At 33.1% G+C, this 138,873-nt stretch overlaps 2 protein-coding genes across 2 annotated transcripts; both read left to right on the top strand.

The window, feature by feature from the left end:
* The first annotated feature begins 24,990 nt into the window (after positions 1 to 24,990).
* On the top strand, positions 24,991 to 28,355 carry GJE1 (gap junction protein epsilon 1). Its single transcript, XM_003769507.1, has 3 exons — positions 24,991 to 25,029; positions 26,769 to 26,951; positions 27,963 to 28,355. Exons 1-3 carry the CDS (start codon positions 24,991 to 24,993, stop codon positions 28,353 to 28,355), a joined length of 615 nt encoding a protein of 204 aa, XP_003769555.1.
* An 11,750-nt stretch (positions 28,356 to 40,105) lies between these two features.
* Positions 40,106 to 122,785, top strand: VTA1 (vesicle trafficking 1). Its single transcript, XM_031964191.1, has 8 exons — positions 40,106 to 40,346; positions 67,909 to 68,003; positions 70,359 to 70,486; positions 71,411 to 71,486; positions 87,272 to 87,383; positions 94,764 to 94,934; positions 105,623 to 105,703; positions 119,004 to 122,785. The coding sequence occupies exons 1-8, from the start codon at positions 40,235 to 40,237 to the stop codon at positions 119,147 to 119,149; spliced, it is 921 nt and encodes a 306-aa protein (XP_031820051.1). The 5' UTR covers positions 40,106 to 40,234; the 3' UTR covers positions 119,150 to 122,785.
* The last annotated feature ends 16,088 nt before the right edge of the window (positions 122,786 to 138,873 follow it).

Below are 138,873 nucleotides of genomic sequence, written 5' to 3'. Positions count from 1 at the left end.
GTAGATGTTAAATATATTAAAGTATAAATTAAATACAAAATAATTATACATGACCAAACTGTTATTTTGCTGTACAAAAAGAATCAGACTCTGAAATATTGCACAATTAGCCTGTGTAGGAAATCCAAAATGCCGGCAGGAAAAAATATAGGGATTGGGAATTCAATGTAATGGTTCTTAGTCATCTCCCAGAGTTCTTTCGTGTCTGTAGCTGGTTCAGTTCATTACTGCTCCATTGGAAGTGATTTGGTTCATTTCATTGCTGAAGATGGCCACATCTATCAGAATTGATCATCATATAGTATTGTTGCTGAAGTATATAATGATCTCCTGGTCCTGCTCATTTCACTCAGCATCAGTTCGTATAAGTCTCTCCAGGCTTTTCTGAAATCATATTGTTGGTCATTTCTTACTGAACAATAATATTCCATAATATTCATATACTACAATTTATTCAGCCATTCTCCAATTGATGGGAATCAAGTGATATTCTTAACATGAAGCTTTTCCTGATGCCTTCCCCCACCTCCATGACTAGTATCCTCCTTCTCACAATCATCCTGTATTTATTTCATATGTATTATGTATATACTTAGAAATATACATGTTATCTTCCTAATTAAAATATACATTCCTTGAGGGAATGATTCACTTTTGTCTTTGTATTCCCAGCAAGTAGAACAGTGACTGGCCCATAGTAGTAAATGATTTTGAATTGATTCATTAACTTACACATGGCCACAAAGGTCTCATTCCAATGTTTCAGTGAAACATAGAGAGAGGACCTTGGTTTCTGGAAGACTGTGATATTCAAATACAAATCCTAATAGTTTCAAGTCATTTCACCACTCTAGTTCTAAATTTCTTCATCTGTCAAATAAGAGATTAGGTCAAATGACCCCTAAGGTTTCTCCAAGGTATGGAGCTTTCATTCTATCCCCAGGTTTTGCTCTGAAATGGCACTTTGAGAGATTAAAAAAACTAAATGTTAGTCATATTTGAGGAAAAACATCTGCTATTTGGCAATAACATGATAATTTTGACAATAATAATAATTGGAAAGTGATGAAAAAGACAACAAAACTCAATAAAAATTTATTTTTACATATCATTTTAAAGTTTATGACTATTTTCCTACCACTCCTAAGAAATAAGATATATAAGAACATATCTAGTTTCTCATTTTATAAAGGAGGAAACCAAGATTCTGAAAAGTTAAATAAATTTTTCATTTAGACTCTTTGTTAAGGATATAAGTTTAGATATAAATCTACATGTTCTAACACCAAGTCCAGTATTATTTGCACCAAAGGTGTAAAATATGTGGCACATGGACCACTTGCGTACAACACTCCAGAGTAGGGTCAAATCAGATTAAAATAAAATTAGGAAATAATTAACAAAATAAATAAAAATCCAATAAAGCATAAATAATATTAATTTTAAAACTAAGTCTGCAGAGATCCCAATGTATACTTTAATGGCCCCCCATTTTCTATTTGAGTTAGATACCGTTACTTTAAACTACATACCAAGGGCACTACTTGGTACCAATACCATACCAAGGGGCACTAATCCCACTGTATATTAGGTATGGATGTGAATAAGTAAAAGATTTGACCAAACAAGAAGTCAGATGGAAAATGAAACTTCTAAACTCTTGTCAGCAGTAAAAGTGTAGACTCCCAAGTGCTATAGATTGGCCAGATGAAGAATATTGCCTATGGGTGAACAAAAAGGGAATAATATTGATTGTGAATTTTTGCAGTGACAAAAGACAAAAGCAGTGTTTGCTTTTTAGGGGTTTGAGAGAATCGAGCCAGTTACGACAACAGGAAAGGAGTCATGGTGATTTTAAGAAATGAGAAATTGGTAGCATGATTTGACACAGTCATTGTGATGGACCAGAAAATAGGATACAAATAGAATCAAAACATCAAAATGGAATTTAAAGAAGCATATTCAAGGTTTGTGAGGGTTATCAGTTTTTTCATGTTCTTCAACTTATTTTAATTTCTAGTTCCATACCTTCCTTTTCTCTGACTGCCTCTGTCTTTGAATCTTTGCTTCTTTTTGCCTCCCTTTAAAGTTTATGATAGAAAACTGAAAAACATATTATTATGTATTTTACTCACTAAATAAGTTTTTCTTCGTCTTATGTATATAAAGGTAAATTGAAGATTGTTCTTTTTCTTCATAAAAAGTAATTTTCCTTGGTTGAATATGTCTATGTCTATAGATATATATGTGTGTGTGTGTGTGTGTGTGCACATATACACATATGTGCTTTTAAATATATATGCATATATACACACTATATATATATATATATATATATATATATATATATATATTATGTGTGTGTGATATCTATCTATATACCCATCCATAGGTGATAGATTACAAAACATGATGTCACATAGGAATTGAATATCAATGATTAGTCAGACCATAAAATTTAGAGGGAATGTAATAGCTATCTTAAGGTATTTGAAGATCCTATCCCCAAAAAAGCATTACTAGAAACAAAAGGTCAAATAGAAAAGAATCATATTATTATTCAAAATAAAGAAAAAAATTCAAAAACTATAACTAAATAGAATAAGTTGTTTTATGAAGTAGGGATGTTGAGTCACCATAAGTACTCTTTAAGCATAGGTTAGGTTGTTTATTATTGGATATGTTGTAGGATGAATTACTATTCAGTTGTGGATTCAATTATATTATCTTTAAGGTCTCTTTTAATTCTGAAATTCTATGTATAAGAATCAATACTTCTATCAACTAGCTTATAGGGTTGGGGGGGGTGGTCTTTGTTGGGGTTTTTTTATTGCATCTCCTTAGGATAGTGCTCTTTGACAACTCTAAAAGGATGAGTTTCATAGATAAAGTTTACTCCTAAGATGAATTTGTTGAGTAGAATTCTATTATTGGAGTAGACACGTCCTTTATTCTGACATATAAAAGAGAGCAAATGGGGAAAATGTCTTATATCCAGGCCTACTTAGTCCAAGACGAGAATAAACACTAAAAAATATTGACTTCTTGGTCTCAGCCTTGGGAAGGCAGGGAAAAGCCTTGCAGTCATATGTCAGTCATGGAAAAGAAAAACAGAAATCTAAATGGTAAATGATTCAGGGTTACCTATCTAGTAGTAATTAAGTTCAATCGTCACATTCTCTGTCCTTAAAGCCAGAAAAATAGAATTCACTATTAATCATAATACTTAGTCCTTCCTTCTAGAAAGAAAGTTAGAAATTTCAAGGTGATACCATTCTTGCAGACTGTCTCACAAGTAACTCCAAGGTGAAGAGAAAGTATTAAAACAATGTGCCTTTGAGAAACAGAAGAGGATTGCACACATGTCTCTGGGTGCTGAAGAGATCCGCATCAAAGGACTAAACTATAGCATAGAAGAGCAAGGAATCAAAGGTCTTGTCCTTTATTATTACTATGAGTTATTTAGAAAGTATGAATCACATGGGATGTAGGATTACCTATATAGTAATCCTAAACACATTTACCTCTTGAGATAGTCCAAGATATCAGAGTAGCATCATAAAATTGAATATGAGTATAAATCACAGAGGAATAAAAGGAGGGCTTACTAGAACAATGATCTTTTGTCTATCTATCTATCTATTTAGCAATCCTAAATTCACTCCCCTTTTAGAGGAGCCCAAACCACAAAGGGGTGCTATAAATCTGGGTACTGGATGATTCTTTGCAAAGAGACTCCCCAGGATGTTCATAATTGTTCTATTGGCATCCTTATCTTTAGTTCCCTTGCTAAAGGTCTAAATCATCAGATGGCACTGAGATAGGATTATAATGCCCTGGGAATAACCAGAAAAATAAAATTGCATTGTTTATATATAGGTTATAATGAGTCCTTCCTATTGGAGTGGGGTGTTAGAGAGGCTATACGCTGAATCCTTTTCATTTTCTATATTACCTGTGGAATGAAATAAAGGTTACTAGTAAAACATATAGGTAAGGATAGAAATTCTTTATATTAAATACTTATGATATAGGAATGTGGGAATAGCCCTTTGTCCATGATTTCTTAATGTTTCTCAGAGCATAATCTATCTATGTGCCAAAACAATGATTGGGGATGGGGGTAGTAAACACTCCAAGATTTGGCCTAGGATTCAGGCATGACTGGGACCATGAGTTGCATATTATTGCATGTGTATGATTTTCATCATACCTGTTATTTACAATATTTATAAGGTTTTTATTTAATCATAAAAACATGGAAAAATTAATGAAAATATTACCATCTGATTGTATTGATCAAATCTATTCTACATGTTTTCATGGATCTTGTTCTACATAAAATATATTGTTTTCTGAGTATTCTTTAAAAAGTTATTAAGTAACATCCACTAAAATAAAAGATTAAATACAGTGGCAAGACTACGACCATGTTAGTTCTTAATACTTTGAGTGATGTAAATGATGTTAGAAACTTTCTATTAGTATTTATTATTATAATAGTTGAAAATGCATAGTTATCATTATTTGTTCAAAGTGAACCACATTTAAAATTTCACAATTGATTGAAAAATGTAGAAAAAGTAAGACAGTTGGTAGAACAAAATGCTGGATTACAAGTTATTTATTAACAAGGTGTCTCCTTACCATATAATAAGATAGCTAAAAAATCCTTCTTATATATAATGACAGAAATAACCCAGTTTGATGGCCCTTAATAAAAAGGAACATAAATACTTACCAAAAGTATTTGTCACTGTCATAGAGGAAATCCAGCATAGAGACCAGGTCAAGAAAAGCTTCCTAATGAATGGTGGAGTCTTTGAGATAATCCTGTTTATAGATGACATTTTGTTAATATCAAACTAAATTCAAACTGAAGGCACCACAAAGAGCTTCCTGAAAGAGATCTCTAATCATTACTGTAACATGTTCATGCACACAGGAAAAACCAAGTCCATCAAGAATGTCTATTGCCCAGAAATCAACATGCATCTGAATGGACCCTACAGAGATTTTCAAAAATACCTATATCTGAGATAGGTAATACTGGATCCAGTGTTGAAAAGACAGAGAAGAGTTAACTAGATTTCCTTTAGGAAATTAAATAGCATTTTTACTGAATCACAAGTTTCCCATAACAACAAAAGCTCATTTTTTAAAATTTTGTTTTAAGATAAGTCTCTTTATTTATTACAATTGGAAATGCAACAATCACTCATGGACCAGAACCCAGTATTGATACTTGAGGGCTCACAATATGACTGATAGACTTAGTGTTTTTACAAAATCAATTTTAGCCCTTCTACAACTCAGAAACTCCTGAATTTTAAGTGAAAAAACAGCTTCACTCCCTCCAAGCAGAGGAAATATAGTTATGTGTCACCATATACAGCATTCATCTTCTCAATACAAACATTTTATCATTGATATTGTGTAACATCAAAACTTGAAACACTGTTCCCTGTAAAGAATTTAAAATGAGTGTCATATAAAGGGAAATGGAAAAAGCTTATAAATGATTGCAATATATAACAAATGAGATACTCCAAGGAACAACAATCAAGGGTGCCATCAAAAAATTATATCACAGAAACAGAATATGAGTTGGCCATGTGGAGCAAGTGATGAATGAGAGGTCAATAGCCAGAATGCTTCAATGTTATGCCCACCCCAATCCTACCCCTGCCAATGTCAGGAAAAGTCTCAGAAAGACAGACACATGAACAAGAGTCACTCAGACAATACTGGATTGGATAGATTGTGATTACAAAGAATTTTAGACCTGGTGAGATCACAGAAACATTTAAATAAATGAATAGTTATTATATTAAGATTTATAAAACTCTTTACAACATTATCTAATTTGATTCTCATAGAAATTTTATAAGGTAGATATTATTATCCCTATTTTATAGATCAGGAAACATCAAGAGCAAGAAGCAACTAATAATTTAGCTCTCTCCTGCCCTTAAATCCAGACATCTGTTCATTATTCAATGTGACTGACTATTAAAGTGGCAATCACTAAAAATATTTTTACAATTACTAATACAATTTGAAGCTTACACAAGCAAGGACAAACTTTATATATGGCATGCTGAAATAGGAAACACACTGAATTGTTAGAAGACTAGGATTCTAGATTTAAGTCTAACACATGAGTCTTTAGAAAAGTCATTTCACAATTTTCTCATCTGTAACTGGGGAAGCAGTATGACATAGACAGATAATTGGCCTCTGATTTGGGAAGACCTGTATTAAAATTCAGCCTCCAAAACATACTACTTACATAGTTCAGGTCAAATTACTTAATTTTTCAGTACCCTAGGCACATTATAAAGTTTCAGAATTGATGAAGCTCTGAGATAGTATGGGGAGTTTTTTCATTAGGAAATTTTAATAGCATTGAAATTAGAAATTTGGTTTTAAAAATTCAATATTTGGGGCGGAATTTGATGTTCTTTAATACCCCTTTCACTTTGTGCTGTGTCACAGAAACATATGTGTATGTATATAAATATATATTTTTACAGTATAGCCTCATTTATGCAGCATTATCAGGGAATTAAATAATTCCAATAAATATTTCCCCAATAATTGAAGCTTAATGTATTGGGCATTATTTCTATTTTAACAGATTTCAATAGAAAATTTTATAACACACTATTATAAATTTATTATTAGGCTATACAGACCATAATTTATAATTCATGAATATCAACTACTGTATGTACTACCTCAATGTCATTCTTGAGGTAGAAAGAATTTAATTTGCTTTTTTTACTTACTGATTTCTCCCAGGACACTGCACTTTTGTAGTTGATAATATTACTATCTTTCCCCTAAAGTAATACCCTCCATGTTTATGAAGTTATATGGTGCTATTACCTGCTTCATTAAATATTTCCAGATACCCATGCTATTTTTAGTGGGGCTTTTTCTCTTCTCTTCTTTCTGGTTGCCCCAGTTTTCTCCTTTTATTTCTTACTATTGATGAATGTTTCTTGTGCTTCTTCTCTTATCTAAAAAAATGTTGTCCCACTATCTGTTTTTGGTCTGACCACTCTAATTATAATTTAGGACAGAACCAAAAGTTATTAGAGGAAATTCAGTGACCAGTAATATGTATTTACAATTCTATATTTGTTGTGTCTTAGAAAGGAAAGACTAAGTCCTTTATGAAATAAAATCTATACATTTTGTGACTACTGATGCTCATTTCTGCTTTAAGAATGAGATTTCAGTAATTTGATATCCAGAGTAGTGGAGTATCCTAATGTGTTAAATTGCTTTCTAAGTTATTGTTTACTTATTTATTTTAACTGCTATTAATGTAAATTCAAGTCAATTCTCTGGAATCTGAAAACGAACAAGCCACATTTAGTATTATTCAAGCAAATTTTTATCTAAGTATAATTTATTACACAGTCAAAAATGGAAGTTTCTAAGATATAAAAATATTTAAATTCCACATTAAAAACCCCAGAAAACCAAAATAATGGCTTCCCTCAAAATGTATAAGAAAACTGTGGATCAGAGAATGAAGATTACTCACATTAAGTGAGATTTTGTATTATTGTGCATACTTTCCATGAGGTAGAACACAAATGTTGAGCGGGTAGAAAATGCTAGATAGGTTTCTAGTCCCTCCTGAAGAAAACTTTCCAAGCTGGAATGCACTATTTTGTTCAATGTGCTATAAATTCTGGAATAAATAATAATGAAGATGATGATGATAGCTAACATTTATAGTCCTTACTTTGTGCCAGGCACTGGTAAGAATTTTACAAATATTTTGTTTGATCTTCTTCACAATCCCGAGAGATAGGTACTACTTATATTCCTGTTTTACAGATGAAGAAACAGAAGAAGAAGACAGACATTAAATGACTTTCCAAGGATCATATAACTAGGAAGTATCTGAGGCAAGATTCCTAGTAATTTAATTGAATATTATTAAGCACCAACTTTGTCCAAAGCATTGTCCTTAGGTAAAGCAAAGGTAAAATAAAAACAATATCCCAAAATTATGTTGATACTTAGATAGATCTTTGATCTTATTTATATGGGTAATCTCTTCAGTACTGCATATTACAACCCATGAAAAAGTCTTCTCAACTTGTTTGCCTCTTATCTATTCAATTATTCTACACAACTAGATCTACCCAAACTATTCAGTACATTCTTCTATACATTTTAATGTATATTTAATTTAATTTACAGGAGTAGCAACAGAATACATGAATTGTTCATATATTACTTCTCATTATCAATTATGAGAAAAGGTTATTTCTCTCTTGTATTAATAACTAATTTTCATTTCAGGACCAAGATTTTTCTCCTTTTCTACTCCTCATCCAGAAATCAACCAGTGTGAGGAATCTTGCTAAAAATTTGTATCTAGCCAAGATGGCTGAAATCCAATCAAAGAAAGTAAAAGAAATTCTAAGTTTGAGCTAGTGGGTGTATTCTTACTCATTGTGTTGGCTCAAACAGATCTGGGAAAAGATAGATCCTTTTTGTCAGACAAAAGATATGGAAATTGATGTCTCTGCCCAAAATTTGAGTGATCTCACTCATATATCCCAAGACTTGCACAGTAATCTAACCCATCCTCTCATGGTAACTACTATTCTCATGAACAACTGCTCTTCCAAGGGCATGTAAACTGTGATGGCACCATGAGGGGTCTTTGGTCTAGAAGAGAGATAACCAAATGATCATTTTTTTATTAATAAGCATGCTGGACTTATTAATAAAATGATTAAATTATTCAGAAATTATGTCTCTCTAACCACCACACTAAGGATAATAGGTTCACTTTCTTTTCCAGTGATAATGTTATATTATACCTTTTAAGCTGCTCCATTACCTTTTAAGCTACCCAAAACTTTCATATTTAAGACACTTCCATTCTGTGCTTTGTATTTATAAAAACATTAGCAAAAGGATATTGATATTAAAAAGATGAGGCTGTATCTTAGAAAGAAGCTGGATCTTATAAAAATTAATGAATAATTTTTAAAAGATGAACTAGGCTATTGTCTTTTTCTTGTTTAATTCTAAACCCAAAATATGATTCATATTCAATATTTTTTCCAAGATTTATGTGCTCATGGATAAGTTCTATGGGTTGTCTATCCAATTGTAAATCACAGTCTGTACAATATATATTTTTCATCTACTTGATTTTCCTGTATTGACAGGAAAAAACAAATATTTAATGGATTACAGATATCATTTAGGATGAAATTGTACAATAGTACAAGAATTAATAAGCTCAGTACAATAACATATAGAAACAGGAGCATCTGGAAGTCTTCACTATACAGAGAATAATCCTTCAGTTAGACTCTGCTGTTAACATCCTTCATGAAATTGGGAAACATTTTTGGCAAGCATTCTTTCTGTTTTATGCCTTGCTTGATATTAAATGAGAGTCAGTGGATAAAGTGATTTCAATTGCTATATCTTTCAAGGAATGTTGTGTAATAACTTATGCATGAGAGAACCTCATTGAAGAGAGTAATGAGGATTTTACTGATTCAAACACTTTATATGTGTGTGTATGCATGTATGTTTTGCTATGGCATATTTAGAAAAGCTGTGTGTTTACTTTTCATAGATTCATCAAGAATATGGTTGTTGTTCAGTAGTGTTTGACTTTTCATGACCCCATTAAAAATTTATTGTTGTTTTCTGGCAAAGATAATGGAGTGATTTGTCATGAGAAAACTAAAATAAACCAGCTTAATTGATTTACTCAGGGTCACATGGCTAGTAACTATCTGAAGCTGGATTTGAACTCAGGTTTTCCCAATTCCAGGCTCTGTGCACCATATGTTCCACCACCTAGGTGCCTCCTCACTAAAAAGATGAATTATTTCATAAAGGCTTTGTAAGGGCAGAAAATTAAATACACAGATCAGTAATTGCCCTTATTTGGTTACCTTTTTCAACAATAATAAAATTTGTGATTTTTTCCAAAAACATTTCTCATCTTTCCCTCTTTCAATTGTCTGAAAAACTGATTTTTTAGCAGCCTCGAAATTTTGTTATGTCCAATATAGACTGCTTCATTTACATATTATTTCTTTGTTTTCTTTAGTATCATTTTTACTTCCTGTATCACAACAGGAATTGTGTCATTAGAGTAAAAATGTTATCCATTGTCATTAATAGAAAAACACTTATTACAAAAATCTTGACAGATACTTATCTATCTATTATTGGTAGAACTGTGAATTGGTCCAATCATTCTTAAAAGCAATTCAGAATTAAGGTAAAAATAACTAAAAATATCATACCCTTTCATCCAAAAATCTTATTGCTTGGTATATACTCCAATGAAGTCAAAGATAGAAAAGACTTAATATACACTAAAATATTTATAGTGGAAATTTTTTTCTAGCAAAGAACTGGAAACAAAATAGATGATAGTTGGGACATCATTGGGACAAAGAATTTAATGAATTTTTAAGAAACTGTGATGATGAAGGATACTAAGAAACATGAGAAGACATGTTAATCAAAAAGTAAGCAAAATCAGGAAAACAGTATACATAAGGCCTTAACAACATAAATGAAAGGAACAATAGCAATAACAACAACCTCTCAATAAATTGAATGCAAGATAATTATAATGATCAAGCTTGGGTCTAAAGAAGAAAGGAAAAAAAAAGGTTTCTTCCTCTCTCTTTTGCAGAGACAAGGGACTATGACTTTGGAATACTGTCAGATTTAGTTGAAGTATTTATTAGTTTTGTATGACTCTTTATTCTCTTTTTTATTCTTTATAACAACAAACAGTTCTTTGAGTGGAGAGGGGGATTAATATAGCTAGAAATATAAATAAAGTAAAAAAGATACCAATATGTTTTTAAAAGGAAGCTTTACAGATCTTTTCTGGTTTTTGTCTATTTGTTGTTTTCATTCCAGTTTCTACTTTAAATGCCATCAGAATCATTTGACTTTAGTTGTGTTTCTTATTAAGCTTTCTTTAAACTTATTTTTCCTATTGCTTAAATAACTTTTTATGAGGTACTCATACTGTTCATTATGTTCCACTATCTCTTCCATAATATTTCACAAATTATTTGATGGTGCCCTTGCCTGACATATCTCTCCTCTGGCAAGGATATCAATGGTTTGCTGGCTGACTCATTTTTTAGGCTCTTTATCTCTAATGTGATGATTGATTTACATTGGTTAGGAAACGATAAAAGTATATAAAGAAAGATTATTTCTTATTTTTTATGTAAAATGGTATATTTAAGTAGCTTAGATTTTAATTGTTTCAATCATACATGTCTTTAAATTCTTTTTCTGATTAGTTGTAATTAATTCATTTTTTATCTTTGATAATAATTTTTATTTATTTTTGATAGTCTTAACTACCAAAATTTTGTCTGCATGAAATACATTTTTCCACTTATGTGGTTGTCACCCAATCTATGATTAAATGGCTGTTTTCTGAGACAAATAGAAATTGTGATTTATCCAGAATCATCCTGTTAGTGTCACAGAACAAAATTTCATCTCAAGACTTTCTAATTCCAAATTTCAAGCTTTACCAACAATACTATACTGCCTTACTTGAAATTTCATTTTCTCTGTAAATGTTTATATAAAGACATCACTAAGACTGATTTTACTTGGAAACAGAACCAACGAGCTACTTTGAAAATAAAACAATGTTAATGAGGATACAAAAAACATGGAAAAAAACTAAGAAGATGTCACATTATTTTAATATACTCTCTTGAATTCACTATACATAATGAAAGTGTTTCTTCTATTTTTAGTTAGATAATTCCAAAATAATTTTTGCCCTAAGACCACCAGCTTCCATGCCAATCTATAGGGAACCTTTTACAGAGTAGCTTTATTCTCAAAATGACAAGGTAAGCAAGAACTCTGGCCTTTTTAATTAAATTGTGTTTTTTCTTTCTAAAATGTCTGTTTAGCTCAAAAAGTACATCTGGTTTATATTTTGAAAGCTCAGTAGAGCAAATAAAAAAAGCAATTTGCTTAGTGCTTGACGGTATTTCTTAACACTTAGATTGAATGGAAAACTGGTGGATAACCTGCTTGGTGTGTGTAAAAGATAAGCAAGGTTATAATTTCTTGGGAGGCAGTAGCTGCCAAGAATCTCATATGAATTCAGTATATCCTGCTTAACCAAAGAATCGCTTCAATTTGCTCCAGGTTTGTTTATTGGCTTGTTTGTTTGCTTTTCGAGTAGAAAACTGGCACAGTAGCTATATGAACAAACTATTGCTGGTTTTCAGCAACAGAAAATGAAGCAAGTTTTCAAATTTTGAAGGAGAAATAAGAATTGACCATTTGGGAATGCACAGAATTCATTTTTCAGTATTTTTATATTTGTGATGGAAAGAATAGACACACAAACTTCAAATTCACTGTAGAGGAGGGATGAAATAAATCTCTAAAATCATTTAATATGACTCTACCATTCCTCAATTGAGGGACTGTGTAAGATTGCCCAGTCATTACATTGACATCCTTATTACAGGGCTTTAGAATAAAAATCTGCCTAGGAAAAGAATTTGACAACTCAGCATTGTGTGGCTCATAAGCGCCATCTACTGGGATTTGGTCACATTTCATCAATCTTACTAACAATCCAGCCGTTTTATATATAAAGAACAAAGGAGTCATAGAGAGAAATCACAAAAAATCATATTGACAAATTGATAGAATTAATTTATAGAATAAGTTTTACTTTTGATAGATAATATTCAAAGAAGGATATAGATCAGTAAGACTGCCTGCCTTGGTCCACCAAAGCTAAAACTTATTTAACCTTTCCAAAAATTCTGCCCCATGTTATAAGGCTGAAGGACTATGACAGGGAAACTAATGAGATGAGATTTTGGTTCTTCTTGGTTCTTTCCTCCAAAGCAAGGAAAGGGCATTTCTCAAATGAAAAGAAGCGACCATCCTTTTCTCTATCTTCCCTCATAGGGCAGAGTTTATTGATGTGGCAGAGGCAGGGGAGGTAAGTGTTTCACTTATTTAACTAGAAGAATAATATTCATTATAAAGGGGAATCCAAGAAGAATTTTCTGTCAATCTAATTCTATGTGAATGTGAAGGACTTCCTCTAAAAGCTTACAACATCCAAGCCTAAGTATCATGTTAAAGAAACTGTTTGTTTGTTTTATTTTAGCAATTGATAATTATTATCTAGAAAAAAACAGTAAAATAATATGAATAAATCTTAAATTTCATTTTCTACAGATGTGACTCATCAAGAAAATCCCTCAGCCAGTGGTGTGGCTCATATGACCAATAGCAAACACTATAACTATAATTATTACTGTTTATTTGATCATTATGACTATTTATTTGAAATTAAACAAATGGCTAAAATCAATTGAGAAAATAATAAATAACATTTATAAAGTACTTCAATATATATAAAGAACTTTATACATCTAAATTCAGTAGAACTCTATTATCTTTTTAGTATTGCAAGAAGATATTAGCTACTTAATAAGATGATATTATGTAATATGCTATATTTTGTAGTGTACATACTTGCTATATCATATATATTATTGTATATATAACATCAATATATTCTATAATGTATATTTGTCTGCTGTATACATTTCATTTCCTTCTTCATTTCCAAAGAGAACCAGAGACATCATGGGGTGATGTCTTGACTTGAAGTGAATTGAATTTAAGTTGCACAAGATCATCAGACTCACTCTGTTGTCCAGTCATCAAAGACCAATAGCAAGACATTTGGGAGGCAGTGCAATGTTCATGGGCTAGATATATGAGGTGCATGGAATGTTTAAAGGAAACTAGCACCTCTAGTATTAGGGTTTGCCAAGTTCATTTCATGACTACCCATCCACCTTTGATGTCCATCTTTACTCAACTCTCACCTACAGCTCCATGAAGTTGTAGTACAAGGGCTCCACCCCAGTAAAACTGTCTTGATAGGCAGGCTAAACCATTTTAAAGAAAACTAATCTGTCTGTCAGTTAGGAAAATTTCTATTTCAAGTATGTGAAGACTTCCCCAGGCAGAACAAATTGTTGGAATGTCCTTGAGGACAGATGATACCGGCAGGCACCATTAAGCACTTAGAGCTTGATCAGATATTGAAGATGCCAAAGTTATCCACTGCATCCCAGGGCATTGATGATCTTCTTGACTTCTTGACTAGGCTTTGATGATTTGGGAAGAGTAAGGCTGAGAATTTTGTGCAACTCTGCATCTTTAAAATCTAATTCACTAAAAAGTCAAGACATATCCCTGTGAAATCATTCTTCAAAATAAAGTATTACATTACATATATCATAATAATAAATAATATAGTAATAATACAAAATAAGAAAAAATACATGTGATATTACCTCTAACCTAAATGAATTCAGAATAGAAAAAGTAGCTTAGCTTCCATTAATTTGGAAGTACTAATTTATCTGAAAACATCTAGAAATCTGCTTAAAAATAAAAAATGTTTGGCACTTTTTATATGAATGTTTTGAAGCTTTGAAAACTGATAAATGTGTTAAAAATCAGTTGTTTTAATTCAGTGTATCAATACATGATCTTCACATATGAAATCTTTTTTTTAAATTCAGTTTATATGCTTCCAAATTTTTTTTATGCATCCAAATTTTTGAAGATCACCCTCCACATTGCTAAGATGTTTTTTCTGCATAAAGTCATCCTTTAGTAAATAGAGTTTATTCAAAGTTGATACAAGCAATGTTAAAGGACTCTAAAGAAGTTAAGAGTTTGATGTAAATTTGCTCCACCTATAGCAATCTCAGCAGAGGACAAAAACTTAAATGTGTCTAGGTTGAAAAAGCAAGTTTTTTTTTTTCACTTTTCAAGATAATTTCTAGGGGTTAAAGCTAAGAGCCTTTTCTGAAAAATAGCATGAAGAACTATCTTTTTTTATTTTTATTTTTATTTTTTATGGAGTTTTTTTTAAAGCTTTTTATTTTCAAAGCATTTACATGGATAATTTTTCAACATTAACCCTTGCAAAATCTTGTGTTCCAATTTCCTCCCCTTTCCCCCACATCTCCCCTAGATGGCAAACAAATTAATATATGTTAAAAATGATAAAAATATATGCTAAATCTAGTGTGTATATGTATACATATTCATACAATTATCTTGCTACACAAGAAAAATCAAATCAAAAAGGAAAAAAAAATTGAGAAAGAAAATAAAATACAAGCAAACAACAACAGAAAGAGTGAAAGTGGTATGTTGTGTCCATACAAGGTTTCCATGGTCCTCTCTCTGGATGTAGATGGCTCTCTTCATCACAAGAACATTGGAACCAACTTCAATCATCTTATTGTTGAAAAGAGTCATGTCCATCAGAATTGATTATCATATAATCTTGTTGCTGTTCACAATGATTTGCTGGTTCTGCTCATTTCACTTAGTATCAGTTCATGTCTCTCCAGGCCTTTCTGAAATCATCTAGTTGATTGTTTTTTATAGAACAATAATATTTTATAACATTCATATGCCATAACTCATTCAACCATTTTCAAACTGATGGGCATCCACTCAGTTTCCAGTTTCTTTCACTACAAAAAGGACTGCCACAAACATTTTTGAACATGTGGGTCCCTTTCCATCCTTTAAGATCTCCTTGGGATATAAGCCCAGTAGAAATGGTGCTGGATCAAAGATGTATGCACAGTTTGATGGCCCTTTGGGCATAGTTCCAAATTGCTCTAGAAAATGGTTGGGTCAATTTGTAACTCCGTCTACAATGTATTAGTTTTTCTACATCCCCTCCAATATTCGTGATTATCTTTTCCTGTCATCTTAGCCAATCTGAGAGGGGTATAGTGGTACCTCAGAATTTTTTAATTTGCATTTCTCTGATAAATAGTGATTTAGAGCACCTTTTTCATGTGACTAGAAATAGTTTCACTTTCTTCATCTGAAAATTGTCTGTTCATATCCTTTGATCATTTATCAATTGGAGAATGGCTTGAATTCTTAGAAATTTAAGTCAATTCTCTAAATATTTTAGAAATGAGGCCTTTATCAGAACCTTTGAATGTAAAACTTTTCCCAGTTTATTGCTTCCCTTCTAATCTTTTTTTTTAATAACTTTTTATTGACAGAACCCATGCCAGGATAATTTTTTACAATATTATCCCTTGCATTCGCTTCTATTCCGATTTTTCCCCTCCCTCCCTCCACCCCTTCCCCTAAATTATATTAAATAGGTTACAGTATATCCTAGATACAATATATGTGTGCAAAACAGAACAGTTCTCTTGTTGCACAGGGAGAATTGGATTCAGAAGGTATAAATAACCCGGGAAGAAAAACAAAAATGCAAACAGTTTATATTCATTTCCCAGTGTTCTTTCTTTGGGTGTAGCTGCTTCTGTCCATCCTTGATCAATTGAAACTGAGTTAGATCGTTTTGTCAAAGAAATCCACTTCCATCAGAATACATCCTCACACAGTATCATTGTTGAGGTATATAATGATTTCCTGGTTCTGCTCATTTCGCTTAGCATCAGTTCATGTAAGTCTCACCAATCCTCTCTGTATTCATCCTGCTGGTCATTTCTTACAGAACAATAATATTCCATAACATTCATATACCACAATTTACTCAACCATTCTCCAATTGATGGACATCCATTCATTTTCCAGCTACTAGCCACTACAAACTGGGCTGCCACAAACATTTTGGCACATACAGGTCCCTTTCCCTTCTTTAGTATCTCTTTAGGGTATAAGCCCAGTAGAAACACTACTGGATCAAAGGGTATGTATAGTTTGATAACTTTTTGAGCATGAACTCTCATTTTTTAAAAAGATTATTCAGTTAGGTGTTTTGTTTTGTTTTTTACTTTTTTGTGCAATATTCTCATTTATTGCTCAAGGTGTTGCTGCAAAAGCATGGAAATTATTATCATTCCACATGGAACTACTCTTTTCAAAACAATTATCAAATTTTAAATAATAAGTGGTAACTTGAAATCAAAATTGCAATAATAATAAAGAATGCAAACTTTGCTTCTCTTTCAAGGAAATGAAGGGGCATGTTTTACTATTAACTAATGTTATATAATACCAGCATCAAATAATATAATTAGAAAATTCAAGAAGCTCTGTCTATAATTCCATAATCAAGGCTAATAACTGAATTTAAATCAGCTCTAACCTGATTAGAATCAGAAGTAAATATTATTAAAACAAAGTGTGGGATGAGGGAAAGTAACTCAATAATGGAAAAGGGCAAATGTTTCATTTTTTTTAAGGAACAAACTTGCACTTCAGACAAAAAAAAAACTAAAGTCAACTAAAAAATATTAAAAAGATGGCTAATGAACATTAAATGTTAGTATGGCTTCATCAAGAACCAGATTCATCCCATTATATTTTTTTGAACTGGGTCACTAGAGTAATATAGAAAAAGTTTAGCTGCCTTTTAGCAAAGCACTTGATAAAGTCTCTCCTTTAAGAAATAAAAGTTAGAAGGATGAGATAATAGTGCAGTTGGGTGGGTTCAAAACTGTTTGAATGGACAGATCTAAAAGGTAGCTCTTTAACAGTTTGATATTAACTGAAGGAGGTCTGCAGTAAGGGGTTCCAGGTATCAGTGTTTGGCCCTATGCTGTTTAATACTGTTATCAATGTCCAAGATAAAGGTATGATAAGGATAAAGATCTGAGAGAGACAAACTAACACAATTAGTGACATTCTTGACACAATAAACATTGATCAATTTGAATAAATATGAATTTAATTGAGATAAATGTGAAATCTTAAACAAGTTAAAAAAAAAAAAACTAGCTTCCCAAGTTCAGGGTGGAAGATATAAGCTATGCAACAGGTTTTCTCAAAAAAACATATCTATGAATTTCAGTAAAACAGACGCTCAACAGGAGTCAGTAGAGAAAATGGTGAGCCTGGGATTTTTGTGCCATTTACACTATAAACTACACATACATAACACTAAATTTACCAAAAATAAATAATGTAATTACTACAAAGTGAAAAAAAAAAAGACAGGAAAGGATGCACATATTGTGCCAAAGATGTTGAATTTTATTTAATAAGTAATGTGAAGGCATTGAATATTTTCAAGATGGAATTAACAATCAAATTGTCTATCTGGTGCTAATGGTCAGAATGAAATGGAAAGTAGAAAGATTGGAGCCAGAGATGATTTAAAAGGCTAATGAAATAGTTTAATTATAAAGTTATAAGGTCTTGAGCTAGAAAGCTGGGCTAGAAATAAAAAGGAAGAAATAGTAATAATGCTTTAATTTTCTAAGTGCTCTTCCATTCCATTGGAAAAAAAAAGGGGGGGGAAGGGGGGAACTATTTAGTCCCTATGTATAACTCTTACTTATATGATTCAAAAAGTCCTCTTAGGCATTTGATATAGATAGAAAGTATCTTCAGAGAACATATGATAGAAATCAAATAAACATACTTATTGTCTTTACTTAATTTATAATAACAATAGGAATATAGAGCATAAAGGTGAATTTCATTGTAGAAGGAACTCTCCAATGAGGAATTTCCTCTACCAAAGTAATTCAACACTCTCTCTCTGAAGCTGGTAATCTTATGGAGTTGCCTCAAGGTCTAAAAGGTCTTAACCTTTTAGTCCCTTAGGACTTGCCCAAGATCACCTAACCAATATGTATCAGAAGCAGAATTTGAATTCATGTCTTCCTAATTATATAAGGGACACCACTACCTCTAAGTTATAATAAATCTGGAAAATAGCCCCTTACATTTATAAATTAGATAATGTTTGCTTTATCAGGGCCATATCACATTTGTAAATGCATAGGGACCATTTTCAACATCTATTACATTTATAACTACACATATGAATATTACATACATATGCATATCACTCTTTAAAAAACCAAACAGATATGACTACAAATGTATAGTCATATTATCCTTGCTAGAAAACTGTTTTTTTTTTTTTAACTTTCAAGACTTGTACAGATATCAGATAATTATATTTTATAGCAAACTGATGCAATCAAAGCATATGGTTTCATATTTTTGGAACAAGAAAATTACATCTTGAGAACTATAGTTATATTAAAAAAGATAAATTAGTAAATCCTAATGCTTACTAAGTGGTAATATCTAACTTTGTGGAAGAAAAATGGACATTAAATAAACTTTCTTTAAATTAGAGAGCAAAGGCTCAATTAATAAATTAGATATACATTAGCCTTTCTGTTATTCATTTCAAGGGAAAGCATTAATCAGCATTCACAAACTAAGTTTGTTTGAAGTTCATTACTATTCTAAGCAGTGCATTTTCCCTGGTATCATGCACTCAAAGGGAATAAGAAATGAAAGTACTAATGAAAGACTACCAATTTAGCATGCTACTTGAATTCAATAATCTAGAATTTATTCACATATGTTCAGTTATGTGCAGAAGTCCAATTCTACAAGCATTTTTGAACAAGGGTTATGCTGTGTATTTCAGTAATAGGCTATCTATTTTGTAATTAGTGGAATAGAGCCCAGTACCTCCAGGATTTCATAGGCAGTTAAAATATCCTGAAGCTGCATTGCTCAGTGTGAAATAACATTCCATTTCTGCATAAAAGCATGGAAGCAAAATTTACTCATGCCTTCTCATTATATCTAGAAAAAAATAAAAGGAAAATTGGGGAGATGTGGGAATTATTGAGCTTAACCTTTCTGATCCCCTGGTCTCACAATCTGTTACTCCTCAAAAATTCTCTGAAGGTCAAGCACAAATCATTAATTCATTAAGAATTTTATGAATAAAATTAAATAAAACTTTTTACCAATCATATGTAATCCAGACTAATATCTTAATAGATCTAGCTATACTGTAGTAAGACCAAACATAACCCCTGTGTCTCTGGAGTTTTAGATAACATGATCAACATTCAAGTCTGGAGAACTATTTGATTAAAAAAAAAAACACTATGATTCTTTAACATGCCTATTTCCCTTTTACCAAGGGAAAGAAACTAAAAGAATCTATCATGTCCATGTAGTAAACCCTAATCCTTGAGCTATCAGTTTGCTAATTATACTCTTTGATAGCTGTAGATAAAAACACGCTAAGGTCATGTTTATATGGTGCAAATTGTCTCATGTTGACACAACCTCTGAATTGAGGAGCTATCTTAACATGCCCTTCAGATTCACTTAAAATTAACTGTTAATAAAAGTGCTAGTACTTGAAAATTATTGTTTGAATATCTGAATTCTTAATAAAAATTTCAGGAAGCCTTGAAGCTTTTGAGCAGCTTGCATGAATTTCAGGGAAAAGAAATATTATTCCGATCTTCCATTACATCAAATACTAAAACATCAGGTACCCAGAGTTCTTTAATGAGATCACAAGGGAACTAGTTGGCTGACCTTCAATATTACCCTTCTTTTCACACATAGTATACTACAAGATCATGGGATTTAAAACCAAAAGGGACCTTAAAGATTATCTGCATTGCTCTTTAACTCCAGCAACTATCTAGTGAGGGGGAAATGCCCCACATTCCTAAAAATTCTGTAGTGGAGTTTCCATTCTTGGCTTTTACTTATTTGACATAATCTTCCACTGGCATACAGACAAAAATCAACTTTTTTCTGCCGCAAAGGTAAGCTAGAAACTGAATTTGAATTAAAATTCATGTTTATATCTTCTATAAAATTTCTTACATTTCATATCTTGTCATATTAAGACTTCATTTATCTAGAGATCACAGTCACTTATCCAACAACCTCAACTGTCTTTAACACAGCTGGAAAACTCCAATAACAGAGGATTCTACCAACAAAGTTACCCAAACTTCAAAATATTTAAAATGATAATTCAGAAGCCCCTTCCAATGAGGTGTCTTTTTTTTGTAGCTCAGATACCATAAATCAAAGGTCTTGAAATGGCATAAGATGACAGAACCAAGATAGTGGAGTAGCAAAAGCACTCCAGTCCAGCTCTCTCAACATTTCCCCCCAAACAACTTTAAAACAATGTCTCAAATCAAATTCAGGAGTTGCAAAGTCAACCAATAGTAAGGGTGAGACATTTTTCCAGTTCAAGACAATTTTTGAAGTTACAAGGAAAAGTTTGAGTCATTGGAGTTGGGGCTAGAGAAGAAAAAAAAACTGAAGGAATAAGAATGGGCAATAAAAAAACAAAGCTATCTTTATTTGTGAATAATATAATGGTATTTAGAGAACCCTAAAGAATCAACTAAAAAACTAGTTGAAAAATTATCAATTTAGTACAGTTGCCAAATATAAAATAAATCTTAAATTTCTGTGTAGCTGGAACCCTTCTGAAATGTCTGTATAAGAATAAGAATGGAGAGATTTGTCTGTAATGATATCTTTATTGATTCCCAGTTAAACTTTTATTAGATGGAACCATAGGCAAAGTCAATATTCATATAAGGTTAGATGAGTAGAGAATTTGAGAATCTATAAAAGAACAGCTTAGAGATACTTTTTTTAAGTATATGTTGTTCAGGTAACAAGGAACATACACACATGACCAATAACATCCAGTAATAGCTCCTAAAAACCAGAAAGATTAAAAAAAACGGAATTATGAAAGATATTGTAAGAACCTCCAGCTGAAGATCTGTTATCTATATCCCATTAGAGCCTGTTTTAATTTAGTTGAATCTTACAAAGATAACACTTCCAAGGGACATTTTTTAAAGTCCTGGGATACCCAATCTAGAAGAAATTGGCTTGTTCTGATGAGTTTCAAGGTCTATGATCCTCTGTTAGGTAAGCTAAAGGTATACCCTTTCTCTTAACCAGTCAAGGACTTAATACTTCCAGCCAAGCCTAGAATTCAAGTACATGCTTTGGGCCATTCTCACCTAGTGTGTGCTTTTTCAGATTTGTTTTAGTCCAGGCTTTTATATTCAAAGCTAGATTAGAACATATTTTCTCTCCAGGCATTGAAAAGGTAGAGGATAAATAGATGTGATATCTTTATGAAATTCAGCATCTTATTAGAAAAATAAAGCAACTTCTATAAGGGAAGAAATGAATTTTAAGGAATTACTAAAGACAGATTTATCACTAGATAAAAGTTTGCAAAACAGATAACTATATTTCTATAATGGCCTCAAAAATAATCCAATATTTTCAAGACTTTATCCGATGGAAACTTCATTTTATTTAACATACAAGTGATTTAGAGATTTTAGATCTAAATTGTTTTTATTCAAGAGGCATAATTTTTCTTTCAATCATTCTTCCCAGGAATATGACATATGGGAATCAAATTAGCTTCTATTCTGCATTGCTTAGGAGTCACTTTACATTGAATCATTACAATGAAATTTAAAATCCTAAATAATTCTGGGCCTCAGTTTCTCTATTTGTTAAATGAAGATATTAGACTACATGTTCTCTAAGGTTCCTTCTGATTCTGACATTATGTGATTTTAATTATATTCTAGAATAATTGATTTAGAGTAGCAAGGAATTTTAGAGGGCATTTGATCCAATGTCTTTATTTTGTACTTTAAACTGAGGCTTAGAGTGATTCATGAGTTGCCTAAAGTCACAGAAGCACCAAGTAGCAGAGTTGGGATTTGAATTCAATTCTTCTAACTCCACATTGCAGCACGCTTCATTAAATTATATTTGTGATACATTTCAAAATCATAAAATATAAAAATTGGGAAGAACCTCAGACGTAATCTAATTTAGTTCCCTAATTAAAAAAATGAAACAGTCTCAGTGAAGTGATTTGCTTGGGGTCATACTTCAAGCTAGCAACAAAATCTAGAATCCAAATCTCCAACTACTACTACAATTGTCTTCTAATATTTGCAATGAAAGAATAATAGGAAGGAAGCTCACCTTATATGAAACAAGTTCTCAACAAGGCATACATCATAACACATGCATATATATATGTGTGCATGCACAAACACCAGATACACACATCTATGCATAACCAATGAATGTCAAATAATTGAAAATGCATAATATTTAACAAATGTGATGATTCAATTACTTATGTATAAAATACTTCTTCAGTCTATTAAACTATATGGTTCTGAAAGCATGAGCTATGCTTTTTTTCATATTCTTATCATCTGATATTTGTTAAATATTTCAAAATCATACCATGTTCATGATTTAATTTATTTGGTTAACTCTTCTACTATTATAAATCATAACTCCCCTATGCATTAAGAATGGTTTTACATGTTTCTATGGGGAGAAAAAAATCACCAAGGGACTAATACTTTGATGAATTTCTCCAAACTATAAGAAAAAGCAAGGTAACATTGGTAAAGAGCAGAACTAAAACCAAGAGTCTGTGTGTTCAAGTTCTATCTTTGACATATGATGGTAATGTGATTCTAGACAAGCCACTTAATCTTTAAATGTTCAAATCAGCTCTCTAATACTATAACTGAAGAGAAGGTAGTGACTTGCACTGGTAGAGGTATTTACCTATGCCAACCAATGAATCACTAGTAAGTCTCCTATCTTTGTCTCCAAACTAAATGAATATTCAGAGCTTCTGAAGCTTAGTACTAGAGCTCAAGTTCTAATCTTATTTTATAGAGTCTTCATTCATTCTCCTGCTTGAGACCTTAGGATAGGATGTGAGCAGAAGCTGTATAAAATTTTAAAAAGAAAAGTTTTTTGAATGAAAGAACATTTCATAAATGTAACTTTTTTGCTACATCAATTTAATTTGTGTATGTAAGATTTATATTTGTGAATTTTAGGACCTTGAGAATATACTTGATTTATTCTTAATAAGGATACTTTAAATAGAGTGGGTAAAAAGTTACAATCACACACAAAAGCAGGGAGGGAAGGCGAGGGAAAAGAGATCCATTGTTTTGACTAGGGAAGAATTACTGGAATGAAGTTTTGTGTCTGAGTGTGTTAGGAGTATGGAGGAAGGAAAGTAAGAAATTGGGAGTTTCTCTCTCTCTTCCTAGACTAATTTCTGCAGATAGCACATCATAGAAATTCAACCCAGAAGCTAAATAAATGGGATGTCCAAACCAAGCCCCATGGTTTCAGCTGATGGGTATTCCAAAGAAATAAATGGTTATGGTCTCCATTTCAACATTACACTTGAACTTGTAGATATTTCTTTATGTAATTTTGAAAATTTTAAGGGCTTGGAAGCAAGTTCTATTATATCAAGGAAAATAGAAAGAAAATAATCTTTTTGTGCCCAGTTTGACCCTCCAGGGATAGGGATAGAAATTTCAGGATGTGCTCTATTTTTCCAGTCCTAAGAAAAGACAAGGTAAGGGCATGAACAGGATCACATTAGAGAATTGATGAGATTGTACTCAAAGGGGAATATTTTGTGCACCAAAGTTAGCATTTGTAGCAAATCACTTAGAATTGTGCCATTTCTAACTAAGCTAGGTCTGTCTACTTTACCCAGGTTATACACATTCCATAGAGGGATTTAGGAAGGGCCCACTCAGCCCCATCTTGAGTTCGAGGACAGAGACAAGCTTCTTCCAAAACTTCTCTAGGATTACATGTAAAGTTGAAAGGGTATTTTTTGTATCTGTGTGAGTTGGTTTCAGGTTACCACAAATATTTTCAGAGCTCACTGCCCATAACAAGCTCTCCTCATGTCATTGGCTCTTGCTGTGCTGGCACCTTTGACTGCCTGAATGAGATTGTTTAGGGATTATTAGATCAACCACATGCATTCTGCTTTTGTTTTAATGGTTTTTTGTCCAGAGATAGGGAAGTTGGCTGGGGCCCCAGAGATGAAAGGAGGTCTGTGGGGTTAGAGGGAGGTGAGGTTATAGAGAAAATAGAGACAAATGTGCAGTGATGAGTGTTTTCTGCTTGTTAAGAGTCATAGGAAAATATAACAATTTGAGTTTGAGGTGAGGAGGAACAAGATGGCAATGTAGGACAAGGAATTATACCCCACAGTGGTGCCAGGATAACATCTACCAAGATATGTCTCTAAATTACATCAAGAACTTCTATGAAGGATGTGTGAGTATTAAACATATAATGAAATCAAATGACTTGGACAAGTTCATGAGTTAGATGATTTTCATAAATAAAGATAGATGTTATATTCTAAAAATAGTATATAGTATCAGTTATGCTTTTAAAATTAATTTATTATGCACTGAACTTTAAACAACAAAGCCAAATAAATATATACTCAACTATTCACATATAAAGATTAGTTCCTATATACAATATTTCTTCAGGATCCACTATACTTTTTGTTTATTCATCTCTATTATGTGTGTATAAATATAGATATTCATATCTATATACATACCTATATGTACACATATGTACATATATAAACATGCACATATAAAGCATATACATATGTGTGTGCATATGCACATACATACATAAGTCATACAGTATATATATATAGTCTTTGCTTTTTTCACTTTGTATAAATGCCTAAAAGTCTTTCTGGATGTCTTACAGTGTTCTATTTATTATATCCAAAGGTAGTATTTCATAAATATTAATATCCAGTTTATTCAGTCAGTTGCCAACTCTTTGATATTTAGGTTGTTTCTAGTTCTTTGAAATTGTAAATAATGTTGTACATCTCATTTTTTTTCTTTATGCTTATGTTCTGAGGATATATTCCCAATAATAAGGGGTCTGATGCAGAGTAAGATTATTTTTATGATCTGTATACTGTCAGATTGCTCTCTGAAAATTCAACTAATACTTCCTTTTAAACTATATCATGATAATAATCATTCCTAACTGAAATCTAAAATGAATCCATGAAACTATTTGGCTATTGGTCCATAAGCCTAGTCCAATTACTTAATTCTTTTATTACAAAGTACAAAATTATGGTGACCAACTGTGAATGGCTTAGCTATTCTCAGTAATACAATGATTTAAGACAATTCCAAAAAACATATGATTAAAAACATGTTATTCTCTTCCAGAGGAAGAACTGAGGATCTAAATGCAAATTAAAGCTTACTTTTTTAGCTTTTTTTTTTATGGTTCTTGTGCTTTTTTTTTTGTCTTTCACAACATAAATAATATGTAAATATGTTTATCATGCTGCACATGTATAACCTACATAAAATTTCTTGCCTTCTCAATGAGGGGGAGGGAAAGAAGTCAAAAGAAAATTTGGAAATCAAACATTTTTAAAGCAAATCTTTAAAATTTTTTACATAGAATTGGGAAAAATATTAAAAACTAAAAATTGCAAAATTAGTGACTTGTACCAGGTAATATCAGCTGCACATTATTTGGCCATTTAGATAGGAAAACATTAAAGTGCTATATAAATATCAATTATTATTGTTATTTATAATTGGCAATATACATACTCATGAGTTTAAAGAAGATTCAAAAAAGCATAAAGGTTTATTTTCATTAGTTCCATACATTCTAGATGAACAAATACTCTATTCCTACAAAAAAGACTATAACGATAGTTAATATCATGTTAAATTAAAGCTTTTAAAATAATTTTTCAATTGTACAATTAAAAAAAAGCGTATTCTTGACTTATTGTTAGTAGAAACATTTCAAGGATAAAGAGGAGAATAAACAAATCTTTGAACAATATACCTTGGGGATTAGACTAAATGATGGCTTCTCAGGTTATTTCTAGTTCTATCAGTTTATTATTTGTTGATTTGAGATCACTTCCCACAAATTTACTCATAGAAATATTATGCAAGTTTTCCTTTTTGCCTAAAAATGATATTTCATTATAACTGTCACAGCTCAGACCTCCTACAGTGATCGGTCAATTCCACACCCTTTTCTTTGGCTCAGTTCGAATGTTCTTCCTTGGTGTATTGGGCTTTGCAGTCTATGGGAATGAAGCCTTGCATTTTAGCTGTGATCCAGACAAGAAGGAAATAAATCTCTTCTGTTACAACCAATTCAGGCCAATAACTCCACAGGTAAATACGTGAAAAAAAAAAAAAAAAAAAAAAAAAAAGGAAATAAGGAGAAAGAAAGAAGGGGGAAAGAAATGGAAGGAGGGAGGGAGGGAAGAAGGGAGGGACGGAGAGAGAGAGAGAGAGAGAGAGAGAGAGAGAAACAGAGACAGATATACAGAGACAAACAGAGACAGACACAGACAGAGATAGAGATACAGACAGAAAAAGACATATAGACAGACAGAGACAGAGACAGGAAGGCATAGAGAGAGAGACAGAGAAAGAGAGGGAAGGAGGAAAGGATAGAAGGAGGTAGAAGAAGGAAGGAAGGAAAAAGGAGAAAGAATAGGAAGAAGGTCATCTTATTTAGAACTCTGCAGTGTTCAAAAAAATTGGAGAATTGGTGGTATTGTCTAGATAATTACAGAAAAAAATGTATTTTAACTTAAATTATCTCTAAAATGGAGGGAGTTGGCTATTCATGTTGCATTTTAGCTCTATATCCTTATTTTAGAATATTCATGTTTCAGATAAAGATGAGTTGAGAGAAAACTCAATTATTTAACTAACATTCATTTCTCAATTTTAATTTGGACATCTGGGTTATATTAATGAAGAGAAAACAAAATAGCTGCTTAAAAGAATACTATTCACCATTATTAACAAATTGGGATAAAACAAGTGAGGAAAAAATTTGTAAATACTCTATTTTTTAATTTTAACAAATTTTAAATACTTTTTTACTTAAGAATAAATTGAAAAGTTTTGTTTCATTAATTTAAATAAAATCTTTAAATGTTCCAGACTAAGTACAAATCTACATTAGTAGAACTTTCCTCAATGGGAGTTTCCTATGCTGATAAAATCCCAGGTCCAGCTCTCTTCAATTAAATATATATTTACAATGTAAGTTTTGAAACAAAAGCTAAAGTTAAACTCCCTAGAGAACCAATGCATATTTGTTTGAGTTGGTTATTTTTTTAACAGACATATGGATGAAATGATTTGACTAATGTTTCTGCCATTCTTTAGGTATTCTGGGCATTACAGCTAGTGACTGTACTGGTTCCTGGAGCTGTTTTCCATCTTTATGCTGCATGTAAAAGCATTGATCAAGAAAGTATACTTCAGAGGCCCATCTATACTGTCTTTTATATCCTCTCTGCCTTACTAAGAATAATCCTTGAGGTGATAGCCTTTTGGCTTCAAAGTCATCTTTTTGGTTTCCAAGTAAAATCTCTTTATCATTGTGATGCTAGTTTGCTTGAAAAAAGATTGGGCATCATAAGGTGTCTTGTTCCAGAACATTTTGAAAAGACCATATTTCTCATTGCTATGTACACATTTACAGCAGTCACAATAGCACTGGGAGCTGCTGAAGTTTTTGAGATCTTATGTAGAAGATTAAGCTTTTTAAGTGGCTAATAGCTATGGTTTACCTACTACTATAGGGGTTCCATCCATTTCTTTTATTTTTGATTGCATTCAATGAAAGCTTAACTTCAAAAGGTTTCAGTTTTGTTGTGATTTGTTCTTAAAGTACAGACCATCATCTCTGGAGTTCTCTTTAGGTGCCTGTCATTTAAAAGTTACTGCTGGTATAGTTCTAAAGGAAATTAGATCAACTCACTTTACTACAGCCCTTCAAGTGAATTCACCATCTTCTATATCAGTCCAAACCATGACATCCAAGTAAAACTTAATTTATCTAACGAATATCAACCATGAATCAATTAATAAATATGATATTCTCCAGTTTCATTAGAGTTGGAGAAAGGAAGGTAGTAATTTAGATGCATGTATTCATTCCTATCATTACACACTGATATTTAATGAGTACAAGATGGAGAACTTTAATCAAAAGATGGAGAAATATCCTTATGAGATGATTTCTACTGAATGGAAGATTTTATGCACCTTTGTCTACTGTAGTGGCAAACTTGCCTATATATTTTCAGAATATAATGATGACTACAATGATGATGCATTAATTTATTAATATTATTTTGTTTAGCAAGGAAAAGTTACGAATCAAAGGGGAAAGAACAGACACATACTTACATAAATAATGTTTCTGAGTTCTACACAATAATTTATCATTCTGTAACATTATTTCCTGGATTTGGAAGGGAGTCATGATTAAAGCTTTGTCTAAGAGAAGCAAGACTGAAAAAGTAAGGTACATTTCACAAGTTAAGAGAAAGAAAAGGTGAGAGAGGGAGAGAGATAAAGGAGAAAGAGACAGAGATAAAAACAGACATAGAGAGACAAAGAAATAGAGAGACTGAGACAGAGACAGATAGATAGAGAGAGACAGACACAGAGAAGAACAAGGAGAGTCAGACAGAAAAAAGGAATGAAGAAAAGAAGGAGAGGGAGAGACACACACACACAGAGAAGCACACACAGAGAGAGAAAGAGTGTGAAGGAAGGGAAGGAGAGAGGCAGGGAGGAAGAGAAGGAGGGAAGGAAGGAGAAAGAAATGAAGAAAGAGGGAGAGAGGAGGGGGTAAAAGAGAGAAAGGGAGAGAAAGAGGAAAAAAGGGAGAGAAAGGGAGGGAGAAACTTTAAAAAGTGAGGTGAGATAGAAAGCAAAAGATTGTAGTTTTAGATTTCCTATTGACCTTGTTCAGTTACTTAATTTCTCTTGGCCTCCATTTCCTCATCTATAAAATGAGGAAGTTGGACTATTTGATTTTAAAGACTCTTACCAATTCTAAAATTATATAAATGTATGACAATGTTGATTACCAAAACTCTTATTAGATCATACTGTTTATTCTACACTGAAGATTTAGTATTTATGAACTCAGATCAAATTGAAAGAAGTTAGTGGCAGATGACAACACCCAGGAACTACTGCTTTGATGATATATAAAAACGGCTAAGCATGATACAATATCAATTATTAAACCAAATTGCCCAATGGCATCTAAATTTGAATTTAAATAAAATCTTGATTTCAAGCAAAATTCTTCAAGAATATTGTATGTAAATAAATGTTTTAAAGGACATGATACCACAAATAGGCAATGTATATTGCTACAGAAAGCTCCTAAACAGAAATATCTACAGAAGTATAAAATGATGACATATCTTCATGTTCTGAATCTTTTATAATAAAGTGAAAGCATACTGATAACACAAACTTAATTTGTAGTGCTGAAGATAAAATATGGCCTAGTGTTAATGATCAAAAAATAAATCTTCTGCTAGTAAAAAAAAAATGTAATATATAAAATTTTGTTTAGGTTTAACCCTATATAATAAAATCCTGCATTGGCCAATTTAAACAGGTAATTCAAATTCAAATATTCTAAATTGAAATAGCTTTTAAAATTTTAAAAATTGACTAGTATTTTCCTCATTTTTTTTCATCTTGAACCAAAATTGAAGTTATTTTCAATTGAGTTCAACAAATAGTTATTGTGTGCATAATATACATGGCAGATGTGTACATTTTTTCATTTTAATTTGTTTAAATTGGCCAATGCAGGATTTTCTAAGTGGTCTTACTGGGAATCTATACAATCTATTCTATAGAATTAGTCCACCATTGTTACTTAGAATTTAACTAAGGTTTAGTTGACAAAGCTATTTTATTAGATCACTAATTCATAAGTCATTTATAAAGATAAAAATGCTGGCTCCTCTACCACTTCCCAAATTTGCCCACTTCTCAACAAGTTCTTACTCTTCTCTACTGGCTGTCTTTTGGCTCCTTATTTAATCTACATTTATTCTTTGTTCCCTTCTATTCAAAGAAATTCTAAGAACTATGAATTTCTCTCTTTCTCTTTCTCCCCCTTTATGTCTCTGTCTCTGTCTCTTTCTCTCTCTTTCCATATATGTATATGTACATATATGTATATATATATATATATATATTTGTTCCCCATATATAACATGCAATAAATTATATATTATTTATATATTATATTTTGTTGTTATATACACATATATATGCCTCCTAATATAAAACATTTATCAACTCTCTATGATGAAAAGCTCCTAAAACAGTTACTTTACTTTAATCCTGTATGCTTTCCATCATGAATAAAGCATTTATCAAGTATTTAAGATATGCTAGCACTGTGATAAGTACTGAGGATAGAAAAAAGAAAAAAGCAAGCAAAATAATCCTGTCAAGGTACTTACATTCTAATTAGGAAAAATAATGTGCAAAGAAGAGCTAATAAAGGGTAAGTCACTGATGTAATGCAATATGGATTATAAATGGCCTAGAAATATTGTTGAAATCAGATTCAGAATAAGATAAGGTGAAATTCAATCATTTATCAAAGACCAGTGTCCCAGACCTTGTTTAAGGTCCCAGGGGAAAGGAGATGAGGAGGATGACTGAAAATGCAGGTGGCATGGTTTGGAAATGTCCTAGACAGAATGCCATCATTGACATTTTTTTTTTTTTTTTTTTTTTTTTTTTTACTAATTACTTATTTTCTTGATGTGCTACTTGTAAAAGGTTTGCTTGCCTAATCCAAAAATGTTTCACAAAAATCAGGTAGGATTTCAGGAGCTATTCAAATAGTGTCAAAATACAAGGAAGGAGGAAGTTGTTCATGATTTCAATAAATATATATTCCAAATTAGTTAAATGAGTGCTTCAAATAATTATTAGTATACATTGTTAAAAGATCATTTAGACCAAATTTATAGTAGACTTATATTAACCTAATGCTTTATCATTTAATAATATTTCAGATGCACCTTTTCAAAGCATTTAATTTCAGAGCTATAACGAATTTTAGATATCCATTAGTCCAACCAACCCCTTTACTTTAAAAACAAGATGGGCAATTCAGAGAGAATAAGTAACTTGAACAAATTCAGAGGTCTATTTAGCAGGAGAACCAGATAAGACTAGAAGTCATTTCCAGTCCTTAGTTCCTGTCATTTCCACTATACTAACTATGTTGTGATTACTTTTTTATTGCATAGTATTGACATAAAATTAAAATCTGAAAAAAATAGGAAAATTACAAAGTAGAAAATAGTTCTGTCTCTGAATACTAAAATTAGGATTCCACTGCACAATTAATTGACCAATACATTTGAATTAAGGTTTTGTTTTGTGTTAAACACTGTGCTACATACTGCAGGGGGTCAGATATGGAGCCAAATTTCTGAACTTTACAACTTCATAACGTCAGGACTTTACAACCTGAGACTAAGAGAAGTAAAATATATGTAGCAAAAGTGCAAATTGTGAGAGAATATCTAAACCATAACCTGCTAAATTGTAAGATAGAGATTAAAAGTGTAGGAATTCAAAGAGTTCAGTAATGGCTTCAGTAGTAAGAGAAGTCTTCATGGAGCAATAGGATTTGAAATGGTCCTGAAGAAAGATTGGAAGATTGAGGAAAAGGAAAGGACATCTCTCTCTAAAATGAGAACAACATACACAAACACATAAAGGTTTGGATGAAAAAATGGCTTGTTTTTCAGATTTGAAAGAAGAAAGGTATGTGTTGGTAAATAGTAAAAAAAGAAGATTGTGAGACCTTAAGAATTAGACGGAGGAATTTAGACTCAATAGAATAGGATATTGTCATAATGGACTTTTGAGGACAAGATTGGCATATTAAACATGATGTTTAAGAAAGATTTTGATGGTAATTGTACAAGAGTTAGCCTGGAAGGAAGAAAAGATTTAAATCAGAAAGATGATGTAGAATATGAGATTACAAAACGAACCAAGATGGTGCCGATGGGAATTAGGTGGGAGAAATATATTTACGTGTGTGTGTGTGATGTTTTAAAGGAAGATTCACTCTCACTACTGTCATGAGTCAAATTTGACTTTAAGTTTTTAAGTCTATATAACTGACTTAACTGAGGAAATTATAGTACCAATTGAGAGAAAAAGAGTATGAGGGGAAGTTAGTTTGGGAAAGATTAGGAGTTCAGTTTTCCCTTAAAAACTTAAGGAGATGGGAATACATTAAAATTAGGCCATTTAAGATACAGAATTGGAGATAGGATGAGTGAGCAGGATTTGGTTTCTTTCAACAGGGACATGATAGTCAAAATCATAAAAATGAACACAGAAGAATATAAATGGAAAAGAGCAAAGTGCTAAGAAATAAATTTTGGAAAGTACATAGTTAAACTACTGTAGGGTTGGGGGGGGGGAGTGGAAACAAGCATAAATGAAACAAAAGACAGGAGCACCAATATAATGGAATATCTCAAAAGTCACAAGAGGGGAGAGTTTTAAGGAAAAGATAGTTTACAGAAGAAGTTGTCAGATTTTTTTGGAATCAAGATTTCTTTATGCTTTTAAAAATTATTGAGGACCCCAAATGCTTTTGTTTACATGAGTTAGATCCATAAATATACAGCATAATGAAAATTAAACCTAAAATTTTGAAATATTTAATTCACTTAAAATAACAATAAATAATAAACATTTTATAAAAATAATATTTCTATAACCAAAATAGTGAAAAGAGTGGCATTGCCAATCATTTTTGCAAATTTGATGTCTGGCTTAATAGAATACAAGCTGGATTCTTATATGTATTCCTTCATTCTATTTGTTGTAATATTTTGTTTTGATTAAGACATATGAAGAAAATTCAATCCTATATAAACACCTGGTTGAAAAAGGAAAAAGAACTTTCAATAACCTTTTCAGATAATTATAGATATTCTTCTTTGATATTACACCAAACTCCAAAAAAACAAAAAAATAAAATAAAAAAAAATAAACTGACCATAATATAACGTGGTGGAGTTGTGAATAGATCCAACTATTCTGGAGCACAATTTGGAGATGTGCCCATAAACTCTTTTTACTCTTTGATCCTCCATCAAAATACATCCTTTTTATACTCTTCTACAAGTGATAGTTTTTTAAAAGTTAGTCACAATGTGGAATCTGAAATCATATAATCAAATTTTCATTCAAGGTGCAAGATAGACCAAAGGATTTTAAAATAGCAGAGTATGAAAAATTCACAGATATAATTTTTGATATAATTCTTTGTGTTTGTGGCTAAATTTATTTTCACAAAGTAACACTGATGTTATTTGCCTTTTTAATTCATGTTTGGAAAACTCTATAAATTTATGAGAGAAAGAGTAAGAAAAGGCAAATAATATCAGCTTTGTGAAAATGGTTCAAATCATACTGATCATTTGAAGGGACCCACACTCCTGGAAATGCTACTCTAAATATCAAAATGTAGCAAGGTCCCTAAGAAGAAATAAAAAGCCAGTTTTTGAATTTGGCAATCCATTGTCTTTCATGATGTTTAAGACCCAATAGGGTCAGAAAAGTTGTGGTAATAAAAGCCAGATTATAGGAATTCAGAGAGTAGACTACATGGTAAATAAACTGTGGCACAAGTAAGAGAATAAACTTTTATCAGTTTGACAGGACAAAAAGTTAGAGAATAAACTTTTATCAGTTTGACAGGACAAAAAGACATGTCTGATTGGAGTGAACAGAGAAAACAGTGAAGATTTTCAAAGTAGCCAAGATTAAAAAGAAAGCAGAAATCTGGGAAACAATTTTTACAGTGTTTATGATAAGGACCTCATTTTTTTAAACATCATTAAAAATCATTAAAATGTAAGCCAAATTTATTAGAATACAAATCATTCCCCAATTGATAAATGGGCAAATTTTCAGATGAAGAAATTAAAGGCTTCTATAGTCATATAAAAAAAGTGCTCTAAATTACTATTGATTAGAGAAATGCAAATTAAAACAATTCCAAGCTACCACCTCACACCCATCAGATCTGCCAAGACCACAGGAAAAGAAGTTGATAAATGTTGGAGGGGATATGGAAAAACTGACACTAATATATTGTGGTAGAGTTGTGAAATGATACAGACATTCTGGATCACAGTTTGGAAATGTGCCCCCAAAGCTATAAAACTGTGTATACCATTTGATCTAGCAGTGACACTACTGGGTTGGCATCCCAAAATGATCATTAAAAAGGGAAAAGGACCCACATGTGCAAAAATGTTCATTGCAGCTGTTTTTATGGCGGCAAGGATTTGGAAATTGTGAGGATGCCCATCCATTGGGAATGTATAAATAAGTTATATGTAGTACATGAATGTAATGGAATTCTATTGTTCTATAAGATATGATGAGCATGCTGATTTCAGAAAATCCCATAAAGATTTGTATTAACTGATATCAAGTGAAGTGAGCAAGATCAGGAGAACATTGTACATAATAATGCCAATATTTTATATGATCAACTATGACAGATTTAGCTCTTCTTAGCACTACAGTGATCCAAGACAATTCCAATAGACTTGGGATGGAAAATGCCATCCCACATGCATAAAAAGAACTATGGAGACTGAATGTGAATCAAAGCTTGCTATTTTCATCTTTTTTTTCTTTCATAATGTTTTTGCTTTCAAAACATAACCAATATGGAAATATGTTTAAAATGATTACATGTGTAACCTATATCAGATTGCTTTCTGTCTTAGGGAGAGGAGAGGAAATGAAGGAAGAGAGAAAAAAAAATTGTACCTCAAAATTTTACAAAAGTGAATGTTGAATATTCTCTGCACATGTAATTGATAAAATAAAATACCATTAAGTGACAAGTGAAAGGTTTTTCAAGGTTCAGGAGATCTGTGCAGTTTTTAAAACAGGAAGAAGGCAACAGTCAAAGAGAAACATAATGTGGATAAGGAGAGATATATTTGAGAAATAGTCCACAAGAATCAGAACAAAAGATCAAAGTTGGAAGTTTAGAATATGTTTCTACAAAATTAGAATAAAATTCTGAAGACACACAGAAAGGTAATATTGCTTGGAAATAGAAAGGGAGAGGAGTCAAAGGAAAACCAGTGTGGATGCACTGCAGACTTATACAGAAGATGGAAACAAAGTCACATAATAGAAGATAAATACAAAAACAACAAGTGGTTCTTTGAGTGTAATTTTGGAAGCGCAAAAGATCAGAATGAGCTGAAGTTCACAAGAAAAGATATGGATAACCAAAGAGTTTGGTGGTTGCTTTTAGCTATGGTGGGGGGAAAAAAGAGGACCAAAATAGAGATGTCTACTGTTGAAAGAGATTTCTACTGGAATGATGACAACTGACAAAAGAAAGAAGGAAGATTTGTTCAATTCTTATTTTGCTTCTATTCCTCTGCTAAGAAAAATTATCTTTGTATTGTAAAAATCAGAATGAAAATGCTTAGGAAGAAATTAATACCCAAGATAAATGAGGGGTAAATAAGAGAGCATTTAACCATCTAGGATAAACTATATTCTCAGATCTGATAGAACACATAGATGTGATATAAACTTTAGTCAGTGATTTTTGAAAGATAGTGAGCAAGAAAGTACAGAATTAGTGAAGGACATGTCCAAAATTTCAAAACAAAATGAAGACACTTTAACATGATGGAATCTGTAAATAACAGGTCAATAAGCTTAACTGTGATTCCTGTTAAAATGTTAGAAAAATTTTCATAATCATGGTTAATGAACATCTAGAAAAATGAACTAATAATAATTGCAAAAAATCAGCATAACTTCATCAAAGAAAGAAAAAGTTATTGATTGGTAAAATAGAAGACTGCTTTTGCATAGAGCTTCCATAGACTTTACCAAAGTGTTTGACTAATGATGTCATACAAATCTCATGAAAAATATGGAAAGATGAAGATTAATTTGGAAATAGTAGAATGAATATGTATCCTGAATGCAGTGAAGAATCCAGGGGACTCATGCTTGGCCCTGAGAGGCTTGTCACTTTTATTAATAACTTGGATACAAATATAGATACACTAATCAGTTTCACAGATGATACAAAGCTGGAATGTCTAACACAAAGGATAAATGCATCAAGATTTTTAAAGTGTCTTAAGCCTAGAATGTTGAGCCTAATCAAGTAAAATGCTGTTTAATAAGGATAAATGTGAAAATCAACTTCACAATCCCAAGGGAGAGGGGAGTGAGGAGGATATGTTTACATTTCAGAAAAAAGATATGGAAGTTTAGTGAAGTGTGATTTGTCAGCCAAATAAAACTAATTCAATCAATCTTAAGATATGTTAGAGAAGGCATAAAGAAAAGGATTGGACTAGATGGTTTCAGTAGTCCCTTCTAGGTCTCCAAGTGAGATCTTATCACACCCAAGTGCAGAGCTTTATTGACTGAATTGGGTTATCTTCCCAGGCAATCTAAATCCTTATAATCCTCATTTCTAAGTTTCTATTTATACTAAAGTTTATTTTTAATGATAATCCTTGGATTTCAAGGATTTCCTTCAACTGAAATATGATACATAGACAGGTCAATAGCCACAATTACAAATAATCTTCTAAGAAATGTTTCCACATTCTGTGTTTCACCCTCCAATCATATACATTAGATTAAATGTATATCTAAATGTATCTCTAAAACTCAACTATCATTTCATTTGGCAATCTCAAAAAAGTACCAGATTAAGTTCAAACCCTTTTGCCTGGTACATACAGTCTTCTAGGATCTGGCTCCAATCTACCTTTCTAATCTTATATCCCCAAATCCCATAGTTCTCCTATGTACATATGTTGTTCCAGACTAAAGTGGAGTATTTGCTATTATTTAAACATTCCCCTAATGCTTTCTGGTTTCTGGGCCTTTTTTGGCTGTTGCTTTCACCTTAAATGCTTTCCCTGCCATCTCTAAGCCAAAATTGAAGCCATTCGTTAAAATTCCTATCTAATGCCATCTTTCTAGAGGCCCTAATCTAGAACCCCTAATATGGCCAAGGAGGCCCATAGGTGCTCCATTTGACAGAGGACCAGGTCTGGAGTCAGGAAGACTCATCTTCCTGAGTTCAAATCTGGCCTCTGACACTTAATAGCTGGTGATGGTGGGCAAGTCTCTTCATCCTGTTTGCCTCAGTTCCCTCATTGAAAATGAGCTAGAAAAGGCAATGGCAAAACCACTTCAGTATCTGTGAAGACCTCATATTTTAAAATCAGCCGGAATCAGGAATTCAGGTTAGGGGAAAATCGTCAGTCTTTATTCTCAGTGAAGAAAGATCGGAGGTGGAAGGGAATGGGCAATAGCAATGTGTGCAGCTGAGTCAAGAAGTTAGCTAGACCAGCAGCCACACAACCAGCAGCTACAAGCATAGAACCCAGGCTCAATCTCTCCCAGCCTCTCTTTCTTCCTGCCCCTCTGCCTTCACCCACCAAAATCATCATTTCCTATACAACACATCAGGACTTTCACAGAGAGTGAGCAGGGACCATTCTTTATCCAAGCATGTATATTAATAGAGTATAGCCCAATTACTATTTAGCCTCACGTGCTTGGGACCTCAGTGCATCAACTCAAGCCTCAGCCCATTACAAGTATCTTTGCCAAGAAGACTCCAAATAGAATCAAAAAGACATGATTAAATATAACCACACACTTTATACTTTAAATTCATCCCCTTTCCAACTTCCTATAGCACTTTATATTTAATCAATAGCCTTTTGCTTTGTTACCATCACTTATGTAGAGAATCTATTTTCTCAGTACTAGGTTATAGCCTCCTTGATAAATGACAGAATTTTAGTCACCTCTTCATCCCTTCAATGCCTTAAACATAAAATGTACACAAGAAATGCGTTTGTTGATGTAATGCATGAGGACCATTTACCAATTAAAGCTAAAGTTTTGTTCTAAACTTTCCGTATTACGGTGTGAAAATCTAGCATAGCATCCTGGAAAGGCATTTTATACTTTAATTACTTTATTTACTTTATATATACTTTAATTCCACTTTTTTTGTGGGGGGGGGGGTAGGAACTGAATATAAAGTCCCAAAAGGTCTTAGGAAGACTTCTTTTTTTGTTGCCAAAAACTACGGGAAGGCCAGGGGGAAGATGAAGGGAGGGGGGTCATCTTTCAATCAGCTTATTAAGTGCTTCCTACGAGCCCGGACCGTCTGCAAAGAAAGCAAGCAAACAAAACAGTCCCGATCGTGTACACAGATAAATTTAAAATACATTCAAAATAAAGCACAAGGAGTTGGGGGGAGGGAAGCAAACGAAAATGAGCGTCAGAACAATTAGCGAGTGATACTTCCCAACTTGCACGTTTTCTCCCTCACACCTTCACTGCTAACACAAGATGTTCCTCATTAACAATAAAACTAGCAGTAAGCTGGCGTCCCTTGATGCATTGTTGGTAGAGTTGTGAACGAATCCAGCCGTTCTGGAGAGTAGTTTGGAACTATGCTCAAAAAGTTATCAAACTGTGCATACCCTTTGATCCAGCAGTGTTTCTACTGGGCTTATATCCCAAAGAGATACTAAAGAAGGGAAAGGGACCTGTATGTGCACGAATGTTTGTGGCAGCCCTCTTTGTAGTAGCTAGAAACTGGAAACTGAATGGATGCCATCAGTTGGAGAATGGCTGAATAAATTGTGGTAGATGAATATTATGGAATATTACTGTTCTGTAAGAAATGACCAGCAGGATGATTTCAGAAAGGCCTGGAGAGACTTACACGAACTGATGCTGAGTGAAACGAGCAGGACCAGGAGATCATTATATACTTCAACAACAATATTATATGATGATCAGTTCTGATGGACCAGGCCATCCTCAGCAATGAGATCAACCAAATCATTTCCAATGGAGCAGTAATGAACTGAACCAGCTACGCCCAGAAAAAGAACTCTGGGAGATGACTAAAAACCATTACGTTGAATTCCCAGTCCCTATATTTATGCACACCTGCATTTTTGATTTCCTTCACAAGCTAATTGTACAATAATTCAGAGTCTGATTCTTTTTGTACACAAAATAACGGTTTGGTCATGTATACTTATTGTGTATCTAATTTATATTTTAATATATTTAACATCTACTGGTCATCCTGCCATCTGGGGGAGGGGGTGGGGGAAAGGAGGGGAAAAATTGGAACAAGAGGTTTGGCAATTGTTAATGCTGTAAAGTTACCCATGCATATATCCTGTAAATAAAAGGCTATTAAATAAAAACCAAAAAAAAAAAAAAAAAGTAAGCTGTGGTCCCAAGGCGGGCCACGCCTCTTTGAGGTAGGCTCTGCACAGGAGTGAGTGCGCATGTGCAGTACGTGCGCGCGCGCTCTCGTTCCCGCTTTCTCGTCTTTCATTCAAGTACTCCGGGAGCGAGGCTTTCCAGTCTTCTGCAGGCGTGCCCCCACGCGAACGCGCACGTCTCCCAACCCTCTCGCTCGAGCGACCTTTCAGGCGGAAGTGGAAGTCCCCGGTGACTGAGGTGGCTGTGTGTGAGTGAGTGCGGAAGCGGCTGTGCCGGGAACAGAGATGGCTGCTCTGGCCCCCTTACCCCCTCTGCCCCCGCAGTTTAAGAGCCTTCAGCATCACCTGAGGACGGCGCAGGAGCATGACAAGCGGGACCCCGTGGTGGCCTACTACTGTGAGTCCCTCGCGTCTGTTACCTCCTTGCCTGTGTGACACCGCTCTGTGCCTAGACACACCTCCCCCTCCGAGCCTCCCAGTCCCGGATAAATGGCACCTCCTGTGCGGGCAGCCCCCCCCCCCCCCCCCCCCCCCCCCCCCCCAACCTTCTCACCAGCCGGAAACCCGACCTTGGCCCGAGCCCCGTGACTCCTGTCAGTGGCGAGGCCCCTGCGTCAGGACCTCCCGTAGGAAACCTGACGGCTCCCTCTTCCGATCCGGGCCATCTCTTCCTTGTTTATGCCTCTGTGGACATTAGCAGTTATCGAACACCAGTCCCATTCCCCCAGTTCTTTATGCACATTTCTGCAAAAGAGAAACACACGTATGTGTATATATACATTTATGCATGCCTAGATAATGTACACATGTATGTGTTTCTATCTTTTCCGATAAATGTGTGGCTATACACCCACACGATATGTTCAAATCTTAATTATACCCGCCATTTAAAAATTTGACAGCAGATAATCCACAATTTGGATAATCTATATATGGATAGTTCACATGCAATAATTAAGTTTATTCATGTTGATCACTCACTATGTGGTTATCCCACTATTATAATATAATTATATAATATAATAAAACTAATCTTTGCAATATACATCACTGAAGATTTACATAAAGGTTTAAATTTAGAACGATTGTAGTGAATGAAACAACTCCCGTAAGTTATGTGAAACTATTTTATTTTTTCCTAAGAGAACCATGTCTGCCCTGTAAAACTTAAAAGGAGAGAAGCATTTTACAAGCAATTAGTAAGAGTTCTATACCGTCTGCTTTTTCTGACAAAGGTGATAAATTTAAATTAGATTGCAAACCAGAGAAAACTTATGAGCTGGAAAGACTTACTAAAACTACCGGAGATTCTCAGGTGCTTATTTTATCAAAACAAAATCTTCATTCAATTTTTACATTTTCCTAATTGCATTTCCTTCAGAGGAAAACTAAAATAGAAAGGTAGAGTTGTGATTTAATACAATGGTTTAATATAAAAAGCTGTGTGTAAATCTTGAATAAAGAGATTTAAAAGGCAAAATTGTGGAATTGTGACATGATAGATAGTAGATAGGAGGAGATATCTCCACTTAGTAGAGGTATATAACTTTTTATTTTTATTTATTTTATTTTATTTTTTTATTTAATAGCCTTTTATTTACAGGTTATATGTATGGGTAACTTTACAGCATTAACAATTGCCAAACCTTTTCTTCCAATTTTTCACCTCTTACCTCCCACCCCCTCCCCCAGATGGCAGGATGACCAGTAGATGTTAAATGGTATATAACTTTTTAAATGAACTTAGCTTAAATAACTTAAGGCCAGAATATCAACTGACTCCCTCTTACATGTAAGAGGATAAAGGATAAAAGGATAAAAAGGATATACTCAAGAATTTACCTTTACCATGGTTTCCTAAAGTTGTTTTGAAATAATTTATATTTATTATATTTTCCTCTGATTCTAATTAGGACAAGGTAAATTTGGAACTTGTGAAATCTGCAAACCAAATATCGAATACTCTGGGCAGATAGTATCTTCACAAAGTTTCAACCAGGGTGGAGCAGTATCAAGAAAACTGCTTGACTACCTTCTAAATTCCCAGTACTTTGCTAGATTTTAGGTCCTCTTATTTGAAATCCATATTATCAGCATATACTATCTACTTGGTTTTTCATTTTTACTTTTCTTGATATCTTCAGTATCTGACTCAGTTTTTCTCTCTCACTTGTCATCTGGTTATTGTTAACTTCCATATCTTTGTTAAAGAGCTATCAGCACCTTAACAGATTCCTTGTTGTACTCAGCTCCTTCCACCCCTGTATCAGCCAACTGCCTATAACCCAGACCTCACTATCATTTGGCACTTATCCACCTCCACCATTTTCTAACCTCTCTTTCTACTCAATATTGACCCTTATTTTGTCTATCTATCCCAATATTGACTTCTAGTTGTTAACTCCTCTCATTTTACCTCATTCCTACCCTTATTTGTAAATATGGAATTGGTCAACCATTTCATCCTTGTCTTTAATAAAATTTCAAACTTTCTTATTCTTCTGACCTTCTCTGAGATGAAATCCAACCCTTTCATTATTTACTTTTTCTGTTTTTGCTTTTAGTTAATATACTATCTTTACCAGGACCATACAGATTCTATCTGCCATACAAATGGCCTTCATTTTTGTCAATCCCAAATCCAGTCCCACTCGTCAGTTCTATTAGGGAATCTTGTTGAAGTCATCCAAAATAAATATTCTTTGTGTATACTCCTTTTTTTTTTGACTGAAGCAATTGGGGGTTAAGTGACTTACCCAGGGTCACACAGCTAGGAAGTGTTAAGGGTCAGAGGCCGAATTTGAACTCAGGTCCTCCCTATTTCCAGATCAGTGCTCTATCTACTGTACTACCTAGCTGCCCCCATCATGTAGCTTTTCTACCCTTTCTCCTCACAATCTCTTCTCTCCCCTTTAGATTTAAGCTTTAGATCTAATTATTCTGCCAAAATTACTCTCTCTAGAGTTACCATATGGTCTCATAATTGTCAAATTTAGTGACCTATTCCCATTTTCTCTTTTTTTGCCAACCTTTTTGCAGCCTTTTGACTCTATTTGTGGGATGACAAAGGAGGCAACATTATCTTCAAATTCTTTCTGTCTGCTTGCTTCTTCCCTACTGACTACAAACATTGATGTCTCTTTGATACTTTTGTTTTGTCTAGGTTTTGGAGATACCACTCTTTCTTGAATCCTTTTCTTATCAGTCTTCTCTTTCTCCATCTCCTTTGTTGGAACCTAGTCCAGGTCATGCTCTCTATAATCGTAAATGTTTCGCAGTGCTCTGTCCTTGGGCCCTCTTCTCTCTATATTACTTTACCTGATCATCTCATCAATTTCCATGGATTTAATTATTATCTCTATACTAATGATTCTCAATATACTTTTCCTAGCTTTCTGCTGACCCACAGTCAGGCATCTCCCACTGTCTTTTGAACTTTATGTCTAATAGACATCTTAAATTCAACATATCCAAATTAGAACTCACAGTGTTTTTCCCCCTAAACCCTGTCTGCCCCTCCAGACTTCTTTTTAACTGTAAGGAGCACTGTCATCTTCTCAGCCCCTCAAGTAACAGACTGGATATGGGAAAATGAGAAATAGTGAGGAGTTAAGTATTACAACAAGTGAGTTACCAGGACTGGTTGATTTCACGGGTGCAATCCGTGGTACAGGCCCTCATTACATCGCACCTGAACTATAGCCACCATCTGTTGATGGCTCTGATGCTTCAAATCATTCCCTTTCTCTCCAATCTCTCCCTCTAATCGCTCCAAATCACTACCCAAACTCCATTCAGAGATCAGATCTACATCTTTCCAGACTACTTCCTACCACATACTTGGACTTACCTTCTGGAGGCTATTTCACAAGTAAAACTGTCCAACTCTCAGTTTTAGGCATTTTTTTCTGCTGTCCCTCTTGTCTCGAATACTCTCTCTCCTGGATTCTATAGCTTTCTTTAAGTCCCAGTTGAACTATCTTTTACTAGAAGTCTTTCTTAACCCTTTTTAATTTTAGTGTCTTCCGTCTTAATTATTTCCTGTTTATTTCCTGTTTATCTTGTACATAGCTTGTTTGTATACATTTATTTGCTGTCATCTCCCTTAGATTGTGAAGTCTTTAAGGACAGGTATTATCTTTTGCCTTTTTGTATTCTCACTGCTTAGCACAGTACCATGTGCACAGTAGGTGCTTATTGATGGACTTTATTAGTGTCGTCTTAAGTAAAAATGAGTAAAATTGAGTAAAATTGAGTCTCTTCTATTTGGGGACAAAACAATTACAAACACCTTCACTTTGTCAAACTTTTAATTGCCTTTTGTCTTTTTACTAATAAGCATTTGGATTACACAATCTCTATTGTCTCCTTTTTTAAAGTTATTTTTCCCATAATTATTTGTAATAAGACTTCTCCCCATCTTTCTGTCAAAACTATTCTTTGTCCATCTTTCTTAACCTTTCTGCAGCTTTTAACAGTTAATAATCTCTTTTTTGAACACTGTCAATTCTTTTGATGTTAGTGATATCACTTCCTAGTGATAACATAGAACTTTTCAGTTTACATTGCTGGTTCCTCATCAACTTATCTATTTTCATCCTTATTCCCTTGGTCTTTTATCTTGGTATTCAGATTCACTCAAATAGCTTTGCCTGTACATCCTTTAGATAGTGGACAGTGTGGTACAGAAAAAGAGCTTTGGGATCACAAGACCTGATTTCCTTCTTTCTCCTTTAGATTTAAACTTTAGGCCTAATTATTCCACCAAAATTACTCTCTCCAGAGTTACCAGATGATCTCATAATTGTGAAATCCAATAACCTATTCCCATTTTCTCTTTCTTGTTCACCTCTTTACAGCCTTTTGACACTATTCATGGGATGACAAAGGGGGCAATGTTATCTTCAAATTCTGTCTACTTGCTTCTTCCCTACTGACTACAAACATATTGATGTTTCCTTCATTTTCCTCTCTCGTTGACAGTTATTATTTGTGTGCTTTTGTGTGACCTCATTTAACATCCCAGAGCCTTAGATTCCCTATCTGCATAATGAGTTGGTCGGACTAAATGTCCTGGCTTCATATTCCACCTTCTGACAGTTACTCTCTGTGTGACTTTAGGCAAGCCATTTCAGTTTGCTTTAGGTTTCTGTTTACCTACATGTAATGGAATAGATGACTTCTCGAGTCCCTTCCAGTTCTATTTCTATAGTAATATTTGTCTCTACCCCTTTCTTTCACATTCAAGACCAGCAACTCCAACTGCTTAACTTGTTAGCACATCTTACAGTTATATCTTTTCCTAAAAGACTACCTCTTTATTTGACTCCATTGTTTTTGTCAGTAGTGTCAACAGTTCCTCATCAAAATTAATATCTATTCCTTGACAGCTTGATGGTGCAGTAGATAGAATACTGGGCCTGGATTTAGGAAGATCTGAGTTCAGATCCAGCCTCAGGAACTTATTAGCTGTGTTACCCTGAGCAAAACACTTAAGCTTCCTGCCTCAGTTTCCCCATATGTAAAATGGAGATTAAAATAACACTTACTTCCCAAGTTTGTTACAAGGATCAAATGAAATAATATTTATAAAGTGATTAGTATGGTTTCTGACAAATTGCCATTAAATAATAATAATTGTGTATTCTATCTTTTCCAAACAATCCAGTCTTCCATGTTTGAAACTGTGATGTTAAATTTTAGTTCTTCTTTCTCTCTCATTTCTTTTCTTTCTTATCGAAAGTCTTTTGATTCTAATTCTACAATATCTCTTGCAATTGCCTCTATTTTTTTTTTTTAATTTTGTTACTATCTCAACACATGCTCTCATCACTACATCTTGGACTACTCTAATAATTACCTAACAATTATTTTTTGCCTCTACACTCTCCCCACTCAAAATGTTCTTCCTAATATAATAAGTTTAATTTTCCTTCTGTTTCTTCCTTCTTTCCTTCTGAGCATCTTCTCTTTTCAGAAATCTTAAAAGTATTCCTGTTGCTTAATGAGTGAAGTTTAAATATCTCTGCCTAGCTCTGAAGACCGTTTTCTGTGATGACCGCGTATTTTAAAATCAGCCAGAGTCAGGAATTCAGGTTAGGGGAAAATCGTCAATCTTTATTCTTAGCAGAGATGAAGAAAGATCGGAGGTAGAAGGGAATCGGCAATAGCAATGTCAGCAGCTGAGTCAAGAAGCTAGCTAGACCAGAAGCCACGAGACCAGCAGCCACCAGAATAGAACCCAGCCAGCAATCTCTCTCAGCCTCTCTTCCTGCCCCTGTGCCTCCACCCACCAAAATCGTCATTTCCTATACAACACATCAGGACTTGCACAGAGAGTGGGCGGGAGTCATTCTTTCTCCAAGCATATATATTAATATAGTCCAATTGCTATTTAGCCTCACGTGCTTGGGACCTTAGTGCATCAACTCAAGCCTCAGCCCATTACAGTCTTCAATTTGATTGTACTGTCTTTACAACTTTCCTATGTAATCTGTACTTCTGTCAACCTGACCTTCTCTCTGTCCCTTAACATTTCTTGCATTTTTTGTCTTCAGATTTTTCTTGCTAACAGTGTTCACTGTGACCAAACTATCCTTTGTGCCTTTCCCCATCCCCCTTTTTCCCCACTGATTAATTTCCTGTATTTATTATTCTCTTAGAACCTAAATCCCATTACATCCATGAAGCCTTCCCTGAACTTCCCTTTCCACTAGTCAGCAGTGATCTTTGTTTCTTAAGGCTTATAAAAGCAGTTTGTTTCACAGTTTTGATTTTCTTATTGTGTAGTATTTTGTGTTATATGGACCTGTGTAAATTTCATATACCCTTGATAAACTGTAAACTCAATAAAATGGAAAGTAGTATTTTATCTAAACTTGATCTTTCCTGGGGCTCAGTAAAATGCTCTGTTTCTAAGTTACATTTAATACATATTTGTTGAGTTGATTTGGTCCCCTCATCTCTACATTTTTGTTCATAATGTTCCCTCTATTGCAAATGCTCTTTCTTATTTCACTGCCCTTTCTTCAGGACATTATTCAAGTCTTCACTCTGCCATAAGATGTTTCCTTACCACTTCATCCCATTAATATGGGAAGAAACTTAATAGTTTCTTTTTGCTCTTAATTCCTATAGCCCTTATTCTACCACTCAGATAGCATTCTCATTCTTGAACTACATTGTATTATTAGTTATCTTTAAGTATGTTTATGCATCTTTCTATCTAGAGTGAAAACTAATAAAGGAAAGAAGGGATTTAGGAGTTTTATTTTTTTTATTTCCCTTACTATCTTAACTCGTATTCTATACTGAATATATTATCTACTGATTGATTATTGCCTATGGGACAAAGAGTATAGACGTCTGTGACAGTTGAAAGGAACTTTGGAGGCCATGACTACGTCTTCTATTTTATAGATGAGGAAACTGAAACCAAGAGATGTGAAATGACTTTTCCAAAGTTATATAGTTAGCAAGTGACAGAGAAGCAGGTATGAGCACAGGTTTTTTAATTGCAGATCCAGTACTGTTTCTTTTCTATGTGCCTCTCCTTCATGCTACCAAAGTGTTTTCCTACTGTAACACAGAGCCTCTCTCTTATTTAAGTGCCTCGATTTTACCTTAAGTTCAATTTGGCTCAATTACTCTCTTGTTCCTTTTTCCCTGCTTCAAAAAAAAAAAATCTTCATTTTTTTTTATTTTCCCTATTTTTATATTCCCCAGACCTCCAAGTTTAAAACAGGTTCATCATTCATTTTTGTATCTCGTTTTTTGTTTTTTGTTTTTTTCAGTCAAATCACCATACTAGTTTTGTGACCAACAATAATTTCAAGGCCCTTCTAATTTCAACCTATACTAATTTAATAATTTCTTATTTTAGCCTCCTCTAATCTATTTCCTTTGACAATATACAAATATACCTTTAATTTCATTGAGTAATGAAAGATCTTAATATCATCTTAATATCAAAAATATCTTGTTGGAAATATCTTCCTATAAACTTTTCATAGAGGATCTACATTCCTGGAGGAGAGCATGAAGGTCTTTCTCTAAATATTTTAACATTTCACTAGTTCTAATAAAGCATGTTATGCATTTCCCAATCTTATATTTCTTTGATGATGTACTTTATAGCATTTGTTGTGTATAAATCATTGTTTTAAATATTTTGTATCCTACTTATACTCACCATGTATCTCTCCATTGCCCATAAGGTTACAAGTAATTTTTATGCTACAGAAATTAAGACTCTTCCTTTGCAGCAATATAGAATCTATCAAGCCACAAACTCAGTGTCACACTCATAGACTATCAAAGCTGAAAAGGACCATAGAAGTTATCTAGTCTAACTCTTGAATTGTAAATAATAAAACAAAAGTAAACAAATTTAAAATTTTTTAAATTTAATTTTAAATTAAAATGTTTAATTTTAAAATTTAATGATTTTTCTGATAAGTATTGTACTGTGTGGTAAATATATATGGCAAAAACTAAGTTTAAATCAATACATTTTGTGTTACTTTTATAATAACTAAATCTAGACAAGCATTTCTCTGGTAATCTGGAAGGAAAAGAACACTAAGCAACTACTTCGAGGTGATTTTGAAGATTTTTTTGACACCTCAAACTTTGCAAAGTTTCAGAATATTGTCAGATGCTTTTTTCACTTTCTCACTGTACACTAATTCCTTCCCTGCTGCATACAGATGTGGCCGAGTCTTTTTAATTAAAAAAAAAATCCTCACTGAACTGCATCATCTTGTCAGACTACCCTCCTAAATTTCTCTTCCTTTTCACAACCAAACTCATAAGAGAAACAATTTCTTCTTTTCTTTTTCCTCTGCCATTCTAAGACACGTGTAATCTGGCTTCCAACTTCATTCAAATAAAATTGTACTCTCAAAAAAGGGATCTTTTAATTGTCAAATCTAGTTGTCTTTTCTCAGTCTTTGTCCTTCTTATCCTCTATGGCATTTAACAATGTTGATCACCTTCTTCTGGCTACTTCCTCATCCTATTCATTTCTGGGGCTTTTTAACACTCAAGTCTCTTACATAATCATTTTTTTCCTTTGCCAGATCATCCAAATTATGCCTCCTAACTATTAGTGTACTGCAAGACTCTATCCTAGGTTCTTCCCTCTGTGTGTTCTCATTGATGACATCAGCAGTTCCCTTGGGTTTTAATTACTATTTCTATGCAAGTGATTCCCAGTTTTATATGAAGAGTGTCTCCAGAGCTCTGTTCCACTACCACATTGCCAACTGTTTATTTATCTTTCAAACTGAATGTCACACAGGCATCTCAAACTCAGCCTACCCTAAACAATTTTTTTTTTCCTGAACTCCATAGTTACTGTTGAGAATACTATCTCTTTCCATTCACTATGACTTGTAACCTAAGTGTCATCTTCAACTCTTACCTCGCATATCCTGTTAGTGGCCATATCTTATCATTTATACCTCTACAACATTCCTTATTTAATCACTTTTTTTTTTCATTCACAAGACCACCACCCTAGTTGAGCTGCTCATCACTTCATACATGAATTATTGTAGTTTATTCGGTCATCTTATTTCAAGTTTCTCTATTCCAATCTGTCCTTCACATAACTTTCAAAATAATCTAAAGCACAGATCTAATAACACTTCTCTCTTCATTAGACTCTGATGATTTCTTATCACTCCCATGGGAGTAATATACAATATCACATTTAGAGTATTCAAAACCTGATCTCGGCCTACCTTGTCAGCTTTGTTAATGCTATAAGGCCCTTTTCACCTTAAATGATTTAGTCAGATTTGACTTCTTCCTATTCCCCACACATGCACTTTATCTCCCATTTTAATACCCTTGTACTGGTTGTCCCCATTACTTAGAACATACTCCTTTACCTCCATTTAATAAGAATTCCTAATTCTCATTAATGCTTAGCTACCTTTTACAAAAAGCCATTCTTGCTAACCCACCACCATGCATTTATTTTTACATTTATTGCATATACTTAAATGAATACATATTACCCTAATTGAATTTAAACTTTTTGCATTTCACTTTTGTCTTTGTATCCCCAGGGGCTTACAGTGCTTTATAAGGTTTATGGTTAGATGTTTTGACATTTGTCCCTTCTTTTTGTATTCTTTAATGAATCCTTGATTCATCAGTGTGAATGTCTCTCTCCATGTCTGCCTTGTTATCTTGCGCTGCTCTTGTTCATGTCATGTCATAACTCTTTGTGGGAAAAGAGGAAGGGAGAGGATGAGAATTGGGGTGGGGGGGAGGAAAACATGAAGAAGTTAAGTGACTGAGCAGTTTCATATGTAAGCATTTTTCATACATATATGGGTGTATATTGTGTGTGTATACATATACATATATGAGAAAGAAGATCCTATGGTCTTAGATTTTATGATCCTATGATTTTTAGAACTAGAAAGGCCATTAGAGATCATCTCATTTTGTGATTATTGTTCCTTCTATTTTTTTTTCATTTTTTCATCTTCCAATTATGATAAACTGCTGATAAATGACATACCTAGTATTGTAACTTAAATATTCTCAATCTAATCTGCCACTATGCTTTTTCCACAGATACTGTGTGTATATGCATATATATGTGTGTGATGTATAAACTTCCATGTCATGCTATAATTTGACATCCTGTTTGAAGTGAAAAGAGTTGACGACATTGAATTAAGATACCTTTTCTGTTTCTTACTATCCATGTAACTTAAACAAAATTCAGGTCCTCAGTTTCTTCATTTGTAAAATGAAGAAATAGAACTAGTTTAAATCTTTGTAATTATAATGATTATAATGATGCTGTCAATTTATAAAAACTGAAAGCAAATATGCATGACGTGAAATTTCCCTGGAGAATCTGAGGAGTAGGAATGGATTATGAGGTTGGCTGTCTACTTCACAGGGGATGCTTCTCTGGGAACTGAGCTGGAAGCAGAGAATTGAGTAATGAATTTGTTGTTCTGATTATTGATCCTCGGAGGAGTTCTTTGTTTTTTTGGGGGGGGAGGGAAAGAAAAAACACTACCAGATTTCCTCCAGAAACTTAAAAGTAATTCTGAGATTTACTTATATTCCTTTTAAATTTGTTAGAGATTATCACTGCTCTGTATAAATGTAAAATCTTGATTTATTATTCTTTGCTTGGGAAAAAATCCTCTAGAGGGCAGCAGTATACAGTAAAGAACTTTGGTTTTAAAGATTTTGTTAAACATCCAGATTAACAAGGTCGTCTTTGTTTTACATTTTAACACTTGTCAGAGGATTAATCATAGTTTATATTACAGCAATGCTGTAATATAAGATACATCTCCAAGTATATTTTTATTACAAAATAGAACTTTTGTTATTAAACAAAATTTCAGAAATTCTAAAATTAGATGAAAATTTTAGGTTGGCTTTTTGGTTGCTGTTAAAAAAAAAATTTAATTTCTCCTATCTCCAATGCCACGATGATAAATTATGTTACTCTTCTAGTTCTTTCTCTGTTATTTCCTTTTTGTCTTGTATGTAGTTTATTATTATTCAATAGACTCTTTGTGGCTCCATTTGGAGTTTTCTTGGCAGGGATATAGTGATTTGTTATTTCCTTTTCTAGTTCTTTTACAGATGAGGAAACTAAAGCTTACAGGGTTATGTGATTTATCCAGAGACACACAACTAGTAAGTGTCTAAAGCTAGATTTGAACTCATAAAGATGAGTCTTCTTGTTTCCATGCTTAGAATATTATCTACTGTGCCACCAGCTGCCATTGTACATAGCTTATTATATATATATATATATTTGCTTGCCTGTTTCTTTTCCCATTAAACTGTAAGCTCCTTGAGGGCAGGACTGTCTTTTGTCTCTTTTTGTATCCCCAGAATTTAACCCAATACCTGGGACATAGCAGGTGTTGAATAAATTTTCAATCAGTATTGTTAACTCTTAGGGGTTCTTAAGCTTGTGTGTGTGTCTGTGTGTGTGTGAGATGGACTCCTCTGACATTCTAGACCCTTTCTCAGATTTTATTTTAATGCACAAAATGAAATGTGTAGGATTACAAAGAAAACAAATTGAAATAAAGATGTTTAAAAAATTAATTCTTGGGCTCCACATTAGCCCCACTGCTAGGTTAGGTCAGCCAGCTATACAGGAAAAAAACATTGGTGGGAATAATAGTACCTGAGACTGCACTAAAATAGAAAGCATTTTTTAAAAAGGAACGAGATCATCTGGTTATTTTTCAAGTATGTTGAAGAGAAGACTAATGTTTCAGATATGGGCTAGACTAAATTACCTTCTTTTCAAAAATATTATAACTTGATTTGAGATTTCACCTAGGGAGTGGAAAATAAGCAAAACTTTCCTCTGTTGTATATAACATGGTGGGTAAATGTGCAATAAAATTATTGTTCCTGAAGTTATAGTATATCATGATGATCTCCCAAGATGATAAAAGGTAAGAGGCAAACTCATTCACTTGTTAACACTAGCCACACCTATCTATGCAGATGCTTTCTTTGTATTTACCTCATCTTCATATTTTGTTGATGTCATTATAGATTTTATGTTACTAGACAAACCGAATTAATAAAAACTTTATTTCATATGTTGTGCATCTAAGAGGAAATATGTACAATTTTCCTTGGTCAGAAAACAGGTCAATCATTTGACTGACTATAACTTGACATTTGACAAATTATAACAGGATTCTATCTGAAGAACTGATTCCACAGAGTGTTCGGAGAGTAAATAGTCAAGTATCTGTCTGTCTTCCTCTGCAAATAATCTTGCAATAGGATTAGAATAACTGATTTAGAGTTTCTATGGATGAGATAATATATCCTAATATGTTTCCCATTTAGTAAGTTGAGGAAATTATACAGAGGCTTAGGAAAGGTAAACTAGAAAAAAAACTACTATTCTTACTTGGAAAGACTGTTTAAGGGTGGTGTAGTAGAGTGTCAGTCCCACAATCAGGAAGACATTCATCTTTCTCAGTTCAGATTCTCCCTGAGACCCTGACTTTGCTCTGTGACCCTCTGTTTCCTCATCTGTAAATGAGTTGGAGAAGAAAAGGGCTAACCATTCCAGTATCTCTGCCAAGAAATCCTAAGTGGGGTCATGAAGATCTGATACTGAACAGTAACAAAAGCTATTCTCAAAGAATTCTAAGGAATTAACAAAATTCATCAGAACTTTTTTTTTTCCTATATCATAAGATCTTGAAAAAACTGAAAATTGTTTTTTAAACTTCCTTTTATCTTTAATTTTTATGAAACTCTCATCCTGGTACTTATAAGCCAATTACCTTTCCAGTCTTGTTTCTTATCATACGCAAGAACTCTTTTCTAGTCAACTGTCTGATCCTGCTTTGAAACATTTTAGATGCTGCTGCTTTGCCTCGTTTATATTTTAAAACCTACAACAAATGAGGTCTCTCTTGACCTCTTCCCCTACCTCATCCCAACTATTAGTGCTCTCTTCCTCCTAAGATTATTTTATAGATATTTTATGTATACTTATCTTTATAAATATTTGTACTGTAAGCTTTGTGTAGGAACAACTGGTGATGGAGCTGGATATGAGAAGAGATTTTTTATAGAAAGTGACACAAGCTTTTCTGTAAAGAAAGTTAGGGAGAATTCTGAGGTGTGGGATTAGGTTGGAAAATTCCAAGCTTTCCCGTTTTTCCCAACAAACAAATCAAAATTGTGCTTAGGGTGAATATACACCAGTGAAAAACAAATAATACTTGGAGCAGAACAGGAGTCTTGGGATAAAGTAAACCCAGAAAGACCCCCAGGACAGAGGTTTGCCCCCTGTGAAATATCAATACCTCCAGGGTACCTCTGCTAAAACAGCAAGTGGAAAGTCCTGGGACTAAATGAGTTAAAGATATTCTGAGCCCAAACCACTGCTGATTGGGAATGCCAGACCCAGCTATGCTGCAGAGACTCTGCCCTGGGTGAAAAGAAACCAGCATGCCTGGTGAGTGAAGAAGCAGTGGGGCAGGGATGCTGCTGGCTATAGGCAATTGCAAGAGGGTAGAGTTTTTGGTTTGGGGGATTTCCATCTCAGGATTTGAGTTATTTGTACTAATGGCTCTCATTAAAAAAATAAATAAATAAATAAAACAAAGAAAAGGCCCAGTCATAGAAATTTTAAAAAGCCTCTTCTACCCCAAAGAGTAATGTTATGCAATAATCATATGCCCAGAAAAAAATTGTAGAAGAACTCAAAAAAGATTTTAAAAATCAAATGAGAAAGACTGAGGGGGAAAAAAATCCAAGAAAAACAAGAAGGTTATGAGAAAAAGATTAACCAACCAAAAAGGAGATAGAGTCTTAAAGAAGAAAATAATTCTTTGAAAGTTAGAATTGGGCAAGGGAAAGCTGATGAAGCTATGAAACAAAACAAAATATAAAAAATGAAAAAGTAAAACCGATCTACCATGTTTAACATATATTGGATTACTTGCCATTTAGAGGAGGGGGTGGGGAAACGGGAGAAAATTGGAACATAAGGTTTTGCAAGGATTAATGTTAAAAAATTATCCATGCTTTTAAAAATAAAAAGCTTTAATTAAAAAGAATAAATAAAAATAAAGTATCACTATTCTCAGGAGGAAAAAAAAAAAGAAAAATAGAACAGAACTTGAAACAAGAAAAACAACCGATCTAGAGAACAGATCAAAAAGTAAAAAAAATAAAAATAAGAATAATTGGATTGAAAACTGTGACCAATAAAAGAACCCTGACATAATAAGGCAAGAAATAATCAAAAAGAAAATTTTCCTGGAGTGATAGAACAAGAGAGGAAAATAGAAATTAAAAAAAAAAAAAAACCAGATCCACTAATCACCACCTCTGAGAGATCCAACAAAGTATATATTATTGTTAAATTTTGAAATCCCCAAATCAAAGGGAAAATTCTACAAGAAACAAACAAAAGTTCAAATATGCTGGACTTACAATTAAATTGTACAGGATTTATCAGCAGCTATAATAAAAAACTATACATCTTGGAATAACATAAATATCAACAATCAAATGATAGACACCATTGGCCAAAAATATCATAACCAGCAAAAACTAATAATAATGAATGAAAAATGGACATTCACCAAACTCACAGATTTTAAGGATTTTGTTTTACCAAACCTGACCCCAGTAGAAAATTTAACATATAAAAGCCAGTATCAAAGATTAATTTCAAGGGACTCAACAAGGATTGATTGTGTTTTTTTACATAGAAACATAAATCATATGTTAAAGATTGACAGTAATAATTGTGTAGTTCAAAAAAAATAATGGGGTAGAGCTGAGAACTGACTCTAAAAAAAACAAAATTGCTTAGAAAAAGGTAAAAATAGTCATTATGCTATACTAATGAGGTGCAGAAGAACAACAGACACAGGCATTAGAAGGAGGAGGAGGGCTGGTAGTTCTGGAAATCTACTCACATCTGGAATGGGTTAAATAGGGAAATATATATATAGATATCTCTATATAGAGATATCTATATATACATAAATATACATAGATATATTTTGGAGGGTGCTATATCCTTCATGGTAAAGAAATAAGGAGAGAGGGAATAGAATAGAATAGAATAGAATAGAATAGAATAGAATAGAATAGAATAGAATAGAATAGAATAAAGTGGACCACAGAAGAATGTATAAGATTTTTGGCAGTAGGACAAGGTATGTAGATTAATGGGAATGGAATGAAGAAAGAGGGAAAGGGTAACATAAGATAAAATAGAGTACAGAAGACTGTTTAAATTAATGGGAGATTAATAGAGTGTACAAATTAGTAGGAATGGGATAAAGAAGGAAGGAAAGACAGGGGAGAAGAAAAGGGAAGGATCCATGAGAGAAGGACAAGTAGTTCAAGGAAGGAATAAGTGCCCCCAAAAAGGTTTTATTTTATTTGGGGAAGAGAACTTGAAGTGGGTTATCAAAATGTTCAAATTAATAAAGCTTAAAACTGCACTAAAGTGTTTGGGACATTCTTTAAAATTTTCTGGTTAAAGTATGTAAGAATTTAAGAATCAATATACCAAGTCAGGTCACTTAATATCTTGAGCCTATAATTGATTCTAGAGAACATTTTGTCATGTCAACTTCAAAAAATTAAAAATGAAATCCTCTCAGCTGAGGATTCCTTGTCTTATATTTCACCAAATAAATTGGTACCAGTTGCCTAGAACTCATCCTCTTCTCCTTTGAACATTTTTCAATGTTGTCTGAACAGACAACCACACTTTGGTCTCAAAGAAGAGGTAAGCCTTCCCCTTGTTAAAGCAAATTTCTCTCTGTGTATTCATTCCATCCCTTCCCTTTTTTTTACAAAATAATCCTCTCCTGTCATTCCAACTCTCCTTTCTGAAAAATTGCTCTCCTATTGAGAACTCTGGCTCATTCTCTGCTTCCTGTTAAAAAGTCTATATCTTTTTCATCTTTTTCAATCACCCCTGCTACCATTATCTCTTATCATATCTCCTCTTTTTGGTTAAATTCTTTGAGAAAGCTTTGTATATTCATTCCCTCTATTTTTTCTTACTCTTTCTAAACCCTCCACATCCCTACTCCTGTTCTCATCCTTCAACTAATATTATCCTCTCCTTAGTTCTAGTAATCTCTTAATTGCAAAATAATGGCTTTTCCTTAATTCTAATCCTTCTTGCCCTGCTGACACCTTTGACAATGATTTATTTGATCCTTGAACTTCTTGTCCAAGTATTCTTTCCTCTCTGACTTTTTTTTACTGAAATGTCCATCCTGTTTGTCTTTTGACTGTTCCTTAATCTCTTGCTAGTTCTTTATCCATGTCACACCCACTGAGTATCCTCCAATGCCCTATTCTGAAATCTCTTTTTATTTTTCTGCATTTCTTGGTGATCTCATCTGCTCCCTCATATTCAATGATTTTCATGAAGATGATTAATGTCCAGTGTTTATCTCTCTGCATTGCTAAAGTCACTCATCACTAACTGCCTCTTGGATATTGAAACCCTTGTCCTGAAGTTATCTTATGCAACAAAATAGAACTAATTAATCACACTCCAGGGTACCACCATTCTCCTGTCTTGCTGGCCTTAATATATTATGATTAACTGCACAGTAATATTCATATACCACAATTTTTCCAGACATTCTCTAGTTGGTGAATACCTATCTTGTTCTTAGGTATTTACTACTATAAAAAGTGCTGATGTGAAGTGTTTTTTTTTAACATAATTATAAATTGGCACCCAAAACAGATGGACTAATTCACAGTTTTACCAATGTGTAGCTTGCTGTATTACTGTACCTACTTTTCTATATTCTTGATAATATTGACAGTTTTCTTTTTTGGGTTCTATTTCCCAGCTTATAAAGCTTAAGTGAAATGGAGTTATTTTAATTTTATATTTCTTTTACTAGTTAATTGGGGCATATTTGCAGTTAACAATTTAGAGTTTGTAATTGTTCATTGGAATTCTCTTTGTTCTTTTCCTTTAAATGTTCTTTTGATTTAGATACTTGTTTAGATACTTAATTGTTTTAAATACTTGTAATAAATAGTTCCCCATGTAGTTTACTTATCAAACTTTTTTAATCAGTGATATTTTATAGAATGTTTTCTTTAAAACTTTATCTTCTTAATTAATTATCTTCTTAATTATCAGTTATCTTGCAGACTTTTATGGAATTGAAATTGTCTGTTTTTTATCTCATACCATTCCTTATTTCCTCATTTGGTTAAGAATTCTCTTAACTTTTACTATGAAATGTATTTTTTCTCATTCTTAACTATTTTAAGAAATGACATGAACTTTTATATTCAAGTCAGAAAACCATTTTGAACTTATTGTGGGGCAAATAGTAAAACACTTTTTAAAAAATTTCTAAAATGCTAATTTTTGAAAATTAAATTGTTTAAATTTTAAGGATAGCAAAAGAAAGCTTTTATGTAAATGTACCTTGAAATTAAATGTTTGTTTCTATTTACCTATTTGAATTGTTGAATTACAATGCCCAAAAAAGTTTTTAAAGCCTCAAAACCTGTATTTTGGGGGCATGTTTTTCTATTACACTTATTGAAAATATGATTTGTGTTCAAAAAAGCGTTAATAGTTTAGTTAGTGGTCTTTTCAATTTTAAGCTGTAGTATCTTGAAACTACATTAAGATCTCTTGGGGCCATCTTGTATTTTAAGTGAAAAGTTAAAAATTTGGAGGAAAAAAAAATTGAAAGAGAATTAATAGCTTACAACAGAAGGTAGAAAATCTTATCCATGTAGTATACTACCCAAAAATGAGAATGGAACCTAAAGCACTCAATGACTTCTTGAGATATAAAGAAATACTAAAACAAAGTCAAAAGATTAAAGAAAGATATAAATCATCTTCTATCAAAACCATCTCACCTGTAAAACAGATCAAGACAATTTAAGACTCATCGAACTCCCTGAAAACCAGTCATACATAAACCTTGGATATCATAATTCAAGAAATCATAAATGAAAACTGCCTTGTTGTCTTAGAACAAAAGAGTAAAGTAAGAATTAAAAAGAATTCAGTGGTCACATCCTTTATAAAACATCTGAAATATTTTAACCAAGTCCCAGAACTTTCAGGTAAAAGAAAATATACCGCAAGCATTAAGAAAGAAGTTCGAATATCAAGTAATCATCAATCACAGAATCAGGCTCATGTACAAACACAACAGCAACTTATATAAAGGAGAGAAAACTTGGAATATGACATTCCAAGAGGCAAAAGATAAAGATTTTCAACTAAGAATATTATCTGTGAGACTAAGTATAATATTCTTTTGGATTACTTAAAAACAATATCGATCAGTAAGATCAGAACTGAATATAAACTTAAAATGCAAACTGAAGAGTCAAGAGAAACGGAGAGAAGTCAATAAATGGAATGCTTAAATGCTAATAGTAGTAGAGACAAATTTCCTTTTATAATCTCATTATCTTCAAGAGTCACAGGGAATTAAGTAAGACACAAAGATGGGAAGGAGGGTTGATTTTGTTCTGTTTTGATGTTTCTAAGAAAAGAAAAGGAGAGCAAAAGGAATAAACCAAAGAAGAAAACAGAGGGATAGAACTTAATATTTAGCATAACGTGTGGGAAGAAGAATAAAGATAAAACAAGAGATAGAAGAGCAGGCAGTATTTGTACCTCATTCTTAGCTGAACCAAAGATTGAAAATATACACACATAGACACACACACACACACAAAGAAAGTTTGATATAGAAATGCATTAAACTCTGCTGAGAAATAAGCTAGAACAAGGGTAAGGACAAGGACAAGGAATTTTCCAGGGAGTCACAAGCAGAACAGAGTTCACTTTTGAGGCTAGGTAATGAATGAGGTTGCAAAACTTTGTGTTCCAAACTTTTTCCTTCTCTTCTCCCACCACATTCCTTTGATGGCAATATATGTTAAACATGTGCAGTTCTACTATACACATTTCCATAATTATGCTGCACAAGAAGAATCAGATCAAAAAGGGAAAAAAAATGAGAAAGAAAACAAGTGTAAACAACAACAAAAAGTAAAAATACTATGTTATGATCTGTATTCAGTCGCCACAGTCCTCTCTCTGGGTAGAAATAGCTCCCGCCATCACAAGCCCATTGGAATTGGCTTGAATCATCTCACATGTTGAAAACAGACACATCCATCAGAATTGATCATTGTATAGTGTACAATGTTCTCTTGGTTCCACTCACTTTACTCAGTTTCAGTTCATGTAAGTCTTTCCAGGCCAGGTCTCTCTGAATTCACCCTGCTAAGAATGAGTGATTTTTTTAAAAAACAGAATGACAGTGTAGTGGAAGCAGTGAAATGAGTTCCCATCTACAAAACTCCTAAATAAATCTAAAAAAATGTACCAAATTAAATTCTGATAGGGAAGTCCTGAAAACATTGTAGTAAGTCCTTTGGCTCAGGTTGGGATAAGGGGACATACACAAAGGCATGCTGAGACTGGGGACTGGATCTGAAGAGCAGCACACATGAGCATTCTCGTGCCTTCAGAATGCCCGTGCACAAAGGGCAAGAGATCCCAGACATATATCAGGGCACTGCAGTACAGACAGGTGCTAACTAGCACCACATTGTGTGTCATAGATCCAAGCTGAATTGAGAAGGGAACCTATACTAAGGGGTGGTAGAGTGAAGCTCTATACAGGCTGAGAAAGGAAATCCATGAACAAATAGAAAGTCATTTGATATAGAATGGGATGTCATTTCTAGCTCTTATCTCAGTTTATAGGGGAATAACTAGGGCAAGAATCCAAAATCAAAGTGGAGCCTGCAGTTGTGTCACTATAATTGAGCAGTAAATTGTTAGCCCATAGAATCTGAGTTTAGCAGCATTCATTTGACCAAAAGGAAGATGAGGAAATTACGTAGAACTCAAACCAAGGAAACAGCTGTCACACTTTGCCCTGAGCAGATCATTTTTGGGGCACCAAAAACCTATAGTCCCTAGCCAGTCCTTGAGAAACAATATTCAGTTTCCCTAAAAAAAGCAGCAACACAACCAGCCCAGATTTTTTTTTCCCCATCCCCAAATGTAGCAGAACCCATTCCTAATATCAAGATTGAAGCCCAGAAGTAGAATGGAAGAATGGGAAAAAAGATAAAAAAACCCCACCATAATGAACTGTTATGTTGGCAGGAATGCTTAAGATTGAAATGCATAAGAAAATCATAACTCCACAACATTGGCAAGTCTTTGTGGGGGGGAGGAGGGGAAATCCACTTAGGCACAAATTCAACTAGAATTCCTAGAAGAAATGAAGCAAGAAGTTTTTGTTTGTTTATTTGTTTGTTTGTTTTTAAGAGTTAATTTTTTTGTTAAATGAAAATGATATTACTTAAGGAAAAAATTGTAAAAAAAAAAAAATGAGATCTAAAGGAGAATTGAAAAGAGAATTAACAACTTGGCACAAGAGGTATAAAATGTTACCCCAACAACAAACTCCATGAAAATTCAAATGGATTGACCAGAAGCCAAAAAGCTGGGGGGCAGGGGGAAGAAGAAAATTCAAGATATAGCAAAAAATCTTATCTAGAAAATGGATTGAGGTTTTTAAAAAAAAGAAATTAAGGATCATTATATTATCTGAACTCTGACCAAAAAAGGATTGAGACATTATATTTCAGTGACTGTTCAAAGAAAACTACCCAGGTCATTTAGAATCAGATGGCATAGTAAAATAGAATGAATCCATTATTCTCCTAAAAGAAACCCCAAAATGAAAACTCCCAGGAAAATGTTAGCCAAAATCCAGAGCTTCCAAGACAAAACAAAACAAACAAAGAAAAAAACCCACCCAACAACCTATAAGAATTCCAGTACTAAGGAGCCACAGTCAGAATAATTCTCTATTTAGCAGCCATCATAAAGAAGCAGACCACTTGGAATACAGTATTCTGAAAAGCAAAGGATATGTCTAGGCTTATAACCAAGAATGACTTACCCAGCAAAACTGAGTAGAATGCTTCAGAGGGAAAAAATGGATCTTTAATGAAATAGAGAACTTCCAAGCATTCCCTATTGAAAATATTGAAGCTGTGTAGAAATTTTGAAATTCTAATACAGGAGTTTAGAGAAATGTAAGAAGGTAAATATAAACAAAAAATAATAGACTGAAACTGATAAACTGCTTACATTCTAAAATACAACATGTATACTCTTTGATCTCAATCAATGGGGTTCATAGAGAGAGTCTTAATTAAACAATGCATAGAAATGATTCTGTTACATCTTGAAGTTAGAAGAAGAATAGGAAGAGAAAAGAATAGAAAGAAAAGTTAGAATTACCTCACATTGGTATGACATTCAAGTAGACACTTATAGAAAAAAAAGGAAAAAGAGCAGCTGACACTTCAACATCATTCATCTGAAGTAGTTAAGGAAAGGGATAATATACCCTTATCCATATTTTTGGTTGGTTACAGAAATATATTTTATTCAACATAGAGGTAGGAACCTGATGTTTCTTGGCTCTTTTCCTTTGTTTTGAGGGGCTTTTCTTTTTCTGTTTTTCTCTGATAAACAAGGCAAATATAGCTCGTTGGCACTCATGTGATTCCTTCTCCATCTGTAGAGATACAAGCAAACCCTCTCCCCCAAGCAGTTAACCTATCTGAATTCTTCCATTCATCACTTTCTGGATCTCTCCACATCACTTGGCAATGATCTAAAGATAGTGGAGCTGCTCGCACTGGACGTTGCCCTTCCAGCAGGTTATAAAACCTGTCTGCCATAGCCAGTGCATCTTTATCAAAAATCAAAAAATTAATAGTGTAATGAGCTAAATTTAAAAGTTCTCTAGAGTTACCTGTGACTCCCCCTTTCTTTTGTTTTTGGAGGAGCATCTCCAGGATGTCTGTTTCTCCTCTCTACTATTGCCTGCCCTCTTTCATTTTCCAGATTTCTTTTTTACAACAAATAAAAGAGAATTTCAAGGACTTAGAGAAGGTTGCAAGTGTCCTTGGTCAAGTTGCCCCTGTACTATATCTAATAAGGCCTGAATTCTATCACTTGCTAGGGGCCACTTTTGCACCTACACTGGTGTATCACCTTTCCATTGAATGGGAACAGATGAGAGTGGAAGCAAGCCTTCAACAGCAGTCCTACCTAAAAATCTTGAAGTACTCAATTGTAATCCTAACTGTTGTAACATGTCTCTTCCCCATAGATTGTTGGGGATTTTTTCAAACACAAAGAGAGTAAAAAACTCCTATTTCACCTTCAAATATCCATCTCAAAGAGATAGCACTAACTTCAGCTGCTGTTGATCCTCCTATGCCAAACATATAAGTGTCTGCCTTAATCTTTGGCCTACCACTGGGCCAGTTGTCACCTCTAATGACTGTATGATCTGCACCTGTGTCTACCAATCCTTTTAATGGTATGCCATTTTTATAGATGGTGAGCATAGGACAGTCAGCTGTAACAGCTGCAGACCAGAATATTCCTGGATTCTGTTGTTGGGAGTCAAAATTTGGGTAAATATCACTAGATTTGACTATCAGGAGTGTGTGTCAGTAACTCTGATGCTACTACTTCACCTGGTTGATAAGTCACACATTGTCTTCCTGTATTAGTGACTGGGAAATTAGCTACATATTCTCCAATTTCCCAAAGCAGTGTATGGGTGGACACTGTTTTGTAAGCACTCTCAGGAGATGAAATGGTCAAGCCTACTGTGCCTAGAGGCAAAGGATCCATAGGCTGGACAGGGACAAATTTCACCTCTCCAGGGGATATCTCAGTAGTCCCAGCTGCATACAACTCTATTCTTCCCAATTGTAATCCCTTTCTCCCATGAGGTTGCTTCTTGGCTGATTGATCATGTTGGAGTACTGAACTTCTAAAGACTCTCTAGGTGTAGCATTGGCTGCCATCATGCCCCAAGTGTTTTTTGAGTAGGGTCCTGAAGCCAAGACCCTCTTCCCCTTTCCCTGGGTCAGTCTACATTCTGATGCCCAATGGAAACCTTTGTTACATTTTGCACATGGGGTTTTAGATCTTGTTCTCCTGTTTTTTATGCCAACACTGAGCTTTCTGATGCCCTACTTTACCACATTGAAATCATTGACGAGTCTCTCTGGTAGTCCCTTGCCAAAAGGGACCCTGTCTTCCCATGTTCCAATCTTGAAAAGTCTGCATCATAGCCTGGGTATAAAAGGTGTTTGTGCTCATGGTGGCACAGTGTCTTATAATCTCCTCTACAGGAGCATCCTTGTATAGTCCTAGTATAATTCTTCTACAAACCTTATTAGCATTTTCTCTAGCAAGTTGTCTTAGCATAATTTCTGTTGCTGCATTTTCACCATTAGTTTGTATGACAGCTGTCTTCAGACGTCCCACGAAATCAGCAAAGGGTTCATTTGGACCTTGAGCTATTTTCTTGAAGGCTTCCCTTCTATCTTTTCTTCCTGGGAGAGTGCTCCATGCTGTGAAAGCAGCAGAAGCAATTTGCTCATATGCTGATATAGGGTAATTAATCTGCTCTAAAGTGTCTATATAAGGACCTAACCCTGCTAGTTGTTCAAAGATGACTGGTAAAATAACTCCAGATTGCCTATTTTGTTGGGCTTGTATTCTACAGTTCATTATACTCAGAAAGTCACAATGTTTTATCCAGGTTCTAAACATGTCTTTGCTATAGATTTCCAATCACTAAGGGTTAAAATTTCATAAGACAAATTCTCTAATACTGTCTTAACATAAGATGATGTAGACTCATAAAGAGTGAAAGCCTTTTTCAGATCTTTGATCATTTCCAGATTATCTGGAGTGTATTTTCTTCTTTCTTGACCTGAAGAATCAAACTCTTCAATCACAGGGTATGCTTCTATTCTCAAATCAGATGTATCTTGTCCTTCCTCTTTAGCTTTAACTAATGCCTTTTGTAATTGTGTCATAAGTTGTGGACAAAGTTGCTGCATGGGTGGTTCTGATGATGCCCCTGCCCTTCCTTGGGCCTTGGGTAGCTTTCTTAGAGGCCTCAGCTTTCCTTGGTTCCAAGAGCTCTTGCTGCTAGTCTTTGCCTCTAGCTCAACCAAGAATGTCTCCAGCCAGCACCCAGGTGAAAGTTAGAATGTATCTGTCTTGCCTCCAAGAGAGGGCTTCTGGCTCTTAATCTGCCAGATTTTTCTAATAGTGACTTTTTCTTCTTTTTTTAAATTAAAGCTTTAATTTACAAAGCATATGCATGGATAATTTTTTCCAATATTGACCCTGCAAAACCTTAGCATTTAGATTGATGTTATTTTCTGATCCAGAAAATAACATCAATCTAAATGCTAAGGTCCAAAAGTAGTGTCTTTACTCTTCTTGATGGTAGAAAGAAGTTTATAACAAAAACTTGTGCATGTTTTTCCACTCTTCCATCTTCATCTTTAAATGCTCTTAGGTGGACTTTGCATACTTGAATTTCTTGTCAAGATTTTTCTAATAGTGACTTTTTCTTCTTTTTTTAAATTAAAGCTTTAATTTACAAAGCATATGCATGGATAATTTTGCCACTATTGTAAAACAAAATGAATTTTATGAAAAATTTTTCAGTAATATTTAGTTTGTGATTTTTTTTTTCTGTAAAAGAAGAAATTTTGAATTTGAGTTTAAATACCTAAATTTAAATTCCATAATTTCTTTTAATTGAATATGTGACCTTGAATAATTCATTTTATGTTTTGGAGTCTCAGTTCCCTGATTATCTGTATTGGGGGTAGACTAGATAATTCCATGTTGTCCTGACTTAAAAGGAAAACCTCCCTGATTTGGGTTCTGTTGATCCAATATTTAATCATTTAAACAAGACAAGTTTGGAATTTCTGTGTTGGTTAAATTTGTAAGATTAACTTTTTTAAGTTTCAGGAGAATCAGTTAAGAAAGTAAGTTTTCAAACATTCTTAAAATATCTTTATCAGTCTACATTTGACACAAAAATATATTTACTCATACAAATTCTAATCTCTTCCTTAAAAGACCCTTCTTAAGCAACATTTTGTAAGCTATTGGTTCTTGACATATATATATACTTGAAAAAGATTCTTTTTTATAGAAGTAGTCTCCATTTTTTCCCAACAATTTGCTGTTATTCTCAGATTTTATTATATTAAAAATTGTAGTACTAATTGGTATTTAAAGTTCTGAACACAGTCCTTATTGTAGGTCCTACCTTTGTTGCAGCTACCTCTTCTTGGACTTTAAACCCATAATCGATATAAAAATCACATAAGTGATTTTTGGAGCAACTATTTTAATTGAGGCAACCTAATTGAAATAGTTTTGTTTTGGGTTTTTGGGTTTGGTTTGGTTTGGTTTGGTTTGGTTTGATTTTTGCCTATGAGAGAAGTAGTCCTAGACTTGAACTCTTAGCAATTGCCTGAGGCAATTAATTAAGGTAACAGAATTACTTAATTAAGGTAATATAAAACTATCTACTCTTTCACACATAAGTGATGAGATAGTTGTAATTGCAAGTTTTTAGCTGACTTTTTCCAAATATCAGTAATTCTTGAGCTTCAGGTGTGGTGTTCTTCTTTCTTTTTTAAAATATAAGATGGTTCTCTCTGGGAGCAGCTTTCTTGGGGAGGTTTTCTGGAGGTAGCCTTAGTTTCGTTTAGAGTAATAATCACTTCAAATGCAGCCAGCTGGTAAAATCCAAACGTTTATTTTCTCCTTCCTTGGGCCTGGGTAGCTTTCTTAGAGGCCTCAGCTTTCCTTGGTTCCAAGAGCTCTTGCTGATAGTCTTTGCCTCTAGCTCAACTAAGAATGTCTCCAGCCAGCACCCAGGTGAAAGTTGGAATGAATCTATATTGCCTCCAAGAGAGGGCTTCTGGCTCTCAATCTGCCAGAGTACTCTATGTCTGTCCCAGAGTGCCTCTGCATCTATCCCAGAGTGCCTCTGTATTTGTCCCAGAGTGCTCTTTGGCCCTAAGAGCTTCTTGCTTATATGAGCTCTCTAAAGGTGTGAACAAAAGCATTGCTTCTATCACTTCCACTTAGTACCTTGTTTCAAGTTCTGGCCCATAGCATCTCCTTGTAAGATACTGAACCATGCTAAATTAGATAATTATTGTCTCCATCAATTCTAATGACTTAATAGCTTGTAAGGATTCTAATATTCAGGTATGGTTAGACTTGCTCACACTTTTTCTTAAATAAGAGAGTGTTTTTATTTTGTTTGTTTTTTTTTTTTCTGAAATTCAAGAATACTATTCCAAATATTGCTACTGAAGACATCTTTTATTGGATTTTTTTTTTATAAGTAACTTTATTATGAACTAGCCTTCCATTTCTATAGCTGTTAGAGATGTTTAGGCCCTTGCTAGCTCACACCAGCATTATCATAAGCACCTCCCTTCATTTCATTACTTACGATTTCTTTTTCCAATCTATCCTCTGTGCTTTTGACATTATCCTGAAACATAGTTTTTCTTGTGGCTTTCTTGTGTTTAAAAACTTTAAGTGCTCCCTATTAGTGAATAAATAATGAAAATTCCTCAACCTCACATTTAATGCCTTCCACAGTTTTTTAATCTTTTTTTGCCTGCTGTTTGTCTACACATTCCTTATGCTTCTGCCAAAATGAACTAATTGCCATTACTTCTACCCCTTTGCCATTTTTACATGAAATCTCCCATGTTATCTGCCGATATTAGTGGTCTTATTCCTTGAATTTATCTCTGTACAGATTGACCTTTCAGTAGACTATGGGCTCTTTGAAGTCAGGTATGCTTTCATTTTTGTCTTTGTCTTTGTATCCAGGGTGCCTTTTGCATAGAACATGCTAAACAAATATGTGCCGAATTGAATTGTTTCACATGGCCCTGCCCTTCCTCCCAAGTCTTGACTTAGCAGTATTCTTATTCATATTCCTTCTGTATTTACTGCTATGTCTAGATCTATATCCCCTTAGCAGCAGGGACTGTATCTTTTATTCCACTGTATCCTCATTTTGTAACCAGCTTTTAAGGTAAAGATAATATACTAGAACAGTTTGCCATTTTCTTCTCCAACTCATTTTACAGTTGAGAAAATTGAGGCTGACATTGATTTGCCCAAGATCTCATAGCTAGTAAGTGTTGAAGCTGGACACAAACTCATGAAAATGAGTCTTTATGATTCAAAGTCCAGGGCTCTATCCTCTGAGCCCACCTAGTGATATCATTTTGGTCCGCTTCTAGAATGGACAATAACTGACTGATCATTATTTGGCATAGTGCCAAAAGGAAAGAAGTGTGCAAAAATATTTCTGTCAATGATATGGTGGTTTCTCATGTAGAAATTTTTGCAACTTATTTCAAACTCTCAGTGCAATAGATAAATTGAGCTATTGCTTAAAACATTTTTGCTCTGTTGCTTTGATTTGCTTAGGGATTACTCATGTTATTTTTCCCTTCCTTTAAAGGTCGCTTATATGCAATGCAAACTGGAATGAAAATTGACAGTAAAACTCCTGAATGCCGAAAATTTTTATCAAAGCTTATGGATCAGCTAGAAGCTGTAAGTAACAAATTAGTAATTCGTTTCATAATTAATGTTTGAACATGTTAAAATAAATCTTAGAACTTTTGTTAGTTGTCATGTTTCCTTTGCCTCACTAGTCTAGTACATATAGTATTTAAGAGGAAAGGCTGCATATTTAAAAATTCACATTCTTAGGAATATATACTTTTGTATAAAACCAAATAGTAACAAGCATCATTGCCCTCATCTATCTTACCCACACTAATGAAAGGGATCTTTTAAAGTACTGAAAAAATAAATTGAATCGACATTTGTTGAATACCTTCTCTGTCCTAGGCACTGTACTAAATACTAGGTAATACAAAGATGACAAAAAATACAGTCTCTTACTTTGCACTAGTGAAGAATATTTGAAAGAGTTCTCTTTTACATATTTTAGAAAGTAGATTATTTTCTCATTGTATATTTTCTTTGTAAATTAAGTTTTCATTTTTTCAAGTTTTTTGATATTCATGCAAGGTGGTCTAAAATTTTACTTTAGAATAACATGTTGCATTTTGAAAAACATGTACATTTATGATTATAAATTTAAAGTAAAATACGGTTTAAAAATGACTACCTACAGTTTTAAATTTTTGATCTAGTTATTAACTGAATATGGTTTATCTAAGAGCAGGTTGCACATACACAGAATATACAAAATAAAGTAATTGATAACACTTAAAATCTAAGAACTGTGTCATTTTTCATCCTTGTATGCCCCAGTGTCTGGCATAGTTCCTAACCCATTCTCCAGAAGAACTTTCAGTGATTTCTGTGGGGGCTAGACTGGAAGTGGACCAATAGTCTGGGAAATAATATTATTTCTGGGGCTCTTGAGTGTAGTCTTCTGGGATCTCTCCACTGACGTTTTAGTGAAAGTATTGTTGAATCCATGTTAGTTATTGACCTGCCTGACACCTGCCATATCCTTTCTCCATGACAAAGTATCTTGCTACTACTGTAAACAGGCTGGTTTATCCACTATTTGCCAGTTGGTTTATGAGATATTTAAAAAGTGTATTGGCTAATTTTGCTTTACATACTCATACACACATAGACACACACATGCACACAGTTTCAATTCAGAGGGTATAGACTAGTAGATATTAATAGACAAAAAAGTGTCAGTAAATTTTTTTTTTTGGTTCATGGAAGAAAACCAAAAGAACTACAGAAGAGGACTACATAAATGAAGCAATTTTGTTTATTTCATTAAATTATATTTTAGTGTACTAGATATTTTTAAATCTCTAAGAAATTCACCATATCTTCTACAATCTTGTTTTTCTTGGAGTCTTTGTGTTTGTTGGCAGTAATTGCATAGAATTGTTTTGTTTTTTTTTTTTTTTGTAAAACTGAAGGGAAAAAGAAATGTCAATTTAATGCTATCTAGATAATGAGCAAGGGGAAATATTTATTCTTTAGACAAAGTAAAGGTACTTTTATGTTATAATGCTTGTTTACATTAAACTTCAAGTTGACTATATTTTTATGAGTTACTTACATTTCTGCCACACTTTCTAGTTATAGATGACTACTTTACAGGATTGCATATTCCTTCTTAAAAAACAGCAGTCTAGATTTCAAAGCTTATTTGAAAAATCTTTTGGCAGTACAGAAACTGTAAGTTACTGTCTCGTGGTTATTTCTGTTTTTGTTCTACCAAAAACCCAAGATTTCCTTAAATCCAGACAGTTAGTCTATTCAGGAGCTGTAAATTCACCTGTTTAACTATAACTGCATCATTTGCTTTGCTGACTTTATAGGAAACATGAAGCTTCTTATACTCTAAATATCTTTGAAAAGAATCAGAGTACAGTACTCAGATCATTTATGCTTTTAAATCTTTTAGACTTTCTTTTAAAAATAGTCAAAATAGGAAAATAGGAGCACCTTTTTCATTAAATTGTGTTTTTATAAAGTACTGCACAAAGTGCTTTACATAAGAAAAGTACAAAGATGCATAAAACTACAATGACTTAATGTCTTCTAAGATTCTAAGTTTAGTTCTTTTTTGGTTAATTGTAAACAGCCTTTTTGTATTATATATCATTATTTAATGAAAATATTTTTGTATTTCAGAATGATATATACTTTATCACCAAAAATTAATGGGTTAGATTTTTTTTTATGGAGAGAAGTTAAAACTTTTAAATGAATTTGTATATTGTATGTTTTAGGCATTACTTAATACATTGTTTGATAGTACAATAGTGTTTTAAAATAATTGTTGGGTGCTACATATGCAGATATCTTTCTTTCCCCACTTATTTTTAGATGTAATCACTAAAGTAGTTATTTTAAGGGACCCCCCCCCCCTAAAAAGAAGCATTTCTGATTTTATTTCAGCTTAAAAAACAATTGGGTGATAATGAAGCTATTACTCAAGAAATAGTTGGTTGTGCCCATGTGGAGAATTATGCTTTGAAAATGTTCCTTTATGCTGACAATGAAGATCGTGCTGGGAGATTTCACAAGTAAGCAAAAAAAGAAAACACGATTTTGCTAGTTTTATATATTTTTTGGAGACATTATTTTTTTTACTTTTTAAAGACATGTATAATTAAAGATAATGGATAGTTTTCTCCCATACATTTAACTAATTTTATATTTAGCTTTCAATTTTTTTAGGATTTAAGTGTCTTGCAAAAAATTGTATATGGACCTTAAAATAATGGCACTTACGTAGTACTTTGTAGTTTTCATAGTGCTTTACAAATATTTTATCTTCACATCAACTCTGGGAAGTAGGTGCTTTTATATTCCTTTTTTACAGATGAAGCAACTAAGGCAGACAGAAGTTATATAACTTGCCCAGATTCACACAGCTAGTAAGTATTTGTAGCAGTATTTGAACTCAAATCTTTCTGACTCTAGGTCCAATTTTAAATCTACTGTATCATTAGCTACAAAGTCATTTTTAGAGGGGAAAAAAAATTTACAATTGTAATTTGACTGGGGCAAAATTGATGAAGTAATAATATGGCTCTAGCCTTTTGTTCACAAATCATCCTATGTTTAGCAATTTTTCCGTAATAAAAATCTGCTTTTTACTTTTGTAAAGATTTTTGATGAATTATATTAGAAAATTATCTCAAATAGATATTTTAAATGAATGTTTTTTCTAAGATAATTTATTGTCATAGGTATGTTTTGCAAATGTAGCTAGTAGAATGTTTATTATGTTAATGTAAGCTAAAAGTGTGTCTTACTTCTCTATCTTGAACCTGAATTATAAAAGGTTACTGCATATTCTCCAGATTGTTTCTCTCCTTCATCTCTAAAATATATTAATTTTGAATTTTTTTAATTTATATTTTTGTAATTTTTGCTTTCCTAATATGTGCTTCTGAGTTTAATCTACCCAGTAAAAAAACAGAACAAATGTTTTTCTCTTGCAGAAACATGATCAAGTCCTTCTATACTGCAAGTCTTCTGATAGATGTCTTAACAGTATTTGGAGAACTCACTGATGAAGTGAGTGTACATTGTTTTTGAATGCTTTTTTAAAAACTAGCTGTTTGTCAATAGTGCTTTTTTCCATCAATCTTATCTATTTTTATATATATTATACTTGATTCATAGTTGAATATTTTGGTTTATTGAATAGATAATTATGTAATTGACAATTATTATAAATAATCATTCACTACATAGCATTAAATTTTCTTAAGTGGTATGATTTTTCTGGATGGAAGGAAAAAGCTTGCTTTCTTGAAGGACATTACTCTCAATTTTCATTTCTGTCTAAAAATATTATTTAAGCCAGTTATTTTAATATGTTTTATTTCACTGGTAGAAATCAAGTACATACTTTTGCATTTACCTTCAGGTGAAAGAAATGAATCCAAGAAATACACACACACCCCTATCAATTTGTGGATGGTGGACAGTACAGACCTTATTAATAGGCTGCATAATAGAAGTTCATTTGTCAATAAATTGCTTAAAAAGTCTTTTTAATATTCCCCAAACAAGCAACAATGATTTTTATTTTTTTTGTTGACATTGATGTGGTGGGCGGTGGTAATGGTGCTGGTGCCATCTTGGTGAACCTAAATTATATAGGTTCTGAACTACAGGGGAGGGAGACAAGGATCTCCTGCCTTCTTCTCAGTAATGTTTTTTACAAGCTGGGTCCACCAATTCCATATCTTGTTTATCTTTTAAGATCCCTCAGGAGTGACCTTAATGTTAACTTTTCATTACTACCATTTGGTAGCTAACACATTCCCTTTTACTTGGCTAATTTGCAAAAGAATTTGGCTACACTATTTCCCTCCTATTCTTTTATTCCAAAAACAAGCAAATGAGTTATTTGAAATTTCCATGTTAACAATATGGAATCAGAAAAGAACGGTTAAGACGAAATGTAACAGAATTTTAAGCAATCAGGGATTTGCTTATTCAAAATTACTCTACTTGTAGGAAGAAATACAAGCAAAATGGATAATACTGATGGGTCTTTGTATATATAAAAACAAATTTGCATTTTTAATCTTAGCTAAATGCTTCTAAAAACAATTGTACATTTTGAAAAAAGATAGTCTGTGCATTTCATTGTAAATACTGAGGTTTTGACTCTGGAGTGAGGGAAAGGACTGGCTTTTCAGATAAGGGAAGGGAAGAAATAGTGGGATAGAGTCCAGAGTCTCTACCGAGATATTCACAGCAGTTAGGTGGAAAGAGTAGCTATCTTGAAACTTCGCCTTTTCTTTTCTCTTCTCTTCCCCATCCATATCTTTGCTGTTCAGACCATTCTCCACAGTGACACTGGATAGGTGAGAAGCTGGACTCATGTTGAAACTACACGAGTGTTCAAGGCAGCACAAGTAACAAGGAAAGAGAAGGTCCTTAGTTAAACAGTGAGTTGTTAAGAAGGATCCTTGTGGTCATCTACCTGTGGGTTGAATATGTTGTAGAGGGAATTCTTTTCCAAGTATGTGTTATAATGAATGGCATCTTCAATTCCCTTTTAAGTGACCTTTCATAATTCTGGGAATAAACATTTGTTGGACATGTACAAATCATGATACCTATAAGTAGGTGTTTAAGAGAAATACTTCACTATTTGAGGTCTCAATATTCTCATCAGCTTTACAAAAGGGCTGTATTAGGTAAGAAGATCCCTTCTAGTTTTAGTATGCTATTCTCTTAAACACCTACTTATAGGTATCATGATGCCATTCTAATTTTAGTACTAACTAACCATGTGATCTTGTAAGTTAGTACTAGAATTCAGGACTCTTGACTCCCACAGCAAAACTCTGTTCCTAAAACAGTATGAACTTAACTATTTTTAACACTCTTCAAAGATTATTGTAATAATATTCATAAAACATAAGTTCCTATTGAATTCATTTTAGAAATACTTGTTCTGTGTGATCAAAATTACAACTTGATATGTGAATTACTAATTTTTCTGGCTATCTTCCTCATATATTTAATTTCCATCCATTCATTTTTAACTGCTACTGCAATATTGTTGAAGCTATAAAGCATAGTTGGCTTAATTTATTGCCTTATTTATATAACTGAAGCACTCAGCAAATAACTGGAAACACTGATATTGCTGCCTATGTATTATAAAGTTGTTCCTTCAAGAAATTAGAGTGATCATTTGGAGGGAGTGGGGGCATGCATTTTGTTGTGGAGCTTGGTACATATTCCATCATTTCCAAGATTTGTTTATATTCGATCTTTAAATTTTGAGTATTGTATAGTGCGTATGAGGCTAGCCTTGCAATCAGAAGGAACTATCTAGCCATAGACAAGACGGTGCCCCAGACAATTCTGTGTCATTTAAGGTATAGATAACATTTCATTTTTACATCAAGAAAGGGATTATCATGTTTTGATCATAGGATGAGTGATAAAATTCCTAGGCTGTCCTTTAGAAATATGTACTAATATAAATATATGCAATAGCATTTACCCAAAAACTTAAAATGAAATAAATGCCTTATTCATTCATTTCTTCATATATAATTTGTAGAAAACACATAGATATTACTGCCATCTGAATTGTCAAAAATAATAGAAGAAAAATCTAAATAGCTTTAATGACTGTTATATAATGCAAAGAACACAGGACTGGAAGTTGGGAAATCTAGATTTTTGTCCAAGCTCTGCCATTAGCTGTGTGACCTTAGACAAGTTATTTAACCTTTCTGAGACTAATTTCTTTATTTGTTATATGAGTGGATTGAATTAAGTGATTTCCAATATCCTCTCTAGATCTAGAATTCTGTAAGTTTTTCTGTAATCAAATTGACCAGGCCACAAGTAAGATTAACATGTCAGAAATCTGATTTTTGCTTATTTTTTACAGCTATTACATATACATATGTGTATATGTTACACATATAGATACATATTATATGTGTGTGTGTGTATATATGTGTGTGTGTGTGTGTATATGTAAACATGCGCGCACACACACACACATAAAAACCAGAAAGTTGAGTATCAATTGTCACCTGCCTCTTTCCCTGGAGAATTAAGGTTGCCTTCTTATAGTAAAACTAATAGAGAAATAATTTGCAGTTTTGATTTTCTAGCAATGCTATAATACCTAGGATGCATCTCAAACAAATGACATCCTATCTTACAATGCTATCAGAAGTATTTAGTACTTTGAAATCCCTAGATAAAATCTGATCACTTCAGAGCATTGAAAAATCTAGATTGACTCATTTCCTCCTCTCCCTTCCCATTTCTAATCCAGCCCCATCTTGTACTTTGGAATCACTAGCAGGGGCAGAGACAGGGGTCAGATAGTTTGGAAAAAGGGGTTTCAAGTATGCACATTTTCCATACTCTATTTATAGTTCCAGACTCATTGCAGTGCTACATATTGTGTTATTGAGAGAGAGAGTGCCAGGATAGTATTTTCTTTATCTTTTGTATCCTGACTTTGCAGTAGATCTGTGTGTCTCTTTCTTAAAACCGACACTTTTTTTTTCTTGGATTTGATTTGATTTTTTAAATAATAATAGCCTTTATTTTTCAAAATACATGCAAAAGTAGTTCTCAACATTCACTCTTGCAAAACTTTGTGTTCCAAATTTTTTTCCCTCCCCACTCTCCCATTCCCTAGATAGCAAGAAATCTAGTGTAGGTTAAACATATGTCCACATTTAACATGCGCACACACACACACACACACACACACACACATCAGAGTCAAAGGTGAGGGAAAAGAGAAAAAAATCAAAAGAGAAAAATATGAGAAAGGAAAAACAAACACCCAACCATCACAAAGGAGAAAATAGGAAAAAACATCTATCTTATAAAAAAATCTTTTTTTGAACCATATTCAGTCTCTATAATTCTTTCTCTTGATGTGAATAGCTCTTTCTATCACAAGTCTATTTGGAATTACCTTGAATCAACTCATTGTTGAAAAGGGTCAAGTCCATCACAAGTGATTATCACATAATCTTGTTACTTTACAATGTTCTCTTGGTTAGTTTTTTTACTTAGAATCAATTCTTATTAAGTCTTTCTAGGCTTTTATGAATTCAATCTGCTCATCATTTCTTATAGAATAATAATATTCCATTACATTCATATATCATAATTAACCATAATCATAATAACCATAATTAACCATTCATATATCATAATTAACATTCCCCAGCTTATGGGCAGACACTTCTTTTAAAAGCTATTAATGCTATTCACACTTCTGTTTCTATGTGTTAAGAACAACATTAAAATTTAAGCATCTAAAATCTCAGAAAATCATCCCTATAGATGATTCATGTTTCTCATTACTTATAGTTTTAAAGTTTGACGATTTTTACTACTAAATGTAAGATTTTTTAAATATGAATTTTTTTTCTTATACCATAGTTATATGGTCAGAGATACCTAAAGTCGTCAGCTGTGCAGAATGACTCAGAAATCAGGAAATTAACAGAAAAACATTTTAAACATTAACAATAAAGGAGTGGAGGTACCCCCCCTTTTTTTAATTATCTGTAAGCAGCAAAAGTTTTCCTTAATACTGTATATACTTTGATCCATGCCTCATACATAAGACTGACATAATTACTCCCATGAAAAGGCAAAGTTTCTAGATTCATTTCTGTTACAATTATTTCCTGAATATTTCCCTTTCCCACCAAATAACACAAGTTCTGCAAATCCACTTAGTCCCACTGAGTTATAATCAATTTATATAACTGTTCCCTGTTCCACTTCTGCTATTAAATTACTCCTTCCTTCTCTACACAATATCTTTCCTTTGCACTAAAGGGAAAAAAAGGTAAGCAAAACCCACCCACTTACCAACTTCATCTAGCAGCACATACAACATTTTGAACTACATTCTTCACCTCTTCAGTGAAAGCCATTCTTGAAAACATTTCCTGCCTTGTCTTAAGCCTCAGCCTTAGTCCTATTGGTATTCAACATTTATATTACCTTAGTTATAAGCATATATAGCATATTCTGGATTTTGGCCTCTAAAAGTCTTGTAATTTGTATTATAAATTGACTCAAATTTCTTACATAATATTGACAATTTCATACATGCATTGGTCTAAGTTAATAAAAATCAGATTTACCAGGATGAGACTTTATCTTCTCTAATGGTTTATATTACCTCTATGCTAAAGATGTCTCATTCTAAATTTTTGATAAAGACTGCTTAAATTCCATTTTTCAGTTACCTATAGGATATCCTGCTGTCAATTAAAATTAACTGTCAGAAATTGACTATTATCTTTTGATTCCTCTCCCAATCTTCTTCAGTTGCCTTTCTTTTCTAATCTCTCTATCATTTATCCAGGCATTCTTCCAACCTCCCAGAATAGAAATCTCAAAAATCTTTGACATTAATCATCATCTTGCCCAAAGACCCTACACTAACCTTTACCCTGTAATTAGGTTCTTTGTGGGATTTAGATCTTAAAGTGCCAGGAGCTCTGGCATTTCAGAATAGTGTTAGAAACCTCAGCCCATGAACTTGGGGTTGTACTGTCTGAATGTCATCTGTTATATTAACTTTTCTTGAGACTTTCTGGATCCTCACTCTGAAGCTTTCTGTCCACCCTAAAGTATTCTTGGGGAAATCCTCCACACTTGCTTTGCTACACAGATTTTTGTAGGCTTCAGATTTTTTTAGCTTGCCTCTGGCTTTTCTGGGACACCAGCTTTGCTACCAACTCCTATTTCTATTGTCTTCAGGCTACTGACTAGTCTGTGTGCAATTCTGGAGGTACAGAAGACACTTGATTCTTATTGGATTTCTTCATATTTATTCTGTATGATGAGACCCTAAAGGTTTTGTTGGAGTAAATATATGGGAAGTAGATGATCTACCTGCATTTTGGGCAACCATCTTGGCCTTATTATGTTCCTCTTAATAATTTTTAGTCATCTTCTGTAACAAGTATTGATACTTGCCATATAACCTCAGCCTGTTTAAAGGAAAAAAAAAAATAATAATAGATGTTTCATATGCTAAGGAAGCACCCAAAATACCATTTATCAAATCTTACAGAGTCTATCTTTGCAAAATTTCTACATCTGACACTTTTCTTGATATGACCACTACCCTCTTCCAGACCTTCATCTGTTCTTAATCTATTGCAATACTTCCTAATTAGTGTTTTTCATTGGCAATTATTTTTATCTCCTATTCAATAAATTCCTGTGTCTCCATATTACCTGTGGCATTTAAAGCTCTTAACAACATAATTCCCTCCAAACTTTCCAGCCTTATTTTGTGATATTCTCCTCATGCTTTACTGTCCAGCCAAATTGGTCATCCTCTTTGTCTTTGTCTTTCACAAAACAATCCAGTTCTTTTTCCATTTCCATGCCTTTGTACAAGGTGTCCCCTATGAATGGAATGTGCTCATCTGCAGCTCTTAAAATCCCTAGCTTCCTTCAAAGCTCACCTCAAATGATTAGATATTTTTTGCTCTCTTCCTCCCCCAGCTGCTAGTGTCCACCATCCCTCCAAAATGCCCTATATTTACCTTATATATGATTATGTGTTTTTTAAAAAACTTAGGTACCTCTATTGTTTCATCAAAATAGAATGGAAGCTCCTGAAGAACCAAAATTGGTTCTCTTATTTGTTTTATCTTTAAATCCCCAGATATTAGCACAATATCTGACATAAAGTAAATTCTTAATAAATATTCTTGATTGATTAATTGATTGACTACCATAGCATAGTCATTATGACTAATATGAGGAAAATGAAAGCACTGTCAGCATGGTTAGGGGGAAGAAATAAGAAAAGGCATTATGCCAGGTAGTTTTACTTGAATGAAAACTTGAAAGGAGACAGAGAGTTTAAAAGTTAGATAGGAGAAAGTAGTGAATTCTGGGCATGGACTGTACAAAGTCAGAAAAAAGGAAGGTGGAATGCGAAATTTGGGGAAATAGCATAGATTGGCTGAATTACCAGTTGTGTAAGTTATAATGATGATAATTAACATATAGTTTTATCCTCAGGTGTGTGACAATAATGCTTTACTCTTATACTCTTAATATTATACTTTTAATAATAATATAACAATGGTGACAATAACTAGCTCTAGCACTTTAAGTTTTACAGAGCATTTTACAAATATCTCATTTTATCATTTTATTTTTACAGCAAACCTATAAAATAGATGTTGTTATCGTCTCCATTTTAAGGATGGAGAAACTGAGGCAGAGAAGTTAAGCAAGCTAGTGTCACACACAATTCATTGTCTCTGAGGCCATATTTGAACTGTGGTCTTCCCAGTTCCAGGCCCAAGATTCCATTCTCTGTTACCTAACTATAACTGTCTCACAGACAGAGTAGGAAATAGCAAATTAACAGTGACACAAATATTAAAATACACTGTAAGACAGACTTTAGTGGAATAACTTCCACATTTCCACAGAGCCTTTTAATTCATTGACACAAAACTGTTTTAAAAGCAATGTTATATACCATAGATATCCAGATCACCTCTTGGAACTTCCCTCACAGAACTTCCCTCACAGTTTGTGTGAGGTTAAGTTGAACCAGGTATATACTGCCTGGTTATCAAAAAATTGTTTGATAGATTCTTTCTCAAGTTTAATATTTTTAAACTACTTCTTATTTATTTTATTTTATAGGGACTAGTTAAGTATTAACTATTCCTAAAATTGAGAAAAGAGCATTTTTAGGGAGTTCATGGAATTCACTCATTAAATGTTAGAGTTGGAAGAGAAACTGTATCCTAATATCCTTATTTTAAAGATAGGGAAACCAAGACCAAGAAAACTGAAATGATATGCTCCTAATCTTAGGCTATTGTTCCTTGATCCTTTCCTCCAAAATGAAATTGTGTTAAAATAGGGTTCTGTTTAGATTGGGGAAATAAGACCTGGAAACGATCTATATTTTGACTATTATAAGTACTCTAAATAATCTATTAAAATTACTTAGAAATCAGTTTATTTTGAAGAATGAATTATCTTGTTAAATTGAGCTTTTGATATTTTGTTTTAAAACTTTCTGGATTAATTTTTGTTTCTTAAAAATAATTCAGTATTGACCCACTAATAATCCAATTTTAGATTTTTTTTCCTTTTTTTTTTTTTTTTTGAGAGAGAGGGGATAAGTAACACCAACTAAAAGGAATGTCTATTCATAGTATTAAGAAAGAAATCTTATTAAGTTAAGGATTAAGTGATAAAGAATACCCATTCCTAAATTTTTTTCACCCTGAATATTAGGGAATTTTGGTGCTCATCCTAAAAAATTTATTTTCTTTTCTAAAACATAAAGATTATTTATGTAGAACTTCATCATCATAAATGACCATCATGAATAAGTGGAGGTCATTCATGAAGATTCAGTATAATACTTCATTTGTATAGTAATAAAAATCAGAATGTGAAGTTGAGGGCAGAAATAGTCTGTGGTTTCTTTTTTCCTAATACAATATCTAACATATAAGCACCAAAAGCTCTTGGTTGAGTGAAAATTCACTTTTTCAAAGTTCTGTCAAGTTAATATATTATTTCAACCTATCATCCCCTATGATGTAGATAATTCATCTATTATTATTCTTATTTTACACATAGCAACACTGAGCAATCTGGACTTTCAATTATTTGTTGTAGGTCATAGTTTATTAATAATGGCAGAACAGATACTAAGATCTGAGGGTTCTGGCTTTAAGCCAGATTATACTAGATTATACTGCTTCTTAGATCTATATTCTTTAGCAGAAAGTCTCTTATTCTCTAATTTATTGCTGCTGTTTAATAAAAAAAATCTTGACTGATAGGCAGCAAAAAGACTTGAAGGTGGGTGTTCAGGAGTGCTTACCTATAACTTCTTAATTTTCAATGCTGACTTTTAGTGGTCATGCTTTGCAGGAAAAAATGTCAGTTATTTTCAATTATCCAATTATCATTTCTGTGAAAACAGGAACTTAAAGGCCATGAGTAAGAATTGAAGCAATTTTTGTAATTCCTGTTTCCCAGAAAGGATGTCAGATCATCCAAAGGAAGGTAAGGGTTTCAAAAATATTGATGTCTTGAAATTTTCCACTTACCACTTTTTCTTATATTTCACATCTTTTTACTTTAGAGAGAGAATTAGAAAGCAAAATGGTGGGATTCCTGACAGGAATTAGAATTACCTAGGGAATAATAGGATTATGATTTTAAAATTGAAAAAAGTTTAATATTTTAGCTGATTCCATTTTTTTTTAACATTAAGGTACATTATAGTTGTGGCAAATTTAATGTTAGGACATTATATTTTTTGTTAACTGTTTATTTTTATGAACTAAAACTGCTTCATTTGTATATTCTTCCCTAGAGGGGGCAGCATAGAATCATAAATTTGGAAAGAACTTTTTAAAAATTCATTGTCTATTCTTTCTCTTTAGCCTAGAGATAGGGTTATCCCAAAACAGGAAAAATCCTGTTTTCAAACATTTTTAAAAGAAGAAAATAGTTTATTGGTTCAGTAACTCTTAATTCCATTGTTTAATTCTCAAGAAATTATTCTTTTATCTATCTAAAATTCCTTTTGTTTGATTTTTAGCATATCTAGAAGTTGTCCGTTCATTCATACATCAAATACCTAGCATGTGCCCTTTATGTCTGAGGTACCATGCTCAGACTATAAAAATGCAAAAGTGAATAACACAATTTCTTCCTTCAGATACATATTATTATCTGCCCTATAGCTATAATACAAGGCAGAATTCAGTTAAGTATCCTTTAGAAAGGTCTGACAAAGTAGGAATCAAGTTAATCTTTATAGGAAAGAGTAGGAAATGTTTCATGGAATAGGTGGCATTTGTGTTTCATCCTAAAAGATATATTAGGATGTGATTTCAGTGGAAGATGGAAAAGAAGGTATTAGGAGAGGTGTAAATAGACATAGAAATGGAAAAATGCAGTATTTATTTAAAGAGTACTTATTAGCCTAGTTTGGCTTGGGAATTAAGGTTGCAAAGATAGATTGCATGCATATTGTTACACACTGTGTAAAGCAGGAACTACCAGATTAAGAAGTAGTATGAGTCATCTTGGTATACCAAAAGTAAAATAATTACTAGATTTGGAATCAAAGATTGAGTTTTTGAAATCTGTCCCTGGCAGGTATGCTCCATGTTTCTTTGTCTTGTTATTATTTAATCTCTTTGGGCCTGGTTTCTTGATTTGTAAAAATTAAAGTATTAGAGCCTAGCTTCTTAAATTGTGTTTTTCAACCCCATGTAGGGATCATGAAATTAAGATTTTTTATTACCAAATATTTAGTTTGTACGTCTATTTTATATAGCTATATACCTAAGATCACATAAAATTTCTTATGCAAAAAAGGAGTCACAGATGGAAAAGATTTAAGAAACCCTGGACTATAGATAGCAGCAGTTCTCAAAATCCCCAAGATCCTCTTGGTGGGAGGATCTTTGAGGTCAAGACTGTTTTCATGTTAATACTAAAGTTTTTAATTTTTAATATAGGAATTTAGTAGATATGTATCCCCCAAGACCTAAGCTCTTAAGGGTCCTCAATAATTTTTAAAAGTTGGGCTGGAGGGATCTGAAACCAAAACCTTAAGAACTACCAGACTAGAGGGATTATATGTCTAGGGTCTCTTTTTGCTCTATATCATAAGATCCATTATTTAGGCAATGACTACAGTCAAATATTTGCCTAAAGAATGTTCCTAATCTTAACTTTTTTAAACTTGGTTATTTCTTTAGTTATCTTTTACCTTCTTTATAATCTTGATAGATAATCATTTGTAAATGGTAAAATAGAGTATTTTACCAAAAAAAGTTAGTGACTAATTGAATCTCAAAATGTTACTAATAGACCCAGAAATTAATTGATTTATCACATATAATTTGGAGGAATTTAAGAGATAATGGATTCAAATATATATACATATACATATATATACATACATATATATATATATATATATATATATATATATATATATATCCTCAATAAGAAACATTTAAGCTCTACTTGGAGACCTCTTGCCTTAGAGAATCCACTCTTCTACTAAGACAGAGTCATTCTACTTTGGACAAGAGATAGTTAATTTACCTGACTGAAAAATATATCTCCAATTTCCTATTATTCAGATGAAGCCAAGCAGAACAAGTTTGACCCCTCTTCCATAAGGTAGTTTTTAAAAAAAAATACTTGAAGGCAATTGTTATCTCCTCCACTATTGAATTTTTCTTTTCCCCCACTACTTTGAACTAATTCTTGTTGTTACATCTCCCATGAAGCCTTCCCAGCAAAATTGGTATCTTTTTGGACTCCTTTAGCTAAATCAAGTAATCACTTTAACACTTTTATCATCATCATTAGATTATCAAAATCAGAGATTTAAAGCTTATCTGATTCGGCTCCATTATTCTATAGGTTAAGAAATTCAAGGGACCAAGAGATTAAATGATTTACTCAAGATTACTCAAATAGCAGGTAGACCAAAGGATATGAATTCAGGACCTCTGATTGTAAATCCAGCATTTCCACTATGCTCATGTATTAAATTATCAGTTAAATAATGGGCAGAGATTATAATCTTTATATTTTAAGTTTTGTCACAACAAAACTATAAGTTATTTGAAGACATGAGTCATATTTTATATTACTATCATATCCCCTAAAGTGTTTCACATAATTGTTATTATATAAATATGTGGTTATTTGAATCAAAATTCCAGGAGAAACTATCCTGGCTATTTTCTTTTCCAAAAGGTACTCTTTCATGTACAAAGTGAAAAAGAAAGAATAGTTCTGTTTTCCCTCTCTGGGGCTTGACATTTCTAATGCTTGTAAGCTATATCCCTAACAATACAATTTATCAAACCTTATAATTTTCTGTTTATTTTTAAGACACTCAAATTCATATTTAGTGTGCAAATATAGAAACCAATATTTGAGAATTATTACTTCTGCTTGTTCTTATCTTTCCATCCCTTTTTTTCTTAATTGAAAATTTCTATTTGAATACAAAAATAAAATTTTCTTGATTTCGTGTGTGTGTGTGTGTGTGTGTTTGTGTGTGTGTGTGTATGTGTAAAACCATTTTTAAACATCTTCTGAATTCTAGTCCACATCAGTTGCTTCCTGTACTTCTCAACTTAAATAATTTTTTCTCATAGGCATTTTAAACTTAACTTGTACAAAACAACTAAATATCTCCCCTTACCTTTCCTTTATTTAAATTTCTCTATTCATCTTGAAGGTACCACTATCTCCAAATCACCTAGGCTGGCAATCTTAATTTCTTGACTCTTCCTTCTCTCTCACACATTTTATTTCCAATCATTGTGTAGTTTACCTCTACAACATTTCCCATATCCCCTTCTCTCTACTCAAATACTTTCCATCCTAGTTTAAGCCCTTGTCTCCTCTCACTCAGCTAGACTATTATCATGACCTCCTTATAAGTCTTATTTCCATTTTGTCTCCCCTCCACACCACCTGCTACATAGCTACCAAAATAAAACTCCTAAATCCCAAATCTGGCCGTGTTTCACTCCCTTGCTCAGGGAACTAGATTGATTTTGCTGTTCACAGGATGAAAAACTTGTCTTTCCATTATTATTTCCTGTTATTACCATTTACATACTATGTGATTCAATCAGACTAAACTACTTCCTAGCAGTTTTCCAGTCTGAATAGTTTATCTGTGTAGTTTTCAGACAAAATAATTCAGGCTACCTATATCTACAAACATATAAAAAAAGTTCTAAATCACTATTGATTACTATTCCCACTTGGAAAATGACAACTTTTTTTGGAAGGGATGTAGGAATATTAAAACACTAATGCTCACTGTTGTTAGTTGTATACTGATTCAACCATTCTGTTGAGCAATTTGGAACTATGCTCAAAGGACTGTAAAACCATGTAGATTCTTTGACCGAGCAATATTACTACTAGATTAGTGTTCCAAAGAGATTAAAAAAAAAAGGAAAAAGACCTATGTGTACAAAATATTTATATCAGCTCTTTTTATGGTGGCAATAAATTGGAAATTTAGGGATGTTCATCAGTTGAAGAATGGCAGATATGATTGTGAGGGAATACTAGTTTATCACAAGAGATGATAAGTAGAATGTTTGCACCCGGAAAGATTTACATGATGCAAAGTGAAATGAGCAGAACCAAGAGATCATGATACCCAGTAAGAGCAATAACTTAGCTGTTCTCAGCAATTCAGTGATTTGAGACTAGATGAAATGAAATGTGCTGTCTCTCTCCAGAAAAGGACCTGAGGGAGCATGGTTGCAGATCAAAGATACTTTTCTTCACTTTTTTCTTTTTTCGTCTGTTTTCTTTCACCGAATGACTTAAATGGAAATGTATTTTTCATGACTATACATGTATAACGTGTCAAATTGTTTGCTTTTTCATGGGAAGAGAGAGAATTTGAAACTCAAAATTTGCAGGGGGAAGAGTATTGAAATTGTTTTTACATGTAATTGGGAACAAATAAAATAGTGAAGTTAAAATAAAAAGAAAAGAAAGAAAGAAACCCATAAATAAGAGAGGATACTACTTCATATAAGATCCTGTATCTAAATCAGTATCCTTAAACATTATGTTTTGATAAAGGAATTGCTTGTTTTTACCTACAGATTCATTTTTCATACTGATTTACTTTAGGATGAAAAGGAAAAAAACTAAATGTAGTTTTTATATAAATTGCTATTTTAAGGTTCCTTGGGACTTATATCAGATAATCAATATTTTGTGCTCATATTCAATTGCAAATTTGAAAACTAGCTCATCTTATATTCTGAAAGAGGTTTTAGTCCTCTTGTAATTGGAGAGAAATGTATTTCTCATTTCAGTTGTGTCTTTTTAGATTTATAGTGGAACCCATAGAAATGACAAAACTGAGGCCTTATAAAAGTGAAATGACTTGGTCAATATCATTCAACTTAGTGGCAGTCTAAAGTTCTTTCTGAAAATGGTTCAGTATAAGTAATGAGGAAATCAAATTATCACTCTTTGCAGATGATATGATGCCACACTTAGAGAACCCCAGAAAATCGACTAAAAAGCTATTAGAAAAAATCCACAGTTTTAGCAAAGTTGCAGAATACAAAATATATCTACATAAATCATCAGCATTCTTATACATCATGAACAAAATCCAACAGCAAGAGATACAAAGAGAAATTCTATTTAAAATAACTGCTGATAATATAAAATATTTGGGAATTTATCTGCCAAGGGAAAGTCAGAAACTATATAAGCAAAACTACAAAATACTTTCCACACAAATAAAGTCAGATATAAACAATTTGAAAAATATCAAGTGCTCATGGATAGGTTGAGCAAATATAAAAAAGATGGCAATATTCCCTAAACTAATCTATTTGTTTAGTGCTGTACCAGTCAAATTCCCAAGAAACTATTTTACTGAACTAGAAAAAAAATAACAAAATTCATCTGGAAGAACAAAAGGTCAAGAATTTCAAAGGAATTAATGAAGAAAAAAGCAAATGAAGTTGGCCTAGCTGTACCAGATCTAAAACTAAAGCAGTGGTCATCAAAAACATTTTGTAGACTAGTGGATCAGTGGAATAGGTTAGGCTCAAAGAAAAAAGCAGCACATGACTATAACAATTTAGTATTTGATGAACCAAAAAGCCCCACTTTTGAGGATAAGAATTCACTATTTGCCAAAAACTGCTGGAAAATTGGAAACTAGTATGGCAGAAAGTAGGTATAGACCCATACCTAACACTGTATATCAAGATAAGGTCAAAATGGATTTATGATCTAGACATAATGAATGATACTATAAATAAATTAGAAGAACATAGGATAGTTTACCTCTCAGATTTGTGGAGGAAGAAGGAATTTGTGACCAAAGAAGAACTAAAGATAATTTTGATTATATTAAGTTAAAAAGTTTTTGTACAAACAAAACAAATATAGACAAGATTAGAAGGGCAGCAATAAACTGGGAAAACATTTTTATATCCAAAGGATCTGATAAAGGCCTCATTTCTAAAATATATAGAGAATTGACTCAAATTTATAATAGTTCAAACCATTCTCCAATTGATAAATGGTAAAAGGATATGAACAGACAATTTTCAGATGAAGAAATTAGAACTATTTCTAGTCATATGAAAAGGTGCTCCAAAACAGACACACACACACACACATAAAAAAAAAAAATGGTTCAATACTCAGACTATTTTCTTTTTGGTATCCTTTTTTTTATCTACAGAGATTTAAAAAGAGCTAGTTGTGTGTGTGTGTGTGTGTGTGTGTGTGTGTGTGTGTGTGTGTGTGTTTTGTCTGTAGTAAGGTAGGGATGGGAGTTGTTTTAATGAAATAATATTTAAATTTCACTTAGTCTAGTTAAATTTTATGACCTCATTGTTCATTTAACCAGGTTTTCTTCTTCCTCTGTTGGAAATTTATATCCAAATGGATATATGAGAATTCCTCGAATAGATCTACCCTGAGTAAAGTACTTGTCATAATAGGGTAAATATAGATTGAGGTTGATATAAAAACTTCAAAACTAGCATATTTATCTTCCAACTCAATAGAAGGATTACTTAAACTGGAACCATTTGTCATTTCCTTTCAACTAAGCACCATGCAATCTCTGTTTAGGGAACTTATATTGAATTCAGCAGTACTTTAGTTGGGATGTTATATATTTTCAGCATAGCAAATATCTTTCTTCCTGGTCTAACTAGTATTTTAAAAATGAAATAGTGATAACTCTAAAATATTAAATTATATTTTTTCAGAACATGAAACACAGAAAATATGCCAGATGGAAGGCAACCTATATCCATAACTGTCTAAAAAATGGAGAAACTCCACAAGCTGGACCTGTTGGAATGGACGAAGAAAGTAATGGTTTGTATTATTTTGTTCTAAGTAGATCAATCAATAAAATTCATGTTACAAAAGCTCTATTTTATTTAGAGTTTATTCAGAGCCTATTCTAGTTTTACATCCTTCGTCAGGGCCAGAAGACAAAGCAAAAAGATATGGATGGTGAACCCTAAAGAAAGAGATAAGTATACAAGGAACCTTAACAAACAGAAAAGAAAAAAAAATAGTACTGAGACTGACTAAGTACAATCAAATTGGTAAGTTGAGAAAAGAAATAGAAATCAGCATTGAAGATTTAGAGTTGAAGCCTTAGAACTGATCGAGTATAGCCTTCTCATTTTACAGACAAGGAAACTGAGGCCCAGATAGGTTGCCAAGGTTAATATGAGTACTAAAGTTACAATTCTGAGATGTGAACCCAGGTCTCCTAACTCCATATCGTACTTGCTCCAAAAGACCAGACTTAGAAGTAATGAGCAAAAGTTGCATAAAGATAAATTTAGCCTTTATGTAATGAAAAATGTTGTCTCAGTTAGTACTTATCCACAAGTAAAACAAATAAAATAAGCCACTTCAAATAGGAGTAGAGCATCATTGGAGGTTTTAGAATAAAAAGCTTGATGTACATTTGTTAAGTATGTTCTAAAGCAGGACTTCTTAAACTTTTTCCACTCATGACTCCTTTTTACCAAGAAACTTTTACATGATTACAAGTACATAGGTGTATAAAATGGGTATACAAATCAGACATTTACTGATAACAAATCATAATTTCATGACTCCCACATTTAGTTACACCACCTCATATGGCATCTCAACCCACAGTTTAAGAAACTTTGTTCTAGAGGAGTTTCTTGTTAAAGTGTTATGTTGGACTCAGCTGTCATGTCCCAGACTGACCTAGGTCTCTGGTTCTCCCCAGAATTTGGTTATCATTTGTTCCATTTATAAATTTGTTTATTTTAAACCTGATCATCCTAAATCAGATTAGTTAGGTGTACTCTATAAACCACCCATTAATTATTCTCTTAGTACAAATTACAACTTTGCATTGACTTTATACAACTGTTTATGTCTGCAGCAATGTTTTATAGATAGTTTGGCTTAGTATTTGAAAAAATAATGAAGTGCTAATTAGGCACAGGATGTGGAAAATATATCCTTATATAATTTTCTTGAGTCAGCAAATTGCTAAACCAAATACAAAAATATATGTTGACATTAGGATTTTATAAAGTAACTATTGCCTCGTATGTAGAGAACTGGCCTTGAAGCTAGGAAGTGGGTTCAAATCTTACTTGTGACTTACTCTTGCAATGTGCAACCCTGTATAAGTAACTTAGCCTCTGTCCTCTAGTCATTGACCTGCATTGGTAAAAGAAGTTCCCTGTATCAGTGAGATTATAGATCCAGCTCCTATCCTCCTCCTAGCTTTTGCTAGTCATATGTTGGTTAGCTATCCATGGAAAATATTAAGAATTTTCCCCAAACTGTTATTAAAATATATTGTATGAATTAAAGAACAAGTTTTTTCAATTAAATTTGAGACTTTTTTGTCACAATGCTTTTTTTTTCTTTTTGATGCAATTATATTAACTAGTATAAGGCACTCTCTTTTACATTTGATGGTTAAAATATGGAATATTGTCTGAATAGGATTGCTACCATCATGCCATGTGTGGCATACAGGTCATAACATTTTAGAATCTTTTGGAGCCAAAGGTTATATGCAAATACTTTAATTGCCGAATACTCTAGAAAAAGAACTCATCACAATTCCTAACTCTGCTTCTTTGAAAGAAAGAAAACATTGTTAAAAATACACTGCTGGATTTTTCTCCATTCCTTTCTGCTTACTCATTTTATTCCTTCACTAACAAAGGGAAAAAAAGCCAATTTGTAAATGGGATGAAACTAGCTCTATGTAACTTTACAAATTGACAAGTTTTCCAGCATTTTATGCCCTTCACTTTGAAAATCATGCTCTATATTAGATAGCATTTTAGTAATATAACTATTCTGGATATAATTCTGTCCATGAATCTCATGGACAGATGCGAAAATGATATGTTTTCATTTAGTAAGATAGTGCAGTTTAAAAAGAGTATTTAGAATTATACTAATAGGAAACAAATTTTTAAGACATGAACAAGGTACAAAATGAAATTAAAGTTATTAATGTAATGCTTAATAATGTATAAATATGTGACTATTTTAAAAGTTTGATTCCTTTAATCGATAACCATGCAATTAAATTTGACACATCAGTGAGAGGAGCGGGGAGCAGTACATACATGCACATGTATATCTATTAAATTTAGGTTTTAGTTTTTCCAAACATTTAAAAATGTGATATTTTAAAGAAATTATTACATTTGTAGATCTATTTTGGTACTTATTTAATATAGATTTAAAAACTACCAAGCACACCTAGTCATATTACATATACATTTAGCAATTTGCAATGTTGTATTCCTAGTTTAAAATAATTTGCTTTGGGATTTCTTTGTATGGTTTGTTTTTTTCTTTTCTTTTTTTTTTTTTTTTTGTTTTGTATTGTTTGCTTTTTCTTTTCTTTTCTTTGTTTTTTTTTTTTTTTTTTTTTTAATTTTAATAGCCTTCTATTTACAGGTTATATGTATGGGTAACTTTACAGCATTGACAATTGCCAAACCTCTTGTACCAATTTTTCCCCTCTTTCCCCCCATCCCCGTCCCCAGATGGCAGCATGACCAGTAGATGTTAAATATATTAAAATATTGATTAGATACACAATAAGTATACATGATCAAACCGTTATTTTGCTGTACAAAAAGAATTGGACTCTGAAATATTGTACAATTAGCCTGTGAAGGAAATCAAAAATGCAGGTGGGCAAAAATATAGGGATTGGGGATTCAGTGTAATGGTTCTTAGTCATCTCCCAGAGTTCTTTTGCTAGGCGTAGTTGGTTCAGTTCATTACTGCTCCATTGGAACTGATTTGGTTCATCTCATTGCTGAGGATGGCCAGGTCCATCAGAATTCGTCATCATATAGTATTGTTGTTGAAGTATATAATGATCTCCTGGCCCTACTTGTTTCACTCGTTTGCTTTTTATTTTCAACCTGGTTAAAGTATGTTTTAAATTAATTTATACTACAAAATTCAGTATATTCCAAGAGTTGTGAACTGGGTTCAAAACATTTTTGAAAGACAAGAACTTTTTTAATTAACTTGTTTTAAATTTATTTTCAGTTCAGTGAAAGTTTTAACAACTAAGTACATCCTTTGTTCCAGGGACAGGAACTATTTTCTAGTAGAAAATACTTTGATTACCATATTGTCCTTCATAGATAATTTGCCAGTTTGCCACTATAGTTCATTCAAATCGGGTTACGGTTTTATAACTTGCAGGCATAAATAAGACCTTGCCTTTTCTCTTTGGGTTCTGCCTTTTCATCATTTACTATTGGCCTTAAGAAGCAGCATAATGTAAGTGGGTAAAAAGCTTGGCTTTTCAAGCTTTCAAGTGAGTTTAAGGCCTGCATCAGGAGGCAATTTCTGGCTGGGTAACTGTGAACAGGTCAATTAACCCCTCAACAACTTTCTAAGAGTATAAGTTGTAGAATCTGTCTCTAATACTTCTGGCCTTATTAAATGCTTGATTTCCAGGTACTTGAAGATTGAAGGCTTCATTATACTTGAAATGCAAATCAGAAAGTGATCACATATGTATTAAAGGATAGAGTAAAGTATTTTCATCCCTAACCTTTCCAGATACACTATAAATATCTAAGAGGTACTCATGATCCAACTTTAACTTGCAATTTGAATATCTCTGCTGAAATCAATGAGTGTGTTCAAAGGTGATCTTTAGACTAGTAACTTATTGAAAATGTCTCTCTCTATATATATCACTTTTTGGTTTAATTTTCTAACTTAATGACAGGTAAACCTAACAAATTAAAAAAAGTAATCCTTTCCTCTACTTTAATATTTTAAAGCTAGTAAAATGAAATCATATGTTGATGATCTCTCCATGGAAAATATTAATAACTTTCCCCAAACTTTAAAATAGGTTATTAAATAATGTTATTAAAATATAAAGAAAACCTATCCCCTATGATTGTTTTTGTGTTAATTACTAATCTTTTTGGATTAGGAATTGTCATGTTAAATCAAATTCTAATTATATCATTCCATATTTGGATATTTGATATGTTCTGTAAAAAATAGAAATGCTGTACACAATTCATCTATTTTTAAGAGTAGAAGATGGTATACTGAAGTTCTAGGAATAATAGACTTTTTGGAAGTTTGTATCTGGTTTGTATAAGGAAATGTTCTGGAAAAAAGTGTTACTACTTGAATTTATTGTGCCATTCAGAAAATTATGCGTCTTTAATGGCATGCTTGTCCAAAGTGCTGCTGGCTAAATACCACCAAATCACCCAAATAAATACCCGTATAGAATTGATAGTCCAGTTCAGTTCAATCCAACAAACATTTATTAAGCACATTTATTTATTATATGACCTAGAGAAGTAAAGACAAAAATGAAAACAACCATCCCTACCTTTATGGAGCTTGCTGGGGGTAAATAATTTTTATATTTACATAGGTAAATTTAAATTTAAAATATATACAAGGTCAGGACAAAGTAAATTGGGGATGGGAAGGAAAAAGCTAAGAATAACTTAAGGAAAAGGAAAAGGGAAAGATTAGTCAGAAAATAATTTTGAGCAGAACATTGATTGTAACTAGGGATTCTCAAAGGTGGAAGTAAGGTGAGAAAAATATTTATGCTATGGGAAAAGACCTGTGCAAAATCTTTTTGTGTACTTGGAACACCTGGTAATAATAATAATAGAAGTAATAATTGGCTAACATTTATATAGCAGGAACCAAGAGCATGTGTTAGGAACAGAGGTAGAGGATAGCAAGAGGAATGGAACTCAGTGTAGAAAATCATGCTGGTGCTAAAAATAACTGTTGACAAACTTTATAGACTCCAGTGCTTCTATACCTTTTAAAAATAACTAGATGCTTTTTAAGAAAAATATTTGCAAATCATAAACTTTTAACCTATATATGAAAGAAAAATGCATTTGATTATTAGTTGTAAAAAAAAAGTGATTGGTAAATGAAAGGAAGAAAAATTGAAATCTTTACAGGGGGAAAAGAGAGAAGGAAGGAAGGAAGGAGGGAAGAAAAGAGAAAAAAAGAGAACGGGCAAGTATGAGAATGTGAGCAAGCGAGCACAGTATGGGCACATATAGGATTATAAGTTCTTTTGGTCATTCTTCTCTAGCTTAGTAGATAGCTATTAAGTAATACTGGTAGTTTTAAATAAAACTTTTTAAAAGCACAGAATTTCTTAAAATTACTTTTATGAATACATGACATGAACCTTTTTCTATTAAAAGCAAGAATGGTGTTTGCTTGTAAACTGTGTTATTTGTTTTTATTTTTCCAGTTTCAATATACAATTATGGGGTTGTTTTGCTACCAGAAAATCATTCAAAAATGGCATTCAACTATGTTACCTGATTTTTAAAAATCCAACTTAATTAAAACTTTGTCTTATACTTTTAAATTACCAGATGATTACTACATGATAAATGAATGTTCGTAACCATTAGATTAAACCAAATCTTTGCCGATTCATCATATTCTCTCCCAACTTCTTGCACATTTGCACATTTTAGTAAATGTGAAGACATAGTTCCAGATTGCTTTCCAGAATGGTTATACATACCCCAACTCCACCAACAATACATCAATGTAATAATTTTCCCACAATCCCTCTAACCTTTGTCATTTTTTTCTTTTGTCATCTTTGCCAAAATCAATATGATAAGTGTGAGGTAGCTCAGAGTTGCTTTAATTCATGTTTCTCTGATTAATAGTGATTTATGGCATTTTTATTTGAGATAATTATTGATAGTTTTGATTTCTTCTTTTGAAAATTGGCTGTTGGGAAGCTAGGTGGTGTGGTAGATAGAGCATCAGCCCTGAAGTCAGGAGAACCTGAGTTCGAATCTGGTGTCAGCAAAAAATGAATGAATGAATGACATGATTACATGAAAATTGGCTGTTTATATCCTTTTATCTTTTCTCTATTGGGAAATGGTTATTAGTCTGATAAATTTGAATCACTAAATTTTATATCTTGTATGTGAGACTTTTATCATATAAACTTTATGCAAAGATTATGTTTAAGATATATATCTTGTAGACGGTATGTCGTTGCTTTATCCTTTCTAATCCATTCTACTACCCCTTTACTTTTTATGGATGAAATCCTATTCATCAATTTTGATTGTTAATTGCCAGTTTCCCTCCATACTTGCTTCTTGCATTTTTTTCTCCCTTTGCCCACTGCCTTCCCACCCCCTACCTTTATAAATAAAAAAGGTGGTAAAAGATAAGACTGCACACCTAAATTAACACGTGTGATCTGTAAGTTAAAGAGCCATTTTTCTACTTTCTCCTTTTTCTTCCTCTTCCCCATCTATGTTTTTTTTTTTTTTTACTCTTTCTCCCTTATTTTTTAGCTCACCTCTTAATTCCATCTACAACATTGGAGTTTGTTTTGTTTAAAACTCATATCTATCTTTTCCTACTTCTTTTACCCATCCCTTCTTTTGATTTTTTTATAACAGTTTTTTTTAACTTTCTAAATATATGCAAAGAGAGTTCTCAACTTTCATCCTTGTGAAATCTTATGTTCCAAAAATTTTTTTTCCCTCCCTCCCCTATAGTACAGGCAATCTAATCTAGGTTAACCATGTGCTGTTCTTCTAAACATATTTCCATATTCATCTTGCAATAAAAATTAGATCAAATGGGGAAAAATGAAAAAATAAAAACAAGTAAACAAATAACAACAAAAGTGAAAATACTATGAATGTGGTCCATATACAGTTTCCATATTTCTCTCTCTTTGGATGTGCCCATCTCCACTTTTTAAGTTTAGCTTTCTTTTTTACTGAGTCCTCCTTCTCTTTCTTTTGCCATGGGGATCCCAAACAATTTATACCCACTTTCCTTACTATTCCCAAAACCTTAAATTTATATCTCTTCCATCTACCTAGGGTGGTATTGGTTTTTTTTTTTTTTTTCCTATGGGGTTTCAGGGTTCCTTTCCAGGACTCTCAGAACCTTTGTTTCATTGTCCCAGGTCTCCTTTGTTCCATACTGTATACCTACTTGCCTTTCTTATTTTTGGTTTTCATGGGATTTTAACAGTCTTTTTGTACAGCCCTCTATGGAATGGAGAAGTTTGTAACTGATATACCATGCTGCCATCATTATATTTTATTTATAACTTGTAAGCAAATAGTTGACTTACATAGTAGATTTTTTTTATTGCTATCTTTAAATTTTTATCCTGTTTACATTTATATTTCATAACAGGTGAAGAAAATGAAGAAGCTGGGACTTCTCCTCTACCCATTCACCCACCTCAAAGGTCATCTTCAGCATATGACCCAAGCAACATGCCATCAAGCAGCTATACAGGAATACAGATTCCTCCAGGTGCTCATGCACCTGCTAATACACCAGCAGAAGTTCCTCATAGCACAGGTATGAAATTTAAAATATTTGAAATATTTGTCATGAACTCTGATGTCTAGCATGCTGCTAAACAAAGCTGCTTGTTTGGCATTTCTAATTTTATAAAAAATACAGTTATTGATAATAATAAGAATGATCATAAAAAAGCAGGAAATCTTCAGTAACCAATTAAAGATTCAGTTGTGTTCATTATAGTTTCAGTGAAATGAATATACTGTAATGTTAGACATTCTGAATTAATTTTTAATGACATTGAAATTTCAAAAAAAATTAATTAGGAGAATGTTAGTGGCCTTGGCAGAAATAAGGAAATTTATAGGTTGGATCAGTTTAGGGAGAAAGGATGATGTATGTTCAGTTGTAGACATGTTGAATTTGGTACATCATTAATATGGTGACATTCAACATATGCATTTATGTAGTACTGGAATTTAGGAGAGAAATTAATATTAGATTTGTAGATTTGTGTATCACCTACATACAAGTAGAAATTGAACCTAGCGGTGTAGATAAGATCACCAGGAGAGATTTCAGAGGAAGAAGAGGGTGGAAATAGAATTTTAAGAGAGACACTCAGACATAAGGAATGAGAAGTCTATAATAGGACAATGCAGTGATAGATATTGAAAAAGGAGGAGGACTTTAGGCAGAAGGGAAGGAACTAGTAGTAGAAAGGAAAAGATTGATCATAAGAGAAATTACATGGACATGAGATAAGTTGAAAGTTTAGGTTTGGTAGGAGAAAAACCACTCTTCATAGACTTAAGCAAAGGATAAGTGAAGATATATTGGGAATTTTTAATTCTCTATTAAAAATGTCACAATTTCTTCTATTTACTGTTGCCATTAAGTCCAATTTGTCTTTTTGAACATTAACTGTCACTTAATGAATATTCATTCCAGTTTGTATGTGTTTGAGTAGCAAATATATATGGCTTAGTGCCAGCTGTGTTGTCTTATGTCTTTTTGATAATCTTGAGTTTTTCAGCGTGTGTGTGTGTGTGTGTGTGTGTGTGTGTGTAAAAATGTATTATTCCCTTAATAGATTCAGTTTTCTTCTATAACATTAGTCATATTATTTCATAAATTTTCTTTTTATATTTTAATAATAGCATAATAAATAATATAATTAAGAAAATATTTAGTGTAATAATTTTTGCATTTATACTTAGTTATATATTTTACTTTTCTTGGTGCTAGATTTGGATTTATAACAAATGTATTTAGTAGGAACAAGATACATGGCTCCTTGGTGATCCATAATATTTTAGAAAAACAAGTTAGAGAATAAGGGTAAGAAAATTTTATAATGAAATTTTTGGTTTACTAATGAGCTTTTAAAGCTATATTAATCAGAATAAGTTCAAAATAGGATTATTAAAAATGGCACTAAGAATATTTATAAATTAAATAACATTGAGTCTTACAAAGAACAGGCAGGCATGTGTCCTAATTATAAAATACCCATAAATCACCAAAAAATTAAGGTCTTTAGAGATATTAGTAGACTAAAAAACAACAGTGTAAGTAAAATTAGTCTCAGGTGCAGTTGCTCAATATTAAATATAATTTGAATGCTACTTGGTTAAATGAAGAGCAGGAGCCTCAGACACAATTAAGGGTAACACAATTAGAGGTAGAAGGGAATGCACTTGAGCTTCAAAGAATTTTGGTTTTTATTTTACCTCTTAACCAAAAATTTGGAAAAGATAACCCCTTTATATTCTTAAAAACTTGCCCACACAGTAGTTTGCTTTCTAATCTTCGTTCTCTCTTCTTCCCCACTCCTTCAAAAAAGGCCATATTTGTGTAATGGTATGATGACTAATAAAATTTTCTTAGGATTGGGTAGTTGAAGAGAGAAGGTAGGAGTCATAAAGTAATTTATTGATCATCTAGAAAAGCTCTATTTTCATGTTCATAAACTCAGAAATTCCTTTTTTTTTTTTTTTTATCACAGTCTATTCCCCCTCTTCTTCTGTATCACAACCCTGGTCTTTGTTGTCCCTGTGACCTCCAAACCTTTGACCCCTAAGTTCTTTTCCAAGCTATCATCCCTGCATCAACTATGCTCTTCTCCCTTCCTCATCTTGTCCCCTTGATGAACCTCTTCAACTCTACAGAGTTCCTTGCTCCTTTATCCTATTACTAATCTTACCCTGATAATTCTTAATTTCATATTACTCCCATTTTTTGCACCTGTCTTCCTATTCACATGCAGCATGCTGAAAGAAGCCAGAGAATATCACATAACCGCAGATTAGGTCCACTTTAGGTTTATGTTAAGAGATAGCAATGTATCTCTAAAGAGTTGAGGGAGACACAGAAGACACAAATGTAAGAGCATTCCACAGTAGTAGTAATATGTAGACAGAGGATAGAGTTTGGGATGGAATATAAGTTTACTGGAATTTATAAAATTGGAGGTGGTCACAGAAAATCATTTCTAGGTTATGCTCCTCAGTTTCATAGTGTTTTTCTACCTTGCTCCAGAAACTCATTCATCCTGGAAGTTCACTGTTACTCTGGACTTGGGCCCATCTTATGTCTATTCCCTCTGGTTCACAAGTTCTTTTCAAAAACTTGATTTTAAGGAGATCTAAGTCTGTCATATTTTCCTTTCTCTCCAAACTTCGCTACTGCACTTCCAATTCCCAGCCTTTCTTTATTCTACCACCTCTCCTCTATCACCCATACCCCACTATTTTTATTTCATTTGTATTCCCAGTTCTGAACACCATGCCTGAGATATAATAAGCACTTATAATGCTTGCACAAAATACAGTGAGCTCTGTCTTTCACCTCTTTGATTCCCTTCCTCTCCCTCCAATAAAAACTCCTTCAAAGAGATCTAGAAAAATCAAGAAGAAGAAAAAAAGACAAGTTCTGCCTGGGAAATTCAAGAAGAAAAAAAATCTCTGTGAGCTATTTTTCTAGCTTAAGTCAGCATCCTGTTGTGCACCATGACACAAGTAAATGCCAGACTTTATCTTTGATCAGACCACTTTGGATCACTGAAAGGTTGCTAGTTCCCAGCCTGTACTGTTCCTGACATATGGGGATATCAGTATCTCAGAAAAGCTACAGCAAGACCAGTCCTGCATTATCTCCAGAAGAATACAGAGCTCCAGTTTGAGCCTAGAGTCAGGAAGTGTTCTAGAAGAATAAGCAAAATAAAAAAATAAAATCCTACCATTAAAAGTTATGATAGTAATAGAGACTTTCAAGACAATCTAGGAGTAGAAAATGAAGTCAAAACATTTTTAAGCAAATCCTCAGAGAAAAACACAGTTTAGATACAAAGTCAACTAGAATTCTTAGAAAAGATAAAGTAAGAGGGTCTTTTTTTTAATTTAATAAATGAAATGAGAGCTCTAAAGGAAATTTGGGGGGAAAATTAGAGCTCACAGCTTTCTTCTAGAGAAGAAAGACTTGGAAAAGGAATTAACCATCTTGGCACAAGAGGTACAAAACCTTGCCCAGGCAACAGACTCCCTGAAGATAGAAGCCAATGACTCTGAGAAATCAAAATACTGGAAATAAAATGAAAAGATAGAAAAAATAAAGTTTTTAAGGGATCTCATAGCAAAAACAACCAACCAGGAAAACAGCTTTAAGAGAGAGAAATTTAATATTCATTAGACAATCTGACCACTGTGACTAAAAAAATTTCAGGAAAATCGTAAAAGAAAACTTCCCAGATCTCTTAGAAGGAGCAGAGAGTTTGAAGTATGATACTCCAAATGGCAAATGATATGGGTTAAAGCCAAGAATAACTTTACCAGTAAAATAGAGTATAATCTTTCGAGAAGGGGGAGATGGGGCTTAATGAAATACTTAATGAGTACTTCCAAGCATTCTTGATGAAAAGATCAGAGCTTCATAGAAACTTTGAAGTTCAAACATAGAAGTTAAGAGAAAAATGAAAAGCTAGTGTGACTTTCTAAGCTGCTCCCCTCACCCATCCAAAGAAATATCATACATGCCTAATTACTTTGCTGGGTTTTCTAGCTATTTTTTATCACAGGAGTTCACAATTATTAGATTAACCATAGAAAGCAAGAAGACACCATTTGACTTTGGTCTATAGAAAGCACAGAAACTCTCTCTGTGTCTCCCCAAATCATTAATGATTTGGGGAGATAGAGAGTTTCTGCTTTTTCTAAAGTTCTCATCTTGGAACTCAGCCTCTAGGACAGGACTGACATTAGTAGGTAGGATAAACAGTCTCCTCAGTCCAGATATTGATACCCCACCCAACCGTACAAAGAATTTGATCTAAATAATGTATGAAAATGCTTGGCAGAGCTTTCAAGGTCTTCCTGGATTGATACAAAGTAAAGTTCTTGAGTACAAAAGCTTGTTCATTATTGTCTTTGTGTTCCCAGTAGTAACAGAGTGTCTGGCCCAAAGTAAATGCTTAATGTTTATTTGATGGATTAAATAACAGTAATAATAATAAATTCTTGTTGACTTATCTGAAAGGCAGTATATGATGCAGGACCAGAACTCAAGAGAGGTAGGACTAGAAATATAAATCTAGGAATCATCTACATAGGGATGATAATTGAACTCATAGGAGCTGGTTACCAAATGAGATAATACAGAGCGGAAAAAAAAGAAGAGATTTCAGGATAAAACCCCTTCTCCCTTTCTCTTCCAGAAACCCTCATAGTTAGTGATTATGATACAAAAGAAGAACAAGGAAATGACATTAAGAATCAGTCATTCAATTAAAGGAATCCAAAAGTTCTCAGATTAGGATTTTTCTTGATTATTTTTTTTTCCTTTCTATGGTAACTTATTCTAAGATTTACTAGAGAGTGGGAGTTAGATAGGTCCAGAAGTGTCAGCACAGGTGACAATCAAAATGCTTGTCTCAGAAAAATGTAATGCATACAAAGAGCTGATTCTTAGAAACCGGATCATTTGGCAATCAGTTCATTTGAATATTCCTAAGCAGTTTTCTGCTATGTGGATTTTTCTTCTCTCTTTGTATATTCAGTTCTTTAGAAAAATCATATGGGTAATTTTTTCTTTAATTTTAGGAGGAATACTTTTGTGATGTATTTGCTTCAACTCTCTTTTTCAGAACTTGAGATCTAAACTTTGTTATAAACCTAAACATGCACTTTTGAGAATGTAATTTTGCCCTAAAGAAAGTGGGTGATTTTAAATTCTATTCAGACACTAATCCCTTCTCTTATTCTTCAACTTTTCAGTTATATTTTAGATATTAAAGAATTGTTGGTCATAATTGCTTGATATAAATAAGAAACATTTAAAAATTTATAAATATAACAGATGTTTCCCCTCTTTCTAATTTTAAGAATGATTTGTTTTTCCCCATATAAAGGTTCAGGATGCACTTTTATCAAAGGGAAATCCTTAAGATATCTGAAAAGAATAGTATGTGCTATTACAATTTCTACTTCTAACACCAAAGTTGGAGGGGGGAGGGGAGGTTAAAGGGAGAGAAGGGACAGGGGGAAAAGATAGACTATTTAAACAAATAAAGCATTTTCTTTTTGTACTCAAAGCAGTAAATATATATAGAATGCAGGGGACATATTTTTTCTCTTTTGAAACAAGTTGCTTCTAGTCCTATTTATTAAAGATTGTAGTGATAAGTCCAAATGCAAGTGTCTGAGATGACTTCTGCAATTAAATAGTGTTTTTTCCTTAAATTACAAATAAAATTACCATCTTATTTGAAAACAGTGTCAGATTTGTTATTGTCTTTAAGAATTAGCATACTATATCATAACTCACAAACTTCTGCCCAGCTTTTTCAGAACCCTTTGACTTCTGACACAACCTAATATAGCCAGATTTATTTCCTCTACTCCCTTATTTGTATGTCAGAACTTCAACATAGGTACCCCTGTCCTTATTTTGCTTATGTTGTTTCTCCCTACCCTCTTCCTCCACAACATATCCTTTCCAGGTTAAATAACTATTCCCTGACTGACTATTCAAATTATGCTGATCTTTAAAGACAGCTCAAGTTCCATTGACTTTATAAAGCTTTCTCTAACTACTTTAGTCTATATTGAAGTTTACCTTTATTTTCACTCTTTTTAGATAAGGTCATATAGATATGGATATATGTATTATCTATTAAGTCCTGCTAAATTTGGAGAAGCTCATCACCAGGTTGGCCGTGGGTAATGAATTTTTTGGACCCAATAACTCTGTCTGCTAAAATGTAAAGGCGATTGTAATCTTCATCAGTGGAAGTGATTTGCTTGCTGATGAAATTTTAAAACATTCGTAATATTAAATACATTTGAAGAGAGAGAAATACCTGCAATGTATGCTTCTTCTGACAAACCAGAAAAGAGTAACTTTGTTCCCTTGATTACCAGGATTTTCTTTTTATATCATTGTTCTCTTTGTGCCTTGCATATAATAGATGTTTACTAACAAATACTTGTTGAATGGGTAAAACTATGGAGTCTGAGGTATTTGCAAAAACATTTCCCCAAAATTTGAGTTACATGATAACATTTTATAGCTAAAAAAGAATCTATTTCTTTTTGCTTTGTATTCAGAAGTTTGTAAATGTCAAATTATGTATGCCTTTACATTGCAGTATTCATGAAGATTACAAACAGTTCTTTTGGGGAGGGGGAAAAGTAGCATTCCTAGAAAACTGCAAAAGTCAAAAAAAAAAAAAAAACAACCCACAAATGTTTCCACATTGGACTTATAGGAAATAGGAGATTTGGTTCCTATAATCACCAAAAAATTATAATCTTTCACTAGAGATTGCTCAAAATACATTTTTAGTCTACCATTCTTTACTCAAAAAACATTAATTCTGATACTGTGTACTTTTCTTACATAATACCATGAAATAACTCATAAAATAAAAGAGAAATAAGAAGTATCTCTGGACTATTCAAAGTGGAGCTGGGGCTGCTATGTCATAAGAACCCTAAGGTAAAAACGAGACTTCTATCTTTAATCTCCCTTTTGATTCTGTAGTTGAACTGTCCCCTAGTGAAAAGCACATGCCTGATTTGAGTCCCCATCTAAGCTAGGAACACTTGCCTGGATTGGCTTGATCCAGCAGCTTTTTCTGCTAGGCCCCATCCAGGATGCTCAGGAGTCCAGCAGCAGAGGCTAGCAGGGCAGGTTGGACTCTCAAGGTTAAGGGTGACTACCATCTCATCACACAATTTAAGTCACTCTTTCATTTTTTCAGTTCCCCCATTGGCATGTGAAAGTTTACTTTCACATTTTCTGGAGAAGATTCACAAACACTTTTATTATGAGTACTTTTATTTCTATTTTTCAGATATAAATATGCTTATCATGCCTCTTTTTTTTCTCTGTTCTCCATAGCCAGAAATGCATGCAGTTGCCAATATGAAAGTGAAAGTAATATTATTAATAAAGTCACACAGATGCCTAAAATCTCAAAAGTTAGATGCATGCATGTTGAGTATTGATTGTATATAAACATCTTAATACCTCTAGCATTATGTCAACAAGTAGCTTGCCATTTGCACACAGTACAAAACCATAAGATTATAGACTTAGAGCTAGAAGGATCTTAAGGTGGGATCTAATCCAATAATTTACAGATGAGGAAATTGAGTCTAAGAGGGCAAGTGACCTGCCTAAAGTTACCCAGGTCATAATGAAGGGAAAGGGGAACTTGTTCCCTTTAAGATTATCACTCTGAGCAGGACCAAGAGATCATTATATACTTTTAACAACAATACTATATGATGATCAATTCTGATGGACATGGCTCTCTTCAGCAATAAGATGAACCAAATCAATTCAATTTGTTCAATAATGAATAGAACCAGCTACACCCAGGAAAAGAACTCTGGGAAATGAGTATGAACCACTACATACCATTTATAGTCCTTCTGTTTTTATTTGCTTGCATTTTTGCTTTCCTTCACAGGTTAATTGTACATTATTTCAAAGTCCGATTATTCTTGTGTAGCACAATAACTATGCATATGTATACATATATTGTATTTAACAAATACTTTAACATATTTAACATAGATTGGTCTACCTGCCATCTGGGGGAGGGGGGCAGGGCAAGAAGGGGGAAAATTGGAACAAAAGATCTTGCAATTGTCAATGCTGAAAAATTACCCATGCATATATCTTGTAAATAAAAAGCTATAATAATTTAAAAAAAAAAAAAAAAAAAAAAAAAAGGATTATCACTCTAAGATTGTATCTCCTTTGATCAGGATCTCCCAGGCTCCAAGGAGTCTAGACAGAGCCCAAATCTTTTGGGATAAGAGAATCAACTCCCATAGAATTTCTAAATTCTCATTCAATTGAGGAATCTGATCTGTCCCAGACCCCTACCTGGTCTGACCTGCTTGGGCTATCCCAGCCCCCCCCCCCCCCACCTGGTCTGATCTTCTTGGGCTGTCTCAGCTCCTACTAAAGATATCCAATATAATAGCTTCCCTCCCCCAAAGTCTTTGCAGATGGACCTAGGTAGCTCACTTAGCTGCCAGGACCTTCCATTCATTGAGAAAGCATTCTCTCAGTACAAAACTCCATTTTCCAATAGATTTGGCACTATAGAAGTCAGTCTCTTGGTAAACTGATTTCTATCTAACAATAACTTTCATTTTGCAACTAAAAATTCGGGAATGAATGAATTCTTTCACTCCTAAAATCTGCTGCTGATTTAAAGAGGATTCTTAACAACTCTCTTATTGCCACTAACCTCTAGACCACCAGGGGTTGAGAGCACTCAAATCGCATCAATAAGATTTGAGGAATACCTGAGTTCAAGTTCCATCTTAGACACTTGCTATTGTTTGACCCTATGCACATCATTTAATATTTCTGGGTTCCAGTTTCTTAATCCATAAAATGAATAAATTGGGCTTGACTTCTCAGGTCTCTTCTAGCTTCACATCCATGACCTTGTGACTCAAATTCCAGATCTTCTAACTTCAAATCCAAAGTTCTTTAGATAGGATTAATAAGTGATGATAACAGATTCCATTTATAAGTTTATATATGTATATGTATGTGTGTTATATACACACACATATGCAATATTCTCATATGTTCATGTTGATTTAAATAGAAAATTTACAAAAAGAAAGAATATATAAACCTGACAACATTCAAAGATGCTTAACTGCCTTGTGATTCTGTTTTTTAAAAAATAAATTTTTGAGATGTATATAATTTTGTTTTCCATTATAGTTAAATTTTAACATTTCTTATCTTACAACTCCTGAAATAACTGTAAGGAAAACAAGTTTGTCAATAAGAATCTTTGGGATCTTCCTTTCTTCTTCATTCATACTTCTCACAAATGCTCATCAAGTTCTGCAACTTTCTGTTCTTTTATCTTTTTGAGTTTTATCCTACAGTAAACATTCAGAAAATAAGATCATTTCAAGGTTTCATCAGCATAAACCAAAGGAGTCTAGATCTCATGTTTGGATTATGAGTTACCTTTATGAACCTTTTAGGAAAATGTTAATGGGCTTAAGTAGTAGTTAGGGATGTAGTTTTAAATGTATATCTTTTTTTTTTTTTTTTTTTTTACAGTATTGTTAAGTAATAGATAAGGCTGTATGTAGAAGGTTATCCCTAAAGAATATATACAAATATCCACTTTACATGATCATCAGCTTCAAGTTATTAAGCCACATAATTTCTTGCAGTCTTCATTTCTTGAACTTTATCATTCTTCAAGTATTGTTCTAAATTATATGTCATTAAAAGTTGGATAAGTTTCATGATATAATATATGCCAAGAACTTCTAGCCACAACCTAATGTGGAGCCATTTTTTTCCTAGAATTTTAATTATCCTACCTGAGATCAAGAATCTAAAACTATTTTCTTGGAACATTTCTATATTTTCACAAATTGTCCAATTTGACTTCTTTCCTTAATCTACTTTTTTAGTTCCCCTGTGCCATCAAGCCACCTCTCGCCTCAAAATCCAATCCTAAATTGGTATTTAATCCAGTAATGGGGGTTTGAGGCCATCTGTATTTTGAAAGGAAATATAGTTTTAATAGTTTTCATTAATAATAGTTTACATTTATGTAAACTCAAATGTACAATATACATTATTTCATTATGATTCATTTGATCACTTTGTTGGGGGGGGGGGAATTTTGTTTTTAATGTAGCTTGAACAATATTTGCAGAGTTAGAGAAATGATTACCTCTCTTTTCCTTGAATGTTTTTAACCCTAATTAGCCTTCCCATTAATCAAAATTGGCAGTTACTAAGATCATGTGGTATTTATAGCAGCTTCTAAATAAAAATAAAGAATGCATTGATATATGAAATAAATGGAGATAGGTTTATTCACAAAATGGAGCGTACTTCGGACATGTAAATGCAAAGTGATACAGCCAAGAAATTAAGAGGACTTTATTTCTATCTTTAGTTATAATTCAAAAGCAATTTGGAATAATTAGATATATATGACCAAAAAAAAATACACCATTGGGAGCTTTCTACCAAAAATATATATAAATTCTCAGAGTTTACTTTATCCCTTTTATCCCTTCATTATCAAATATATCAAATCAAAATCTATTATGGGCAGCAAGTATAGTTAAGAAATGGAGAAAAACATCTAAACATCTATGTGATTTCTAGCATGCTTTCTGAGTTTATAATCAAGGATTTGACACTTTCATACCTATTTGTACTTTACTGATTTGCAGGTGTAACAGGTAGTACCATCCAACCCACTCCACAGAATATACCTGCTGTTGATCCAGCCCTTTTCAGTACTATGTCGATAGGTAAGTCTGTATTTATTTGATTTGGGTGTGTTTTATGAGATATTTATATTATTTTCCACTTTATTTTTATTTTTATTCATCTGTATTTTTATTTATTTTATTTTATTTTTATTTATCTTTATTTTTAAAGATAATAGTAAATGAACAATTTCTCCATCATTACATGTTATAATTCACACATGACTTATCTTTCTTTGTGATTATTGTTCTTGTTGTCTTTTATTTTTTCCTTCAAGATGCATCCAAAATGCTAGAGGCCACTCTTGATCTTTTTTAAATATTTTATAATTATCAATGATGTACTTGATCTGTCCATCTGTTATCTCACTCTCATTACAGGAGATCCATCTTCTTCTTTGATCATACATTTCCTCAGTGATAGCCTTTGTACCATTTCTTACAATTTTGAATTAAAAAATGCAGCATATTTGTGTAACTTTTCAATGTACTTTGGGTCACCTATGATTTTGATACTTTAGAAATTGTGATATCCCGACATTTGCAACTATAAAAAATGCCATGAGACTATTTGTTTGAAAAAGTTGGCAGTTTGCACTGGGAAGCAGCTTTGGATTTTTAAAAATATCATATAATTTCTCAGATGCCATCTAGTTTGCTGTCTTTCTTTTATACAAATCTAGGCTCACTTTAGTGGCCATCCACTTGCCTGTCGTATTCTGTACAATTGGCATTTTTTTAGGTTTTTTTTTTTTCCTATATGAACTATTGGTCTGATTTTTTAACAACCATTGTGAATCTTAGTGAAGGAAATCTTATTATATTTTTTAAAAGCACAGTATCATCAAGTCAGTAAACATTCATTAAGTGCATGCTGTGAGGTAGACACCATTCTAAGTGCTGAGGATACAAATAAGAAAATGAAATATAGTCCCTCCACTCAAGTTCCTGGCAACGTACAAAAGGCAGCAGAAAAAGAGCAGGTAGAAGGGGGCCATGGAGCTGGATTCAAGTGTTCAGCTGGTAAGAAATGGTCAGACTGTTGTTCTTCTTTAAATAGAAACTTCTGCTCTGCCCTGCAATTAGAGGAGCAGAGATAAAAGTACTTCTATGCCCTCCAGGATGATGATATCTAGAAAACATCTAGAAAAAAGCTCATTACTTTTCTTGGGAACACACCAAATCCAAGTAATACAGCTAGTTCCATTGATTTGAATGTATAAGCCCACAATAAAGAAAAAAAAATTCTCATTTACTATCCATAGCTAATCAGTTCCCCTATTCCACAAAATGTCCTCCATGACAGCAGCAAATACCTTCAATAAGCTTTCATCTTGTTTTATACCTTGTTTGGTATTAATGAAAGAAGAATAACCAGGATGCTAAGAATCACACTATAGATAGAAGGAACAGTGTTTGTTTAACTTGGAAAAGAGAAGTTAGAAATGCCAAATTAGTTTTCCAGACTATCCCTTGCTTACCTCATTAAGATCCTGAGTTATAGTACTAATATTATTATCTTGAGTTGTGAATTCTGAAAGCAAAAAATATTGAAGAAAAGGATAGAGTTTCTTTTCTGTTCCTGGCAAGGCATTCTTTTTTTAATAGATAACTCTTAATTGCCTTTCTGTATTTTTTTCTGTACTTCTCAACTCTTCCACATTCTTAATGCTTTGTCTAATTAATCTTATTCTAGTCCCCAAAGTATTGAATACTCCAAAAATTATCTTCTTTCTCTTTCAGTTAAAATTCCTATTAGTATGAAAGTGTTAGTGGGGAAACAGACTGAACCAATTTTTAATCTGTAATTCTTCTAAAGCAAGTGTTCTTAATTGTCTATGCATAGATTTTAGAGGATCTATGAATTTGGATTGGGGTATGTGGCATCTTTATTATAATCTCTAACTGAAATAGCATTTCATCTTATTGTGACTGTAGACAAGAAGTCATTGTCCCAAAAAAAGCTTCATAGGCTTCACTGAACTGCCAAAAGTTGTCCATGACACACACGCAAAAAAAAGTTAAGAGCTATTCTAGACATTTGTTTGATTTTTGAAATACTATAAATTATTTATTCAGATGAATCTCAGTTGATAGCACTTAAGACAGTAAATCAAGTGAAAAATTCTCCAGATTTTAAAGGTTTTAATTCTTCAGGTTCTATGAATCCTCCAGATTTTTTTTTTCATAATGGTTTCAGTGACAATGAGCTCCAGCCACTTATTACATATATAATATTATGTAATATTATCTATATATAATTATATATATATATATATATATTTTCTATGTTAATATATATTTATAAATTGATAAAATCTATAATGCATTCTGTTTTTTATTTGTGTAGAACATGGCAGTAATAAATTATATGTAAATAACTTTAACTTTTATTGAAGTTTTATTGTATTCCTGGATGGCCAACATGCTATATTTAAAAACTTTGTTTCAAGTGAAATAAAAATTGTAAAGTTATTAGTCAATAATCAGCAAGTATTTTATTAAGCTTTTAACTATGTTTCAGGCAATATACTAAGTGCTGGGGACTCAAAGAAAGGCAAAAGACAGCCCCTACCTTTTTAAGGGGATTCATTTCTCTAATGAGAAAGACAGTATTTAAATAGATGAAAAAGGGGTGGAAGGAAAGCAGCACAGTTAGATAAGAAATGATGCCCTTTCTGTTCTAGGGGCCCTCTGGGAAAAAGGAGTAAAATATACTAAGAAGGGCTGAGTTTCAGGGTTGATGTGATTTTGAAAAATGATGAGATTCTGATGAAATCCAGGAATGTTATATATAGTACAAATTATTATGTCATTTGGATATTAAAATTAACCAAGAAGCTTGTTTATATTTTAATTATTTAACTGGATAATGACCATATCTGTTACTTGCATTTTTTTTTTCCATTTATACAGGAAATGTAGTGAAATTGCTTGTCAATTCAACCTATTTGGCAGAAATCCAAGATAAGGAAAACTGCTTTTGCCTATTATGACTAAATTAGATTTTCAGAATTAAGTGAAAAGAAAGAGCTTTGGAAACATTCGTTTTTAAATACAATTATTTTTTCCTTGAAAGTTTCAAAATTTTGTGAAGGTTTTTTTTATTGATTTTTTTCAAGTATGCTTTCATTAGTATCAAAAAAATGTATCTTAAAGAACTTAGCAAAATATTGGTCATCAGTTACTTAGCTTCATGAAGTTTATTCATTTATTTTTGACACTGAGTCTCCAATATCTAATTCAGGATGATCATGGGAGCAGTGAGTGCATTTTTGCTCCCAGTAGCAGGAATTATAGGCTGCAAAACTATGTATATCCATATGCAGCTGAAATAATTTTCTTCACCTCTCAGGTGGAACCTAAATTAAGAAAGAATCTTAGTGCTTATTTATGATCTTTTTAAAAGGTAACAAAAACTATTATTTTATTCTTACATTCTACTTAATGATTTTTCAGATCAATATTTGGCTATTTAAAGCCATCTAAACCAAACCTATTGATGGAGGTAATTTGCATTATTGAGCACATCACATGCACACACACACATATACATATTCCTATACATTTTCATTAAATCTGTGAGAACTGAGTCACTTGGCTCAATGTGACATCTGGACAGGTTTATTTGGAATGGATTCTGTTAGTCTATCCCCAGAGTATAGATAGCACTGTGCATTCTTTGTTCCTGATAAGACATAAAGGTCTCCAGGCAATGTACATTCCTGGTAGAAACTATAATCTTAGCTAGTGAATATTAAAGGCTTGGAGTTCCAGTTTGTTTATGCTTTCCAAGTTTTATCGAATCTGATAAGCAAAGGAAGCAAAAGACTGAGAGTTGAGTGGCATTTGAACCTCTTAGAAGCTGGGTAGGGGAAGTTTAAAAAAAAAAAAAAAAGAAAACTGGATATTGCCTGAGGTTGTACTAAAACCATTTTAAATCAACCAGTAAACATTTATGTTTAGAACCTGTTTTGTTCCAGATACTGTAGGTTATAAAAGATAGTTCCTGATCCAAGGACCTTATAGTGTAGTAGGGAAGACAACATGCAAACAAATATATACAAAGTAAGCTCTGTGCAGAATAAATTGGAAATAATTAACAGAGGGAAGGCACAGAAATTAAGATAAATTAGCAAAGAAAGTTTGTCTTCATGTTGATTTGTTGTTTAGGGACTTTTTATTTCCATTCTACTATTAGGCCTGGTTCATTTGGTCCCTTCTATAGTCACAAAAATCATAAAAGTAAGAGTTGGAAAGGACTTCAGAGATCATATGATAAGACCCTCTAGCCAAGCATGAACTGTATAATATCTACCAGTTAAATTTTTATTCAACTCCTTGAAGAGCTCCAGTGACAGGAAATACTGCTTATCTCCCTAGAAACATATTCCATTCTTAGATAGTTGAATGTATTGGGGGCAGCTTGATAGAATGTCAAGCTTGGAATCAGGAAGACTCGAGTTCAAACACACTTAGTAGCTGTGTGAACCTGGACAAGTCTGCACTTATCCCTATTTGCCACAGTTTTCTCATATGTAGAATGATCTGGAGAAAGAAATGGCAAACCATTCCAGTATCTTTGCCAAACAAATCCTAAATGGGGTTTGAAACTACCCAATACTAATAAGATTTACATTGTATTCATTTAAAATATGCATCCCTGTAACTTCCACACATATATTTATTCTAGGTCTGACCTTCAGATCAATTCTTACTTGTGACACCTTGTTAAATATTCAGAACTGTTTAATATGCTATTCTAAATTAGTTTTTTCCCCTAGTCTTAACTTTCTTGGTCCCAATTTCTTGAGCCAATTTTCATAAGAAATAGTTTATAGACTTCTTATTACAGGAGTTAAAGTGTACTTTAACACTACTGAGACCCTTTTAAGGAGTCCACAAAGTCAAAAGTATTTTCATTATAATATCAAGAGCTTTTAATTCTGGTGTGGTAAATATTGTTAGACATAACCAATACTATTGTTGTTCATACTTCATTTTCAAAGAATATTAATGAGATCACAATGTTGAGGTCAGGATATTTTATATTTTGCCATGACTTTTTAGTGCAATATGAGTTTGGAAGGCACAACCATAAATCCAGCCCAGGTGGATCATTAGGATATTTAGGATGGAGGTGGCTCTGGATTTTTGCAGCTCACCTTTCCTTTGTTCTTCTATGATTTCACTTTGTTCATGGACACCTTCTTTGATATAGGCAAATGTGCCCATGATGGGCAGTCCTATGTCAGTATTCCCCATATCTCACAGTCAGTGCTAAAGTTCTTCAGAGATACCATGAGAGTGTCCTTATACCACTTCTTATGATCACCATGTGAAAGCTTATCTTGTGGGAGTTTTCTATAAAATAGTCTTTTGGGTAAATTTCCATTTGACTCATAAATAAAAATTATGAGGTTTCCTAAGACCCTTGAAAACCACTGTCTTATTGATAAGGTCCTCTATTTGACATTCTTCAGATTGTCATTTACCTTTCTATTATGTGACTGCTAAGACTAGTTGCATTATTACATATGTAATCTAACCAGGAAAAAGTACAATGGAATTTTTATTTTTCTCATCCTGGTCATTAGATCTATCCTTGTACTCTAATATCACATAACCTTTATCAGTTCCCATCTCACACTAATTATACTAAGAGTCTGTGATGACCACGTTAGTACCCTGGGTACCTTAGAATCAGCCGAAGTCAGGATAAGTCCTTGGTCTTTAGAGGTAAGGAGTGAATTGGATGGACACAGAATCCATCTCCCACCCAGAAGTGACTCTGGCTAATCTTACTCCACCCCCTAGTCCCTCCTACAATTCTCTGTATAAACCAATTATTGAGCCAGCACAGAATAGTGGGAAGGGCCATTTTCCAAGCATATATTAATAGAGTATTGTCCAATAGGTAGTTAGCCTTAAATACTCGGTTGTCCAATCTCAGTACATAAACTCAAGAGTTTCAGCCCTTTACAAGAGTCTATTGCATTAAAACTACTATGTGTTTTTGTTCATTTGAGTGATTTTTTTTGACCCAAGTATATGAATGAATTTTTAAAAACATTAAATGGTTATTGTTTGCTAAGTACTACATGTATAAATTGAAAAGCAGTGAAACTCCATGCTCTCAAGAAGCTAAAATTCTGATAGTGTATGCAATACATGTAAGTAGTTTTAGCAACAATGTAGATGGAATGATTTCATCATTCTTACAGTTCAGCAGTTAAGTGTATTATGCATCCTCTTTAATCATATTTCCACTGAGAACACCATATACATTGCTGTTGTTGAACCATTTAACAATGCTGAGGATTTGAGTGGCAAGAACCCTCTTTTCATTAGCTGTAATTTTTGGAGAAGTAAAGATTGTATGGGAAGTTAGTTGCTATGTTATATTGTAGATGTTTCTTTCATGGGTGAGGGCTACAGAAACAGGGCTGAAAATAGGACTGGTATTCTGGTAAGCACTGTTATACCCCTGGCCCTTGGGCTAGGGATCCTGGGCTTTTTCCAGGATCTAAAGAGAAGAGGTGACAGTGGCCCTCTCTTGTCTTCCAGCATGACTTGCTAGATTGTTTGTCAACACAAGCGGCTTACCCCAGATAATACTGCTAGAACTAAGCTGAAAACATGGCTAGTAGTTTAGAGGATGTAAGGTTTTGCTTACATTTTTTCTCATTTCCAATTTTTTTGAAATGTGTTTGCTTGCTTGTTTCCTCCATCCTTCTCATCATTTCTTAAAGCATAATAATATGAAACAACTTGTTCAGCCATTCTCCAATTGATGTACTTCCTCTCAATTTCCAATTCTTTGCCACCACTAAAAGAACTGTATAAACTTTTTTGCACATATTGGTCCTTTTTTTGTGTGTATGTGTGTGTGTGTGTGTGTGTCTTTTATCTCTTTGGATAGTAGTAGTATTGCTTGTTTAAAAGGTATGTACAGTTTTATAGCTCTTTAGCTATAGTTCCAAATTCCTCTCCAGAATAGTTGAATCAGTATAAAACTTCACAGATAGTACATCAGTGTTTTACTTTTCCCACATATTCTCCAATATTTGTCATGTTCTTTTTCTGTCATGTTAGCCAGACTGACAGTTGTGAGATAGTAGCTCAGAGTTGTTTTAATTTACATTTCTACTGTAGTCTACATTTAGTAATGATTTAGAGTGTTTGTTCATATGTCTATAGGTAGCTTTGATGACTTTGAAAAATGCTTGTTCATATCTTTTAAACATTTATCAGTTGAGGAATGGCACTTCTATTTGACTCAATTTTCTATATGTTGAGAAATGAGATCTTTATTAGAGAAGCATACAGTAAAAATTTTTTTCACTGTAATGATTACCAATTATGTATTTCTCAATTATGTTTTCTCCCAATTATCCTTCTCTCTCTCTCTCTCTCTCTCTCTCTCTCTCTCTCTCTTTCTCTCTCTCTCTCCCCTTCTCTCTCCCTCTCTCCCCCATCCCTCTCTGTTTCTATTTCTTTCTGTCTATCTCGTTCATCTTTATTTCTCTCGTTTTCCTTCTTGCTCCCTTTTTATGCTGTTCACTCTCAAAAGTATATGTCCATGTTTTCCCCTGAAGGATTATTGTGACGACCGAGCTAGCACCCTGGATACCTTAGAATCAGCCAGAGTCAGGATAAGCAAAAGTCCTTAGTCATTATTCTTGGTCTTTAGAGGTAGAAGTGAAGGGGATGGAAGTAGCATCTCCACAATCTCCTTCTACCTCGGCCACCACCAAAGTGACTCTGGCTAGTCTTACTCCACCCCTAGTCCCTCCTACAATACTCTGTATACACCAATCATCAAGCCAGCACAGGATAGTGGGAAGGGCCATTTTCCAAGCATATGCCCATAGAGTATTGTCCAGTTGGTAGTTAGCCTCAAGTGTTTGGCTATCCTAACCTCAGTGCATCGACTCAAGAGTTTCAGCCCTCCACAGATTATGCTCAATTTTATTGGGTAGGTGATTCTTTTTTGTAATCCTAGCTCTTTTGCCCGTTGGAATATCGTATTCCAAGCCCTCTGATTCTTTAATGTAAAGCTGCCAAATTTTGTTATCCTGACTTTGACTCCATGATCTTTGAATTGTTTCTTTTTGACCATTTGCAATATTTTCTCTTTGATATGGGAGATCTGGAATTTAGCTGTATTATTTCTGGGAGTTTTGATTTTGAGATCTCTTTCAGGAGGTGAATGATGCTTTCTTTCAATTTCTGTTTTACCCCTCTGGCTCTAGAATATCAGGGAATTTTTTTCCTTGATAATTTCTTGAAATATGATGTCTAATCTTCTTGTTTTTTCAATCATGACTCTCAGGTAGTCCAATAAGTCTTAAATCATTTCTCTTAGATCTATTTTTCAGATAAGTTGTTTTCCAATGAGATGTTTCATATTTTCTTTTTTTTTTTTTTTTCATCTTTTTGGTTTTATTTGTTTGTTAATGTCATAAAAATCACTAGCTTCCATTTGGTCAATTCTAAGTTTTAAAGAATTTATTTTCTTCAATGAGCTTTTGTATTTCCTTTTCCATTCAGTCATTTCTACTTTTTAATAAATTCTCTTCAGTGAATTTTTGTATCTTTTCCCATTTGGCCAATTCTGCTTTTGATAGCATTCTTCTCTTCATTGGATTTTTGTGCCTCTTTTACTATTTGGCTTTTATGTTTGTTTGTTTGTTTTTTTTTTAAGATACTGGTTTTTTGGGGGACAGCTAGGTGGTGCAGTGAATAGAGCACCAGCCCTGAAGTCAGGAGGACCTGAGTTCAAAACCAGCTTTAGCCACAATACTTCCTACCTGTGTGACCCTGAGCAAGTCACTTAACCTCAATTGTCTCACCAAAAACAAAAAGAAATTGGTTGTTTTTCCTGCATATTTTATGCCTCCTTTACTAAGCTTTTGATTCTTTTTTCATGTTTTTTTGTTTTGTTTTTGCAAAATTATCATTTTTTTCCCCAGTTTTTTCTCTTTGTCTCTTACTTGATTTTTAAATTCATTCTGAGTTCTTTCATGGTCTAAGATTAATTTGTATTTTGCTTTGAAGCTTTGGATGCAGGGATTTTTACTTTGTTTTCTTCTTCTTTGACACCATATTGTCTGGTCAGAATTTTGTTTCTTGTTGTTTGTATGTTTTCCAACCTATTTCTTGACTTTTAACTTTTATCTCTGCCATTCCAAGCTTTAGGCTTCAGGGGTTTTGTGCAGATATCCTAACAGTAATAGGGAGCAATTGGCATTTATTTAGTAAAGGATGAAATGGTCAGAGCAGTGCTTTGTATGTTAACTGCAAGAGGAGCCAATCACAGACTCAAGAAATGTCTATGACTTAACTTGTTTGGTGGCTGTTTGAGTAGAGGAGTAGAGTAGAGGAGATCATCTATACCAGAGGGAAGTAAAGTGACTTAACCAGTGCTGTACAAGTAAATAAACAACAGTCTTCAGCAGTAGATCTTAACTTTAACTAGATTCTGGAGCCAGCGCTCTCTCTACCATCCTTTGAAAATCTGGGCTTACTTTTGTGACTTAACCTCTCTGGGCCTTAATTGACTCACTTGTAATATGAAGGATTTTGGATCTATACCTCAAAAGCCTCTTCCGTCTCTAAATATATGGTCCTGTAAACTGGCCAGACCCTAGCTGAAGCCCTGTGATCACTTTACAGATTAATGGCTAGGATAGTGAAGGGCGTCGAGTCCATACTATATGAGGATTTAGCTGTTGAAGGAAATGAAGTTATTTTTGTTTTTCTCTTCTGCCATCTTAGCTAGTCTAATAAGTATGAAATGGTATTTCCAAGTTTTTAATTTGAGTTTCTCTAAGCAATAAGCATTTTTATATGACTATAGTTGGCTTTAATTTCTTAATTTGAAAGTTGCCTGTTCATGTCCTTGACATTTATCTGTTGGGGAATGATTCATATTGTTATAAATTTGACTCAGTTATCTATATATTTGAGATATGAAGTCTTTATACCAAGAAATTGTCTGTAAATTTTGTTCCTATAATTGGTTCATAAATGCTGACTGAAGAGCAAAGTTGAATTACCATATATTGCAATTTTTTAAAAAAATCAGGTTTTGATTTTATTGTTTTTCTAATGACATGTTGTTTTGTTTTCCCACATAAAGATAATGTAACTGTTTGACATAATTTTTTTCTATTTCTTTAGTTTTATAATCAGTAGAGTAAAACTACCAGATGAATTTGTTAAGCTTCCATGAAATAAGAATAATTTTGTTTTTCTATGACTAGTTGATGTCTTCATAATTTAACACTTTTAATAAAGTGCTAAATCTATTTGTTAGCAATTTTGTTATTAGTAGATATGGCTAACTTGTATACTAAAAGAGGAAAAAGAGTTTTGCTACTATGTTTATATTTTAACATTAAATTTAGCACAGTGCTAGAAAATAATAAAGTTGATAGTGTAAAAAATAAGATTAGATTCTTCATTAAAGTCTTCCTTCCAGTAAATCAGCTAAATTCTGAACTAGTGCCTTGAATATTTCCCAAAGAATGGCTTACTAGTTTCTCTTGACATTGAAAATATTAAGTACAAAATGAAGCAATATTAAGTTTTACTTTTATCCAGTTTGGTAATATTACTGACTTCTACGGTGATTTATTTACAACTGGAAGTACCTCAGAAACCATCCTGTACAACCCCCTAGTTTTACAGTTGAAGAAACTTGAAGCTTGGGAAGAACATGCCTAAAGGCATACAAGTAGTTATTGTCAGAATTGGAATCTGAACGAAATGTTCTGCCTTTAGAGCTGCTATTCTTTTTTCTATATAAATTGCTTTGTATGTGACTTTTCTTTCTTTATGTTTCTTTTGTCTCTTTTCTTTCCTTCTTTCTTTTCTTCCCTCCCTTTGATTCTCTTTCCCTCCCTGTAGAGGGCCAGAACTCTGAAAAGGTGTACTTAAATCTAGGTCAGCATGGTGCTTATAGTTAAGTACCTATCCGATGTGAGATAATGGTTCTCTGTGGTGATGTAATGGTTGCCCTGTGCTCAGTGGAGTGCAATGATGTAATGGTACTAAAGTATTTAAGGGCTGGGAAAACAAAGATTATAATATTTACTCATTTTTTTTTAAATCAAGGAATGATCATTCCACATTTATTTTTATCAATCTGTACAATTTTTTCATTAGAAAAAGAGAGCTATCAAACATGAGCTAGCAGTTCCAAAGTCTTATCAAACTTTTATGACTTTTGTGGCTATATATTGTGCTTCTGAAAATACAGAGATTACCTCCAGTGTAGATTATAATGAGAAATGTTTTTTTCTTGTCATGTATCTAAGGTCTTTAGGTAACAACAGGACAATGAATGTTCACAACTCTAAAATCCTTGTGTATCAACACAACAGATGATAATGTTTAGATGAATCTTTTCATTTCTTATAAGAATTTCCTATATTTCAATAAAATTAAAAAACTCTGGGGTGAGAATAAAGCTAATTTTATAACACTACAGTAAATTGCAATCAATTAAGGTTTTGTAAAAGTAAAAGTAGTAGAATTTTAAAATATGACAAATTATAAGTCCTTCTGAAATTTAAGTATTTAATGCTAAGTAGAACTCTTTTAAGTTTGAAAAGTAACTTTCCTGATTAACTCTTGATATCAAAATGCCTTGGGGAAAAAGTTTGCTTAGATTACTATTTAAAGATTATTGATTGGGAAAAAAAAAAAGTGTGTGTGTGTGTGTGTGAGAGAGAGAGAGAGAGAGAGAGAGAGAGAGAGAGAGAGAGAGAGAGAAAAGAATTTACTCTTTGTACAAAATGAAGAAAATACTAGGATATGAAAAACAGTGTCAGATCAATAATATATTTAAAAATATGAGTTTTTAATTACTTTAAGTTCTATTTATGATGAATTTCAGATCTGCATGGTAATTACTGTGGAATGAAACAAAAAAACCCATACTCTATCATTGATTAATTTACCCCTTTAAAATAGGTAATTAATATTTATTTTCTTGATAATTTATGAAAATACTAAAAGAAAACAAGGGATCAAAGAAGACGGTAAGTTAATGAATCTTGATTAATGGCAAATGAGAAGCTGTGGCAATTATATGTTTCTTGTCATCCAAGTAGAAAGCAAATCCAGATATTCAGAACGTAAAGTGAAATTAAGCAGATAATCATGATTTTCTAAAATTTGCAACTAGGATAAATCATTTTAAAAGAAATATATTTTCAGTTTAAAAAATATACTTGAATGTCGATGGGCTATATTCATTATTATTAATGTGATTGACAATGAATATAAAGGAAAAAAACCCAATAACACTTAAATTTCAGAAGGACTTATAATTTGTAATATTTTAAAATCCTAATTTTACTTTTAAAAAACCTTAATTGATTGCAGTTTACTGTAGTGTTATAAAATTAGTTTTATTCTCACCCCAGAGTTTTTTAATCTTATTGAAAAATAGGAAATTCTTATAAGAAATGAAAAGACTCATCTAAACAGATTATCATCTGTTGTGTTGATACACAAGGATTTTAGAGTTGTGAACATTCATTGTCCTGTTGTTATCTAGAGACCTTAGATACATGAAAAGAAAAATACATTTCTCATTATAATCTACACTGAAGGTAATCTCTGTATTTTCAAAGGCACAATACATAGCCACAAAAATCATAACAGTTTGATAAGACCTTGAAAATGGTAGCTCATGTTTGATAGATCAATTTTTCTAATGTAAAAATTGTACAGATTGATAAAAATAAATGTGGAATGATCATTCCTTGATTTAAAAAAATATATGAGTAAATATTATAATCTTTGTTTTCCTCTCAAAAAAAGCAGTAGCATAATTCATATTGAGAAAAATTCCATTTAAAAAATATAAATTTTAATATGAAGTGCATTCCTTATTTTTTGTTTGGAGTGATAGAATTGTATTCTAGTTCAAATGGAGGCTGAAGCTTTAGTCTGTGTGTATTATTCCATGAAAAGACTTCAGTGATTCCAGCATAAACACAGAAACCACTGTCCTGGTTTCATCCAGAATATAACACTCTTGCAGTTAACTTGTTGGAGTATAAAACCTTTTTTCTTGTTTCTGAAAGGGAAATTTTATTCTATATTTATATCATGCAATGAAAGTATGTTTAGCTTTATTCTTTAAATTTCTGTCAAATGTCATAAAAGAAATGAAATTGCATTAAAATAGAAATGAAAATAAAATAAAATAACTTGAAAGTGATATTACATTTAATACTCAAAGTAAACATTGATTTAACCTAATTGGGTACCTTGCATCTACTTTTTGTTGATTGTCAATTCTTTAATTACTCGTTTCTTGCAGGGGATATCCGTCTAACACCAGAGGACTTTGCCAGAGCTCAGAAATACTGCAAGTATGCAGGCAGTGCTTTGCAATATGAAGATGTAAGCACTGCTGTGCAGAATCTACAGAAAGCCCTCAAGTTGCTGACTACAGGCAGAGAATGAAGCCTTTGTCCAAAACATTCATGTATTTTTGGCCTAAAGAACTAACACTCCATTACTCCATCTTCAGCCCACCAGGAGCACAATAATAAGAAAGGCTCCAGTTCCATTGAACACGACAATAAAACCTGTGTTTATGTATCTGGTTCCTGCTGTAGCTTTCATCAACAGCCTCAACCAGCTTTTATTTCCTACTTCATGGAACCAGTTGTGTTTGGGGCCAGTGGGCTGGTGTTAGCAAGATAATGAAAATGCACAAGGAACTGTTGAAAACAATGAAAACAGAAATTTCAATAAAATCTATTTATACTGGGAATAACTTTAGTAATTCAATTTACATATATTATTAAAGAAAAGAAAAATATCTACTGATTATGTGCAGCCATAATGTTCTTTTACTATATTAATCTGAATTTAAAGTTAACTTAAAGTATTCCAAAAAAAAAAAATTCTAGATCATATTTGAATTTGACCTCAAGAATTTTTTGGTAAAAATTGTTAGATAATCAGTGAAAGATCATTTTGAAAACTCAGTTTATGTTCATGTTAAATGCTACTAGATTAAAGAGAGGTAAATTTTTTTGACAGGAAATAGAGTAAAAAGGTAAGAAGGACTCAAGCACAATAAGTGCTCAGTGAATATTTGTCTAATTTAAATAATGCAGGTTTCAAAACTGCTTGGTTTTATATATTGACTTTTGGAACAAATAAGAATGACTTTCACATAGGCAATTTAATTTTATATTTTCCTCAGAATGAAAAGGCATTAATGCTAATGTCTCAGAATTTGGCCCTTTCAATTAAGATACTGAACTACTACTAGTGGAGCCTGTAGATTTTATAACTATGATTTTGGAATTTGGAACTGTTTAGTGTGTAAACTTTATTTTGGGGATTATGGTGTTATGTGTTATGCCTGCATCCATATTATGTAAGAAATAAAAAAAAAAAATTCTTTTAACTAGCATAACTTATTAAATGAGCCCAATGTTTGTTTTATATCACATATTGTAATAGGTATGTTTAAGAGAACATATTTTCAGTTGAGATTAACAGATATAAGGACAGCTAGATGGCACAGTGGCTAGAATACCAACCCTGGAATCAGGAGGACCTGAATTGAACTCCAGCCTTGCACACTTCAGACTTCCTAGCTGTGTGACCTTGGGCAAGTCACTTAACCCTAATTGCCTTGCCCCCCCCCCCCCCCGAAAAAAAGAGAGAGAGAGAATGAAGGTACAAACAATACAAAGTGACAAAACATGTTATATGATTGGTCAAATGAACAAATTTAGCAAGTATATATTTAATAAGTCTTAGTCCGCTCACAAGTTCTGCCAATTTGATACCATATCTGAATAATAGCCACAATTGTATTTTCATTAGTACATCTATTTTTTTTAATTGATGCTTATCTTTCTTTGGATAGCTATCTATAAACCAAGAGGGTTTGTCTATTTAGTATACATTTGTACCTCAGAATAAACTATTCCAAGGCATAGTAGAAAACTTATTGTTATTTTCACCCAGCATCCCCATTTCTATGTTGTAGAACAATTGGTTTTTTCAGAGCCTTAAAAATAAGATGTGTGCATGTCTACTTAAGACATACCTGAAATACCAAAAGAATTAAAAATGCCTATAGGTATTTGTACAGACAACCCATGCAACATGTTTATCAATACATATGTTAGATGTGGAAAATAGACAATAAAATAGGGCCTGAAACGAAATATGAGGAAAGAGTCTGACAATAGTGCCTTTAAGAAATTGCAGTTCCCTAATGAAACCACGTTTCTCCTTGAAATAGGGATCTATATTTTCAATACCATTATTGCATTGTTATGAATTATGGAACAGTCTCCAAATAATTGAAGTTAGAAAGCATTCAAAGGACACTACAGAGGCATATAACAACCATTAAGCTGTAACACATTACAAATGACTTAGACAGATCTCATCTGTGAGATCTGTAACCAGGAAAAAAAAAAATGAATTGATTATATAGAACAAGAGAAACCAATGGATAGCTCATTTGAACTAGTGGTATCCATGCAACATGTTCAGAATGAAAGGAAGACTCCAGCACATCAATGGACTCCTGTATATTTCTAGGAGTACATGGATGAGAGTCACACAGGAAAGGCAAACATGCATAGGTTACTATCTACATTATTAAAGGAAGTACATCAATCAAACATTTATTAAATAGTGTGAAGTACTCAGGATCCAAAGACAAAAGTAGCAGTCCTTATCCTCAAGGAGCTTACATTCTTTTGGAGGAAGCAATGGATAACTCTAAGTACATGTAACAAAAATGTGTGTATATGTATATATATATATATATATATATATATATATATATACACATACATACACACATGTAGGCCAAATTAGGGAAGCAATCAAAGGTTTTGTGAGGAAGTGGTTCCTGAACTAAACTTTTAAGAAAACTTGAAATTCTAAGTTGATATGAGCAAGGAATATATACCAGACTTGGTAGATGACCTATTCAGTCATAGAGATGAGAGATAAAGTATTACATATGAGGAATAGCAAGGACAACAAAGGAACTGCATAAAATAACCCTGAAAAGGTAAGATAGTGACAGGAAGAAGGCGGCTTCAAATGCTAAACAGAGCAGGTTATATCTTACACTAGAGCAATAAGAAGCCACCAGAGCAAATTAAGTGGAGAAGTGATATGACCAAACTTTCCTGTGCTTTAGGTATGACAGACTCTGAAACTAGAAGATGGATTGGCTAAATGAGAGACTAGAACTAAGGAGACAAATTAGGAAACCAGCCAGATAATGAGATCTTGAATTAATTTGAGAGCTATTTTTATCCGCTATGCAGAATATGGGAAAAGCTGGAGATGTATAAGACCATTGATTTTTGAATTGGAAAAGACCTTAGATGTTGTGTAGACCAACCTCACTCATTTAACACTTGCCCAGTCACACAGTAAGTTGCAGTGCTAGGATTTAAACTCAGATCCTCTTTGAAGATCCTCCACTACTATAGTGCCTCCTGAAGTTGTGAACATGAGTGGTGATGATGATACCTTGATATGGTAGCCAGACTTGACTCAGAATTACCCCCTCATATTTAGGTTTGATATTAGAATGAAATGAGTCCCTTTTATCTGAACAAAGAAATCAAAGGAAGAATAATCAATGAGAACATATATCTTCCCAGTGTTAGCCATACTAATTGTCATCCAAAAGCTTTAGAGAGCTAGAACTCCTTATGGTTTTTTTAATATTCTGATGAAGAGGAAGCCCCATTAGCCAGTCTTTTTAATCAAGTCACAAGGAGAGAATACTACCTTTTAATACCTACTAGTTTAGCCTACATAGATCTTGGGAAAACCTGGCCCAGCCTATACCATGGCAAGGCCCTAGCATCAAGTATGACAATATTTACACTTATGTATATGAAATAAACTCAAGGCAACTTACAGATTTTCAGAACACAATGTAAAAATGCTGCCAATCCCCTACATGCTGAGCATATTGATTAAATTAGTATCAAGGAATAAATGAAGATCTCCAGCATATTGGGCAGATCCCTGTAGGAAACTTATGGGAAGATAAGGATCAGAATGACACAGGATGCACAGACATGGATGGGTTATTAAGAAGGAATTTCCAAATTGATCACAAAAGTATTGGGACATTTGAGTAATGAACGATGGCACTTCGTCATGTAATTGTCTCACAGATTATAATGTACTTTCCTCCCAACCTTAAAAAAATAGCACAATCGTTTTATTACAATTGAGGATTAAACAATCCCAGAAATGATACTCTTTCTCTTGCCTAGCATAAACACCTAGAAGAGTGTTTTGCTATTCAGTTCACCTTAAACCAATCGCATTTTAACTTTTCACTAGGCTTCATTTAATCTAATATGCTAAATGTTCCCTGTACAATAACCCTCTGAATCAGCCCAACCACTCTCCTGCTTTATGTAGGGCAAGAAAACTTAGAGGGCAGTTTCAACCATTATTCAAAACTGAATTTAATCTATTATTATTATTTGTGTATAAAGAGTTTATATTCATCTAATGCCTAACATAGTATTCTGAACACAATAAGCCCTTAATGCTTGATAATTACATGTTATATAATAGGAATACCCTTCAGGTATGGGTTGGAGCAATTCTCAAATTCTGTGATTTTGTGAAGTGAACACCCAATGGTCTGTGCCATCTGTATCTTTAGTACACTATAGTAATTTATACTGATGACATTGATTTATCAAATAAAAGTTAATTATGTTTGTAGGCTCTACTTAATTATAGGAAGTTATGTGAAGATTTTAGATAACTTCTACCCAAAAAGGTTAAAATAAAAGTGCACATGCTTTAATTGCCCAGAAACTTTTATTCCATGGTTATGGTTGGTAATTGAGTTCTTAAACATTGGGGAACTGAGGCTTTTTCTAACCTGTACAAAGACTATAATACCCACATAGGTGCGTAATAAATACTGCTTGCTTGGCTTACTAACTAGAATATATGGCTATTTATTGAAGTTCATAGGGTGGGCAATAAACATCTGTGTCTTAATATATAAGAACTGCCATTGTCTTTCTAAGAAAGTAATTCTTGTGTTTCTGATCAGTCTCTATCCCTATAAGGAAATGACACAATATAAGGGTTTCATTCACCCCATAGAAGAGGAATGTCTTGCCTCAGTCCCACAGTAGAAGTGTTCAACATGTATTTGAATGGGCACCCTATAGATAAACACACACACACACACACACACACACACACACATACACACAACAATGTATATGTATATATATATAGTATATATCTATACATGGAATGTATGGGTGTTATCTGTAATTAAGAGAGATTATAGAAGGACAGTGAGTTCCCCAGATTTGAACAGGAAGAGCTGGATTCCTTTTTCAAAAATACAAAGTTCCTTTACCAATTACCCATGAAAGTTAAGACCTGTCTTTTCAATACCAATATCCTATGGGTCTTGCTAGATGACAGGAAGACATAGAATATAGCTGCTACTAAATAAAAATAAATACATCACAGAGGGCAAAGATGGATATGAGCTGCAATGTAAAACTATTGAGAAATTTTAAAGAACAAGAATAAAAAAACATCATCAAGGAATAATTTAATAGAACAGAGAAGAAAGGCTAATTATGGGAATAAGGATTAGAAATGGCAGGAGGACACCCAGATGCCTCACTAATATCCTTACAGGGTCAGATGAAAGCAAGGAAGGCCTCCAGCCATTGAGTCAACCTCTCAGTGGATAGAAGGAAAAAGATAAGAATTTCCAAGCAGTAGTAAGCATCGATAGATAGGCTGCCCTCTGCATTGTTGGAGGGAACTCAAGTCAATGAGCCCACAGATCCACTCAGATGTTTTGAATATCACCTTTCTCTCACAAAACCTTCAATTTTTGTAAACATAACCTCAGAATTCCCCAAGCTAACACCATTAGAAAGCAGTGCAGAGAGGGAGTGCAGTAGTAGTTTCTTAGAACAAAATGAATGGTTAAATTAATTTCTAATAATGTGTTTGGAAAGGTGTGACAAAAACCTCCCCTCCTACATAAAATGGGAAAGTTACAATTTAGAAATTGCCCATGTGAACCCAGAGCTTTCTAACTAGAGGCATTGTATTCTGTTCATTTCACCACCAGTTGCCTCTAACATGTTTTGTGTTGTATTCTGTTTCCCAAAACAACTAAGATCGGGACTGAAAAAATGTGGAGTACAAGATCAGAGGCAGGCTATGTAATCAAATAGTCCCTTCACTACAGACAGAAGACCTGGATTTCTGCCACCAGATGGTAAATGATTCAGGGTAATAATACACCTAAATCCTATTTCCTTAACTATAAAAAGGAAAAGATTAACTAATCACAACTGGACCCTGAGGTGGCATTAATTACATATTTAACTAGGACAATTTGGTATTGTTTCCTTTAGTATTTTATGACTAGATAGTTTGTGATGTTTCTTCAAATTTTCCACCTCTCCACATTTAGGGAAAATAAAATACTTAATTTGAAGATTATAAGTTTTTAATCTTTATGAATATAATCATATCATTGTTCTACTACAAGTGGACCTCAGTTTTATCAGACAGCATATAAAATTTTAACTTCCAGTCATAAACCAGTTAACCTTACAAATATTTCTGCTTGAAATAATCAGTAACAAAATAACACTGACAAGAAGTTCATCAATTTAAATCTGAACTTCCTTTGCAGCATAATTTGTTAAAAGAAATTTTGTTGAAACAATATATCTCCTTCTGTAAAGGAATATTTAATACTGTTGTCAATTTGAACATTTTATATTCTATCAGTATGATCTATGAGAAGAAACATCAACTTCACAAAGATTGTTATAATCAGAGTTCCTTCTACATACATACACCTTGTGGATTGCTAATAAAAGTGAGCAGTCAGACACTTCACGCTAAGCTTTCACAGTTTAATCTTGTCATTCATCCTATTTAATGAACAAATATCCTCAAACATTTTTGATCAATAAGTAAATTAAGTAAATTCCTTCAAACAAATAGGAGATCAAGAACTAGCAAGCAAACAAGTCAGAAATCTGTTTTCTTGGTAATGTGATTGTTAGTGGGGAGAAATCATGCAGAAATCAAAGCATGATGTTTTCATTGTCATTTAAAATCAGACCTTTATATTTTACCTGAAGAATTCTCATATTTTTTTTTCTTGTCATGTTTATTCAGCTTAACTCCAGAAGAGGAAGTTGAATAAATGAGCATCCTTTTCCTTATATTTCTTGTGAGTCCATCGTACATTGGCACAGTCCTTTCCCTGTTTTGGAGTTTAGGAATTTGAAGTTCACTGGTGGGGTTCACTAGAGTTCACTGATAAAGTACTAGACAAGTCATAAGAACTGAGCAGATCCAAGTCAGCACAAACTGGCTATTTAACCATGAGCAAGTGATCATATCTCTTTAGAATTTCTATAAAATCAAGGTGTTGCAAAAATTTAATCAAAGAAACATTTTTAAGCATCTATTATATGCCAAGTAATGTTCTAGGTTCTGGAACACAAAATCAAAACCCTGATATGATCTTTAAAGTTTTTTTCTGGCTCTTATATAACGCCTTCCCTTCTGGGAGACTGTATTGTCTTCAGGGACATCTGTAGAATATTCTACTTATATGCATCTTCCATGATTCCTAAGACAGACAAAGTGCTCAATAAATGCAGACTTATTGATTGTTGCTAATCATCTTACTCATGGATCCAAAATCTGAAATGTGATTTGTCAGCTTTAAGACATTGTCTTTGTTCCAAATATTTCATAAACACATGGCCTGGTCTGCTATATTTTATGCTAAGTCTATTTTTAATTTGGGGCAGCTAAGTGGATAAAAAGCTAGGCTTGGAGTCAGAAAGGCTCAACTTCGTGAGTTGAAATCTATCTCCTTTTACTTACCAGCCGTGCAACACTGGGCAGGTCACTTAGCCAGTTTATCTTGGTTTTTTTCAACTGTAAAATAAGGTAGAAAAGGAAATGGCAAACCACTCTAGCATCTTTACCAAGAAAACTCCAAATGGGGTCAAACAACAACCACTATTGGACTATCTTTTGAATTGTCTTTCACACTGTGTACTGTGTATGCAATGCAAAAGGACAATGGGGGAGGGCATCATACTGAATCTGTAATAAATAATGATGTCAGATATCAAAATCCTGCTATATAACTTTATAACCTGACAAAACTCAATCTTAATCTCCAAACATTAGATTTTAATAATTATCTACATGTATTAATTTATATCAATTAATATAAAATTAAATAAATATATATGTATTATAAATATATTTATATATTGAATAAATACATAATAATATATTCTGTATTAATAAATAAATATATAAACATAGCCTTCTATCTATATACTCTCCAGCTTTATGAATATACATAACCAAAAATATTTATCAATTCTGTCTTTTTAGTAGTACTACTTGGAAAGATCCCCTGGTACTCCATCTTCCCTTAAAATTTGCAATGGTATCCAGAAAGAGAACTAAAATTGAAAGCAGGAGAGATCTGGATTCTAATATTTGATCTGGCACCTATCAGTTGTATAACTATATGTAAAGCAATCATTTGATCAATCAATAAATATTTCTTAATTGCCTACCTCACAGGCTGGAGCTACAAAAAGAAACAAGAGACAGTCCTTATTTTCAAGGTGTTCACAATCCAATAGAAAAGACAACATTCAAACAAATATATACAAACAAGTTACATACAGGATAAATAGGAAATAATACTGGGAAGGCACTAGAACTGAGAGAAGTTAGGAAAGGATTCCTGTAAAAGATGCAATTTTAGTTAGGACTTAAAGGGAGTCAGGATGTCAGGAGGCAGAGCTGAGAAGGGTGAGCATTCCAGGCCTGGGGAGCAGCCAGAGAAAATGTTCAGAGCAGAGAGAGGAAGTATCTTGTCCCTGAAACAGCCTTCCTCTCAATTTGCTCTCAAGGCTGTGTGTGTCTCTTTTAAAACATTCCTGTATTACTCTGTTTTGTTTTGTTTTGTTTTTTTGCTCAAATACCTTACTAATCTAAATAATTTTCAGGAATACAAGGAAGTTTGAGTTGTTTTTGCTTTCCTTGTATCTCCATTTTTGACACAATGCCGTCACTGACTGACTGAATGCTTGTCCCTCTGAACTACAAATCCCAGAATACTAGTCTGTTCCAAAACTCCTTTTATACTCATTATAGTGTCTGTAATGTCCTGCAGTGTTAGCCATGTTTCTAATCCACACCAAATTTTCTAAAATCATAATTCTCACTATACAGGTTAAACAAGATATTATTAGTGAAAGGTAACAGAATGTACTGAAAGTATATTAGTCATAGAATCAGGAGAGACCTGAATTTCAGTCTTGATTCTAGCATTACTAGCTATAGGATACCATTTACCATCTAGGCCTGTTACTTCATGTGTAGTACTGACTCATAGAGTTGTTCTAAATACTATATCAATATTAGCTTTTATTTTTTGCACAAGGTCACATAAGTGCGATATCCTTAAAGAACTAAAATTTGAACCTAAGACTTGTGTGTACAGATTGATCTATTTACAGTATCATATTGCTTCTTAGGAGCAGTTAGATGGTACAGTGTATCAATAATGTGCCAGATTTGAAGTTAGGAAAATTCATCTTGCTGAGTTCTAATCTGACTTCAAATACTTACTAGCAGTGTGATCCTGGGTAAGTCACTTAACCCTGTTTTTCTTAGTTTTGTCATCTGTAAAATGAGCTGGAGAAGGTAATAGCAAACTATTCCTAATTTTTTGTCAAGAAAGGGTCACAAAGACTGAAAAACAGCTGAACAACAACAAGGGTTGCTTCCTCTGTGTATAGATTGCTTAGTATTTGCGAGGTATTGAACTAAGTGCTTCAGGGGCATTATTTCAGTGGCCTCCCCACTTCCAGCTTACAATTTAGTTGAGAAGACATTTTATTCCTGATGAGGTCAAAATAGCAATTCCTAGTTTGAAATACTGGTGACAAATTTACTTTCTCTCGGCCAAAAGGTAAATTTATTTAGAAGAAGAGGTTACAGACAAAATGAAGAGACAATATAGGCACCAAGAGCTGTAAATATAAAATAGATTTGGGAGAGTAATAGGGTTACCAAGAAAAGGAGTTTGGAAGAAGTCATTAAAGGAAAATGCCATGAAGTGGAACTAAGTGCCTAGGAAAAGTTTTTTTTAGCATTTTCTGAGAAAGGGAGAGAAATAAGCTGATTTTAGGATTCACATCATTTACCACATGAACGATAACAAATAGAAATCAATATATACTAATGGACAAATAATTGAAAAGATAAATAAATTAAACTGGAAATTCAGAGGAGAGAGCACTTGGTATGTGAGAGAGAGAGAGAGAAAGAGAGAGAGAGAGAGAGAGAGAGAGAGAGAGAGAGAGAGAGAGAGAGAGAGAGCAGTATAGAAATGGGGACTTCACAGAAAACAAGAGGCAACCTGGTGGAGGTACCAAGATTCTCAAAGAGAAGAACTGTGTCACAATTGCAAACTCAAAACTTCTTAGGTGTGCAATCTTTGGCAAGTCATTTAATCCTTGGAAGTCTGTTTCCTTACTTAAGAGCCACAGCCCAGCTAAGTGCTAGGAATACAAATACAAACAAAAAGACCCTCCCTGCCCTCTAAGAACTTACACTAATAGGAAAAAACAACAAACAAAAGGAAGCTGAAAAGGGTGTGGAGAGAAGTCCTGGTGAGAAAAGAAGCCAAGCCTAGGCTAAGTACTCTCTTTAAATAGAGGTTTTGGCAAAGAGCCATTCCATAAAGTGGGGCCACCATTGGGATACTTGGTGATTCCTAAAGTGTGATATAAATGTGAGTTTTTATTAAAGTAACACTTGAGCTAGCCTTAGGAACAAAATGATATTTAATATGGAGTGATTTTTTTTCTTCCTTTTTTTGTTTAATTGAAATTTCTATTTACCTTCTCTCTGTTTTCTTTTAGGCCTTTCCGTGCTTACAAGGTCCAAAAAAATGTCATTTCCCAATTGTTTTCATTCCTGAAATACATCATGGTCTCCAGAAATTCATCATTCTTCAAGATGATATCAGCTCTGGAGCTCAAAACCCCTGTTCCCTGCCTTCCCAACCCCACTGGACTAGGTGGATACGAAAGAGCCTCTATTTAAGAAGAATGCTCAGGGCACCCTTCTCATTCTGCCTGCATTCCCCTGGATTTCATCATGCCTCTTTTATCATTACCCTTCTTCCATCAGCTTCTTTGGGAAGAATGATTTTTCCCATTAGATTCTGAGCTCCTGTCTTGCCTTTCTTTGCGTTCTCTACACTTAGCCTGGGTAGCATTTAATAAACATTTATTTATTAATAAAGTAAAATATCTTTCTCCTATCTTTGACACCCCAGGACACAATGTTCATAGCATGTCAGGGTTACAATAAATCTTAGAAATGATGGAATCCAACTCTCTCATTTAATATATTGGAGTTCAGAGAAAGTCACACAAGCAGTAAGTGAAAAGTCCATATGCAAACTCCAAATCCAGCATCCAACTGTGGATTATCCTTTTAGTCTGACTCTGTAAATACATTTGGGGTTTTCTTGGCAAAGATACAGGAATGATTTTCCATTTCTTTCTCTAGTTCATTTTACAGATGAGAAAACTGAGGCAAACAGGGTTAAGTTACTGACTCAAGGTCACACAAGTAGTAAGTGTTTGAAGTCACATTTTAATTTAGGTCTTCTTGACTCCAGGCTCAGTGCTTTTTCCAACATACCACCTAATTGCACAGTGAAAAATACAGCATCTGATCATCCTCATTTAGCAAGAGAGTCATCAAACTTAGCGAATATAGAGCACAGCCCTTTATGGAAAATGGTTTCTCTTCATCCTAATTCCAAATGTTCCAGGAGATTTCCCAGTAAAGCAACCACAAGTATATTTCTGAATACAAATGACAGTTCTTTTCTCTCTTTCTTTTTTCCTTTTCTTTTTCAGTCATTCTTATTTTTATTGGCTTAAGCTATTTCCCAATTTGGATTACACTCACACATGAAGTCCCACTCATGTGAATATTAGAGCCAAGGCAAGAGTGATTTTAATCCTTGTAATCAGAGTTATTATTTCATAATTATCTAACAGAATCAGGCAGTTTCCAAATGTTATTTCAGGGCCATATGCAAGGATTCCTTTGAGAAAAGTTAGGCAGGTGTGCCCCAAAAAGGATATTAGTGCCAAATGGGTGAGCTGTTCTCCATTCTGGGTGTTGGAGTGACCCAGTAGTAAGGTCACACATAAGCATATTATAGTTCCCAGTATCCATTCAGAATCCCAAAACTAATTAGATCTATGATCATAATTCAGTCATTTAATTTGTCTCAATTTTCTTAACTGTTAAATGGAAATAGCATCACATTTATTAGGTGTCTGGTATATGTATATATTTTTAAAATGAGATTTGAAAGCTGAGAAAACTCATTTCATGAAACTATTTCTTCTTACTGTATTATGGGTTTTTTTGGCCCATTATATGGTGAGTTATTGAGAAAACAAATTCATCTTGTCTTAAAATCCCAAAGGAGAAGGAAGTGGGAGAAGATATTTCTGTTTTCATGAACAGTCAGAAGTGTGAAGTAAGCAATCTTGATTAGATCGTCATGGACTGTGAGAAAAGTTGGCATATGCTCCCCTTAGCATGCTGCTTAGTAAGACATCCACCTGATTTCTTTTCCACACCAGAGGCCTGTCAAATGTGTGCAGCTGACTACACAAAGATGAAAGCCTAAACCTGAATCAAAAGCTATAAAATTATAAACAACTAGCCAATTTGCATTTGGAAAACAAGTACATTAAACTATGCAATTGTTTTTCACAGGACCAGTCCCACTGACTAATGAAATACAGACATGTTAGTTTTACCAGGCCCTAGAATATACAGTGTATAATAAAGTATGATATCTGGACCAGAGACAAAAGACAATGCCAGAGCTCATGTGTTGCCAGCTTTCCACTGTGTAGAGTCTAATTTAGTAGATAAATCTGCTTTCCACATTTTCTTAATCACAACATGTTTAAAAAGATAGCCAGATCTATATTTCATATGTTTTAAAGTCTCACAGTCATTCATGTCCTCCTCTACACAAAATAAAGTTGAACAAAACCTTTGACTCATTTTGAAAATTTTTCGTTTGAATGTTAAATGTTTCCAGAATCATTTTAGAGTCAACCATCTAATACAACACTACCTGAAAAATAATACACTCCACAGTATACCCAACAAATGGATATCCCAATCTCTGCCTAAAGACTTCCTATGAGAGGAAACCCACTGCCTCTGGTAAAAAAAGACTATTTCACTTGAGAATAGCTCTAACGATTTACAAGTTTTTACTCACAGAAAAATTAAATGTGACTTCCCAGCTTCCAACTGCTCCTAATTTAGCCTTCTGAGTTCAGACAAAATATTTTTAAACCATCTTCCATGTGACAAACCTGCAAATCCTTGAAGATATCTACTAGGTGCTCTTCTCTTCTTCAACAGTATCTTCAATTTAACCTGTCCCCAAAGGCCATCCAATCACCCAGCCTTATGGTATTATCCAAAGGGCTTGAATTTCCCCATAAGAGAAACATATTTGTGCTTGTTAGAAAAATATCCTCTTTCCCAAAAGATTTACACAATCTAAAAATGATTTCCTCTTGAGTAGAAGAGGCTGGCAAAACTCAGGAAATCCTTTCCCCTTGCTAGAAAGACAAGATTTTGGAAATCTTATCTGTGAGGATGAACAAAATGCAGTCTTAATGCCGGTGCTACTAAGTAGTTCTTTTTTAGGTTTAGAAATTCCTTTATCTTGCCAAATGATTTCCTCTATCCTGGGGAGTTATTTTAATATATGTTTCTTTTACATTAGAGATTTGGAATATATATTCATTTTGTCATTGACAAATTCTAATTGCTGTTTTTGAAAACTGTTCATTCTTTTGACCACTTATCTGTGGAATAATAGCTTTTGCTATTAATTCATTTTTAAATGGTAAATATTTGTTGTAGCAAAAATAAAGTTAGGTATCAAAATTATTTTGGAAAGAATCATTCTGTAAAAGAATGGCTGTGTCTTTCTATCATTGGAACTTCTAATGAAATCAAGATAGAGATACACATTGTAAAAAAAAATTAGTCAATAAATTTGTTTGATTTGTTTTCATTAGATTTAGCCACTAGTTCTAGTACACTACAGAAATAGCCTCCGCAAAACACAAATATGTTGACCTTCTTAATGAACTGACCTTGACTTCAAAACTACATATAACATAAAGGTTGTCTTGCTTTAGACAAAAATACATTCCTAAATAGTTTTGTGAAATTGCAAATCTTCAAACCAATTATGCATTTTCATTCATTTATAAGTTCAGCAATGCACTCTATGAAACTATGAAACTTGTCTCAGCATCTTGTTATTTCTTCCACATGAGAAGAATATACTTTACCTGACTAAAATGTCAAGATTTTTAAAAAATAAACAATTGTCCTCCTCCATGGATCAGCAAAATTCTTTCCTCTAGGCAAATCACTTAACCTCTCAGAATCCCAGGCAACCGTGTATTATTATAAATTAGGGAATAGTTCTTGTCACTACACTGGCATAGCCCTCAGTTTAGACTATTGTAATAATCTGCATTTGACTTGTTAGCCACAAGTCTCTCCTCATTCTAGCCTATCCTTCACTCAGCTGTCAAAGTGATCTTTTTTAAAGCACAGGTTTGATCATGTTGTCCCCTACTTAATAAATCACTAAGGTTCTTATCATTTTCCTTGTTTGGCTTTCAAAGTCCTTCATAATCTGTTCCCCTCTAACCAAACCCACTTATCCATACCCACACACCTTTATAGTCTTATTAAACCTTATTCTCCTCTTATACTCTGCAATTCATTGACACATTATGTTTCCTCTGGTAAGACTGTCTCCTAGATCTGGGCATTTTCATTAGCTATCCACTACACCTGAAATAATGTCCCTCCTCATCTCCAATTCCGAATTTCCCTGGCTTTCTCCAAGTTCTAGATAAAATTCTATTTAAAGGAATCCTTTGTAATCTTTAATTCTAGGACCTTCTCTCTGTTGGTTATTTTCAGTTTATTCTGACAATGACTTGTTTGTATATAATTGTTTATATATTGTCTCCCCCATTAAACTGATTTCCTTAAGAACAGAACATTATCTTCTGGCTTTCTTTGTACAGTACCTGACACATAGTGGGCACAAGATCCTAATTGATAGGGAGAATCAGATACCAGAGAGCTTCTTATGCTGATTAGATCTTGGGTCCTAAAACAAGATAAGTCACTGGTGCAGAACTTGGGTCAAACAACTTGCTTTTTAATTGATAAAACTGATTCAAATGTTAAGTAATTAATCAAATATTAATTAGTGGTAGAGCTAGAACTTCAACAGAATGGTAAAATTTCACTGATCCTTTCACTGTTTCAAAAAGCATTTTCCTTAACTCAAGTTTCAAGCAACTTCACCTCATTCTATTTCAACTGAAGTTGGCAGGCTATTTTTGTGCAGGCAGGAAGCTAATGAGCATGGTTTTTAAAAATTTTTAAATATAATAAAACTTTATTTTAAAATGCAAAAACCATCCTTAGTTCGCAGAGTTAAATAAAAGCTGGCGCTAGAATGATTTACACACACACACACACACACACACACACACACTCCTTTATAATAATTTAATTTCATGGTTTTTTTTTTATCATGAACAGATCAAAATAAACCTTATACAGTAACATATGAATACATAAAAGATCAATGTTGTTGTTTTTACAAGCAAGGCAAACTTTTTTTTTCTTTCATATTTTTTCTGAACTTCATAAACATCAAACAAAATCATCATTTCCATATACAAGTAAAACAGAAAAAGAAGTTTGTACATAAAACTGTCAGTTTCAATTATGTAAAGCTTACTTTTTCTTTTAAATATTAACAAATTCAATATGTGACTTTCAAAGTTGTCTTTTGGGGGGGTCTTCCTCCAGTATTCTTCTGTGTATTATTTATTTATTTTTACTAATGTATTTTTTTTTAATGCTAGCTATTTTTTCTTTTCTATTTCTCAATTATTCACAAAAATTTTTGCATTGATTTTTGAAAATTTAAATTTTCAAATGTACTCTTCTCTTTATCCAGTCTTAAGAAGGCATGCAATTAGACATAAATTATACATGTGAAGCCATGCAAAACATTTTTCCATTTTGCTATATTCAAAAGAAAACAGAAAAAAACAAGAAAAATAAAGAAAAATTTAAAACTATGCTTTGATTTTCATTCAGACTCTTTCCACTGAAAGTGGATCACATATTTCATCATAAATCCTTCAGAATTTTCTTGGATCACTGTATTGCTCAAAATAGCTAAGTCATTCACAATTGGTCATCTTGCAGTATTGTTAATATTGAATGTTCTGCTGGTTCTGCCCACTTTACTTTGTATTAGTTTTTATAAATATCAGTTTTTTTCTGAACCCATACAACTTGTCATTTCTTATAGTGCAAAACTATTTCATCATTCTTCTATATCACAATTTGTTTAATCATTCCCCACTTAATGTAAGGAAAATTCTAAATGTAATAATTTTCTCCAGTGGTCACACCCCAATTCTACCTTGGTCAATAATTCCTTGGGAGGGAGAGTTTTGCTCATGGTCACACAACTATTACATGTCAGAAGTATTGGGATTCTTCTAACCCCAAGGGCAATATTCCATTCATTATGGCATACTGCTCATCAATAAAAATAATTTCTTGCATTTACATATAGCATTTTAGTGCTTTATCACACATGTTTTTTCAACCAAATAATTCTTATTATTATTTTAAATGGACATCTTATGAAATAAGATTTCCATATACTGTTTAAATATCATTCCAAGCAATTTGTATTATCTTTCTGTGGTTATTATCTGAGGGAAATAGGAAACAGAAGCATATTAAATGTGAGTTGAATGATTCACAAAGATGTAGAAGCTATTATAGTTTGTGTCTTTATAAGCTTCTTCCTTGCTTTTATCTTAAAAGCAGATTCATAGGTTGTGAGTAAATGACACAGGATACTTTATTTAAATAACCCTCTAAAATTTGAAAGCTCATAGGTATTTGTTGTAAGATTCATAACTATTTCAATCAAAATATATACTTGAGATTTTAATTCCAGGATTTTATTTTATTTTTCCTTAATGAATATCTTTTTACTAAAGGAAGTAAGACATATCAGATCAAATTCTATAGTGGCTACATCTTCCATTGATGTCAATATGTTCATATGCTTCCTCTGGATTTGATTTGGACCTGTGTACAATGGCATACAAAATAAATAAGAATAGTTTGAACATGAATTTATCTATAAAACAATGAAGTTTTATCTTAGGGAAAGATGAGTGGCAAGATGGAGAAGAGGAGGAAAGAGGAGAGAAAGTAGTGTAGATGTATGTATGAATCTGTCAAAAATATTTAGCTCCTGATGTGTGAAAGGCACAGGTTAGAACTGATGGATAGATAGTCATTTGTTCATTCACTCATTTATTCATCAAGTTAAGCCAGGTCAATAAACATGCATGGAGTCAGAAATTGAACTAAACAGGGGGAAAAACAAAAAGAAAAAAATTAAATAAGGTAAGAAGGGAGGGAGGGAAGATAGAAAGGAGGAAGAGAGAAAGAAAAGAATGGAAAGAAAGATGGAGGAAGGGGAGAAAAAGTCCCTACTTTAATGAAGGTCATTGTCTACGAGGGGTCCTCAAACTATGGCCAGTGGGCTAGATGAGGCAGTTGAGGACGATTATCCCCCTTACCTAGGGCTATGAAGTTTCTTTATTTAAAGGCCCACAAAACAAAGTTTTTGTTTTTACTATAGTCTGGCCTTCCAACAGTTTGAGGGACAGTGAACTGGCCCCCTATTTAAAAAGTTTGAGGACTCCTCTTTTTCTAAGAAAAAATATGCAAGCAACTATATAAATAGGGTATAGTCAACAGAGAGAAAGTCTAATGTTAAAGAGGATCAGGAAAATCTTTTTATAGAAGCTAAGATTTTACCTGAGACTTGAAAGTAGAGGGGCAAACCAAGAATCAGAGATCAGGTGAGGGAAAATTTCAGACATGGGGATAACCAATGAAACCTATCTACCAATCTTTCTATCTATAACCTTCATTGGGTATGAACTGTGGAAAGACATCTATATCAAAGGATATGAACATTTTAGTCATGCCTCTTCATAATTCAAAATTGTTTTTAGAATGATTTGACCAGTTCAAAACTCTACCAACAATATATTAATGTGACTATCTTTCATAACCCTTATACCACTGACTGCTCCCATTTTTATTCATATTTGCCAGTTTTTTTTTTTTTTTTTTTGGATATGGGTTTAACCTTAATTGTTTTGATGTGCATTTTGTTTACAATTAATGGTTTGGAGCAATCTTCCATATGGTTACTCATCTTTGAGGAACTGTTCATATCCTTTGACAACTAATCTGTAATGTTTAGTTCAGTTTTCTGGAGGTCTTTGGGGCAACTTCTTTTCAGCAGATTTGCCAGTTGTTAAAGTGCAAATCCTTTATTATCTCCTTCAAAGTCTTGTCTCCTTGCCTGGAGCTTCAACTAGCTTTCTTAGAAGCCTTCCAGAGTCTTGGTTTCAGTGGAGAAGCTAAGGGCAGGCCTGCCACCACAGTGCTGATGAAGATGGAAATGAATCTCTCTCCTTGGATTTGAGTTCAGCTCCTGCCTCAAGTCCTTTTGTCTTCTTTAGCTCTAAATCTGGCTGAGGCTCCCAGCTTATACTCTACACTGAGTATAAACCAATCATTATATCACTAAAAAACTATTATTTGTTGTAAGATTAAATCAATCATATTGAACTTAGAGAATTATTAATCATCATGCTAAACTAGACAAATATTGTCTTTATCAATTCCACTGACTTAGCACCTTGTAAGAATCCTTTTTTCAGAATTCTGGCCCATAACACTAATTCATTAAGGAATAGCTTTTAGTATTATGTATTTGTTTTAATTCTCTAAACACCTTTGATGTCAGATCCTTACCAAAGATATTTGCATTTCTTTCTTCTCCTATTTGGATAGATTTTATCAAGCAAGGTAAGTCATTTTTATTGAACTGAATTGAGAGGAAGCGATATAGATAATATTACTTAAAATCTGCATAGTAAAAATTTCAAAAACAAACAAAAAAAGCAGTGCAAGATATTAATAATATATGACCTTCTCCGGCAGAAAAATTCTACTATTAAAAATAAACAATGTGTGGTGTTAAGAAAAATTTATTCCTAATATCTGTCTAAAATGGACACAGGCTTGGCATCTAAGTTCACCATGATACAATCAGAACATAATCTCACAGGAAATCACATACACAGAGAGTACTTTTAGTGGCTCAGCTGTATGTTTTAGCTGTTCCATGTATTGAAAGAAAGCAGGCCAAAGAGTTCTGGCTCTTGAGGACTTATGATTTAAAGACAAAGTAAACAGAAAAAGAGGAAACATAAGTGTGTGTGTGTGTGTGTGTGTGTGTGTGTGTGTGTAACTAATTGATGCAGGAGGCAAACACAAATGAAAGGGGTAATGGACTGGAAGTCTTCATCAAGGATCTAATAACTGTTCCAGTGTCAATACTGACACAAGGATTAGGCAGGTAAGGAATGAATTCCCTTCCAATCTAAACTCAAAGAAAGGAGAGACCATAAAAAAGTGGGTTGACTGAATTAATAAGGAAAAGAAAGAAAGAAAGGAAGAAAGGAAGGAAGGAAGGAAGGAAGGAAGGAAGGAAGGAAGGAAGGAAGGAAGGAAAGAAGGAAGGAAGAAAAAAGGGAAAGAAGGAAGGAAGAAAAGAATTTCTCTTTGTAACTTTAACTGTTGGGTTTTGTTAGTGATATATAAGAATGCTGATGACTTATGTGGGTTTATGTTATAACCAGCAACTTTGCTAAAGTTGTGGATTATTTCTAATAACTTTTTAGTAGAATCTCTGGGGTTCTCTAAGTATACCATCATGTCATCAGCAAAGAGTGATAATTTGGTTTCCTCATTGCCTATTCTTATTCCTTTAATCTCTTTCTCAACTCTCATTGCCAAAGCTAGCATTTCTAATACAATAT

This window comes from Sarcophilus harrisii, chromosome 4, assembly GCF_902635505.1.
Source record: "Sarcophilus harrisii chromosome 4, mSarHar1.11, whole genome shotgun sequence".
Taxonomy (NCBI): domain Eukaryota; kingdom Metazoa; phylum Chordata; class Mammalia; order Dasyuromorphia; family Dasyuridae; genus Sarcophilus; species Sarcophilus harrisii.
This window is presented reverse-complemented; position numbering and strand designations above follow the sequence as displayed.

Coding starts and splice junctions, on each gene's coding strand:
- GJE1 (XM_003769507.1), top strand. CDS start 24,991: ATGTCTCTAAATTACATCAAGAACTTCTATGAAGGATGT. Junction 25,030..26,768: donor AGAACTTCTATGAAGGATGT/GTGAGTATTAAA, acceptor TAACTGTCACAG/CTCAGACCTCCTACAGTGAT. Junction 26,952..27,962: donor TCAGGCCAATAACTCCACAG/GTAAATACGTGA, acceptor GCCATTCTTTAG/GTATTCTGGGCATTACAGCT.
- VTA1 (XM_031964191.1), top strand. CDS start 40,235: ATGGCTGCTCTGGCCCCCTTACCCCCTCTGCCCCCGCAGTTTAAGAGC. Junction 40,347..67,908: donor CCCCGTGGTGGCCTACTACT/GTGAGTCCCTCG, acceptor CTTCCTTTAAAG/GTCGCTTATATGCAATGCAA. Junction 105,704..119,003: donor TTTCAGTACTATGTCGATAG/GTAAGTCTGTAT, acceptor CGTTTCTTGCAG/GGGATATCCGTCTAACACCA.